Here is a 144,179-nt window from a genome sequence, read left to right as displayed (position 1 = left end):
TATCTCTGGGCATTTACATTCACATAGCAGTTATCAGAATAGAGTATCAAATATCTAGGGATTCACAGAAAAAAAAAACGTAATGGCTCCTAAAATTTCTAGGTTTGTTAAAACAGCGATGAATTCCCATCACTAAAAAAAAAGTTTTTTGCCTCCTGAGGGATTCAGACATCACTTCATATAGTACCAATTGCAGTAATAGTTAAAAATTGCCCAAAGTTATTGTTCAATGGTCAGACGGAGCTTACCTTCAGGCTGGGTTCACACTAGAGCACGGAGCCGCTCACAGTAGGAGTCCAGTGTGTTTCCATTCACCAGTTTAGGTCTGATCTCACCCCGAATTTTTGGCTGAATTTGGACCTAAAATGAACCAAAAGACACACAGGGCTCCTTTGCAATTCTCACCGGAGCCGCGCCGTAGATGTGTGAACCGGCTCCATAACGAGTCGGTCACAATTTTCTGCTATGCAAATTGGATTCCGGAAAACCCAGCCTCAATGAAAACAACAGGTCAAAGCAATCAGTTAATCCAAATGTGCAAGCAGCTAAAATCATATGTAATCTTTGACTTTTCCTGTAAAAGTCAGACTTGGCCTTACCTTTTCTATTTGTCATTGAGGCTGCCCATCAAATTAAATGAAGTTACAGGAAATACAGTTTCTTAAAGCAGCTATGTTAGACTCCAAAAACAAATTTACGGTAAACATTCATAGATCGTTTTTTTTTTGTCCAAAGTGGTGCTCCCAAAAAACAAAGATATCAGCAGAGGGTTGCTTTCATGGTGGGCATTTTGATGAGTATTTTTCTATCATCAGTCAATAGCAGTTTTAAGTGACAAGTGAGTCGATAATGTTCTAGGATTATGGGTGTAGTATTGATAAGGTTTAGGAGTAAAAATGTGGGTTTAAGTGTAATGCCACGTACACACGATCGGAAATTCCGACAAGAAAACCCTGATGTTGGCTCAAACTTGTGTTGTATACACACGGTCACACAAATCTTGTCGGAAATTCCGACCATCAAGAACGCGGTGATGTACAAGTATGACAAGCCAAGTTCAATAGGCAGTTCGGCTCTTCTGCTTGATTCTGAGCATGCATGTTTTTTTGCGCTTCGGAATTCCATACAGACGAGCAAATTTTCCGATAGGAACTTTTTCCTTCGGAAAAATAGAGAACCTGCTCTACATCTTTTGACAGCAAAAGTCCAATGGAGCATACACACGGTTTGAATTTCCGACCAAAAGCTCACATAATACTTTTCTTGTCGGAATTTCAGAACGTGTGTACGCGGCATAACAGTTTGTGTTGGGTTTTAGGTAAGGTTTAGGAGTTAGCTATAAGATTACATTCTAGTTGAAAGTAAATTGTAGGGATTATAAATAGGGTTGGATTGGGTTTTAGAAGATGAGATGAGGTTTTGGTGAAGGCTGAGAATCAGAGGTTGAGGTTTTTGAATTAGGCCCCTTGTGCCCAATCTGTGGCTTGAGGGCCAAATTAGACCCCTTTGTGTTAATGTACAGCCTTCTGGACCTAGCAGCTTTTGTGTTCCTTGCCAAAGTGCTTTCTCTGGGCCAGTTAAGAAAACATATTTATCTGACTTTATTCTATACTTCCACACTCCATTTTTATAATCTAGGCAAGAGAATATATATTTTTGTGTATATATATATATATATATATATATATATATATATATATATATATGAAGAAAGTTCAAGACTGGCTGCACTTAAGATCGTTTCTTTATTTTTCAAATATCTTCATAAATATTACATACCAAAAAAGTATTCAAGATATTCAGACATGGATGATATCCGTTTCGGGCTTACATGCTTACGCCCTTCCTCAGATCAAGTCATTTATTTATTCAGATTTTTTTTTTTTTTGTGTAAAAAGATTATCCATTATAGTATGTGTGACACCGGTAATTTGGGAGTTAATACTTGATGTCTAATTAAGCATCAACTGTCTTTCTGGCGTTGTGTACTTTGAGGCATATATACATAGTGAATTATGTTTGTTCTTTTGAATTTGCAACTCAAGTGAAGTTTTCCCTGAAATGCTGCCAAGGTTTTAAGTTTATTTTGGTAAATGGGAGTTTTTATTAATGAGATTCCAACGGATCTGATGTTTTTGCCTTTGCATCTTGTTATGGTTACTATATACTGTATATATATATATATATATATATATAGGCGATGTTCACCCCTCTTCAGAGTGGGTGAACATTGCCTACTAACTGTAATCAAACCTGGACAATAATTAATTAATAATTATGATGAACTTGCAAGATGGAACATTTCAATTATGCAAAAATATCCATGCTTGAAATTCTTCTAAATTAACAATACCCACTGCCCTCTAAACCCATGCAGATTGCTACTCCACTATCACCCTATAAACCATTTTCCTAGGTTGACATCTCTGACATTGCCTCAATGTAGCTGACAGCTATCAGCTAATAGGAACCAAGCAGTAAGCATTATTTCAAAGAAAAGATTGTTTTTCTTACATTTTTGCAAACTTATCTTATGTGGTCAGTTAAAACTCAAACAGTGCTTAACAGAGCTCTTTAATGAACTCATAATGATGCAGTGGGAATACTGCATTGACAAAACATGGGCTGGACAGTGTTTATAGAGCGTTATGCTTGTTTGTCTTTTTTTTTTTTTTTTAAATACTGATGATGTCTCACATTAGGAATGGGTGAAACACTCAAACATTTTGCAAAATTAGTCTCTTGGGAACCAATTTCCAAAGAGTTGATATAACTTTAATAAGGAACATGAGTCCAGCAAACACTGGGGTGAAAATTTGATTTAGCATTTTAAAGGATTAGGAGATTTACTTAGTTTTTGAACTTTGAGCAATTAAGAGGTGCATTGCGCAGGGCGATTTGTTGTAGCTCATTGAACTTGACAGAACACGTGTACAACTGTGCCGACCAAAGAAGCTGTTTGCAGGGAGAAATTAAAAAGCCAATGTCATCATTTTTACCTTATTACTAAGTTGCAAGTCATGTCAAATGTTGTTCATGTGAAAGATTTCATAAAAGCCAATTTCTAATTATACTTAAACCTTTAATTTCATAATTTTTTTTGTTCCTGCAAAAAAAACGAGTTATGTATTTATTCTTAAATGAGTGCATTCTTAAAGCTGAACTCCGGGCAGATATAGAGACCCTGCCCTAAGTGTAATGTGCTTGGCTTAAGTTTAGTGTTATAACTAGGCTGTAGTCGGCCTAAGTTTGGATTGTTATTGCTCTGTTTCTGTTAGATTTTCCCCAAGCGCAAAATATTGCCTGCTGTTTGGGAGTGTCAATGGCAATCAGGGCTGGATCTACCCTGTCTGATCTGGGGGTGCAGAAAAAAAAATGGTAGGTATGGCAAGATTGAGCAGAACTGTGGAAGTGGCTTAAACATGATGAATAAACAGAACCTGTGCCTCTTCACTGTATACACTGCACACATATAACAGTCTTTGTACCTTTACAATGCTGCTAATTACTGACCAACACAGATTTCCATCCCCAGAGCAGTGACCAGTATAGAGCTCAGTGTCCCCAGCAGTAACCAGTACAAATATCAGCGCCCCCCAGCTGCAGTATACAGTATACAGACCAACCTAGGTACCACCTCCTATTACCTATGCTTCTCATCTCCAGCAGGACAGTAAGTTTGAGGCATGCAGAGCAGCCAGAGTGGAAAAACAGACAGTTCAGCCCAGCGTGTCTTGGGCTGGTCTTCAGTGCCATATTATAAGGATGGCCCAGCTATAGCCATTGGTCCTGGCAGGGCTTAACTAAAATCTTGGTGGCCTACTCCAGATCCGGTCCTGCTGAAAATATGACAATAGACCAAGAATATACAATATTTATGAATATTTCTGTCTCCCTGGCCAACCACTAGGAGGTTTACTGACATTGGTGTATGTTGGGAGAGGGTGTAAATATTTTGGGTGACCTTCCAGAAAGGTATTTTGTCCTTGCCTCCTGGGCTGCTGCCAGGAGTGGAGGATGTGTCAGGGGTCTTTGACTCCTAGACCTGCTGCTTGGGGAAGGGGAAGTCAAGAGTGAGACTGACTCTGGTCCCTGAGGGGCTTGCACTGCCTTGAGGAAGGGTACATCCAGGAGGAGTAAAGCTGGAACCTTGTTGGTGCACCAGGGAAATAAACTTTTCTGCTATAGATTGTGCTGGAGAGCTGGGTAGAAGCTGCTGTTGTGGATATTGCAGGAAGTCTGGTGGCTAAGCTGGCTAAGATATTTCTGCTGCCTGTACAACAGTCTGAAGAATACAGATTGTCACAAATTGTTCCAATTTCTGCATTAGCTGTTGCTAGTGGAGATGGCTAGAGTCATTTTTGGTCACTTTTTGAATTTGCTGTGCTCTAACCCTCTCTCCTTTTTGTACCTAATAAACTAATTTTGGTGAGAACAAGGGGCCCTTCCTCACAACCCTGTCTCTGTGATTGTTGGGGTCTGCAGGCTGGGGGCTTATCAGGGGGGGCTTTGTACACAGTACAGATATCTTCTTCTCTGTTTCCACTTCTGATTGATGATTCTTAGCCTATAACATTTGGCTATTTTCTATATTGGTCAAACTCTCTTAAACTCTTCTGGTTGAATGTTCTTAAAGTGATTGTAAATGCTAACATTGACAAAAAGTGCAGTTAAAAATCACACCTTTAATGAAATAGCAAAAAATAACACATTTCTGGTACGTAGTCAAAAACAGAAGCTAGGGTTTAAATGCCAGAGCAGGTATTCAGACAAGCCAGGGTCAGGAAACAAGAAGTCGGCATAGTCAGGAGCAAAATCAGGAACAGGTATCGGAAGAGAAGTCAGCCAGGCTAAATTATAAACAGGAACACACTGGAGATCATAGACCACGCAAGGGCAAGGAGGAAATGAGCTAAGCTGTTTAAATAGCAAAAAGGGTCTGGCTGTAGGATGGACTAAAGAGGCAGGTTAATAGTAACCAGGTGAGTAACTGTGGGAAAAAAGTAGTGGCTGGTAATTAACCGACAGCTGAGCAGCTTCTGTGCACTGTAAGAAAAGAACTGCTCGTAAAAAGCAGGAGCACAGCCCTAACATATTAAAATAATAAACATATCATACTTACCTACTCCGTTCAATGGTTGTACATAGAGCAGCCCTGAACCTCTCTTCCTCGTGTCCCTTTCCGGTGCTCCAGGTCATCCTCTTCTCGATGTGCCCCTATAGCATCTATAGACACATACACAGCACCCCCCCCCGCTTCCTCCTCACAGCGTTTGATTGACGGCAACAGGAACAAATGGTTCCCACTGCTGCTGGAGTAACTTGGAGAGGAGGAAGAGAGGGGAGAGAAGACCTTGATCCAGTACAGCGCTGAATTGCTGAGAGGTTTAGGCAAGTATTTGGGGCGAGGTGGAGAGAAATAGTCAGTGCAGTGTTTTTTACCTTAAAGTGATACTAAAGTCTTGTTTTATTTTATTTAAATATAATAACATTTTTATACTTACTGCTCTGTGAAATGGCTTTGCACAGAGCAGCCTGGATCCTCCTCTTGTCGGATCCCTCGTTGGTGCTCCTGGTCCCTCCCTCCTGTTGAGTGCCCCCACAGCAAGCCACTTGCTATGGGGGCACCAGAGCCAACCCACAGCTCCATGTGTCCATTCAGACATGGAGTCACGGTTTGCCCCCCTATCCTGATTGGTCAGCTGAATCTGATTGACAGAAACGGGAACCAATGGTGCCGGTTCTGTGTCTCAGCCATTTAGGAGGGAGAGTCCCAGACGGCCGAGGCACTCCTGCACAACAATGGATAGAGAGGGGGTTCAGGTAAGTATTAGGAGGGCTGCTACACACAGAAGGCTTTTTATCTTAATGCATAGAATGCATTAAGATAAAAAAAAAAAAAAAACACTGTAAATCAGGGAAAAGACACCAAGGCTTTAGAACCCCTTTAAGTCTATTTTCTGGTAGGATCAAGGGAATGTTACATTTGCCCGTTGAAAGGCACCAAACAGAAACCGACATTACACACATATTACCAACATTATGGGTAGTATGTGTGACAGTTGCAGAAATGCTGAGACATTGGCAAATTAAATACATAGACCCCCCCCCCAGGTGTGTGTCGAAGGGTGGGCTAGCAAGAGACTTTTATCCTGAACGGGCAAAGTGAGAATATCTTTAAAAATAAAGGGTATTTAGAAAACAGGCATTAATTTAATTACATTTATTTGTTTATTTTAAATGTTCTTTACCAAACATATCAGAAACATTGCAGCAGTGGAATGTTATACAATTCAGTGCAACCAGATTCAAAATCATTTACACAGTGGTTTTGATTGAGATAGTAGGCTCTTGCCATAAATTGCTTGGTGTGCAACCTCCCGCTTATGCTCCAATTGCAAAACTGCAGAGAGACATAATGAGATGGTGCTGTTTGAATGAGTGATCCCTCTGTATATATTTTAAAGCCATTCAAAAGATGAGAAGTGACTAAAGGAGGTGTGTGTTCTAGCCAAGCTGCGCTACTGCTATACTGGAGGCTGATGACCTGGCTGTGCTGTCTGGAGATGCCGTGATCACAAAACTAGCTGAACAGAACTGCAAATTTTGGGTACATAGCCTGCCACAGCTATTTGTCCACCACGCTTTGCTCTCTGTGATCACCTGTACCTGCCTCTTCATTTTGGCCTGTACCCATTTGTTTTTATATATATTTTAATGTTTTTATACCTTGCTTTTGTTAATAAAAGCTGTTTCATCCCTCATTGGGTTTAATCGCACTATGTGGAGCCTCCCTTCATTTTTTGCATGTCCCTCCATATGATTCTATTTCCATGAGGAGCCTCCCTTCCATTCACCATACCCTGGACGTATAAGATCGAGGACTCTGGATTCCCCTGGTTGCCACCTTCGGTGTTCCTTCTATGGATGATACCAGTTCGAGGATCTCGTGTAGGCTTGATTGACACACCACCGCTGGTGAGTGTGTCCACTACGTCCGGTAAGAGTACCCATTCTCTTTAGACATCCTTTATGGCTTTGGATTTTATGGGGAATACTCCGTTTGAGCCTTGAAATTCAAGAGTGATGCGACTCACCTCACATGTTCAGCATAGCCGCATCACAGAACTATTTATGATACATTCCTTCACAGTGTTACTGTGGTGATTTTGGACTCCAGCACTCTATTTAGTTCATTATTGTATATGGTCATTTACATACATTTGCACGTTTTTATATGTTTATATGTCATATCTTGTATGCACCTAGTGGCATTATTTATACTTCCACGTGATAGTGGATCACAGTGTTTACTATACTTTTCTTAGCGCCGCATTTTTTGTTTTTCCATTTTTGTACACAATATTGTTCTATTGTTGGTGCAGGCTGCTATCATATATATATATATATATATATATATATATATATATATATATATATATACTTCTTTATTAGTAGCGCAACTTTTTCTTTTACTTTAGAACTGCAAATTGTTTGCCAGATTAAACAGTTTAAGCTGTTTGCCTAAAGCCCAACTTTAAAAAGGATGTTACATTTATTTTTTTAAAAGCATACAGATATTCTAAACATTAACAACACAACACAGTCATGGTGGCCTGCGGTGGTGATATCACCATATGAGCTGGAACACATCTCTGGCCAGATAAATCATTAAAAAGCTTTAATAAGATACATTCACTATTTGACCCAGAGCAAATGACTGAATATCAAATGTCCCGAGAACAGCAGACCAGCCCTATTAGAATAGATCTTTATTAGGCTTTTTACTTACCGAGTTTGGTAACAACATGTGCAAAAAATATTTCTAGCTACATTTCAGTCTCATTTTATCTAACCTCCCCAGAGTCAAATTTATATTAAACAACAGTAAATGGGTGTAGGAATACTTATAAAGCCATTTTATTACATTATAAGTAGTTTAAAGCAGAACTTTAGGCAAATTAAAAAAAAAAACGTAGTCCAATTATGTATTATAATATAAAAACTCATTAAATATATTTTACAATACTGTCATCGCAAATGCCTAAAAGCTATTTTCCCACAAACCATTGCACAGCAAATATCAGACTAGAGGCCTGCTCATAAAAATAGTATTTTTTCCACTTTTCCTCGTTCACTCTGCCACTGTTGTACCTTAAGCAACAAGTCTGGACTGCAGTTATTTATAAAGCACTAGAATGAAAATTCCAAGTCCACATCTATGCTCCATGCCAATGGCTGCTACCAAATATCTGCTACCAACACATAAACATAGATCCCAACTGTCCCTGATTTAGAGGGACTGTCCCTCTTTCCTCCTCATTTGTCCCTCATTTTGTTCTGATTTGTATAGTTGTATATAAAATCCATTATTTATCATTCAAAAAGTGTTTCCCAGTGCTAAAACTTTCATCCAATTTCTAAATTGCTGCATTTGTAAATTTCAAAAGCAAGTATAAAGAAATAAGGAATTGCAAGTTTAACTAATCATTTTTTTGTATAATTTTTCTTTAAGTGGGCTTGGCAGGAGCGTTTGTCTATATACTTTTGCTAATAGGTGTCCCTTGTTCCCATCTCAAAAAGTTGGGAGGTATGCATAAAGGTTCGTCATATGGTGCTCAAGCTCATGTAGGACTTAAAAGTATACTGAATGTCTGGGAAAAAAAACCCATAATTTTCAGCTTTCAGCACTGTCACGATTTGAATCACAATTGCGCGGTTGTGCGACTTGGTTCCCAAACAAAATTGATGTCCTTTTTTCCCCACAAATATGGCTTTCTTTTGGTGGTATTTGATCATCTCTGCAGTTTTTATTTTTTGCGCCATAAACAAAAAAGAGCGACAATTTTGAAAAATAACAATATTTTTTACTTTTTTAAAAACAATTTTTTTTACTCAGTTTAGGCTGATACATATTCTTCTACATATTTTTGGTAATTTTTTTTTTTTTACTAGTAATGGCGGTTATCTGCGATTTTTGTCAGGACTGTGATATTGCGGCGGACAGATCAGACACTTTTGACACTATTTTGGGACCATTCACATTTATACAGCTAACAGTACTATAAATATGCACTGATTACTGTATAAATGTGACTGGCAGGGAAGGTGTTAACACTAGGGGGCGATCAAGGGAGTGATTCTAACTGTAGGGGGAGGGGACTGACTGGGGGAGGTGAGCGATCGGTGTCCCTATGTACACACCATCAGTCTCCTCTCCCTGACAGGACGTGGATCTCTGTGTTTACACACAGAGATCCACGTCCCTGGCTCTGTAACTGCCGATCGCAGGTACCCGGCGGACATAGCGGCCGCCAGGGACGCGCAAAGGCACCCGCGGGATGCGGCGGGCACGCAGCCCCTAGCGGCTGGGAGGCCCAAACCGTCATATGACGTCCACCCAGGATGGCAGAGCTAACTTGTGGACGTCATTTGACAATAGGCGGGTAGGGAAGTGGTTGAAAACACTGCAAGTATAGAAAAATCAATGTTAATCTGTCAGAAATCCAGTGAACTCCTAACTTTCTGTTTTAACTGACAACACCATACCTGAAATTCAGGGTAATACCAGAATTTGTCCCTGTCTAGAACTTGTACCTGAATTTGGCGCATGCTGCACCACTTTTAGAATGCATGAGAGACACTTTCACAAAAGCTGTCTGCATCAGTTTGTCTCTCTGTATGCCAAAAGAGAGTTGGTCTAAATTAACTCCTCTTTCGTAAGATACAAACTGTTGGTATTTTATTTTGAATTTGTCACAATCATTGCACCACACTCCTAATTCAACACATACAGTATCTCACAAAGGTGAGTACACCCCTCACATTTTTGTAAATATTTTATTATAGCTTTTCAGGTGACGACACTTTGCTAGAATGTAAAGTAGTGAGTGTACAGCTTGTATAACAGTGTAAATTTGCTGTCTCCTCAAAATAACTCAACACACAGCTATTAATGTCTAAACCGCTGGCAACAAAAGTGAGTACACCCCTGTTAATTGCCTGCCTTAGCCCAGAAGAATCCACCGCTGGGGTAGGCCTTCTATGTGACCAATGTTTGGTGCCCAACAAGTTCATGGGGAACATATGGAGGAGGTGTCATCTGCCTACTGTAACACATGCGCTACCCTTAAACACTGATGATATAACATATGTGTAAGCGTGCCTGACACCATCTTACTAATTGTCATATACCTGGTAGAGGCCGAGTTGATGATAGGGCTTTCCTTTCCTGTTTTTCCCCAAAAGCTGATGACAAGGTATGGCAGAACATAGAGTGACACCGGCACCTGTGGTAAGTCCTGGCCAGAAGAAGACCTGGATCATGCTGCAAGGCAGGAGATGTAGAGCAGGAACTCATGCCGGATGTCATCTCAGGAACTTGTGAATATAGAAATGTGGTCAGGGGAGCAGAAGTTGGCAGCAATTGGACATCAGAGATGCAAATTCAGAAGACAGTATTGCGCTTCTCTCATGATCCAGTTACAGAATGCGGCTAAAGCATGCATCCCCTTATGTTGTAGATCCGAGAGCCCTTTCTTGTGGTTTTTCGAACTTAATGGACTTAGGGACATGGGGGATCTCACTGCTATCTTGTATAACCGAGTGGAGACCTTCCGCGACATCTGGAGACCATGGCAACACTTTGTCTTCACTGATGCCTATCTTCAAGGGGCCCTGCATTCGTGCTGAGCCCCTGAGGTCGGCCAGGTTCCCTACCCCTCTTTTTTCACTCAATTCTCTTTTTTCTTTTCCACAACTTTCTCCTACAAATCTTCTCTCTCTTTTCCCCCCATGATCCCTACCCTTCCTGTTTACTGGGTTCAGTCTTTTTCCGCATATCTGAATATCCCTTTATACATTAACTAAGTTACCCTATTCCCACTCTGGTCTAGCTGGCCACTGGGAGGCCCACTTCCCGGTACAATACATGATCCTGTTAAAAACATAGTTGCACAGCTTTAAATCTACAAATTGGTGTGTGTGGTCTCTCACATTGTTGCTCTATTTGTTGCATATACTTGGTTAACTGTAGTGCATTCTCATATTTGATCCGTTTATTTAACTACTCAGACTGTGTTTTGATAGGTCTATTGACCTACAAATTTTACTGAGAGATTTACAATGTTTATGCTAAATGCTGACCATGTTTCATGTTTCTGTTAAACTGTGAATTGCAACACTCAGAAAATAAAGGAATTACATAAATAAGAAGACAATATTGCACGGGCAAGAAATGGTACTAAAACAATATGCTAGATTCAGAGTCAAATAGGAAGCCAGGGCCCGAGTAACGGAGGAATCAAAATCAGCCAATGTCAAAAGGCAAACTGAGTCAAGTACATAAGTAAGCAGGATCTGATCATGGGTCACACTAGCTGATGACCGCTCAGCAATGATCTTGAGCTTTGTAATTTAATGCAATGCATTAAATAGTCCACTGGTTGCCAAAGTCAATTCCAAGGAGCAAGCGGATGAAAATTTCTTATCTGAATGCCCAGTTTGGTAGCCATGATGGTACCACATCCCAGTAAGAAGGTTTATATAAGGGACTTTTGGAAAGGCACCACTATGACAAATATATAAAAAATACAGATATAGTTTTATTAAATACAATCTTAAGACAATAATAAAATACATGCAACAGTGAATACAAATTTCCCACAGGATAGGACTTTCTTCATAACAAGAAATGGCTCTAGATCCCAAAAAGAATCGTGGATAACCATACGCATTTCGTCTGGGGGTTCTCAAGAGCAAACAGATTGGACAACTGTCTAAAAATATAAACAGTAATAAGTATCATAAACACATAAATGCACATAACATGTATTTAGGAAAACATATCAAGTAAGGCAACTTAGTACATATGGCACAGAACGCATGCATGCAAGAGCACCAGGACCCCTCTAAACCTCCACAAGTAGAAAACAATTCAGAAGACATAAACCTGATGAATAATAAGGGCTTAAAAATAAAAAAAATTGAAAATGTAGCGCTAGTGGGTTCAAAATTACAATAAATGTTACCATGTGAGGCAACAACTTAGTGATGCATAAACACATAAAGAGGAGGTACCCAAAGTGAGCTATAATAAGGGTAACCTAAAAATGAATGTGAAAAAAAAAAAAAACGTTTAAAAGTCTGAAATTACAGCATCGAATGAGCAGTCTCTAGCCAAAACATTGAATGGACTTAAGGAAGAGGTTGATGCAATACATGAGCTGGACTAATATCCAATGATTTGAATAGAAGGTGATCAGGTTGTCTGTAGAACTCTCTAGAAATCACAATCACATCAGGTGTAAGGTAAGTATAAACACGCTTACCAGATGGGTTGGACTCTACTACTGTACAGCAAAGAGTCAATCAGACGTTGTGGTCTTTGGGGACCGGAACCACTGAAACCGGAATAGGACCGTTGTTGTAGCTGAAACTCCAACTGGCATAGACACCAGGAACCAACGTTGCTCGAATAGCGTGTTGCGTGGTCGCCACAGATTCGTGGATGGGACCCTCAGGCCGTATATCCAGGAATGCAGGAATGCATGCAGCTGAACCTCCAGTTAGGCCGTGGAATAAATTGTATAAAAATAAAAGGAAAAAGGGCTCCAATAGCGTAGGTCAATTAAACCAGGAAAGGTTTATTTTATAAAAAGGTCAAACATGTAAAGTTATGACAAGAATAAAAGTGGTCACAAAAAAGCAATATGGGATGCACAATAGCAATACCCGACGCGTTTCGGCCACATAAGCCTTCAACATGTTTGACCTTTTTATAAAATAAACCTTTCCTGACTAGACTACTCATTCGATGCTGTAATTTCAGACTTTTAAATATTTTGTTTTTTTTTCACATTCATTTTTAGGTTACCCTTATTATACCTCACTTTGGGTACCTCCTCTTTATGTGTTTATGCATCACTAAGTTGTCGCCTCACATGGTAACATTTATTGTAATTTTGAACCCACTAGCGCTACATTTTTTCATTTTATTTTTTCATTGGCTTTGTTTGTTTGTATGTAGCTGCTTATTTCCAACCATTTAGAGTTAGCGCAGATTTTTTCATTTTCTAATAATAAGGGCTTAATGAACAAATAGAGTTGAATAAACTGGAGATACTGTGTATCCAATGCATATGCGCACAAACAGAGCAAAAGAAGCTGAAGGTACTTACTTAGATTTCAAATTAGTGTGTCTGTGGTCAGGTGCATAATAGAAATTACCACCATTGTGCAGCATAGAGTAGGGACACGAATCAAGAGCACATGGCCGTGGGAGAAACCCCTCAAAACCTTCCTGGTGGAGTTGTTGATGCTTATCACAGATATAGTATTGTATCAACTTGTTGAATAGCCAAAAAATATACTCCAAGGAACGTCTATAGTACCTTTATTAATAACCCAAAATAAGGGCAAAACCTATAAGCATAAATACATTGGAGTAGTAAATGAAAAATTAATAAATGGCTTACTAAGAAGTAGACAACAAACAATCTCCTGGACTGCAAGTGTGGTGAAGGGTTCAGCAATCTGTCTAACTGACCTGAACACCTTAGTAAAGCATGCTGAAAAGGAAGGAATGGTATCATGCACCAATGAGAAGTCACCCCACCTAATTGCATGCTGCACAAACAAGGTGGTGAACAACCTAATTGGACCAATGCGGAACTCAAATCAGGAACAGATCCTGCCAGTGTCCGCATGTGGCATATAATAAAGCCGCCATGGTGTCCCCCATCTCACACCGCGGCAGTAACGCCATTCCCGGAAGCAAGCGGATGAGTGCATGGCCCAGGTCCTGTACACAGGTATGCAGACCGTTACGTGCGCACACACAGATCTCCATCTTCAGTCATCATCATGTACTCAGCTTTCCTGACACAGATCCTGAAAATGTACTGAAAATATTCACTACACTACACATGGAATACATGCAGTGCTTGAAGAAATACATTTTTTGGCAGAAGAAACATACTAAGCATCTTAGAAAAACTCAACCTCGGTGCAATTCTTTTTTCAACATTAGTTCCGCTTTAACATAAAAGTTCAAATAAGGGTAAGATGTCAGCAAAACTCTGAAATGCTTTTCATCGTTCCTGTGACCTCTACTCACATGTTTAAAAAAAAAAAAAAAAAAAAAAAACTGGTACCAAAAGGTCTGTTTATCTTAATGGAAGTAATCTGAGTAATATGATTAAATGCACACAAAACCGCAGTGGCAATATGGAAAAAAAGCAAAGCTTGTTTTGTGTGCTCTGAGAAAGTGCAGATCCCTGAATGTTACCCCTGTTTATACGGACACATCTTGAGCAGATATGCAGCGTAATCATTAAATACTGCTCTCCGGGGTTTTATGGACTGACATGAGATTTTTTCTGTAAAAGTTCGATCTTTCTTCAAACAGGCTCTGCCCGGTGAGTGTGCCAGGCGTTTCTGCAGAGGTCTGCTTTAACTTTATTCCCCATCACAATGTCAACAGCTCTAAAGGATACAGGCTTGAGATTGTCCTGCTTTACAGAGAATGAAAGAAAATGGGATTTAAAGAGTGTGACTTCTATTTCTCACTTTGAACAGATCCTCAAAGGCTGTACTTTTTATTCACTGCATCTGGTAGCCCTGGATGTTAAAGAATAGCATGGAAGAATCTTTGCTTCCAAGTGAGAAATTAAAGCTCAGCTCCAGGTAAAAATACATACAGTAGATGAAATACATATGTGGGAGCGGTATTACCTGCCAAAAACTTTATATTTCTGTCCATCCGGTTCTGAGATTTACACAGCACAGCCTTGTCTGATGAAGACCCGATGTTTCCTGCTGCAATAAGTGAAACCTACAGGTTGTGTCCCTTCCCCAGGGATGGACTGGCCATTGGAACTACAGGGACTTTCCCGGTGGGCCGATGGCTCAGTGGGCCGGCTTCAGTGACAGCAGACCACCGCCCCCCTCCGCTTCTCTGTCTCTCCCTTCCCACAGCGCTCACCTCCTCTCCCTCCCCGCAGCGCTCACCTGGGGGCAACAGAGAAGCAGGGGGGATGACAGAGGAGCATGGGTGAGGGGACATACAGCCGACTCAACAGCTATGGCCTGGGAGTTTCTCACTTCTGCCTAATCTTGTCCCATAAGGGGGGGCACCAAACTGATCCTTTCCCCTGGGTGAAATAATGTCTAGCTTCCCCACTGGTACTGCCTATAAAAGTACCAGTACCAGCCGTTCTACTCTAATAAAGTAGAATGGCTAGTGGCTAGTGAAGGGGCAGAGGGGGCTTGGGTGGCCGGGGGGGTTCAGGAGTTGTCTGGCCGCCATGGGAGAGACCTGTCAAAGTGGGCCAGTCTAGATGAAGTCCAAGGCCAAATTTTTGTCCCAGTCCAGCCCTGCCCTCCCCCAACCAGTGACTGGACAGTGAAATGAGAATAAGCAGACTGATAAACGTATCTCTCTGTCACTTTGTTCTCTCATCCTCTCAGCATTTTTCATGTTATCACATAAGCACTGCAGCACAGCTGATTGGCTCCTTGAGTTGCTTCTGTCTCCCCAGTGTGAGCTATGCTGTATGCATACTTCCCAACTTTTTGAGATGGAAATGAGGGACACCTATCAGCAAAAGTATGCAGGCATAGGACACAAACCCTTGCCACACCACCTTAAAGGACAATTGTACAAAAAAAAAAACAAGATTGGTGAATACCCACAAGTGCTTTTTTTACCACTACTATTTATTTATATTGGCTTTTGGAATTTACAAATGCAGCCATTTAGAAATCAGATGAAAGGTTTAGCACTGGGAAACACTTTTTATTAGATAAAAAGTGCATTTTTGGGGATTTTAGGGCTTTGCACATCTAGAGAGTGACATTTTTGCCCATTATTCTTTGCAAAATAGCTCAAGCTCTGTCAGATTGGATGGAGAGCGTCTGTGAACAGCAATTTTCAAGTCTTGCCACAGATTCTGAATTGGATTTAGGTCTGGACTTTGACTGGGCCATTCTAACACATGAATATGCTTTGATGTAAACCATTCCACTGTAACTCTGGCTGTATGTTTAGGGTCGTTGTCCTGCTGGAAGGTGAACCTCCACCCCCAGTCTCAAGTCTTTTGCAGACTCTAACAGGTTTTCTTCTAAGATTGCCTTGTGTTTGGCTTCATCCATCTTCTCGTCAACTCTGACCAGCTTCCCTGTCCCTGCTAAAAATAGTATCCCCATAACATGATGCTGCCGTCACCATGTTTCACGGTGGTGATGGTGTGTTTAGGGTGATGTGTAGTGTTTGTTTTCTGCCACAAAAAAGCATTTTGCTTTTAGGCCAAAAAGTTCAATTTTGGTCTCATCTGAACAGAGCACCTTCTTCCACATATTTGCTGTGTCCCCCACATGGCCTCTCGCAAACTGCAAACAGGACTTCTTATGGCTTTCTTTCAACAATGGTTTTCTTCTTGCCTCTCTTCCACAAAAAACGGATTTGTGGAGAGCACGACTAATGCCGCGTACAGACGGTCATTTTTTGTGATGAAAAAAAAATGTCATTTTATGTGATGAAAAAAAACGACATTTTTGAAACTTCATTTTCAAAAACGATGTAGCATACACACCATCGTTTTGAAAAATGATGAACAAAGTGACGGCACTCTAAAGGGGAAGTTCTATTCGCCTTGAGGCTGCTTTTAGCTGGTTACTTGTTAGTAGAAGACGTTTCGTGCTTTTTTGTCTGTTACAGCGTGATGAATGTGCTTACTCCATTATGAATGGTAGTTTTACCTCCCGTCTCAAAACTTGCTTCTGGACATGTGCGGGTTTAAAACGTCATTTTTGCCCACACACGATCATTTTTTATGACACAAAAAATTACATTTTAAAAAATGACATAAAAAATTTGAGCATGTTCGAATTTTTTTTTTGTCATTTTTCAGAAGACATAAAATGACATTTTGCCCACACACGATCATTTTAAATGACATTTTTAAAAATGTCATTTTATTTCATCACAAAAAATGACCGTTTGTACGCGGCATAATAGTTGTCCTGTGGATAGATTCTCCCACCTGAGCTGTGGATCTCTGCAGCTGCTCCGGAGTTACCATCGGCATCTGGGCTGCTTCTCTGATTAATGCTCTCCTTGTCCGGCCTGCCAGTTTAGGTGGACGGCCATCTATTGGTAGGTTTGCAATTGTGCCATACTCTTTTCATTTTTGGATGATGGATTGAACAGTGCTCCATGAGATGTACAAAGCCTACTTTAAACTTCTCCACAACTTTAGCCATCTTTAGCATTATCTCGGTCTCTAATCCACCACATCCCTAAGGATGTATTCTTACTTTTCCCATCAGAGATTTCTCTAGAAAGGTTCCTGAAAAGAATGAGAAAATAGTGTTCCTTTATAATGAGATGAGGAAAGATATTTATGAGGCATAGGAATGTCTCGCAATGTAAAGCCCAGGAATACTTTCAACATTCTACCAGAGTTTGTGTGATCTGATTGGCATGAAAATAAATAAAGAGGGTGGTCTGTTTAAGGCTCTTGTCCAAATCCAATCACATTACATTTTCGTAGTATCAACATTTGAAAATACTGTGGATGTTGCATTAACAAAACTGCTTGGGAATATTTCCACCACAGATGACTGTGAGCACATGGCAGAACCTTTAGAGATTATGAATTTCAGAAATGAAAAAGTATCCCTTAGTTCAATACTAAGGGATACTTTTTCGTTTCTGAAATTCATAAGAATCTGAGTATTTTATCAAAATCTCAGGAAACATCTAATTATTTGTAAAGGTACACTCTGTTAAATTTGGAAATTAAGTCTTGAATTACATAAAGAAAGAATTGCATCAAAACAGTGGCCTAAAAGCATACCTCCCAACTTTTTGAGATGGGAATGAGGGACACCTATCAGCAAAATTATGCAGGCATAGGACACACTCCTTGCCACGCCCCCTTAAAGGAGAATTGCACAAAAAAAACAAGATTGGTTAAACCTACAAGTACGTTTTTTTACCACTACTATTCCTTTATAATGGCTTGTGGAATTTACAAATGCAGCAATTTAGAAATCAGATGAAAGGTTTAGCGCTGCAAAACACTTCTTGATGAGTACATTTTATATACATCTATATAGATCAGGCCAAAATGAGGGATAAATAAGTACGAATGAGGGACAGAGGGACATTGCTCCTAATCAGGGACAGTCCCTCGAAATCAGGGACAGTTGGGAGCTATGTTAAAGTATATCTTCACCCAAACACAAATATCTCATCTCAGCTTTAAAGGGCGGGGGTACAGCACGAAACACATTAGTTATGTTCAATGGTGTGTATCCGTTAACTGCATGCTGCTGCTTCTGGCAATAATCTTCCCTGCTGTGTCTCTTTCAGAGCCAGATATTGGCTATCTTCCGAGGCTATGAAGATTAACAGCAGCCTCTGCTACTGAGAAAAGTTGCGCTGTTCGCCCGCCCCTTTCTGCCCCCTCTCCACCATTCACAGAAATCATACTATTATTGTCCCATAATACTTCACATTTGAAGAATGGATGTGCAGCAGTTGAATGACAGGATTTCCACCGCCCATTCACAGAACATGATGCATTGTGGGACAATAATAGAACAAGTTATTTTAATGGCAGAGAGGGCAGAAGGGGGGTTGGTGCAACTTTTCTCAGTAGCAGCAGTGGCTGTTACCCTTCACAGCACTGAAATACACCAACTTAGGACAGTACTGAAAAAGAGAAATCACCGCTCTAGGATACTAACCAGAAAGTATCCTCACCTGATCCAAAGCCACGGGTGCTGGCAATGCATGGAATGATGCAAAAATGAAGGAAAAACGTTCTGGACAGCCGTACTCCAAAAATAAATTGCTTTTATTTTAAAATAAAAAAACACACAAAAAGCATGCCACAGCAAGCGGGGTAAAAAGCTGACACGTTTCACACCAAACTTTAGTGCTTATTCATAGCTTACCAGGACAGTACTGGGCGGGTTTGAAGGAGGCATAGCAGAGAACATTTTTGCCAGAGGCAGCCATCTGCAGGTAATAAGATACAACTCATTACACATAACTAACTGCTAACTGCCGTATCCCCCTGGAAAAAAAAAAAGAAACCTCAGCTTTAATATGTTAATTTAATACCAAAAAAATGTATATTTTTTTAAATCTGCAGTTTTCATAAAAAAAAATAACTGGTGATCCTGCTATTAAGGGTAATGTTAATTATTTTCTTGTTGTAGGGGGACAATTGTCAGGAGTGCAGAGTAACCAATTTTTTTTTTTTTATGGTTGAACTGGATGGACTTGTGTCTTTTTCAACCTGACTAACTATGTAACTATGTACTGTCTAGACACCAAAGTGTCAATATTCTGTGTGGCCACCATTATTTTCCAGCACTGCCTTAACCCTCATGGGCATGGAGTTCACCAGAGCTTCACAGGTTGCCACTGTAGTCCTCTTCCACTCCTCCATGATGACATCACGAAGCTGGTGGATGTTAGAGATACTGTGCTCCTCCACCTTCTGTTTGAGGATGCCCCACAGATGCTCAATAGGGTTTACGCCTGGAGACATGCTTGGCCAGTCCATCACTTTTACCCTCAGCTTCTTTAGCAAGTTGCTCCACCTCAAACTCACTCATCCATGTCTTTATGGACCTTGCTTTGTACACTGGTGCACAGACAAGTTGGAACAGGAAGGGGCCATCCCAAAACTGTTACCTGCAAGGTTGGGAGAATAAAATTGTCCAAAATGTCTTGGCATGCTGACATCTTAAGAGTTCCCTTCACTGAAACTAAAGGGCCAAGCCCAACCCCTGAAACACAACCTCACACCATAATCCCCCCTCCACCAAATGATTTGGACCAGTGCACAAAGCAAGGTCCATAAAGGCATGGATGAGCGAGTTTGGGATGGAGGAACTTGACTGGGCTGCATAGCGTCCTGATCTCAACCCGATAGAACACTTTTGGGATGAATTAGAGCAGAGACTGCAAGCCAGGCCTTTTTGTCCAACATCAGTGCCTGATCTCACAAATGCATTTCTGGAAGAATGATCAAACCTTCCCATGACATACTCCTAAACCTTGTGGACAACCTTCCCAGAAGAGTTGAAGCTGTTATAGCTGCATAGGGTGGGCCAACTCGATATTGAACCCTATGGACTAAGACTGGAATGCCGTTATAGTTCATGTGCGTGTAAAGGCAGGTCTCCCAATACTTTTGGCAATATAGTGTATCTGATAACATAAAAAATACCTATTGATCTTTCTAGAAAACTTTTGAGCTGTGTTGCTGTGTTTTTGACTATGCTGAGCATTACCAATTGCATTGTTCTCATCTATCTCTGAGGACCTGAGAGTCATACCCTTCTATGTTGTGGAGAAAAGGAGAGGGGCAGTGTTCTGTAGTGCTATGTTGTTTCTGTTGTCCTGGTACAGAAAGGTAACAGTTGTCATCCTAAGGCTGGGAGTGCGTTACTGGCAAAATCACCTTGTGAAAAAAAAATAACAGACGGCTTGAATAAATAAAACTAATGTAGCCACTGCATCTGACTAAGCTAAAAAATATATAAAACTTCAATTTTTGGGTAAGGTACAAAATATAAAACTACTGGGCTGGATTCACATACCTTTAGGCAGGCCTAGTGTATCTCCTATACGCTACGCCGCCGTAACTTTGAGAGGCGAGTATGGTATTCTCAAAGATTTTGCGCCCGAAGTTACGGCGTACGGCGGCGTAGCGTATTAGGGCCGGCGTAAGCTCGCCTAATTCAAATGTTGAAGCTGTGGGCGTGTTTTATGTATATTAAGTGTGACCCCACGTAAATGACGTTTCGATCGAACGGCGCATGCGCCGTCCGTGGACGTATCCCAGTGCGCATGCTCCAAATGACGTCGGCAAATCGTCAATGCTTTCGACGTGAACGTAACATACGGCCAGCCCCATTCACGGACGAGTTACGCAAACATCGTAAAACTTGAAAAATTTGACGCGGTTCGGACATCCGTACTTAACATTGGCTGCGCCATCTTTTTCGTGGTTTATCTTTACGCCTAAAAACCCCTTACGTAAACGGCATGTCTATACTGCGACGGCCGGGCGTACGTTCGTGAATAGGCGTATCTAGCTGATTTACATATTCTAGGCGTAAATCAGCGTACACACCCCTAGCGGCCAGCGTAAATATGCAGTTAAGATACGACGGCGTAGGAGACTTACGCCGGTCGTATCTTAGCAATATTTAAGCGTATGTCAGTTTGAGAATACGCTTAAATATACGACAGTGGGGATTCGGACTTACGACGGCGTATCTACTGATACGCCCTTTGTAAGTCTACCTGAATCTGGCCCTTTGTTTTTTGGGCAAACAAACTCTTTAATGTATTTGGTCTACCCTACCATAAAGTGCTAAGCAAATAATGGCACCATATAAAATTATATAACTAAAATGTATGAATGTATTATTCGCTACCTAAAAAAGAGGAATAAAAAAATACAACACAAAAACAATCAAAAAGTGGAAGCTTTTTTCTTTTGCTCTACCATCATCCCGAAAGGCATAATAATTTACACATCTGAACTGATTGAAGTTACAGAATCATGTCTCCTTTTTGCATTTAACAATATATACAATATAAAATAAATACATTTACACAAGTGCTTTTTTACCATTATTATTGCTCTATAATGATTTTTAAAATGTATAAATGCAATTTAGAAATTGGATGAAAGGCTTAACATTGTGACACACTTTTTTAAAAATAAATAGTGCATTTTATATACAACTATATAGATCAGACCAAAAACAGGGACAAATGAGGGGGGAACATTGTTACAAATCAGAAACAGCCCCTCGAAATCATTGACAGTTGGGAGCTATGTAATAGAAATATGCTCCATTGATCCAGATATTCCATAAGTGAATAGAGGGTGATCTGCGCTGAATAGCACATATGTAAGATATGATTACACACCCCCTTCCTCTTGTACACATTTTTGCTAACATTTTGAACCTGTCAAGCAGATGTCTTCTTTATGCTCCAGATGTCATTAATATATATTTCGGATGTACTGAATATAAAGTAATAAAGTATGTCAAGCCAATTATTTTTTTCATTTTGCATAGAGCGTGGAAGTATTAGAACTAATTTCAGGCTTTTCTTACTATCAGGGACTCTGTTAGGCCTTGTTCAAACTATGATGTGTGATGCCAGACATCACACGTATGGATAATTTCTGCGCATTGTCAAACTGCATGCATAGGGCAGCCCATTCATTTAAATGGACTGCCTTATGCACAACAAATTCAGCAAAATAGCTCATGCACCTTTTTGAGTTTCAAGCTTTTTGCAGCATTTAGGGCGCCATTAACAATATATGGCAATGAAAGTGCAACTTTTTTATTTTTTTGCATGGTAAATGTGCACAAAATCATGTGATCCTGTGCGAATTCAGAAATCACAAGTGTAATTCCAGCCTTAGAGAGATTTTCCCTCACTTCCTGTCCTACTGAGAATGTTTTTTCTAATCAGTAAATAAATTAAAATCTGTAATGGAGAAAGACAGAAATAAAAATCAAACGGGTACTCACCTTACCATACATCAGTGTTTCTCAATTCCAGTCCTCAGGCCCCCCCAACAGGTCAGGTTTTCAGGATTTCCATTATTTTGCACAGGTGATTTGATCAGTTTCACTGCCTTAGTAATCACCACAGCCTTTTCATCTGAGGGAAATCCTGAAAACCTGACCTGTTGGGGGGGCCTGAGGACTGGAATTGAGAAACACTGCCATACATTAAGTGGTTGTAAACTTCAGACATGAAATATGAACAAAGCATATCCCTCTATAGTGTGTCCTAATTAATAGCACTAAGCAGTGGCGTCACTAGGGAAAATCTTCTGGGGCTATAGTCCCAAATATGGGGCCCATGGACCGAGGACACTGTCCCTGGAGCCTGTCTGACCCCGGTTTTGTCCCAGGATTGTAGGGTGGGTGCTTAGGCAGAGGGGGGTGGCCCAAACCCGGTGCCACACACTGGCAGGTGTCAGGCCAGCGTCCCCACTGTGTCAGCTTTAATTTGAATCGCCGGGTGCCCAGTGTCACAAAGTCCCGACTCCTTGTATGCTCCTTTGACAGACAGCTCACTTATCCAATGCCAGAACATGTGCTGCCTATCATAGGTGGGAACCAATCCAGGAGGCGGGACTTATGTTATGACGGGCACCAAGCGATTCAAATTAAAGCTGACACAGCGGGTGACGCCGGCCTGTGTCATGATCCAGCCTGCTCTCCTTTTCCTCTCTGATCCCCTGCACAGGTGAGGCTGCATTCCTGGACACAGTTGAGGCTGCATTCCTGGGCACAGGTGAGGCTGAGATGTGGGCACTGGTGAGGCTGCATTCCTGGACACAGGTGAGGTTGCATTCCTGGGCACATGTGAGGCTGCATTCCTGGGCACAGGTGAGGTTTAATTCCTGGGCACAGGTGAGGCTGCATTGCTGAACACAGATGAGACTGAGATGTGAGCACCGGTGAGGCTGCATTGCTGGGCACAGGTGAGGATGCCCCACAGATGCTCAATACGGTTTAGGTCTGGAGACATGCTTGGCCAGTCCATCACCTTTACCCTCAGCTTCTTTACCAAGGCAACGGTCGTCTTGGAGGTGTGTTTGGGGTCCTTATGTTAGAATACTGCCCTGCGCCCCAGTCTACGAAGCGAGGGGATCATGCTCTGTATCAGTATGTCACAGTACATGTTGGCATTCATGGTTCCCTCAATGAAATGTAGCTCCCCAGTGCCAGCAACATTAATGCAGCACCAGACCATGACACTCCCACCACCATGCTTGACTATAGGCAAGACACACTTTTTTTGTACTCCTCACCTGGTTGCCACAACACACGCTTGACACCATCTGAACCAAATACGTTTATCTTGGTCCCATCAGACCACAGGACAGGTTCCAGTAATCCATGTCTTTAGTCTGCTTGTCTTCAGCAAACTGTGAGCTTTCTTGTGCAACATCTTTAGAAGAGGCTTCCTTCTGGGATGACAGCCATGCGGACCAATTTGATGCAGTGTGCAGCATATGGTCTGAGCAATGACAGACTGACTCCCCACCCCTTCAACCTCTGCATTAATGCTGACAGCACATACGTCTTTTTCCCAAAGACAACCTCTGCATATGATGCTGAGCATGTCCACTCAACTTCTTTTGTCGACCATGGCGAGGCCTGTTCTGAGTATAACCTATCCTGTTAAACCGCTGTATCGTCTTTGCCACCTTGCTGCAGCTCAGTTTCAGGGTCTTGACATTCTTCTTATAGCCTAGGCCATCTTTATGTAGAGCAACAATTCTTTTTTTTCAGATCCTCAGAGTATGAGAGAGGGAGAGCGATAACACCAAATGTAACACACCTGCTCCCCATTTATACCTGAGACCTTGTAACACTAATGAGTCACATGACACCGGGGAGGGAAATGGCTAATTGGGCCCAATTTGGACATTTTCACTTAGAGGTGTACTCACCTTTGTTGCCAGCGGTTTAGATATTAATGGCTGTGTGTTGAGTTATTTTGAGGGGACAGCAAATTTACACTGTTATACAAGCTGTACACTCACTACTTTACATTGTAGCAAAGTGTAATTTCTTCAGTGTTGTCACATGAAAAGATAAAATAAAATATTTACACAAATATGAGAGGTGTACTCACTTTTTGTGAGATACTGTATGTAAGGGTTGTAACCACTTTTAAAAAAAAAATGATTATTTGCCATCTATGTTGCTGCTGGAGAGTTCCCCTCATTTCCTGTCTGGTAAAACTTTGTCAGAAGGACAGGAAGTGAAGGGAAATCTATCTTATGAATCCCCAGACAGCAGTAAAAAACCTTAAAGCGGTGGTTCACCCTCAGTAACAACATTCTACCATGTCATTCAGCATAGTAGCGCAAGCTACAGTATGCCTTTATTTTATTTTTTTGCCCCGTACTCACTGTTTAATCCTACAGTGAAGATTCAGACTCCTCGCGGGGAATGGGCGTTCTCATCCAGAGGGAAGTTGATTGACGGCCGGCTATGGCGCGTCACACTCCCCGAAGATAGCCGGAGTAGGTCTCGGCTCTTCCCGTCGCTATACGGCGCCTGCGCACAGACATCGGAGCTGACTGCGCAGGCGCCGTGAAGGGCAAATACCTATTTCAGCTATTTCCGTGAAGCGTGACGTGCCATAGCCGACCGTCAATCACGAGCCCTTTGCATAGGAACGCCCATTCCCCTGAAACTTTACAATCCGATTAAACAGTGAGTACAGCGCTAAAAAAAAATATAAAGGCATACTGTAGCTCACGCTACTATGCTGAATGACATGCTAGAAAAAAAATAATAATTTAGGGAGAACCCCCGCTTTAAAGCCCTCTACACACGATCGGATATCTAATGGAATCTAATCCGATGGATTTTTTCGTCGGATATCCAATGAAGCTGACTTTCATCAGTCTTTCCTACACACCATCAGTCAAAAATCCGACCGTGCCAAAACGCTGTGATGTAAAACACTACGACGTGCTGAGAAAAATGAAGTCCAATCCTTCTGAGCATGCGTCGACTTGATTCTGAGCATGCGTGGATTTTTGACCGATGGACTTCCACACAGACGATCGTTTTTTTCTATCGCTTTTTTATCCATAGGAAAAATTTAAAACATGTTCTATTTTTTTTCACCGATGGAAAACAAACCGATGTGGCCCATACACGATTGGTTTGTCCGATGAAAACAGTCCATCGGTCTGTTTTCATCGGGCAAACCGATCGTGTGTACAGGGCTTTACTGTGCGATCCAAAAACAAGAAAAACTATTTTGGCTGGACACACAACCAAATAAGTTCTATAAGAGAAGAAACAATGGCAGTGTTCTCAATAAATGTACCCCAGTCCAAGAAAGGAAGACCCAACCCTTCATAGACGAGGAGATGGCATGCTACTTGCATCAGAAAAAATAAAATCCACATGCTCTCCATCCTTGCAACTTATTCCAACATTCAATTAAAATCAATGGCTTCAAAGTGACAATGTGTTTTAAGAGATTTTCCCACAAAGCAGAATTGTGAAAAATGTATAGCAACGTGGGGGGCCACTTAAACATAATAATTATTTAGTTCCTTCTTGGTCCTGCTAGAAAAACATACAAATACACAAATACGCCTGCATGCCGGATGCTGGATCTTGTCAGACTGTAGAAGCCACCGTCTCCTTGCTCTCATTCTCATTAGTAGGGTAATGGAAACTTTGGCTAATTAGGGAGACTGCGGGATGGGGCTGTGCGGGTCGGATACTTCTGATAAATGTCTAAACCAGCAGGCTATAATGACTACTGTAGATATTTACTCACTTTGTGTTAAATGAGTAAGAATGTATTTTTAAGATATAAGTAAGAATGTATTTAAAAAAATATTTGCCTGGTTATATCCAATGCAGGATAACATAACCTTTATATAGGGGTTCATATTACTATATCAACAAAATGAAAACCCAGGTAAAATTGTATTTTAAAGTAGCGAAAAACATTCCATTTGCATTTAAAGATATTTGTTTTCACTAGAAAGCAGCCACACAGCCTTAGTAGAAAAGCCTGACCCCTGCCAGCATGCTCCAGAAAAGGACCATTGCTTTCTGTGTGGAAACAGTGGTCTCTCTAGAGAGGTCTGACACACCCCCTACTTAGTCAGACCTATAGCTTTGGAAATTCTAGCACCCTCCTAGGAAAGTGCTAGCATTAGATAAGTTAGTATTTGTTGTCACACTGTAGTTAGCCTGGCTATATTTGGTTGGCAGGCGAAAGCATTTTCTGCTCACTGTAATCAGTGAAGCTTTAATCTGCTAGTCAGGTCTGTTCAGCTGCTGCCAGTCTGGTCTATAGCTTCCTCTGTATACAGGAGAATGGAGACGTTTCTGGATAGTAGGTGTGAAGCTATGCAGATGGCAGCATTAATATGGATACAGGTACTCTCACTCTTGTCTCCGCCCCCTATCCTACCCCCTACCCACCTCTGTGAACCGTCTCTTGTCTCCACCACCTTACCACCTCCATGTGCTGCCCCTTTTAGAGAATACAAAATTAAGTATTGTTTGGTGGTGCTAAGTCATTTGTATAGAAGTTGTAATAATAACACCTTTGGGATGAATCAATTAGAGTGGAGACTGCGAGCCAGGTCTTCTCTTCCAACATCAGTGGCTGACCTCACAAATGCGTTTCTGGAAGAATGGTCAAACATTTCCATAGACACTCCTAAACCTTGTGGCTAGCCTTTCCAGAAGAGTTGAAGCTGTTATAGCTGCAAAGGGTGGGCCAACTCAATATTGAGCCCTATGGACTAAGACTGGGATGCCATTAAAGTTCATGTGCGTGTAAAGGCAGGAGTCGCAATACTTTTGGTAATATAGTGCACTTATATATAGATGTTGGTATCTTCTGCAAATGACACTTCTGGGAGTGTTATGCCTCTGTACTTGATATGTGCTCCTTCCTTCAGGACCCAATGTCAATGTTGAATCCTGTAGTGATGTAGGAGTGGATGGAAGAAGGCTTGGCATAGGGTGGGACCAGGGCCGGTGCTACCACTAGGCAAACAAAGCAACTGCCTAGGGCGCCTGGCCACTGGTGTTCCTACTCTCTTCTCTCTGCATTGAACCCTACGGACGAAGACTGGGATGCCATTAAAGTTCATGTGCATGTAAAGGCAGGCGTCCCAATACTTTTGGTAATATAGTGTACATATATATAGATGTTGGTATCTTAGGCATATGACACTTTTGGGAGTGTTATGCCTGTATGCTTGATATGCGCTCCTTCCTTCAGACCCTATGTCAATGTTAAATCCTGTAGCGATGTAGGAGTGGAAGGAAGAAGGCTCGGCATAGGGTGGGACCAGTGCCGGTGCTACCACTAGGCAAATTAGGCAGCTGCCTAGGGCGCACTGCTGCCTAGGGTGCCCGGCCACTCATGTTCCTACTCTCTTCTCTCTGCAGCAAGCAACTAATGCCGCGTACACACGATCATTTTTCAGCATTAAAAAAAAATTGTTTTTAAAAAATGTCATTTAAAATGATTGTGTGTGGGCTTCACATCATTTTTCAGGTTCTGAAAAACGACAATTTTTTTTTCTCGAACATGCTGCATTTTTTAACGTCGTTTTAAACAATGTCGTTTTTCAGGTTGTAAAAAATGATCGTGTGTGGGCTAAAACGACGTTAAAAACCCGCACATGCTCAGAAGCAAGTTATGAGACGGGAGCGCTCATTTTGGTAAAACTGCCGTTCATAATGGAGTAAGCACATTCATCACGCTGTAACAGACAAAAAAGCGTGAATCGTCTTTTACTAACACGGAATCAGCTAAAGCAGCCCAAAGGCGAATGGAACTTCCCCTTTATAGTTCCGTCGTACGTGTTGTACGTCATCGCGCTTTGCTAGAGCATTTTTTAAAGAACGATGGTGTGTGGGCAACGTCGTTTTAATGATAAGGTTGTAAAAACTTCGTTTTTTTTTTTTCATGCTGAAAAATGATCGTGTGTACGCAACATGAGCCTCAGCATCAGCAGCCGCTCCATTCGCCCATAGGGGGTTATTTACTAAAGGCAACTCCACTTTGCACTTCAAGTGCAAACCACTAGTGCAAAGTACACTTGAAATTGCAGGGAGAATAGGGTGGAGTCAGGCAGGGCCGATCCTAGGGTCACAGACGCCTGGGTGCAGAAATATTTCTGGCGCCCCCACATGGGCGTAGTCATCTTACTAACTCCTCCCCTTTGCACATGTTTCTATGGCTATGACTCAAACACAGAGATGCTCCCCTAAGAAGTCTTCATTAGTGTCCCCCATCAGAGTCCCCCACAGCAGGTGTCCCCCATCAGAGTCCCCCCAGCAGGTGTCCCCCATCAGAGTCCCCCACAGCAGGTGTCCCCCATCAGAGCCCCCCACATCAGAGGTCCCCATAGATCAGTACTTGTCCATTAGATCCCTGTAGCTCGGGCGCGCTGGGAGCAGAAGCACTTTACAGGGGGCAGGGCATACGTGTAGGGTTGCCACCTCATCCCTTTAAACCCGAACACATATGAATTACACAGGTTCTAAGGCAGATAAGGGACCAAGTGAGTTTAATTATCACCTTAATCAGCCACAGAACCTGTGTAATCAATATGTGTTCGGGTTTAAAGGGATGAGGTGGAAACCCTACATACGTGGCATCTTTGGTTACTTGGAGGGTGGCACTCGGAGAGCATTTCTGGGAATGCACGGGATGATTCTGGGAATGCACGGGATGATTGGCAGCAGCTCCAGCCAACCCAGAAGCCTTTCATCACATTGCCTATGGGAGAAGAGCCTACACATGCAGAGGGGGCGGGGCAGACAGGAGACTGCTCCATGCACACTGGACAGAATTAATTAGTGGAGCCTAGTGCCGGAACGTGTTCCGGTACTAGGCTGCCTTCGCTGTGGTGCCCAGCCCGGATTACGGGGGCAGCGGGAGGTATGCGCTCTTGTCAGTTGCCATCGGAGAGAGCAAGCAGGATGGGGAACTGCAGTACCCTTTACATGAGCTCTGCTTCTGGACACAGACAAGGAGGGAGGGAGGGGAGCACTTTGGAGCTTCGGCGCCCCCACCTCTGCGGCGCCTGGGTGCGGAGCACCCCTTGCACCCTGCCTAGGATTGGCCCTGGAGTCAGGGGACGAGCCAAGGTGCGGGAAAATTAAGTTTCGCCTAGGGTGTCAAAAATTCTTGCACCGGCCCTTGGTGGGACGCAGGTATCGAGCATTCCTGTAAGTGATGAATGTTGAAGACACTGATAGAGGCTGCAATGCTTGATCAGAGGTAGGACACATAGGCCACCAGACAGGTGAGAACAATGACTGACAAGGTCTCTCGAAGTGAACGTCTTGATTTGCCCTAACTATGAGTTCACTTTAGGCCACTAGACAGGTTAGGCACTAACAATGCTGCGACTGTATAAATTATAAAGATTCCAGCAACTCACATTTTGCTAAACATTTTTTATATATATGCTACATCTACAGTACCTATTTTATTTTTTGCATGTGCAGAAGAGTTCGTCACACATGAACTGCACTTTTAAGGGTTTTTCTTCTGTCTGAAAATTGGAAATGTAATGAAACGGCAATTTAATAAAACCTACAGTAAAGTGGAGGAGTACTTTGCTTTACAATTGCAGCTCTATTAAATGTTTTCCTTATAATGAAATGTTATGGATTTTCTTTCTATTTTGTGTTTATTTTTATCCGAGTCATGACGAACAGTCATTTCGCCTGTGATCTTTGTATTACTCCAAACAGACTGCACCTGGGCAGTAAAAAATTTATGTGCTTTATGTCAAGAGGAGCTCATGCATGTTATGTACAATAAACCTGCTTGGAGTATAATTTCAAAAGCTACATTTTCCGTAGAACAAAAACATAAGGTAATGTCTCAGTACATATTAGTGCTAGACCACTTTCAGTATATTATTTGTGAAATAAAAAATAAAAAAAGTTGTTTTAGATTTAGATATTAATTTAAAGCAAACCTAGTGTTAAAACATTTGACTTTCTTTGCATATTGTGGCAAAAATAATCAGTATTTTTGAATTTTAGGGACTCTTGTGGATAAAACCCCTGCTCTTGACTTCCCAGTAGAGATGGGCTCGGGCGTGTTCAGGATCCCACCTGCCTGATCCCGCCAGGAAGCGGACACTACATGCGGCTAAGGATAAGCTCCGGCGTGTTCGCACAGCCCATGTGCAGAGCCCGCCAGGAAGTCGGGGAGACATTTCCTGATGCTCGGCTGCAGAGATCGGGTAATGTCTCCCTGCCTGTGATTAGCTCTGTGCAGTGTTGCCTTCCTGGCGAGATCAGGTAGGTGGGATCCAGAACATGCCCGAGCCCATCTCTAATTCCCAGGTATGCTGATACACTATTTCTCTGTACTGTCTTTTTTTGTGTAGAGTTCACTGAATCTGCTGTTTTTGGGGGCTTCTCTCCATTCATCTTCTGTGCAGAGAAAAGGACTGGGGAATCTGTCCCTTTCTCTGTCTCAAATGGGAGATGTCAGGGGTCTCAGTTTAGACCCCTGACATGTCACCAACGCCCCCAACAGGGCTGATAAAAAATAAAATATTCCAAAATTATATATAAAAAAAAAAGATACAGAAATGAAATTGAAAAACAAAACAAAAAAACAACACCACAACCCCCCCCCCATACGGACACGGTCCAGAGCCCCAAGACCACCGACATTGACCACTACCCCACTGACACTACCTCACTGACATAGTCCACTGACACCGACCACTACCCCACTGACACCGACCACTACCCCACTGACATCGTCCACTGACACGACCACTACCCCACTGACACTGACATCGTCCACTGACACCGACCACTACCCCACTGACACTGACATTGTCCACTGACACCGACCACTACCCCACTGACACCGACCACTGACACCAACCATTGCCCTACTGACACCAACCACTGCCCCATCCCCCCACCCCCTTTCCCAAAAGCACCAGGAAAAAATATATTTAAAAAATTAAACCCGACCCTCCCATCAATAGTGGGATAATTAAGAAATGTAATTGTAAAAATTATATATATAAAAAAAAAAGATACAAAAATGAAATTGAAAAAAACAACAAAAAAACAACACCACAACCCCCCCCCCCCATACGGACACGGTCCAGAGCCCCAAGACCACCGACATTGACCACTACCCCACTGACACTACCTCACTGACATAGTCCACTGACACTGACCACTACCCCACTGACACCGACCACTACCCCACTGACATCGTCCACTGACACGACCACTACCCCACTGACACTGACATCGTCCACTGACACCGACCACTACCCCACTGACACTGACATTGTCCACTGACACCGACCACTACCCCACTGACACCGACCATTGACACCAACCATTGCCCTACTGACACTAACCACTGCCCCATCCCCCCACCCCCTTTCCCAAAAGCACTAGGAAAAAATATATTTAAAAAATTAAACCTGACCCTCCCATCAATAGTGGGATAATTAAGAAATGTAATTGTAAAAATTAATAATAAAAAAAAAAAAAACACTGGTCCCAAAAAACTTTTGAAAAAAAATGTATTTGTAAAATAAAATAAAAATCTGACACTGTGCACTATCCTGACACCATGCTCCACTGTACACTTCGCATTCCTGTGATTCACACCGCATTGCTATTCAGATCACATGCGATGTCTGTGCGATGCGATTTCAGCCACACAAACTGTATGGCTGAAATCGCATCACACCTATGCAATCTGATTCATGTCCAAACTGTCAGTTTGCAGTGCGATATGCGAGCTGAAATGGGGGTGTTATTACCATTGTATGACACTCCCCAGCAGTTCGCATATGGCAGTGTGAACTGCCGTGCAAGCTGAGTGCCATGTGGGAACCCGCAGTGGATTCGCAGGGCACCAGTGTGAACTGAGCCTTCGTGGGAGCAGTCAGGTGACATTTGTAGGCTGTATGCTTTGAGGCTCGGTTCACACTGGTGCGATTCGGGAACCCTGCAAAGCCACTGCGGGTTCCCACATTGCAACCGACTCGCACAGCAGTTCACACTGCCATATGCAAACTGCTGGGGAGCGTCATACATCCACTTTAAGGCCCGTACACACGTTCGGATACTCCGACAACAATTGTAAGAAGGACGTGTTTTGTGTCGGACAATCTGACCATCTGTACGCTCCATCGGACAATTGTTGTTGGAATTTCCGACAAAACAAATGTTGGCTGTGCATGCTCTCAAATTGTCCGACAAAAAAAATGTGTTACGTCGGATTATCCAATCGTGTGTACACAAATCCGTTGGACTAAAATCCAAAGTACAAACACTCATGCTCCGAACCAATGCTAACCATAAGACAACATTAGCAGAAGTTGCCCAAAGGGTGGCGCTAAAGAGCAGAAAAACACGTAGTATGTCCATTACGTCACAACATTCGAGTTTGTTGGCTGAAAATGTTCTGCCGTGTGTATGCATACCAAGTTCACGGACAACGCCCCTTTGGACGAAAACCCACAGATTTGTCCGATGGGAGTCCGAGTGTACGAGGCTTAAGAAAAAACATGAATTCTGCAATTCCTGTAACTGTCCCAAAATCGGCAGCATCCTGTGCATTAAGGCCTGGTTCACATCTATGCAAATTGCAGTTTGCATAGTCCAGGTGCAATTTGCGTTATTCAATACAGGTTTTTTGATCCATTGAAGTCTATGGAACCAAAAACCAGAAAAAACAAACTGAAAAATTCTGAAAAAAAAATCAATTGGAGCCACTGTGCCATCAAACGCAGCCACTATGCCCCATCAAACTCAGCCACTGTGCCCCATCAAAAGCAGCCACTGTGCCCCATCAAAAGCAGCCACTGTGCCCCATCAATAGCAGCCACTGTGCCTATCAATTGCAGACACTGTGCCCATCATTTGCAGCGCCTGTGCCTATAATATGCAGCCTGTGTGCCCATCATATGTAGCCTGTGTGCCCATCATATGTAGCCTCTGTGACCCATCATATGTAGCCTGTGTACCCATCATATGTAGCCTGTGTGCCCATCATATGTAGCCTGTGTGCCCATCATATGTAGCCTGTGTGCCCATCATATGTAGCCTGTGTACCCATCATATGTAGCCTGTGTGCCCATCATATGCAGCCGGTGTGCCCATCATATGTAGCCTCTGTGACCCATCATATGTAGCTTGTGTGCCCATCATATGTAGCCTGTGTGCCCATCATATGCAGCCTCTGTGATCCCCCTGCTAGCCGTCTGACTGGCACACACTTACCCCATCTTGGTGGCAGGTGACGGCGGCCAGCTGTGGGACATGCAGCAGGTGACGGCGGCAAGCTCCTGTGTCCTTCATGGCTCTGTGTCCTCTCCCGTTCCATTCCTCTGCTCTCTTCCATTCAGTTAGGCATCCAATCAGGTTATGGTTATTAGATCCACGTCTCCTGATTGGCTAACCCACCTGGGTGAACTGTGAGAGCAATGCTTTGTGCTCGCAGTTCACCTTTTTTTTAAAGCGATTAGAGCCTATGGCTCTAATCAGGTGCATAAAAAAAAAATGCTGCTATAATTCAGGTGCCTGGTGACCGAAAAGGGGCCGGATGTCTGACAAGGGGGTGTCTACAGCGCCCATGGATAGATTTATGCAATGCATAAATCTATCCATTATACATAGAGGGGGGTGGCTGGAGAGAGGGGGCGGCGCCTGTGCGCCCTTATGGACGCACCGCCACTGAGTGGATCTATATAAGATGTATCAGTTGGACATATCTGTGTAATGAATAAGCACAACTTTTTTGCATGAAACACATCTACCTAGACTACTCGCTGGTGTCCCATGGTGTCACCTTGGGTATCTCAATAAATTACATTTGAAACTCACGTAAGCTGCAGCTGTTGCACCTGGAGCAGTGAGTTTTCTTTACTTTCCCTCAAAATCAGGGACAGTTGGGAGATATGGTTAGTATATGTTATATGGGAACAAAGGATAGAGAGGTCCAGTACGCAGGCCCATCATTACAGGACAGGCAAAACAAGCAATTGCTTGGGGCCCCAAGCTGGCCAGGGGCCCCCAACTTCCCTTTCTCAGGCTGTAGCGTGGCCAAGCTCCTCTTCCTTCTTCCTGTCAGTCCGGCCGGGTACCGCAAGTGGTACAGGAGATTCAGTTTCCTGTTCCCGGCCAGACTGACAGGAAGTGCACACTGAGTGCTCACTTCCTTTTGGTCAGGCCAGGAACACAGGAAACTGAATCTCCTGTACCGCGCGCGGTACCCGGCCCGGGCACTATCTGATAGGGGACCTATAATGATAGAACACCGGACTGACAGGACAAAGAGGAGCTCAGCCACGCCCTGCCAGTACGTAATGTTTTCCTGTTACAAGATGGCAGCACTCGATGGGGCCTCCTTCCTACTCAATCCACAGAATAGAAAAAAACTCCAAAGAGGGTTAGGAGGAATGCAAGACCAAAGGTAGATCATTCAAAATACTGCTTAGGCTCAATTGATACTTCTATACGTTCCTTGTAAGTTTGAAAAGCTTCACTTTTTTTAGTTCAGGAAATTTTTTACTGGCCTTGTAATGTTCAAAGATGTGTGGCATTTCAAACCCACACTGCAATTTCTATGAATTGATATTCAGTAATCCTTGATAGAGCTTTTTTTCTCAGAAAATAGGTGCAGGAACTCAACCACGACCTTTTCAGATTTCACAAACAGTAGAAGGGTCTTAAAGGGGCATTAAATACCAGGATTGCAATACACACAGAGTGCAGAGTTCAGTGGGTTACACACAGAGTGCAGAGCTGTCACTTGTAAACACAGAAACCAGACTTCTGTGTTTACAAGTGATTGTGGTGAGAAGGCACCAAAGGGTCTGAGCCAGAGGTGGTGGAACTGAGTTCCACTAAGTCCCCCTGAAAAAAAGCCCTGATCCTTGTACACTATGGGGTGAATGTACCAACTTTGTTAAACTGAGAGAAATAAGAAGGTAAAATTTGAAATTCTATCCACCTACCACCCCAAAAAATCTCTTAAATATTTGCTCACTATTACAGTAAAAATGAATTCTCTGGGTGTTTTTTCTCCAGAAAATGCTAAGCTCCAAGATATAATATTTAACGCAAAGTCATCCTAAAACCAATTTAGGAGGCTCAATCAAAATTGGAGAATCAAAACAGCATTACACTTGGCCGAAACACATGACCTCAAGAACAAGTCCTGTTCAGACGTCTTCCAATTTTCCATAAATAGCCTAATCGCGTTCCCTTTTTTCCTGGAGAATGTTTGTCATTGTGTCAGATGTTCTCCCCTAAACAGGTTTAATTCTCATTGAATATATTTCCCCAGAGCCATTTCCCTTATTAAGTTAAAATGAAGTATTTAAATATGGCTGTCAAAGTTCAAACGTCATAATAATTCTGGGCCCTTGACAAATTCCATTGTAACGACATAATTCTGACCTAAGGTAGTAAAATTTCTTCTGATTTACATTAAATTTGGCAGCTTGGTAGACCGCTTTCCAAGGCAAAGTTGCTTCCTTCTTCTACAATATTGGATTGCTACATTTAATTGTTAACCACTTGAGCTCCGGACGATTTTAATGACCAGGCGATTTTTTGCTATTCGGCACTTTGCTACTTTAACCGGTAATTGTGCGGTTATGCAAGGCAACACAGTACCCAAAGAAAATATATAACTTTTTGTTGCACAAAATAGAGCTTTCTTTTGGTGGCTTTTGATCACCACTGTTTTTTATTTTATTTTATAATCGAAAAAATACCAAAACTGACACTGACATCACCAGTGACATTAAAGCGGATGTCCGCCTAAAAAAATGTGTAGCGCTACCCCCTCAGGAGCTGCTGGTTAGATTTGGGATGGCATGATTATGTTACCTCTGTGCAGGGCCACCATCAGGAATTATGGGGTCCCTTACACAGCTTCAGGCATGGGCCCCCTGGAGCAGAGAACTGGGGGGGGGGGGGTGCTGCCGCCTGAAATTGATAGGCGCGGGGGGCTGCCGCGAATTGAGAAGTGGGGGGGGGCTTTACAAAAAGAAGAAATAAAGAAAAATATATATAAAAATAGGGGGGTAGCCATTCGGGACCTCTGGGCCCTTTAATACTTTAATAAAAAGAAAAAAAAGAAATAAAAAATACCTCTGGGCCCTATATATATACATACAAATTATTATTATTTTTTTATAAAAAGAAATTACAAAAACAATGGGGTTGCTAATAAAAAAAAAAAAAGAAACCTCTGGGCCCTTTAATAAAAAATAAATAAAAACAAATACATAAAAAAATAAATAAACATTTATATAAAAAAAAGGGGGAGTTTCCATCCAGGGCCCTGGGGACCTCTGGGCCCTTTATAAAATATATATATACCGTATTTATTCGAGTATAACGCGCACCCGTGTATAACGCGCACCCCTAATTTTCAATTAAAAATCGGTATAAAATCATTGTAATTGCCAAAAATCATTTATGTCCAGCCGTGCCCCCTGTATGTCCAGCCGTGCCCCCTGTATGTCCAGCCGTGCCCCCTGTATGTGTCCAGCCATGCCCCCTGTATGTGTCCAGCCGTGCCCCCTGTATGTGTCCAGCCGTGCCCCCTGTATGTGTCCAGCCGTGCCCCCTGTATGTGTCCAGCCGTGCCCCCTTACCTTTAATCACGCGGCGCGCGGGAACATTACAGACAGCGTTCGTTTGAACAGCTGTTTTCCCTGCCACGCATAGTCACTCCCCCTCGTTCGCGATTGGACAGATCCGTCCAAGGGGGAGTGTCTACGCGCGGCAGGGAAAACAGCTATTCAAACGAAAGCTGTCTAATGTTCCCCCGCGCCGCGTGATTAACGTTGTAGCGGCGTTTGTGGCTTCGGTGGCGGCGGCGGTAGCAGCGGCGTGTGCGGCGGCGGAAGCAGCGGCGTGTGCGGCGGCGGTAGCGGCGGGGGGGAAAAAGTCCTCGAGTATAACGCGCACCCAAACTTTGAACTTTATTTTGGATATAAAATTTTGCGCGTTATACTCGAATAAATACGGTATATATATATAAAATATTAGAATTAATGAAAACCCATTTAACAACACGTATGACGGGACTATAAAGGGGAAGTTCCTTTCAAATGGCACCACCCTTTGGGTTGCTTTTGGGCTGCATACTTGATTCTGAGCATGCACGTTTTTTTTCCCTCGGAAAAGCAGACACACAACCATTTTTCGCGATGATGACTGAAACACGACGAGAAAAAATAGAGCTGGTTTCAATTTTTTTGCGGGCAGTTTTCTCGTCGTGAAAACCGGTCGTGTGTACAAGGCATAACAGCCAAATTTGAAATTCCAATACCTACAATTTAATAGTTTGTTATTATTAGTTAGTTAGTTATTATTTTGGACTTTCGGATTTTCTTTCTTATTTTCGGATTTTAGAATTTCCGAATTCTCAAATTTACACATTTTAGAATTTATTTGAAATAATGAATCTCGATCAACGAATGACCCAAAAAAATGAAACGAAAACGAACAATTTGTTTTTGGCAGTGCACGTCTACTTGTTGGGCGTAGCAAATACCAAGCATGACCCATTCTTTGCAAAGATTTATGCTTTATGAATGGAGGAGGCGGACCTTTAATTTATCTGCATGTCCTCCATTCATAGAAAATGTCGCATTCATGAAAGTTGTAATACATCTTCTATAAGTAGAGGAGAAGGGAGGAAAGGACATTAGCAGCACTTGGTACACTGTCCGGTCGCAGCACTTTTCAGGACCGGTTTACCCTAGAATCGCACAGGAACAGGATGTGCGTTCCTCTGCAATGCGATTTTGCAGCCCATTCATTTGAATGGATTGCAAATCACACCAGGCCACAAAAAAGTCGAGCATGCACTAAACTAAAAAACTGCCACATAAAATCGCATGGTACTATGCAACCTGGTGCCTGCAAAGGTAGTGCATTTTAAATGGAATGCATGTTTTCAGCACCTCGTTATGGTGTGAACCAGCCCTCACCAAGTTTTACAGGATGCCAGCAGCAAGGCTGGATAGTGTGCCCGCAGCAAAATGCCAGAGTCTTACGCACCAGGCTAAACGTCGACTGCGCATGAGGACTTTTTCCTGGGCGACTACTGAGAGACATTTTGGTTATTTTCAGCCAGTTCTGAACCTGCTCTGGCCCGCCTTTAGAAGTGAAATACAGAAGGCCAACACAAACAATTCCATCATTTCCCCATCACCCTATATTCACATCTCTGCTCTGTGGAAACGCGTTTATTCTGAATGGCACGTAAAATCGCAGTGCGTGTGTGGGAAGCGCAGGGAGATTGCATGGTCAAAAAGAACATTTACCTGCAGCTGCATTTTTGAAAAGTTGCATGCACCTTTTTTTTCAGAAACGCAGGCACAAATGAATGGGCTGCCGTGCCTGAGCTAACACAGCCTGCACAGAAAGCAGATTTGTGAACCTAAAGCCAATGCTGATTTCCTCATACAAGAGAACAGGAAACCCCCATAATTCGTTTACTATCACTTTCCTCTCCTTGCAACCTCTCATGACCAGTATCAACGCATTACACATGCGCAATGTGTATTACCGCAGGAGACAACCTGGCAGAGCGCATACGCACTGCATGGATTGAAGCCACGCATGAACTGGCGGGGAGCATGCGCAGTGTGTGGATTGAAGCGGGAGAGGTCATGGCAGGATGTATGGATGGACGCGTGACAGGTCCTGGCAGCGCGCATGCGTAGTGTGTGTCTTGAAGCCGAAGCGGTGTCATGGCGGCGTCCTGCTCTCTGTCTCGCTGTGTGGTGTCTCCAGCCGGGAAACACACGGCTTCCGTCATCTTCCTGCACGGATCAGGTGTTGTCTTCTTCTTCCTCCCTTGTACGGAGTGTATAGTGGCTGGGCTGCTGCTGTCATGGCTGCCAGGAGCCTGGATACCAGCCTTGTATCCTGCAACCATGACAGGGCACCCTGTTACTTGTAGTGCAGCTGCAGTATGTTCTATGGTGACTGAACCTTCCATAGAGACCAGTCCTTGTGTCCCTCCTCTTGACCTGTATATGAAATAAGGTTTTATTAAAGGGGAAATAAACCCTCCTATGCTTCACAGCCAGGGAAGCTGCTTCTGTTTGATCTGCAGTTGCCATGGTGATGCACATGTGATCAGGTACGACACCAGACATTGGATGACTTGACAGTTTCGATGAGCACACAAGCAACTGTGACAGTAAAGCTTTGTACACACGATCAGACTTCCAAATCCGTGGATTTTTGTCCGAAGGGCGTTGGCAGTGAACTTGTTCTGCATACAGACGGCAGAACTTTTTCAGCCAACATACACGAAACGTGATTTTTCAGCTCTTTACCACCATCCTTTGGGCAACTTCTGCTAATGTCTGATGGTTAGCATTGGGTCGGAGCATGCATGTTTGTACTTTGGATTTTAGTCCAACGGATTTGTGTACACGCGATCGGATAATCCGACGGAACAGATTTGTTTTGCTGGACAATTTGAGAGCATGCAGAGCCAACATTTGTTGTCGGAAATTCCGACAACAATTGTCCGATGGAGCGTACAGACGATCGGATTATCCAACAAACCCTTCCATCACACAATTGTTGTCGGAATATCCGATCGTGTGTACGGGCCTTAGCTGTTTTAGAAAACGGGTAGTAAGTGGTATTCAACCCAAAACCAAGAATGGAATGTATTGCAACTTACCAATCATTAGATGTGGTGGCTGCTGAGGATGAGCTCTGGCGTGTTCGCATAGAACACGTGCAGAGCCCGCCAGGAAGTGAGCACGGCGCTGCGCTAATCACAGCCAGGGAGACATTTCACGATCCCTGCAGCCGAGCATCGGGACAATGTCTCCCTGGCTGTGATTAGCGCAGCGCCGTGCACACTTCCTGGCGGGCTCTGCACGTGTTCTATGCGAACACGCCGGAGCTCATCCTTAGTGGCTACATTTGTTATCTTTTTTAGGCTTTTCCTTCTCTGTTTTCAGATCTGGCCAGTAACACACCTCCTGTATTAGAAGCCCCCACTCTGGATGAAGGCACACAGGAGGCACAGCAGAATTGTCAGTCGGGGGGGGGGGAGTATTCGATGTGCTGGCAGATTTAAATACACTAACAAATTGAAGCCAAACTCCAGCTCACGCTTTATAATCAGGTATAGTAGTTTTGTTCTTTTTAGAATAAAGGTTTTATATAATTAAATACAAGCTGATCATTGTAAGCAACCCCTGTCAGTGTTAAATGCTTTGTCTTAACTAGGGTTGTCCCGATACCGATGCCAGTATCGGGACAGATACCGAGTATTTGCGGAAGTACTTGTACTCCTGCAAATGCCCCAGATGCCTCATCCGATACCGCTGCCGCAACGAATGCCGCCGCCGCCGTCGCATAACGCAACGAAGCCGCCGCATGGTTAATCAGCGTGCGGGGAATATCACAGCTTTCATTTGAATAGCTGTAGTGTTTCCCGCTGCGCGGTGTATAGACACTCCCCCTTGCTCGGGATTGGACGGATCTGTCCAATCCCGAGCAAGGGGGAGTGTCTATACGCAGCGCAGTGGGGAACACTACAGCTATTCAAATGAAAGCTGTGATGTTCCCCGCACGCTGATTAACCATGCGGCGGCATCTAGGTAAGGGTATGGGGGGACATGGCTGGATATATGGGGGACATGGCTGGATATATGGGGGACATGGCTGGATATATGGGGGACATGGCTGCATATGTGGGAGGACATGGCTGCATATGTGGGGGGACATGGCTGGATATATGAGGGAAATTGCTGCATATGTGGGGGGACATGGCTGGATATATGAGGGAAATTGCTGCATATGTGGGGGGACATGGCTGCATATGTGGGGGGACATTGCTGCATATGTGGGGGGGACATTGCTGCATATGTGGGGGGGACATGGCTGCATATGTGGGGGGACATGGCTGCATATGTGGGGGGACATTGCTGCATATGTGGGGGGACATGGCTGGATATATGGGGGACATTGCTGCATATGTGGGGGGACATGGCTGGATATATGGGGGACATGGCTGCATTTGTGGGGGGACATGGCTGCATTTGGGGACACATTTAAAAAAAAGTATCGGTGTTCGGTATCGTCGAGTACTTGAAAAAAAGTATCGGTACTTGTACTTGGTCCTAAAAAAGTGGTATCGGGACAACCCTAGTCTTAACCCTTTACTGCTACGTCTGCAGGGCAGCTTGTTCTTTTAAAAAAAACAGACTTGCTGGCCAGATCACCAGGTGAAACTAAAGGAATGAAAGCCAAAAAAACAAAATAAATGCAGCCATGACATGTAATTGGTAAGTTGCAATATAATGTTTGCTTTTGAGATTAATGCCGCTTATATGGATTGGTTAGTTCTGCTTAAACCATTTCAAGACACTCTAACGTACATTTACATTATGGTTTGAAGTGGTTTGCTGGGGTTATGGCTGAAGCCGTCAGTCATCATAACCCTGGTGTTTATTTTTATTTTTTTCTGCTGGCGATTCTCTTTCAGATAAAAGCAATCCGCATAGCTAATTAGCCGCTGGATTGCTTTTATAAGCAGCAGGAGGGGTTGCCTCTCTCCTGCCGCTCACCAGTTATTCATCTGGTACTCGTCTGCTTACCATTCTCACCGATGAACCCGGGAAACAATCCGGTAATTCGCACGGCTGGACACAGAGGTGAAGAGAGACCAATATCATCTCTCCTCACCTCTATGATCTAGGACAGGGATATGCAATTAGCGGACCTCCAGCTGTTGCAGAACTACAAGTCCTATGAAGCATAGCAAGACTCTGACAGCCACAAGCATGACACTCAGAGGCAGAGGAATGATGGGACTTGTAGTTTTGCAACAGCTGGAGGTCCGCTAATTGCATATCCCTGATCTAGGAGTACTGAAGTGACGTTGTGATGTCACTTCCAGTCTAGGGTGAATGTAACATTTTTTTGGGGGGGCGGGGTTGAGTTTTTTTTTATATTTAATGCTTTTTAGGGTAGAGGAGAGATTTAGGGACCCCAGATCTCTCCATAAAGACCTGTCACCCCTTATTTCTATCACAAGGGATGTTTACAGTTCTTGTGATCGGCATACAAGTGATGATAAAAGAAAAAAAGGTACAGTGTAAAAAATCAAAGCAATAAAAAACATTAAAGAACCCCCATTCCTCCGTGCTTGCACACAGAAGCGAATGCATACGCAGGTTGTGCATGCGCGTGTTAAAGATGTTCGCCCCACATATGTGTTGTATCGCCATGAATGTTATAGGGAGAGCAATAATTCTAGTGCTAGACCTTCTCTGTAACTCTACACTGGTTAACCTAAACCTTTTTAAACGTTGCCTGTGGAGATCCTTAAAGGGTCACTAAAGGATTTTTTTTTTTTTTTTTTAGCTAAATAGCTTCCTTTACCTTACTGCAGTCCTGGTTTCATGTCGTCATTGTTCGTTTTTGCTTTGATGTTGCTGTAATTCCTCTCTGTTCTGGACACTTTCTGGTTGTCTGTTTCCTGATCACCACAGTACTGGGAGATTTCTCACGGTGGTGACTAATCAAGGAGGTGTGATTACTGTGTGTAAAACGAAACTGGATTGGTGCTGAGGAGTTTTAGACAAAGTATCACTGCCCTCTATTGGCTCTTCTGGCTCTGTACATCACAGAAGCAGGAAACAACAGCAAAAACGAAACTGAAACTGCAGGCACATTATATGATTGATTTTTATCTATTTTTAATCATTTTTAAAAGGAATCAGTTAACTATTATGTCTCTATACCCTGTAAACAGTCATTTCAGCAAAACATTTTTTTTCCTTTAGTGACCCTTTAAGTATCGTAGTTTGTCGCCCATCCACAAGCGTTTTTAAAGTGTCTCATGCTAGGTATCTAAAAATTGGGTTCTATATTGTGTTTTTTTTTTGCATTAAAGCAGAGTTCCATTTTGCTTCCACTTCCAGGCATAGATAGACAAGCCATCCGTGGCCATCTACGCCACTTCTAGCGCCTCCTCCGGCCCCCTTCTGTCTTCTGGGAGACATACAGGTCCCAGAAGACAGCAGGGACCAGTTAGGATGTGCAGCGCGACTTGTGCATGCGCAGTAGGGAACCAGGAAGTGAAGCCGCATGGCTTCACTTCTTGCTTCTCTTACCAAAGATGGCAGCGCCTCCACCCGAGGGACAGATCGGTAGTCAGTATTTGTAGCTGCTGACTTTAAATTTTTTTTTAAAGTGCATCTTTTCCTTAAAAATTGCTTTCAAAAATCCGCTGCGCAAATACTGTGTGACATATTAAAATTGCAAAGACCGCCATTTTAGTCTGCTAAAAAAAGATTATATATATATATATATATATATATATATATATATATATATATATATATATATATATATATATATATATATATATATATATATATATATATATATATATATATATATATATATATATATATATATATATATATATATATATATATATATATATATATATATATATATATATATATATATATATATATATATATATATATATATATATATATATATATATATATATATATATATATATATATATATATATATATATATATATATATATATATATATTTGGGCGGCTCTAAGTAATTTTGTAGCAAAAAATACTGATCTTAACTCATAAACAAAAAAAGTCAGAAGAAAGCTTGGCCTAAGACCCCTTTCACACTGAACCGCCCATAGCGTCGGTGGTAAAATGCCGCTAGTTTTACCGCCGACGCTATGGATTTCGGCCGCTAGCGGGGCGCTTTTAACCTCTGCTATCGGCTGAAAAAGGGTTAAAACCGCCCGCAATGCGCTGCTAGTATGCATTGTAGGGGTGCAACGGATCAAAAAACTCACGGATCTGATCGATCCTCGGATCAGGAGTCACGGATCCGATCATTTTCGGATCAGCGCAAAAAAAAAAAAAAGGGTGTTTTCATTGGTCCAAAAAAAAAATGTGTGTGTGTGTATATATATATATATATAATATATATATATATATATATTACACACACATACATTTCAGGGGTGGATTAAAGAGGAAGCAGGTGAGGCTGTTTGGGACTTGTTAAAAGTACAATCTTGATGTTTTTACAGCTATATATATATATATATATATATATATATATATATATATATATATATATATATATATATATATATATATATATATATATATATATATATATATATATATATATATATATTCTGTAAAAACATCAAGATTGTACTTTTAACAAGTCCCAAACAGCCTCACCTGCTTCCTCTTTAATCCACCCCTGAAATGTGCTCTCCCCCCCCCCCCCCCCTCCTCTCACACCAGTGCTTCTCTGCTAATATTCCCTCTCCATGTCGGCTTGCCAGAGCCCAGTGCACAGCGTGACACGCCTCACCGGGGAGGCGGGGAGGCGTGTCACGCTGGGCTCTGGCAGCAGACTGGCCGCCGCTCCGGAGCTAGGCCGAAGCCGGGGACTTTCCTAGGCCTAGGCTCCGGAGCGCTCCGCGGATCGCGGGGTGTGCCGATCCGAATGGGGTGGCTCGTTCGGATCACGGATCGGTGACGATCCGTTGCACCCCTAATGCATTGCATACCAACACATTGTGACAGACTTATCTGAAAAGGACGTCCTCTGGCAGTGTGCTGTCATTACTGAAGGGGCTTCCATTTTCACTTGGTCTTCCTTCTGGGTTCGTGGGCTTTGGCGATATGAATTATCAAGCCAGCGATGATGTCACAATGACGTCACCTTTGGGATGAGTTAGAGCGGAGACTGTGAGCCAGGCCTTCTCTTCCAACATCAGTGCCTGACCATACAAATGCACTTCTGGCAGAATGGTCGAATATTCCCATAGACACACTCCTAAACCTTGTGGACGGCCTTCCCAGAAGAGTTGAGGCTGTTATAGCTTAAATTTTGGTGCCGAAATCGAAAATTTAGGATACATTTGTCAGAAACTGAAAACGGCTGTTTGAAAAAAATATATATTTTTTTAAATATAAAATTGTATTTAACTTTTTAATTCATATCATGAATTTAAGTGAATATTAATTTATTGTCGCCCATTATCGGCACCTTTTAGCACAAGAACATCTCAAGAAAAATGCATCTTTTACATTCTATGTATGTTTTCACACTGGTCCCTTGTGCTTTCGTTGTGATGTTAAAAATCTTGCTTGGTCAGTAAAAAAAAATCTTCACCAAAAATGCACGTCTCTGTTAAAATGCATTGAAAACGCAGCACAAACGCATCAATAACGCACCCATGTTAAAGCGCAGTTCCACCCAAAAATGAAACTTCCACTTTTTGGAATCCTGCACCTTTTCAGGGGGGAGGAGGGGGCAGATACCTGTGTAATCCAGGTATTTGCTCCCACTTCCGGGCATAGATCACAGCGGTGACCTACGCCACGTCCGACGCCTACTCCATCCCCCACGCTGTCTTTTAGGAGACACACGAGTCCCCGGGACCAGTGGGATCGCATAGTGCGACTTGCACATGCGCAGTAGGGAACCAGGAAGTAAAGCCGCAAGGCTTCACTTCCTGGTTCCCTTACCGAAGATGGCGGCGCCTCCACCCGAGAACCGAAAGACAGATCGACTTCGGGTGCTGACATCGCGGGCACCCAGGACAGGTAAGTGTCCATATATTAAGTCTGCAGCTGCAGTATTTGTAGCTGCTGACTTTTAATATCTTTTTTTTTTTTGGCGAAACTTCACTTTAAGTTTTCGATGTGTTTTTTGAGTCACTTGACTTACGAAAAACACACCATAAGCACAGTAAAATCGTGTGCGTTTTCGGTACCATTATCAGCACCTTTTTCTTTATTGGCAAGATGCCCAAAAAATTTTTCCGGCCGTCTAAATTTTGGGTGCATCTCTAGATCTCAGAAATACATTAACCGCTTGACGTCCGCCGTACGACTATTTACGTCGACGGAATGGCATGGGCAGGCAGATTGGCGATCAGGTACATCCTTTTAAATCTGGCGATCGCGGTCGGCAAGGGCAGAACAGGGGAATGCCTTTGTAAACAAGGCATTCCCCTATTTTGCCTAGTGACACTGTCACTGATGACCGTTCACTGTGATCGAGAATGGTCATCAGTGACGTGTCACGTGTAGCCACGCCCGCTAACAGTAAGAATCACTTCCTAGGGAACACTTAACCCCTGCAGCGCCACCTAGTGGTTAACCCCTTCACTGCCAGTGTCATTTTTACAGTACTAGGTGCATTTTTATAGCACTGATCGCTGTAAAAATGACAATGGTCCAAAAATGGTGTGAAAAGTGTCCGCCATAATGTCGCAGTCCCAAAAAAACGCTGATCGCCACCATAACTAGTAAAAAAAATATATTTATACTAATTAATTAATTAATAAAACAGGCCCCTATTTTGTAGCCGCTATAACTTTTGCGCAAACCAATCAATAAACGCTTATTGCGATGCATTTTTTACCCAAAATTTGTGGAAGAATATGTATCACCTAAGCTGTGGAAAAAAATGTTTTATATATTTTTTGGGGATATTTCATGTAGCAAAAAGTAAAAAATATAGAATTTTTTCAAAATTGACGCTCTTTTTTTTGTTTATAGCGCAAAAAATAAAAATCGCAAAGGTGATCAAATACCACCAAAAGAAAGCTCTATTTGTGGGGGGGGGGAAAAAGACGTCAATGTTTTTGGGTGCCACGTCGCACAACCGCACAATTGTCAGTTAAAGTGACGCAGTGCCGAATCGCAAAAAGTGGCCTGGTCTTTGACCACCAAAATGGTCCGGGGCTGAACCGGTTAAACATGGAAAGACCTTGTTGAAAACTGTCATGAGTGTAGTTTTCAGAATTCTAAAAACCTTCATTTTTAAAACTCTCCTATATATTTCTGCTTTATGTTATGATATTAGGGCACATATATTCATAGACAGTCTTTGAAGCACACAGGGGAACCTCTAGTGTTATCACTGCCAGCAGCTCCATCTGACAGCATCCTCCAGAGAAAAAGCAGATCTCCATGTGGTATGCCACTGTCAGTCCTTAATTATCAGCAGGTCATCCCTTATTATCAAGCTGTCTATTCCCCGGGTTGCACTTCCCTCCACCCCCTAATCCTGCATTGTTCTGTCCCTAAATTCCAATGATTCCCCGCCTTCTGTCTGCTCTCCCCTGCAGTGTCAGTATATGTTCACCTTATGAACATATACTGATTCAGCGAATCTTCCCTCTATTGCAACTGTCCCCCCCCCCCCCCCCGGTGACTGGCAACAATGGTTAAACTGCGATACTCTGCAGAAACGATTTGGGGTCTGAGACAATTCGCAACAGTATTACCAGCCGTCACCAAAAAGGCCTTAAAAATAGACCAACTTTTGAGATTCGATCGACGACCGACCATCAAAAATTTCAACCATTTAACCCAGCGCAAGCACATATCATGTGCTTTGATCAACACAAGATCGGCAGTAAAACACCAATCAGAAATCCACGATTTCTTACTACAAAACGATCTAGACTGCCTCTTTATCACAGAAAGCTGGCTTTCAGACGACTGCAACACCATTCTTGGAGAATTGGTGCCAGAAAATTATCAAATTATAACGGAAAACAGAATAGGGCAAAGAGGAGGAGGCCTGGCGGTGATCCATAAGTTTCATATTGCAATCACTAAGCCGGTCCTTCAAAATCCTCTTCCATTTATGGAAACCCTTACTCTTCAACTTCAAACTAACCCCCAGGAGACTGTTCACATTCTCCTCTGCTATAGGCCACCTGGGCCAAAATCGCAGCTTCTACCATCATTAACGGAGTTCATATCCACTTATACCCTTAACAGCAAACATCTTTTGCTGCTCGGGGACTTCAATCTGTGGGCCAACTCCGCACAGGATCCCATTGCGGATGCCTGCATCGATCACCTGGAAGGATTAGGACTACAGCAACTTATATGCGGACCCACGCATGCTTCAGGTCACACACTCGACCTAATTTTCAGACAAAATCTGAAAATAAACATTTTGGGAAATGAACCTTTGCCATGGACAGACCACCATGCAATTAGTTTCATAGTTTCCAAAATTCCACCAGTTATAAAAGCACCCAAGCCGGTGACAATACACTGGGCTAGATCTCAGAAGAAGCTCCATTCGGAACTCTTCAAATCTACCTTGGGAAACCGAATCGAAACTATTCATCCTCAGTTAGCAGCCTCAGATACACTGGATGCCATAAATGCAGCTCTGCTACAGTCAGCCGACTTAGTAGCACCGAAACGCAAAGTCCGCATCCGGAAAAAAAAGTTCGGCTGGTTCAACAACCAGCTGTCCCTACTGAAGCAAGAGCGCAGAAGGGCGGAAGCCGCCTGGAAAAGAAGCCCTTCAGAAGATCACCTCATCATCTACAAGGCAATAACACGATATCATAAAGAAATCTTCAAAGCCAAGAAACATCATTTTTCTATGACGATTAACAGCGCCATGAACCGCCCCCGAGAACTCTTCAAGATGGTCACCCAGACCATGAATCCGGGATGTCTTGAAGTCCCCAATTCAGACACCCAAGAGTTCTGTAATGAACTATCGGATTTCTTCATCGACAAAATCGAAAGAATCCGGGTAAGTATTCTGCAAAATAATACCCCCCTCAGCCCCCCCTTCAATCAACTACAAAACACCAACAGAAACCTTCTACAATCAACTAAGTTCACTCTGGAACCCATCTCCATCGACACCACCAAAAATATCATTGGTGCGTTGCGTAACAGCACAGCACCCAATGACATCATTCCCACCAAGCTGCTGAAGGAATGTGCCGACATTCTGGCGCCTCCCATCACACAGCTTATAAATCAGTCATTTAAGGAAGGCATAGTGCCATCCCTGCTGAAAGAGGGCACAATCCAGCCCATCTTAAAAAAACCTAACCTGGATCCCAAGGACCCAACTCACCGCCGCCCCATAACAGGCCTAAATATTCTCTCCAAGATAATGGAGAAAATAGTGGTACAACAGCTGCAACAGCATCTGGATACCCACAATTTACTCGATCCATTTCAATCAGGTTTCCGTCCCGGACACGGGACAGAAACGGCCTTACTCAAAATATGGGACGATGCCCTCGAGGCCGCAGACGAGGGAGAATCCTGTCTCCTGGTTCTGCTGGACCTAAGCGCAGCCTTTGACACAGTAGACCACAAAATGTTACTGATGCGACTGGCCGAGGTAGCCAGAATCGCAGAAGGTGATTTACCATGGTTTTCCTCCTTTCTCGAAAACCGATCACAAACAGTGAAACTGGGATCTTTCACGTCGGAAAAACGCACGGTGCCATGTGGAGTCCCCCAAGGATCCCCCCTGTCACCGTGCTGTTCAACATCTATCTTTGCCCTCTCTTTGATATTATCAGTAGCCAAGAAGCACTTTATCACTTATATGCAGACGATAAGCAACTGTATTTTCGTATCTGCAACAAAAAGGATCATCATCTCAGTTTAGAGAAATGTCTCTCTTCGATAGAAAACTGGATGACTAAGAGTTATCTTAAACTCAATAGTTCCAAAACAGAACTTCTTATGTTTCACGCTTGCCGAAAGAGTCAACTGGCAACAACCTGGACACCGCCGCCCATTCTGGGCCAAATCATCACCCCTAGCTCCAAAGTCAAAAGTCTAGGAGTCATTTTTGACACCTTCATGACAATGGACGCACAAATAGGGTCAGTAGTCAGCGGATCGCACCATTTGTTGCGCCTACTACGCAGACTTATTCCATTTATCCCCAAAGAAGACGTAGCAGCCGTGGTGGGAACAATCGTGAATTCCAGACTGGACTATGCAAATGCCCTGTACCTCGGGCTCCCAAAGTACCAAATCGCTCGTCTGCAAGTCGTACAGAATACGACCGCCAGACTGGTGACTGGGAAAAGGACATGGGAATCAATCTCACCTTCGCTGAGAACCCTTCACTGGTTGCCAGTAAAAGACAGAATTGTATTTAAAGCACTCTGCTTAACACGCAAGTGCATCCATGGGAAGGCTCCACAATATCTTTGCGACAAGATAGAACCTCACAATTCTAATCGCGTTCTGCGATCCACTGACCAAAATCTGGTCAAGGTTCCAAAAACCAAATACAAGTCCAAAGGAGAAAGAAGGTTTGCTTTTCAAGGTCCTAGACTATGGAACGCTTTACCAACCAGCGTTCGGTTGGAGGAAAACCACCTGACTTTCAGAAGACGGATAAAAACTCTGCTCTTTTGATGTCATGAGACACGAAACATCAAGCGCCCAGAGGCGATTCAGTTCGCATGTGCCGCGCTATATAAGTTTTTCATTCATTCATTCATTAAAGCACTGATTATGAAGTTGTTGGATGTGATTGGTGTGTGTCTAGTGACAGCCCTACTTGTAGCTAGAGTGCAAACTTCGTGAAATTATTGGGCGATGAAAAAATTGGGAGAGGTTTAGGGTGATACCGTTTATTGGTTAACTATATTTGCATGCTGGGCTCTTTTTCAGACAGTTAACTGATAGAAGAGGCCAGAATGGTTCAAAAGCTTTCACTACAATCAAATAAATAAAATAAATGGTCAATAAATGGTATCGAACAAAAACAAAGAAATTCCCAGCTCAACTTACCAGCCAGCCTGCAACAAACCCAAATTTTCTGTCTAACAGTTGATGTTAACTACTTTAGACCCCGGCCATAGTCAGAAGACAGCCTCCAGGTGGCTCTATAAATGCAGGAGGCTGTCTTTTGACTTCCTCCGGCCACTGGGGGGCGCGCGCGCGCGCTGGCGTGGCCCCGAGATGCCGATGCGATGTCCGCCAGGTACCCGCGATCGGCAATGACAGAGCAGGGACGTGGAGCTCTGTGTGTAAACACAGAGCTCCACGTCCTGTCAGGGAGAGGAAACAGATGCTGTGTCCCTTGTACATAGGGACACAGCATCGGTCACCTCCCCCAGTCAGTCCCCTCCCCCCACAGTAAGAATCACTCCCAGGATACACATTTAACCCCTTTCTCGCCCCCTAGTGTTAACCCCTTCTCTGCCAGTCACATTTACACAGTAAATCAATGCATATTTATAGCACTGTTCGCTGTATTAATGTGAATGGTCCCAAAAATGTGTCAAAAGTGTCCGATCGCAGTCCTGAAAAAATGTGCAGATCGCCGTATTACTAGTAAAAAAAAATCTAAATAAAAAAAATGTCTTTCTCAGTTTAGGCCGATACGTATTCTTCTACATATTTTTGGTAAAAAAAATCACATTAAGCGTATATTGATTGGTTTGCACAAAAGTTAAAGCATCTATAAAATAGAGGATCATTTTATGGCATTTTTTTTTTTTTTTATTAGTAATGGCGATCAGCGATTTTTATCATGACTGTGACATTATGGCGGACACTTTTGACACTATTTTGGCACCATTGTCATTTATACAGCGATCAGTGATCAGTAAAAATGCACTGATTACTGTGTAAATGACACTGGCAGAGAAGGGGTTAAACACTAAGGGGCAATCAAGGGGTTAAGTGTGTCCTAGGGAGTGATTCTAACTGAAGGGGGGATGGGCTACCTAGAACATGACAGAGATCACTGCTCTCGATGACGGGGAGCAGTAGATCTCTGTCATGTTGCTAGGCAGAACAAGGAAATGCCTTGTTTACATAGGCATCTCCCCGTTCTGCCTCTCTGTCTCACGATGGCGGGCCACATAGAGTCCGCAGGACCCACGGGCATGCTCACGGAGCATGCGGCACGCAAATTCAAAGTGACGTACAGGTATGTTGCTTTGCGCAGCCATGCCATTCTGCCGACGTAGTTCGGCGTTAGTCGGTCGGCAAGTGGTTAACTATTTTTGATGCTTAGCTATGTGTACATTTAGAAAATTTATTAGAGGAAAGGGTAACCGCTCAGATGAGACCAAAGAGCCTTCTCACTGAATCCAAACCATGGGTGCCGGCAATGCAATGATGATGCAAAAATGTAGAGGAAAACTTGGACAGCCGCACTCCAAAAAACGTTCCTTTTATTAAAACTGGTCACAAAAAATAGAACAGAAGCTGACGCGTTTCACACCAGTGTTTAATCATAGCTAGAGAGTGCGGCTGTCCAAGTTTTCCTCTACATTTTTGCATAGAAAATATATTAATCAAGGCATGTGAAAAAAATTAAAATAAAATAAAAAATGGAATCAATAGACCAAATACTATGACTACATCCAGTATATTAGCCAGGTACAGTTATCAGAATAGTATCGTACTTTGCAGAAAATGGTGATTGGCAAGAATCTGCACTTGAAATGGTCACCTCTAAAACATGCATGGCGTGTCTTTTTCCATTTATCATGTTCCACTTGGTTGGCTATTCTGTAAAGCCAAATTACCGCTTATGTTTTGCAGTCTTGCACTTTAAAGGCCCCGTGCCCTGCGTACCTCGCACAGACGACAGTCATAACGTACAGTAATTCCTGTGTTAACGAGTTAGGCGCCACTAATGGGCATGAGGTCATTCGCTTGCCATTCTGGGGAACTGCTTGTGAGTCACTGACCAACGGCCAACGCTCCAATCATTTTAACTTCACAAGTTTGTTTTCTTATTAAGCATGAAACATTTTTGATGTGAGCGTTATGTTACATCTGTTGCGGCCTGTCACTTTCTGACCCGTGATTAATCTGGAATTAGTCATGCCAATGAAACTGTTTGAACGGGCAGACTTTATGGATGGCAGACCTTCTAACATTCACATGAATTTGTGTGGATGGCTGTTTGTTGCTTTCTAGTACATGGACTGTGACAGAATTGCACTTCAACTACCACTTTTCTTTGTAGGTAAAAGTGGACAAATGAATATGAAAAATGGGAGCCAATCAGTCCGGCTGAGGCAACAGCTGTAGCTTTTAGAGTCCAGCTGTATCCAAAAAGACATGTCTTGGGTAAAGCAAGGAAGGTTGGCAAGTTTGCAGGGTTTTATTGTGTACTAATTGTGAGATTTTACCTAACTTCCTGTTTGGCACAACAGGAAGTGAGGGAAAAATCTACCCAATGGGAAGATCTACAGTAAAGCATTTTTCTAGAATATAAAATCTGACAGAAGATCTAAACCAGGGGTCTCCAAACTTTCTAAACAAAGAGCCAGTTTACTGTCCTTTAGACCTAGTGTTAGACCCCTTTCACACTGGAGCGGTTTGCAGGCGCTATTGCGCTACCCGACCCTAAACAGCCACTGGAGCGGTGCGCTAGCAGGACGGTAACAAAAGTCCTGCTAGCCGCATCTTTGGATCAGGGAAGGAGCGATGTGTATACTGCTAGTCCACTGCTCCCGCCCATTGAAATCAGTGGGACACCGCGGCTATAGCGCCGACAACAGGCGCTTTGCGGTGGGTTTTAACCCTTTCTTGGCCGCTAGTGGGGGTAAAACCGCCCCACTAGTGGCCGAATAGCTCTGCAAAATTGGTGGTAAAGCGGCACTGATGAGGCTGCACTTATGGGTAATGATAGGCTGCACTGATGGGCTGCACAGAAGGACACTGATGGGCTGCACTGATGCATGCTGATGGGCTGTAGTGATAGCCTGCAATGATGGGACTGTACTGACGGGCACTGAGGAGGCTGCATTGATGAGCACTGATGTGCTTTATGTTAATATTTATTTTTGGAACCTAATTTTGCATAAAACATTTAACATTTCATGAGATAATTTATGTGGGTGTGTTTAGGGGTAGGGGTTGGGTGGGGCAACTGGTGGTGAGTAACTCTTAAGGCCTGGCTAGTTGCTCGGGACTTGAAATTTTGAGCCCTGCATTACTCATTGTTAGGCACACAGTTATTGCTTTGATTGCCTGTAGATGTTGAACCCTTTCCAACCAGTGTCATTAGGACAGTGTCAGTGTACGGTACCGTCACTAATCATTGTTACATAGTCAGTAAGGCTGTAAAAAGACAATAGTTCATCCAGTTCAACCTGAGTAGGTGCCTGTATCAGTGTCTATAATGATTTACCATATCCCTGTATGTTGTGTCCTTTAACCACTTAAGCCCCGGACCATTTTGCAGCTAAATGCCCAGGCCAGGTTTTGCGATTCGCCACCCCGTCGCTTTAACAGACAATTGCGCGGTCGTGCGACGTGGCTCCCAAACAAAATTGGTGTCCTTTTTTCCCCCACAAATAGAGCTTTCTTTTGGTGGTATTTGATCACCTCTGCGGTTTTTATTTTTTGCGCTATAAACAAAAATAGAGCGACAATTTAAAAAAAAATGCAATATTTTTTACTTTTTTCTGTAATAAATATCCCCCAAAAACATATATACATTTTTTTTCCTCAGTTTAGGCCGATACGTATTCTTCTACCTATTTTTGGTAAAAAAATCGCAATAAGCGTTTATCGGTTGGTTTGCGCAAAATTTATAGCGTTTACAAAATAGGGGATAGTTTTATTGCATTTTTATTTTTTTTACTACTAATGGCGGCGATCAGCATTATACATATACATTATGGCGGACACTTCGGACAATTTTGACACATTTTTGGGACCATTGTCATTTTCACAGCAAAAAATGCATTTAAATTGCATTGTTTATTGTGAAAATGACAGTTGCAGTTTGGGAGTTAACCACAGGGGGCGCTGTAGGAGTTAGTGTTCACTTTGTGTGTGTTTACAACTGTAGGGGGGTGTGGCTGTAGGTCTGACGTCATCGATCGAGTCTCCCTATAAAAAGGATCACTCGATCGATGCAGTGAAGCACGGGGAAGCCGTGTTTACATACGGCTCTCCCCGTTCTTCAGCTCCGGGGAGCGATTGCGAGGGGGCGGCTAGAAACGAATAGCCGCGCCCTCGCCCCGGATCACTCCCCGCAGGTTACGGACCCCCGACCCGCGGAAAGGCAGGGACGTACATGTACGCCCATATGCCTGTACGTGCCATTCTGTGGACGTATATGTACATGCGGCGGGCGTTAACCAGTTAAGATGTATATCTAAGAGTCTTTTAAAGACATCCATACTCCCTGCATCCACCACCAATTGTGGGAGAGAGTTCCACATCCTTTTTGCTTTAACAGTAAAGAACCCTCTACGCAGTATAAGGTTAAACCGATTCTCCTTCAGTCTCATTCTGTGCCCCCGTTTCCTTTTACACTGCCTAGGACCGAATAGTTTATTTCCTAATGCGGGATCCCCATTAAGATATATGTAGATCGCTATCAAGTACCCTCTCATTGTCTTTTCTCGAGCGAAAATAAATGTAGTGTTTGCAGCCGTTCCTCGTAATTGAGGTCCTCCAGTCAACTTATACGTTTCTTTGCCCTTCTTTGGACTCTCTTCAGATCCAGCACTTCCTTTTGGAGGACTGGTGACCAGAACTGAACGGAAAACTGACCAGAGCTTTATAAAGTGGCAGAATTATAGTTCTGTCCCTGGAGTATATCCCCTTTTTTATGCATCCCAATTTTCTGCCTGCTTTGTTAGCTGCAGCTTGGCACTGCATGTTGTTGTTTAATCTGCCATCTATTAGCACCCCTACATCATTCTCCATCCTTGATTCTCCCAGCTATTCTCCACCTAGTGAATGTTTTTCATTATTGTTTTTTGACCCCAAGTGCATTACTTTACATTTATCCACAGTAAACCTCATTTGCCATGTGTCTGCCCACTCTTTTATTATGTTCAGGTTGTTCTGCAAAATTTCCTGATGCAAGTTTTTTACTCTGCTTATCTTTGTGTCATCTGCAAAGACTGAGACTGAACTAGTTATCCCATCCTCTATCATTTATGAATATCTTGAATAGAATTGATCCCAAGACAGAACCTTGGGGTACCCCACTCACCACTCCAAGTACATGTTATTTATCACTACCCTTTGGACGCATCCCTGTAACCAGTTTTTTACCCAAGCACAAATCCTATGGTCCAAGCCTGCGGACCTCGGCTTGTAAATTACTGTATATACTCGAGTCTAAGCCGAGTTTTTCAGCCCTTGTTTTTGGGCTGAAAGTGACCCACTCGGCTTATACTCGAGTCAGTGTACCGTGACATGCAGACGGCGGCCGGGCAGTGTTAAAAAGTCGCGCCCCTCCATGTCCTGTTCCGTGATAGGCGGAACACTCAGTTTCCCAGCAGACACTGTGTTTAGTGTTTCGCCTATCACGGACGTCGTGATAGACGAGAGGGCGTCTGTGATAGGCAGAACACTGAACACAGTGTCTGCTGGGAAACGGAGTGTTCTGCCTATCACAGAACAGGACATGGAGGAGTAGGACTTTTTAACACTGCCCGGCCGCCGTCTGTATCTGCATGTCACAGACTCGGGTACAAGTGAGGTCTGGCTGCAATGGGTACAAGTGAGGTCTGGCTGCAATGGGTACAAGTGAGGTCTGGCTGCAATGGGTACAAGTGAGGTCTGGCTGCAATGGGTACAAGTGAGGTCTGGCTGCAATGGGTACAAGTGAGGTCTGGCTGCAATGGGTACAAGTGAGGTCTGGCTGCAATGGGTACAAGTGAGGTCTGGCTGCAATGGGTACAAGTGAGGTCTGGCTGCAATGGGTACAAGTGAGGTCTGGCTGCAATGGGTACAAGTGAGGTCTGGCTGCAATGGGTACAAGTGAGGTCTGGCTGCAATGGGTACAAGTGAGGTCTGGCTGCAATGGGTACAAGTGAGGTCTGGCTGCAATGGGTACAAGTGAGGTCTGGCTGCAATGGGTACAAGTGAGGTCTGGCTGCAATGGGTACAAGTGAGGTCTGGCTGCAATGGGTACAAGTGAGGTCTGGCTGCAATGGGTACAAGTGAGGTCTGGCTGCAATGGGTACAAGTGAGGTCTGGCTGCAATGGGTACAAGTGAGGTCTGGCTGCAATGGGTACAAGTGAGGTCTGGCTGCAATGGGTACAAGTGAGGTCTGGCTGCAATGGGTACAAGTGAGGTCTGGCTGCAATGGGTACAAGTGAGGTCTGGCTGCAATGGGTACAAGTGAGGTCTGGCTGCAATGGGTACAAGTGAGGTCTGGCTGCAATGGGTACAAGTGAGGTCTGGCTGCAATGGGTACAAGTGAGGTCTGGCTGCAATGGGCACGGTGAGGTCTGGCTGCAATGGGCACGGTGAGGTCTGGCTGCAATGGGCACGGTGAGGTCTGGCTGCAATGGGCACAGTGAGGCGTGCAAATGGGCATTGTTGGCCCTCTTTTCCACTTACAGTAGCTGCTGCATTCTCACCTTGAGATCCTCCAGTCCCTTTATTAGCTTTGTTGCCCTTCTCTGGACTCTCCAGTTCCAGCACATCGCTCCTGGGGACTGGTGCCCAGAACTGGACAGCATACTCCAGGTGCGGCTGGACCAGAGTCTTGTAGAGCGAGAGAATTATCATTTTATCTCTGGAATGAATCCTCTTATTAATACATGCCAATATTCTGTTGTCTTTGCTTGCAGCAGCTTGTCATTGCATGCCTTTGCTGAGCCTGTCATCTACTAGGACCCTCAGGTCCTTTTCCATCCTGGATTACCCCAGAGGTTCATCCCCTAGCGAGTAACTTGCATTTGTTTTTTTATTAGCACCCAAATGCAGTACTTTGCATTTTTCAACATTAAACCTCATTTGCCATGTAGCTTCCCACCCCAATTTATTTTTAGGTGGTCTTGTAAGGTTTCCACATCCTGCACTGTTATTGCCCTGCTTAGCTTTGTATCACCCGCAAATATTGAGATTGAGCTGTTTATGCCACCCTCTATATCATTTATGAATAAATTAAACTGAATTGGTACCAGAACAGATCCTTGGGGGACCCCACTTACCACACCATTCCGAGTACTCCCCATTTATCACCACCCTTTGGACTCGCCCTTGTAGCCAGTTTTCAATCCATGTACTCACCCTATGGTCCATGCCGACAGACCTTAGTTTGTAGAGTAAACATCTCAAAAAAGTTGTGACGAGGCAACAAAAAGCTGACAAAGTACAATCCCCATCTCTAAAAACACTGGGACAGGGCCACGTTTATCATGGTGTAGATTTTACAGTGTCTCAACTTTTTTGAAATTGGGGTTGTAAATAGAGCTGGGCATGCGCAATGCTATACATTTTGGAGAGAATTGTGAATAAACAGGTAAGTATGTTATTTCAAAAGAGACATTGCATGGATTCCAGGACAGGTAAGTGTTCCTATATTAAAGCGGTAGTAAACACCTGGAAGTTAAAAGGCATAATGAGTTAGTATGCACCACATACTAGTTTATTATGAAATACTTACCTTAGAACGAGGCGTCTGTGTCCCTCCCGGTCCATGCCGAGGCAGCTGACATTTCTCCTCGGCGTGTCTTCCGGTTATCGAGGCTCTAGCGCGATGCCTGCCTGGAGCCGCGATGACATCACTCCCGTGTAAGCGCGGGAGACTTTTTTCTGGCGAGGTCCGGCGACTGCATTCAGTAGCTCATTGTGAGGGGATATTTTTTTACCTACAGGTAAGCCTTATTATAGGCTTACCTGTAAGTAAAAGTAAAAAAAAAAAATAACTTTACAACTTTACAAAAGTTGACAGCTACAGTAAATTTTCCTGTGGGGGACCCTGGAGCTCCGCTTTAACAGTCTGGCAAGCGGTTATTTCTTCTACACTTTCTTGCAGAGCTGCACCAGTAAAAAAATCTTCAGGATCTGAAACACTCTTTGCCTGATGCAAGATTTCTACCCGTTGGCAGCTATGTCACTAGAATGATAGAGCTGCGTGATGGCATTGCCTTATCCAGGTGCTCAGCTCTAACATTACACCCTACTGTGCATGCACCTCAGGAAGTTATAAAGAGAAATTAAGGGCCAGATTCACGAATATCTACGGCGGCGTAACGTATCCCCTTTACGTTACGCCGCCGCAAGTATTCAGCGTAAGTGCTTGATTCACAAAGCACTAGCCTGTAAACTTGCGGCGGCGTAGCGTAAAGCCGTCCGGCGCAAGCCCGCCTAATTCAAATGGGGCGTGTACCATTTAAATTAGGCGCGTTCCCACGCCGAACGTTCTGCGCATGCTCCGTTTGGAAATTTCCCGCCGTGCTTTGCGCGAAATTACGGCGCCCCGACGTGTTTTTTGAACGGCGACGTGCGTAACGTACTTTCGTATTCCCGGACGTCTTACGCAAAAAAAATAATAATTAAATTTGACGTGAGAAAGACGGCCATACTTTAACATGGATGGTGTAATTTTACACCATCTAAATAGCACTCTTAACTTTACGGCGCGAAAAACCGACGTAAGAGAATGCGACGAACGCGCGTACCTTCGTGGATCGCTGTAAACAGCTAATTTGCATACCCGACGCTGGATCTTTGCCAAAAGCCGTCGTATCTTGGTTTGAGGATTACAAATCAAGATACGACGCGGCACATTTGAAAATACGCCGGCGTATCAGTAGATACGCCGGCGTATTACTGCTGTGAATCTGGCCCTATATTTTTTTTAGGTAGGAGAGATATACAAAGTTACAAAGTCTCTCCTATCAAAATACTTGATTCTTCTTTTTTTTTTTTTTTCTTCTTCTTCTTTTTTTGGACTTCTGCTTTCACTTTATCGCAGAAGCACTATCCAATTTCCCCAGTCTATCTTTATCTATTTTAATTGGCCAAATCCACATTGTAAAGACAGCATTGTGACACAGCCTTTGGCAGAGTTACAAAACGGGCTGAAGAAAACTATCAAAGATCTCTGAGTATTCAGCAGAAAAACTCAAGTAGGCAGAAAAAAAAGAGACTAACAGAGTCCTGACTAATGGTGGCTGAGGTGTCCAATGGAGGGCGCCTGGAGCCGTGACCCGCAGTGCAGTCTGTGGGCCTCCCGCTGGCAGCTGTACGCATTCCCTTGTTCTGAACCACCATAATGTAATCCCTGTGTGGATAAATGCTGATGGGTGCACTTGCTAGATAATCTTTTTTGGAACAAGCAATTATGAACATCTGTACCAAGTGTTATTGAAAAGACATTAGACAAAATATGCACAGTGGGAGCTCATTTGTTCTTAAAGGTGCAGGCTGCAGGACATTCATCCTTGTAGTGATAGTTTATTCATACCTATAGGTAGACCTATATTAGGGCTGACCGTGCTTAAAGCGGAATTCCACCCAACAGTAGAACTTCCACTTTAAGCACTCCTCGCCCCCTGACATGCCACATTTGTCATGTTTTCTGAGGGATTTCCTGTCCCACTTCTTGGCCACCTAGGCGACTCCTCCTCTTCCCCTAGGCGGGCCCTCTCTGCCAGTGGTCTTCTGGGACACATCACAGGTCCCAGAAGATTGGCTGGCCAATAGAAGAGCGCAGCACGGCTCGCGCGTGTGTAGTGTGCGCCCGACTGTGAAGCCGTGAATCTGTCACAGCCGCGTGCCCACAGTTGCTATGATGGCGCCAGGGAGAGGAGCGAGGCTCCAGGCGGCCGCATCGCTGGACCATGGGACGGGTGAGTGTCTGAATTTTAAAAGTCAGCAGCTATGCTTTTTGTAGCTGCTGACTTTTAATAAACAAAAAAAACAGGTGGAACTCCGCTTTAACCCCTTCAAGCCAAATGAACATATATGCAGTACTGCTGGGACCTTGATTAAGGGGACATACCCTAATGCCCGGTACTGACGGCGAGATTATCGGGTGAATGATCGTCCGTTTTTTTTGCATGCAAACCTCACAAGCGCACGACAGAATAAAAATTTGGCAGTGATGTCGTGTGTCGTAATGCATTTGTATTGCATTTTTCATCGACCGCTGTACTGATTAACCGATTGCCGACCGCCTCCTGTACTGTACTTTTACATCGACAGAATGGCACGACTGTGTAAAGTAACAAATATTTACGTTACTTTGAATTTCACACCGTGTGGGCGTGTGCGAGCCGCAAGCTCCGTGACCATGCCCACAGGACCCACGGACTCGATGTCCGCCGGTGTCTTGCGATCATGTCATGGAGCTGCAGAACGCGGGGATGCCTGTGTAAATAAGGCATTATCCTGTTCTGCCTAGTGAAAGGACACTGATCATCTGCTCCCTGTAATCGGGAGCAGCGATCAGTGTCTTGTCACAGTAAGCCACGCCCCCACACAGTTATAATCACTCCCTAGGACACACGTAACCCCTTCCTAGCCCCCTAGTGGTTATCCCCTTTGCTGCCAGTCACATTTATACAGTAATTAGTGCATTTTTATAGCACCGATCGCTGTATAAATGTCAATGGTCCAAAAATGCCATCAAAAATGTCCGATGTATAATGCATAATGATGCATAATGTCGCAGTCACAATAAAAATTGCTGATCGCTGCCATTACTAGTAAAAAATAAAAATATTAATAAAAATGCTGTAAAACTATCCCCTATTTTGTAGATGCTATAACTTTTGCGCAAACCAATCAATATTGGTATTTTTTTTTTTTTACCAAAAATATGTAGAAAAATACATATCAGCCTAAACTGAGGATTTTTTTTTTTTTTTTTTTTTTTTTATAGATTTTTGGGGGATATTTATTATACCAAAAAGTGAAAAAATATTGCTTTTTTCTTCAAAATTGTCGCTCTGTTTTTGTTTATAGCGCAAAAAAAAAACCCGCAGAGGTGATCAAATGCCACTAAAAGAAAGCTCTAGAGCTCGGGGAGCTGCGGTGGCTCAACGCGATTGGCACTGCGCTGACAAGCCATTCATTCTGCAGCTAGAGGTTCGGATCCTGGTCTCAGCTACTCAGCTCTCGCACTTTGACCACACGGTCTCTAAAAAGAGAGGCGAAGGACTAACGAGGCTGGTTGAGCGGGCTAGATCCTCTCACTCCCTTATAGGGAGTCCCTCTGCCCCGTTGGGCTTCAAAGCGGAGCAGGTAGGGCGGGCTGTGTGGGAGGACCCCCTCACACACCCACCATTGCCACCCGGGGCATGGAGAAAGGTGGCAGATTGCCTCTGGGGGAGGCCTGCCTACTCCCAACTCCTGCAGTCCGGCTCCTCTCTCGAGTACACGCACAAAATACACTTTAGAAAAAAAAAAGAAAGCTCTATTTGTGGTAAAAAAGAACATCAACTTTGTTTGGGAGCCACGTCGCACAACCGCGCAATTGTCAGTTAAATCGACGCAGGGCCGAATCATAAAAAGTGGCATTTGGCAGCCAAATCCTCCGGGGCTGAAGTGGTTCAACGTAAAAAAAAATATTATAATAATATCGGATGAACTGTCCTGATCTGCTTTCGGAAGCTCTGTACTAACGATCAGATTATTCTACGATCGCTCCGAAATCTGTATTTTTCGTACAATTTTCTGACCGTGTGGCATAAAAAGCTTGTCCTAAAAAATTGCATGTTAGTGCAAATAAAAAAAGGATCAGGGACAGTACTCGATTGTCTCAAAAAATTAAAAACGTGGAGGTGATCAATTACCGCCAAAATTAATATTTTTTTCATTTGGGTACAGTGTTGCATAACTGAGTAATTCTCATTCAAAACGCAGCAGCACTAAAAGCTAAAAATTGGCCTGGACAGGAAGGGGGTGAAAGTGCCCAGTATTGAGGTGGGTTAATCACTTACCTGGAGATGGATACGGATCTACAATGTTTGAGAACAGTCAGAAGCCCTTATCTGCATTCTTTTAGCTGGATTCACGTAGGGCGGCGTATGTTTTAGCCGGCGTAGCGTATCGTATTTACGCTACGCCGCTGTAAGTTAGTGAGGCAAGTGCTGTATTCACAAAGCACTTGTGTCCTAAATTACGGCGGCGTAGCGTAAATGACCCGGCGTAAGCGCGCCTAATTCAAATTGTGAAGAGGTGGGCGTGTTTTATGTAAATAAAGCATGACCCGACGTGATTGACGTTTTTTAACGAACGGCGCATGCTCAGTGTGACGTTGAATATTCAAATTAAAATACGCCTGCTCTATGCCTAGTCTACGTGAACGTAACTTACGTCCAGCCCCATTCACAGACGACTTACGCAAACGACGTAAAATTTTCAAAAATCGACGCGGTTCCGACGTCCATACGTAACATTGGCTAGGCCAGCTATTTGGTGGAATAACTTTACGCCTGAAAACGCCTTACGTAAACGGCGTATCTTTACTGCGACAGGCAAGCGTACGTTCGTGAATAGGCGTATCTCGCTAATTTACGCATTCTAGGCGTAAATCTGCGATCACGCCCCTAGCGGCCGGCCGAAATAGAAAGCTAAGATACGACGGCGGTATTTGAGAATACACTTAAACATACTACGGCGCAGATTCAGAGTTACGATGGCGTATCTACTGATACGCCGGCTTAACTCTTTCTGAATCTAGCTATTAGTCTGCAATTGCAAGCAAATGGCAGAACATCCTGGAAACTTACATTTTCAGCAGAGGTCAGAGATGGCAACCTCCAGGTTTACTTTTAAAGCTAATGAAAAAGAACCCACTAAATTGCAGCCCATGTGAGTCATTTTGTAATTAGGAATCCTGCAGCTTTTTATTGCGTCGGACAGCCAAACACGTTTTCGCCCCCTCGAAGATTTAAATGTAAGTTTCAAGAATTTGTCATTTCACTCTGACTGTGATTAGTACAAATGCTTTAAATTCTAGGGTAATCTCTTTGTATATGTTTAAAATGATCTGGCAAGCTGTAATTTCCCAGAAAAGAGAAATAGACCCTCTCTTTGACTAATCCCCCAAATCAGAAACACTCCCCTGTTGCTGGTTTTTAAATTACATTTTTAATTTATCTTTGTGTATGATGTTGTCTCATGCAAGGGGAATCGTATACTCCAAGTTTTATTATGTTAGTTAGAGGCCGGGGGTTTGGCACCAGAGTGGCTCCTCTTCGGTTTTGTGTTTTTTGTGTTTTATTTTCTTTGTGCAAGTGCATATTTTTGCAATTTTCTAAACTCACAATAAACAAAAGTTTGTTTAGCTCATATCCTTTCCAGGTTGCTTTCCAATTTTTAAAATAAGTACCAACTACAGCCGTTTTAGGGTTTCATTTGTATTTAAAGAGCAACTATAACGCAAATCATTTAGGCTTTTCCCTTCCGATTAACATTGTAGGGGATAGTTTACAATGCAATGTACAGTACAATGCACCTTGCCACAACGTATAGTAATGCTCTGCAAATCTACATTTATATGCCTCTTACATTGAGTTTGGCTTAAAAAAATTGTGTGTTAAAATGGCTTAACAGCCTATTTAATTTAAATGGGCTAGCAAACACAACTTGCCTGAAACGCGTGCATTGTATTGCACTATCCTGTGGTGTGCGCAAGTCCTAATTAACATTACAGACATCATAGGCAAATTCAGGGTTGGCCAACCTTCTGCCTTGTGGTGGATGGTCCTCCCTTTCGCTAGTGTTCCATTCCATGTGTATGTGCCAGACCTAGCTATAGAGCCAGCTGTTGTAATATGTTGGCCGATTTATGTGGGATATTATATTATTATACTGTATATATGTACACATACAGTACAATATTGACCAGGCCAGAATTCAGGTGACAATGGTTGAGTTGTCCGAGCCAACTCAATTTTAACATATCAAAGGGACAGCTGATGACCCTTTGGTATGTTGATCTCATGCAAGTCTACCTAGGTGTGTGAGGTATGGCCTGTTAACCTAATTGAACATTTCAAGGGGTACATTTGTTTACATACAAGCAGGGCCGATCCGCCCTATAGGCTCACTATGCAAGCCGCTTAGGGCCCCGCAAAGCTGCGGAGGGCCCCCCCCCCAAATTACTAGAGGCCCCGCCTGGTGAGAAATAATTTTTGGCCCCTCAACTCGATGGCTGCATGGGAGAAGATGTAAAGAATCCGCACCCCACGCTTTAATCTTTAATGTGACATGTCACTGTCGGCATCACCGCCCCCCCCCCCCGCTTCTAAACTTTAATGTGACATGTCATTTTGCTTAGGGCCCCAGGGAGGTCAGGATCGGCACTGCATACAAGGATGATAAAGGACCATAAAAGAAGTACTGTATTTATTGATGGTAATTAGACTTGAGGGGGTAACAATAAGATCAACAAGTATTTTGGGTTGACCTAGCAGATACTCCCTCCTAGTGTACTAGTATTTCAGTGGGGCGATTCAAGCTGGCAGTCAGTCTAGTCATTCTCCATGGATATGAAGGCATTGGTCTAGGAAAAATGGGACTCTGAAGGCTACTATTCTTTGTCATATTTACTTTGTTGGATTGTGTCTGTTGCAAGTATCTTATGAACTTTGTTCTGTGTTGGAAGTCAATAAAGTCCATCTCTCTGGAAGAATCGGGTTGCTGCTGAAAATTACTCACATCATCATTGTAATACCTAAATAATAATTATCTACCCACTATACTATATCACTACACCAGACAGACATCTAACACCAGGCTTGGTGAAGGTGCCATGGCTTCCTATTGTTGCCCAGCATGTAGGCTGCTGGCAGACTTGATGACAGAAGATTGAAAGATACAGACACAAAAAAAAAAATAAGCAACTTGAAGGGCTCAAACAGTTTAGCCAGACTGTTACAATCATGTCTGACAGTGTGCACCCACCTAGAAAGGATGCAACACCCATGTTTGTCATCCACCATAGCCAGGTAAGTGTCCCAGGAGCCGATGGTAACTGAACATAGGAACCGTCAAGGGTAATCCGAGGAAAAAGCCCCTTTAGGAGATGCAGAAGGATGGCAGTATGTCTCAACAGGGGTGGGGAGTCCGCACACACAAGCCCCTGGGAGCTGTTGACTGCAGGCTGGCGGCTCATATGGGCTCAGAAGGCGGGCGGCACTATACATGGCCAGGCAGGGGAAACTACTGAAGCTGCCTGCCATGAAGCACAGATGTTGGACTGCGTGGTGGAGTGATGCTAATGACATTGCTATGATTACGCGTTTCAAAGGTCGAGTCCTCCTTTGTCGGGTCCTTCTCTATCTCCTGAAGGGGCTTGATCCTTCGATTATTCCTGTTGGTTCCTATATTCAGTTACCATTGGCTTCCGGGACTCTTTCCTGGCTAAGGGGGATGACATACATGTGCATTGCATTATTTCTATGTGAGTGCATTTATTTTATTTATTATACAGGATTTACATAGCGCCAACAGTTTATGCACTTTACAATATAATGGGGGACAGTACAAATACAATACAGAAGAAATAGGAGGGCCCTGCTCATGGAGCTTACAATCTAAAGGTAGGGGGAGGTGGTACAAAAGGTGATAGCTGCAGGGGATGATCTAATGAAGGTGACTCAAGTACAGTTCTTAGGTGGAGGTGGGGTAGGCTTCCCTGAATAAATGAGTTTTCAAGGATCGCCTAGAGGAGGACAGGGTAGGAGCTGACCGGACATACTGGGGGAGGGAGTTCCAGAGGAAGGGAGACATTCTGCAGAAGTCCTGGAGGCAAGCGTGGGAGACGGTAACAAGGGAGCTAGAGAGCAGGAGGTCCTGGGAGGAGCAGAGAGGACGATTTGGGCAATTTCTGCAGATGAGGTTGGTGATGTAGCTGGGGACGACGTTGTGAATGTCTTTTTTGCTGTTTTTAATTCATTAAAAGGTGAACTGCGCTTTGTTTTTTGTTTATTCTGCTAAAGATACAGACAAACCTGCAACATATCTTGGCCTGGTTAGCCAAATCCTTTTGCAGTTCGCTACTGATCACCTCTATATTGCTGGTTCACTAATCTGAATGTTTACAGATATTCATTATGCCTACATATAGAGCTATGTTAATAGTGGCTGTTGTCCTTGTGACTAATGGTTGTCCATACCTACCTGATCGCTGAGCTGTATTTTGAAATACTTTAATAAAAAGAAAGATACAGTCTTGTGTACAGCTGTAACGCTATGTAAGTTTTTGTTCAGGAGAGCAGAGTGGATGTGATAGCTTAGTAGATAAAACCATTCCAGAGCCCTACACCACTTCCCTTTGCGCCAGCAAGGTTTACTGTACAAGCAGCTGAGACATCTGACCTAAATCTTCCTCCGAAGTATTTTACCCCTGATTTATATCTAAGGGTTATAGCGACTGGAGGGGGGCCTGCACCTGCAGCTTAACTTATGTGTAAAATGTATTACCGGCCAAATGGGCAGATAAAGATCGATAATTGAAAGGCAGGTTTCTGCTGGGTGTTCCCATCAGAAATTGCTCCTCGTGTATTTGATTGACTTTGGTTGGTGTGAAACTGATGTGACCTCTATTCTCTGCTACCTTATATTTATACGTGCACTTTTTCTTTTGCTACTTTAGGTGATTCTGGTCAGGGAATCAGATCATGGATACGGGAAGTCTTGAAGAAAGATCTGACCTTTAAGCACATAAAAGTAATTTTTCCAACAGCTCCAGCCCGGTGAGTTTGATTTTGTTGTAGCATAGTTTTTATTTTTTTAAATTCTATTCTATGCATTAAAGTGATTGTGAAGTCTCCCTCCTGTCGAGTGCCCCCACAGCAAGCAGCTTGCTATGGGGGGCACCCAAGTCGAGTCACAGCTCCCTGTGTTCATTCCGCCCCCGCTCTTTTGTGATTGGCTGACTGACTTTGACAGCAGTGGGAAGCAATGGTGCCGCTGCTGTGTCTCAGCCAATCAGGAGGGAGAGTCTCAGATAGCCAAGATACTCATGGACATCGCTGGAAAGAGAGATGGGGCTCAGGTAAGTTTTGGGGGGGCTGCTGCACACAGAAGGCTTTTTATCTTAACCACTTCAGCCCCAAAGGTTTTACCCTCTTAAAGAGGAAGTAAACCCAGATGGGTTTTACTTCCTCTTTTTTTCCCTGCAAAGTTAAAGCATAATGGGCTACTATGCATCCCATAGTAGCCCATTATGTGTCACTTACCTGAAACCGAGGCCTGCGATGTCCCCGATTTTCCTTGACTCCACGAATCGTCCATCTTTCACCCTCTTTCTTCCCGATATCGCAGCTCCGGCGCTGTGATTGACGAGCCACCAGTCACAGCACGATCTCCTTTAAAAACGTCACGATCAACGGTTCTAAAGGTTTCTACAGTGTGCCTGCGCCGTTGTCTACGACACATGTGCCATAGACATCAGCGCCCGTTTCTTTTGCAGATATCTCCTAAACCGTGGAGCACCTACAGGTAAGCTTTTATCTATGCTTGCCTGTAGGTAAAAGTGGTTGTAAAGGGTTTAGAACCACTTTAAAGTGGTTGTTAACCCACTGTTAACACTTACACCTACAGGTAAGGCTAAAATAAAGCTTACCTGTAGGTGCAAGAAATATCTCTTTAACCCACACGGTTAAGAAGTTATTTTCACAGAAACGGGCACCGCTGTCTACGGCGCATGTACGGAGGTAATGCCTTGTTTTCGCGCCTTAACAGGGACCTACCAGTCCCACGCGCATGCACGGGAGTGACGTCATCGCCGCTCTGGCCAATCACAGCGCCGGAGCGGCGATAGCAGGAAATAGCGATGAGAGGAGACATGGCGGTGGACGGGACAGAGGCGGACTTCGGGGGCTTCGATCTCAGGCAAGTGACACATAATGAGCTAGTATGATCGGACACTTGACACATTTTTGGGACCATTGACATTTATATAGCAATCAGTGCTATATAAACGCACTGCTTATTGTGTAAATGGCACTGGCAGGGAAGGGGTTAACACTAGAGGGCGATCAAGGGGTTAAATGTGTTCCGTAGCTGTGTTTCTAACTGTGAAGGGGATGGGACTGACAGAACATCTGATCCTACTTAGGAGCAGACGATCTGTTTCTCCTCCCCTGTCCGAACAGGGATTTGTTTATTTACACACACAAATCCCCGTTCTGGCCCCCTTTAGCCGGCGGTGATCGTGCCCACCATTCACGTGCATCGGGCCCCCCGCCGTGCAGCCGGTGCGTGCCTGCTATGGCTCTTAAAGGGACATTTTTATTTTTTCAAATGACAATTGTTTTTATTGTTTATTGTATTTAAGTGTAAATATGAGATCTGATGTCTTTTTGACCCCAGATCTCATATTTAAGAGAACCTGTCATGCTTTTTTTTATTACAAATAGGAATAAAAGTGACCCACATTTTGAATGTTTTTTAAAAACAGTGTAAAAAAAAAATAAAGTAAAATAAATAAGAAAAAATTAACAAAATAATTTAAAGCGCCCCGTTCCGACGAGCTTGTGCGCAGAAGCGAACGCATACATGAGCAGCATCCGCATATGAAAACGGTGTTTAAACAACACATGTGAGATATTGACGAGATCTTTAGAGCAAGAGCAATAATTCTGGCCCTAGACCTCCTCTGTAACTCAAAGCATGCAACCTGTAGAATTTTTCTAAACGTTGCCTATGGAGATTTTTAAGGTTAAAAGTTTACCGCCATTCCACGAGCGGGCGCGATTTTGAAGCGTGACATGTTGGGTATCAATTTTTATTCGGCGGACAATTATCTTTCACAATATAAAAAAAAATTGGGCTAACTTTACAGTTGTCTTATTTTTTTTATCAAAAAAAGTGTATTTTTTTCCAAAAAAGTGCGCCTGTAAGACCACTGCGCAAGTATGGAAAAAAATTGTTTTTAACTTGTAAACAACATATCTGAAAACGAGGCTCGGTCCGTAAGTGGTTAAGCACATATATGTAAATGAAATTATTTCCAATTATTGATTTAAAAAAAATACCAAGAAGATTCCCGAGCAACTCCAGGAAAAGTTGATGAATCATTTATTGTCATAGCAGGACCCTTCTTTCTTTTTTTTTTCTTTTTTCTTTTCTTTTTTTTTTTTTTTTGGTGTGTTGCTGTTCAGTCTTGGATCACACTAATGTGATTCATGCAGTTACTTCCCATAAGTGAGGAAACACAACCCAGTCTACTGGTGTTTCCCCGACATGCTGTCTTTCCTAATATTAACAAGTGCAATACCCCTGCGTAATGACATTCTCTTCTTTTGTGTCCAAACGTCCAAGAGGTTCTAGAGCAGACCGAATCACTGGCTGGAACACCAAATGGACCTCAGCCATGGGCTTCCCCCTCTGTCTTCTATTACTGGTAAAAAGTCAGAAGGCCATAAAAGTGTGCATTGCAAGCCAAAACCTGCCGGTAACTGACAAATATTTTCTATGCCAAATTCCTCCATGCAGTTACCAGCAAGAGAGATATTAATCATTCGGTTTACTATAAAGAATGCAGGATAGTGTCATTACATGGTGTCAATCACTCCAAGATCCAAAGCCCATGCAATTTAAAATAAAATGGAAACTTAAATTTTAAGAGCTGGCATTGCTGTGGATGGTTATATAGTTAACTAAGTTTAAAAAAAAAAAACCCACATCCGAAATTCAACCTCACGAATTCCAGCAGTTTTGGTCATAAGGAAGACAAACTAAACTCCCTTCTCCAAGTAATTGTTGCTGATCTTGACTACCAAAGAGGAAAAAAATCCTTCCCATCACCACAAAGGCAGTTGGACCGATTCCCTGGAATTAAATCTTACTGTGTCATTCCTGAGTATATGTAAATCCAATCACTAAAAACTTGCATCTGCTTTAAAGTGGTTGTAAACCCTGACATACAGTGCCTTGAAAAAGTATTCATACCTCTTGAAATTTTCCACATTTCTCATGTTACAACCAAAAACATAAATGTATTTAATTGGGATTGTATGTGATAGACCAACACAAAATGACACACAAATGATTTTCAAAATTATTTTCAAATAAATATGTGAAAAGTGTGACATGCATTTGTATTCCGCCCACTTTTACTCTAATACCCCTAACTAAAATCTAGTGGAACTAATTGCCTTCAGAAGTCACCTAATTAGTGAATAGAGTTCTCCTGTGTGTAATTTAATATTAGTATAGATACAGCTGTTCTGTGAAGCCCTCAGAGAGGGTTGTTAGAGAACCTTAGTAAACAAACAGAATCATGAAGGCCAAGGGACACACCAGACAGGTTAAGTATGAAGTTGTGGAGAACTTTAAATATGGGTTAATTTATAACAAATAAATAAATAATTTTGAACATCTCATGGAGCACTGTCTGGCCTTTATGGAAGAGAGGCAAGAAAAAAAACATTGTTGAAAGAAAGCCATAAGAAGTCTCTCTTGCAGTCTGCGAGAAGCCATGTGGGAGACTCAGCAAACATGTGGAAGAAGGTGCTCTGGTCAGATGAATTAAGAATTGAACTTTTTAGCATAAAAGCCAAATGCTCTGTGTGGCAGAAAACTAACAAAACCTGTTATGCCTTGTACACACGATCGGAATTTCCAATGGAAAAAGTCAGACAGACTTTTTCCATCGGATATTCCAATTGTGTGTAGCCCCATCTGGGTTTTTTCATCGGAAATTCCGATGAATTCCATCTGAGTTTAGATATAGAACATGTTCTATTTTTCTCCGATAGAATTCCGTAGGAATTTCGATGAGATTTGGCCGGGCAAAAGCCTGATCGTGTGTATGCGGCATAAGTATGCAAAAGACTGAGGCGGAGGAAAAAGAGGAAACTTCATGGTGCAGTAAATCAAAAAAGACACCCTTTATTAAAATACTGGGTTGCTGACATCCAGATTAAAACAAATACAAAAAATGCTACCAGCCGTGGCTCGCGCCGAACCAGCTGGAGTGTGATGACGTCAGAGTCCTTGGCTCCACCCAATGCTGCGTTTCTCCGTACAAGGCGTCCACTGGGAAAGGAGGCTCCACTCCCAGTGGACGCCCTGTACGGAGAAACGCAGCGTCGGGTGCAGCTAAGAACTCTGACGTCATCACACTCCAGCTGGTTCGGCACGAGCCGCGGCTGGTAGCTGCGCTTCTCCGTACAAGGCGTCCACTGGGAAAGGAGCCTCCTTTCCCAGTGGACGCCTTGTACGGAGAAACGCAGCATCGGGTGGAGCTAAGGACTCTGACGTCATCACACTCCAGCTGGTCCAACACTCCAACTACTGATGTAATGTTATATTTATGGGTGGAACTCCACTTTAACCCCCATGTCCTGAGCCTGTTGGATTAACCCTTATATGCTGAGCCCATTTGGTCTCCGTAGTAGAAATCCACTTGAGTCGGTAAGCGGACAATTTATATATTTTTATCTGATGGAAGCATAAGCCGAAGATCTGTACCTCTGCTCCTGTGTTCAATAGAATCTTTGCAGCTTGCTTTTTTGGACTCTAAAGTGACCATTTATATTGCTGAGTGTGTGCGGCAATTTATATATAATATATATACCAGTCACCTTTTTTTTCACTAGTTATTTTCTTACATATGGGCAGCCTATTGGCCAGTACATATATTTTAAGTTGGTGGGGGGGGGGGTTAGTGGTTGTTTTTTTTTGGTAAATATGTTGTGTTTAAATCCTTTTTCTATATATTTGTTTGTGTTTGCACCAGTCACCTTTTTTTTCACTAGTTATTTTCTTACATATATACACATTTATACTCGCTTTTTAATGCGATTTTTCAGGTTGCGCATCATTCAGATATTTCCACTAAAAGTCAAGGACGTCATATGACGGCCTTGGGCTGGAAGTGGTTAAAACAGTGGCATGTGCTGGTCTCTTCTAGTACCTGCTCCGATGTGCACAAATGTAGCCAAAGATTCACTAGAAAAAGAAGGTATGTGAGAAATATTTGGATTGCCATTGCAGAACAGCTCCCATACGTGCTTGGCTTTAGTTCTTGCTAAGGAGTTTTAGAGGACATAAAAGTTCCACACTAACTTGTTTTGAGGGCTTATCTAGACCCCCTTGAGAGACTATTAGGAGAAATTGTGATGGATGGAGTTTGGGGAAGCAAAAATGCTCCTTTTACCGGAGGGTTGGCTTCAACAGCTTGTTATAAACATATAAACCCCTAAAATGTATTGGCTGTTTTTAGATCTGTATGATGTAATAAATTACTGTTGGACTCTTAGGAGCATACTGCTCTTGTGTCCTCTAAAACTCCTGATTTCTACACATGGCAATTTCCAAAGACCTGTTCAAGAGCTGCCTATTCAGGGCTACCATGTTCTATAGCAGCCTTTCTCAACCTTTTTACCCTAGAGGAAACCCATGAAGTAATTACATTTTCTGGTGTTGGTGAACCCCTGCTTAAAGCGGAGGTTCACCCTAAAAACTATTTTCTAACATTACATTGTGCTCACTCTCGGTATTGACAGTACGCTGTTTTTTTTTTTGCCGTACATACCGTTGTATCGCTATTTTCCCCGCCGGCTTCCGGGTAGTGAATCCCGCGGGAGTGGGTGTTCCTATGCACAGGCTAAGTGATTGACGTGATGATAAAAGCTTCCCCTCGCGGCATAAGGCGAGTCACGAGTTGCTGAAAGAAGCCGAACTGCGAGTCGGCGTTATATGCCACCTGCGCACAGACGTTCAGCTTTTTTCGGCTTCTTTTGCGCAAACCAATCAATATACGCTTATTATGATTTTTTTCGTTTACCAATAAATAATAATAATAAATAAATGGGATGTTTATTATAGCAAAAAGTAAAAGATATTGTGTTTTTTTTTTTTTCCAAAATTGTTGCCGTTCTTTTGTTAATAGCGTAAAAAATAAAAACCGCAGAGGTGATCAAATACCACCAAAACAAAGCTCTATTTGTGGGGAAAAAAGGACACAAATTTTGTTTGGGTACTGCATTGCACGACCGCGCAATTGTCAGTCAAAGCGTTGTTTGTAAAAAGTGCTCTGGTCAGGAAGGGGGGGCTGTAGCGGTTAATCATCACTTTGCTTTGTATGATTAAACTAACCGTGAATCAGTGCCTCCCACCTACGCCTTTGAAATGACTGATTCACCAATCCAAAATGTATGATACGTAGCTCTCGACTGCTCTTATTTTTCTTGCAACCTCTAGCAAGAGTGGTAACACTCCCTGGCCATCAGTGTTTTTTATTCTGGCACTGCAAGTAGTAGTGCCAGTGATGTTAATTGTATGGGTAGTTGGTATTGTGCCTTCAGTTTATGCACCTGACATCTCATGCTCCTTCCTCTTGCCATGATGGTAAGACCTTCAGGATGGCTCAATTAGGTGAAACCCCTGACCCTGGTAATCATATTTGATTAAAATGCCATTGATAATCATTCTGTCCTTTTTATAAAAAGGGACTGAACCTTTCACCTCATGTCTGTTGAGTCTCATAGTGTTAGATTTATGCCGGGTACACACGAGAGGATTTATCCTCTGGCGGATTTTGATCTCATGGTTGTACTAACCATGAGATCAAAATCCCCGCGGAATTCCATCCGTGGTGACGTGTCGCGCCGTCGCCGCGATGATGACGCGGCGACGTGCGCGACGCTGTCATATAAGGAATTCCACGCATGCGTCGAATCATTACGACGCATGCGGGGGATGGATTCGGACGGATTGATCCGGTGAGTCTGTACAGACCAGCGGATCAATCCGTTGGAATGGATTCCAGCGGATAGATTTCTTAGCATGTCAAGAAATTTTGATCCGCTGGAAATCCATCCCCGGGGACAAAAATCCGCGGAAACAGATCCGCTGGATCGTACACACCAGGGGATCTATCCGCTGGAGCCGGTCCGCGGATCAATTCCAGCGGATCTATCCTCTCGTGTGTACGGGGCCTTAGGTTGGCATGTGGAGATTTCATTGCAAATGGGCAAATCTTCTACCTGCATTTGTTGTCGGCGGACATCACAGAGACAGTCTAGGCTGGGGAAAGATCACAACCACATGGTCGGGATCCACCCAGGAGCCTGGACCGGCGCCTGGGTCAGCCTCTCACTGAGCCGCTTGAGAGCCTGAGCCAGCCACTCCCTCCCCCTCCACAGCCCAGCGCTCCAGTGAACCGGGGGATGGGGAAGAGAGCAGACAGTGGTAACTTACAGTCACAGTCTTTCTTTTCCAAGCACTGTTTGATTGCTCGGTTCTCAGCCTTCCAGATGGTGGGGAACAGATTTAGGATTGTATCAATGCTGCATCCACCTGGGGTAAGTATGATTTAAAAAAAAAAATGCCATACTTCTCTTATGACCACTTTAGCTCAAGAAGATTTACCCCCCTTCATGACCAGGCCATTTTTTTTACTTTACTAGTAATGATGGCGATGAGCCACTTATAGTGGGACTGCAATATTGTTGTGGACATTCTGACACTAACTGACACTTTTTGGGGACCAGTACCAAGAATGCAGTGATCAGTGCTAAAAAAATAAAAAAAAAATAAGCACTGTCACTGTACTAATGACACTGGCTGGAAAGAGGTTGAACAAAGGGTTAAATGTGTGCCTAGCTAATGTTTGTGTACTATAGGAGGTGCTTTTACTAGTAGAAGACCTAGATCCATGCTGTGCAGGAACACAGGATCCATGCCTTCCTCAGACCCCTGTCACAGGAGGCGCTTTTCAGGCATTTTAGCCCTACGCCGCTCCGGAAATGCCCTGCCTATTGAAATGAATGGGCAGTGAAAGGCGCTTTGGCAGGAGCGCTTTGAACCCTTTCTTCGGCTGCTAGCAGGGTTAAAAGTGCTCCGCTAGGTACGTGATCCGACACAGCAGTGCCACTGTATAAGTAAGTTATAGCGGCGGCAAGTGGTTACTGAATGGGCAGCCTATTGGCCAGTACATATATTTTAAGTTGGGGGGGGGGGGGGGGTTAGTGGTTGTTTTTTTTTGATAAATATGTTGTGTTTAAATCCTAACTCTGGGGGAAAGCTCATTTTGGGTAGAGCGAGAACAATCTGATTTAAAGCGGAGGTTTACCCTAAAAAACAAGTTTCTACCATGCCATCCAGCATACTAGCGTGAGCTACAGTATGCCTTTATTTTATTTTTTTGCGCCGTACTCACAGTTTAATCCCTTAGTTAAGTTTCAGACTCCCCGCGGGGAGTAGGCGTTCCTATGCAGAGGGGAACATGATTGACGGCCGGCTATGGCGCGTCACGCTTCCTGAAAATAGCCGGAGTAGGGCTCGGCTCTTCACAGCGCTATACGGCGCCTGCGCACAGACTAGGAGCTGACTGCGCAGGCGCCCTGAAGAGCCAAGTCCTATTTCGGCTATTTTCGGGAAGCGTGACGCGCCATAGGGGCATGTATGTCCTATTGGAATGTTTTCCAATTACTTGATGTTTCAGGTACTGAAATGGGATTTAGCACAGTGGGAAAAGGGTATTTTCTTGTCCTGGTAACAGTGATGGCTATGAATCGATTTGTTCACATATCTATTGACACCAATCTGCTTTGCTAGGGTTGCCACATTTTCTTCAAACCAAACCCAAATTTTTACTTTTTTTGTGGTATACACTATAGCACGAACCTTGGCACCCCAGATGTTTTGGAACTACATTTCCCATGATGCTCATGTACTCTGCAGTGTAGTTGGGCATCATGGGAAATGTAATTCCAAACCCTCTGGGGTGCCAAGGCTCGCTATCACTGCACTATAAGATTGTAAAATACTTGGGACACCTTAGGGTGCCCCTAGGAGAGTAGTAATTCAGCACACTGCAGCAAGCATTGCTTGTGGCCAAATTACATTAACAGTGGGAGGAGTTTAATTGGGGCATGGTTAAATAAAACAAAAGCATTCTTGTGCTCATAAAATATGCTTGGATTGCTGTGCCCTTTGTGGTGATCAGCCCCACGTTGTAAAGGGAGAAGAGAGGACTGTACACTATACTGGCCACTTCCTGTCATACCCATCCCTCTGCAATTGACTGGCTCTTCCAGAAGTCTGCATAGAGGGAGCCACAGTCTGGTGTGAGTGTGTTTGGGTATCAGGCGGACTGAAACCTGGACACAAGATTCAAAACCCGGGCAGGTGGCAACCCTAGGCTTTGCAAATAACCTCTTTGCTCTGCCTTTTCTTTCTTTGTTACGTAAGAACTGTCATTGCATACCAAGGCCAGCATTACCATTGGTTTGGTTGGTTTTGCATTGCAAGATCAAGAGCGGCAAAGAAGGCATCAAGGTGACATTGAGCTTTTAACCACTTCCCTACCGCACCATGGTAATATGACGGCCGCAGGAACCCTTTGTCCCTCCGGGCGGCTGTCATATGACGTCCTGGGCTTCCTGTTATTGTGGAGAGCACTCGCCACATCACTGGGGACCCGATGCGCGTGCCTGGCGGCCGCAATGTCCACTTGGCACCCGCAATTGCTCATCTCAGAGCAGGGACGTGAAACTGTGTGTGTAAACACACAGATCCACTTCCTGTCAGGTGAGAGGAGACCGATCCGTGTGTTCCCAGTACCGAGAAACACCGATCGGTCTCCTCCCCTCCCTCTACAGTTAAAAATCACTCCCTAGGTAACGTACTTAACCCGTACTTGATCGCCCCTAGTGATAACCCCTTCCCTGCCAGTGACATTTATACAGTAATCAGTGCATTTTTATAGCATTGATTGCTAAATGCCAATGGTCCCAAAATAGTGTCAAAGGTGTCCGATCTGTGCGCCACAATGTGGCACTCCTAATCAAAATCGCAGATCGCCGTCATTACTAGTAAAACATTTTTTTTATAAAAATGCCATAATTCTATCCCCTATTTTGTAGACGCAGTAACTTTTTGCGCAATCCAATCAATATACGCTTATTGCGTATTTTATTTTTTACCAAAATATGTAGAATAATACATATCGGCCTAAACTGAGGACATTTTTTTTTTATTTTTTTTTTAAATAGGGATAGTTATTATAGCAAAAAGTAATAATGTGTTTTTGTTACAAAATTGTTGTCTTTTTTTTGTTCATAGCGCAAAAAATAAAAACCACCAAAAGAAAACTCTATTTGTGGGGAAAAAAGGACGCAAATTTTGTTTGGGTACAGCATCGCACGACCGCGCAATTGTCAGTTAAAGCGACACAGTGGCAAATGTTTTTTTGTTAAATAGGGATATTTATTATATAAAAAAATAATAAATGTTGGCCCGGATTCTTAAAGCACTTACGCCAACGTATCTACTGATACGCCGCATAAGTGCAGGGATGCGCCGTCGTTTCTATGCGCCTGATTCTGCTATTAAGATACGCCTGAATTTTGGCTTCATACGACCGACGTAAGTTTCCTACGCCGTCGTATCTTGGGCGCATATTTACGCTGGCCGCAATGGGCGCTTCCATTGATTTACACGTCGAATATGCAAATGACCGAGATATGCAGATTCACGAACGTACTTGCGCCTGTTGCAGTAGTATACGCCGTTTACGTAAGGCGTAAAGTTATTCCACCTATAGGAGGCGTATCCCATGCAATGGTATGGACGACGGAACAGCCGTCGGATTTTACGTCGTTTACGTAAGTCGTACGTGAATGGGGCTGGGCGTAGGTTACGTTCACGTCGTAGGCATTGAGCATCGTATCTTAGGGAGTAAATTTGACGTGATTCTGAGCATGCGCCGTTCGTTCGGCCCTTCATTTGCATGGGGTCACGGTTAATTTAAAGGTATCACGCCCACTACCTTCCTACTTAGAATTAGGCGGGCTTACGCCGGACAATTTACGTTACGCTGGCGCAACGTAGGGAGCGAGTGCTTTGTGAATACTGCTCTTGCCTCTCTTGCCTCTCTGAGTTACGTTGGCGTCGATCTACGTGAATCTGGGCCAATGTGTTTTTTTTTTCAAAATTATTGTCTTTTTTTGTTTATAGCGCAAAAAATAAAAACCGCACAGGTGATCAAATACCACCAAAAGAAATCTCTATTTGTGGGGAAAATTACATTTGGGTACAACGTCACATGACCGCACATTTATCATTCAAAGTGTGACAGCGCTGAAAATTGGCCTGGGCAGGAAGGGGGTGAAAATGCCCTGTATTGAAGTGGTTAAATTCCAGCTTTTATATATTGGAGCTTCATAAATACTTGAGAAGACTCCTGGTGGAATCCATTACCAGAAAACCATCAAACCAAGAAGCTGACAACCTCGACCACTGTGCAGCTTCTTGATAAATAGACTCCCTAGGACCCAGGCCCTTGGAGCCCAGAAATGCACAACTTTCTCACATAGAGCAGTGTGAACAATCTCCACTGTGCAGTAAATTGTTGCTTTACCGCCCTCCTTGTTCAGTTTACATTTGAGGTTTGTAGAGGAATGTTTGGCTTTACAATCTCCTGGCTTGTACACAGAATTTTTTTATTTTTTTTTGCTTTACTTCTTTTTGATCAGCATAACATTGAACGATGCACAGAACCAAGAAGAAACTCTCCTTTCAGCTGCTGCTTTTCTAGGTTTGCAAAATGTTGTTGACCTGCTAAATATAGTAGTATTGATGCCACCGGTTCTGGGTACTTGATATTGCTAGGGCTTTCATATGCGTATATTTTAAGTTCTAAAAGTGAGGTTATTGAGTTTTTAGCACAGCAGGAAGTTAAAACCACTTGTCCTCATTGAACGGTCAAGGTAACGTAATAGGGCAGTAAACAGTGTTCCAGTAATGACTTCACAAGTGCTTTCTTCATTCTCTAAATCAGCAATACCATCTAGTGGTTGCTTTCAAATATGTCTAAAAGGGAGTCCATGGTCTCTTTAAAGTTATACTCAGGGCATTGTGTTGTGTTTTTTTTTTTTTTTTTTTTTTTTTTTGTTCATTGCATTTTGGAATCTCTTTTAGAGAAAAACACTCGGCTATCTTTAATAATTTTTTTGAGCCTAACGGCAATAGGGATGTCAGGTATTTATAATAAAATTGATACAGTGCATTCGCAAAGTATTCACAGCGCCTCACTTTTTCCACATTTTTTTATGTTACAGGTTACAACCTTATTCTAAAATTGATTAACCACTTAAGACCCAGACCTTTAGGCAGCTAAAGGACCTGGCCAGTTTTTGCGATTCGCCACTGCGTCGTTTTAACTGACAATTGCGCGGTTGTGCGACATGGCTCCCAAACAAAATTGGCGTCCTTTTTTCCCCCACAAATATAGCTTTCTTTTGGTGGTATTTGATCCCCTCTGCGGTATTTATTTTTTGCGCTATAAACAAAAATAGAGCGACAATTTTGAAAAAAACACTATTTTTTACTATAATAAATATCCCCCAAAAATATATATATAAAAAAAAATGTTTTCCTCAGTTTAGGCCGATACGTATTCTACCTATTTTTGGAAAAAAAAAATCGCAATAAGCGTTTATCGATTGGTTTGCGCAAAATTTATAGCGTTTACAAAATAGGGGATAGTTTTATTGCATTTTTTTAAAAAACATTTTTTTTTACTACTAATGGCGGCGATCAGCGATTTTTTTCATGACTGCGACATTAGGGCAGACATTTCGGACAATTTTGACAAATTTTTGGGACCATTGTCATTAAAAATGCATTGTTTACTGTGAAAATGACAATTGCAGTTTGGGAGTTAACCACAAGGGGGCGTTAAGGGGTTAAGTGTGACCTCATTTGTGTTTCTAACTGTAGGGGAGTGTGGCTGTAGGTGTGACGTCATTGATTGATCGTGTGTTCCCTTTTATAGGGAAACGCAATGACGGCGCCACACACAGCTCTCCCCGTTCTTCAGCTCCCGGGACTGATCGCGGGACTCCAGCGGCGATCGGGTCCGCGGATCCCTCGGTCACGGAGCTTCGGACCGGGACGCAAACGCGCGCCGTGGGCACGCGCCCGCGACCCGCGGCTGGGCACTTAAAGAGGACGTACCTGTACATGCTTGTGCCCAGCCGTGCCATTCTGCCGACGTATATGTGCAGGAGGCGGTCCTTCAATATTTTCCTCAAAATTCTACAAACAATACGCCATAATCACAACGTGAAAGAAGTTTAACCACTTCCTTACTGGGCACTTAAACCCCTTCCTGACCAGAGGACTTTTTGCGATTCGGCACTGCGTCGCTTTAACTGACAATTGCGCGGTCGTGCGACGTGGCTCGAAAACAAAATTAACGTCCTTTTTTCCCCACAAATAGAGCTTTCTTTTGGTGGTATTTGATCACCTCTGCGGTTTTTATTTTTTGCGCTATAAACAAAAATAGAGCGACAATTTTGAAAAAAAAAAAATATTTTTACTTGTTGCTATAATAAATAGCTCAATTTTTTTTTTTACGTTTTTTTTTTATCCTCAGTCTAGGCCGATACGTATTCTACATATTTTTAGTAAAAAAAAAAAAAAAAATCGCAATAAGCGACTGGTTTGCGCAAAAGTTATAGCGCCTACAAAATAAGGGACAGAATTATTATTATTATTTTTTTTTTTTACTAGAAATGGCGGCGATCTGCGATTTTTATTGGGACTGCGACGTTATGGCGGACACATCGGACACTTTTGACACGTTTTTGGCGCCATTCACATTTATACTGCAATCAGTGCTATAAATATGCACTAATTACTGTATAAATTTATTTTTTACTAGAAATGGCGGCGATCTGCGATTTTTATTGGGACTGCGACGTTATGGCGGACACATCGGACACTTTTGACACATTTTTGGCGCCATTCACATTTATACTGCAATCAGTGCTATAAATATGCACTAATTACTGTATAAATGTGACTGGCAGGGAAGGGGTTAACACTAGGGGGTGAGGAAGGGGTTAAATGTGTATCCTAATTAGTGTTCTAACTGTGGGGGAAGGGGGGTGACTGGGGGGGGTGACCGATCTGTGTCTCTATGTACAAGAGACACAGATCCGTCTCCTCTCTCCCCTGACAGCACCGCTGTCTGCGAGAGCCGGGAATGAGAGATGATCTCATATGTAAACATATGAGATCATCTCTCATTGGCCGCACAGATCGCCTAGGAAACGGCCGCTCCGATTGGCCGTTCACGGCGATCTGTGACTGGCTGTGTCCAAGGGACACGGCCAGCACAGCAGTTCCCCGCTGCGCGCTCGGGAGCGTGCGCGGGGAACACGAAAAGGGGCGGCCGTAAAAACACGGCCTCCCAGAGAAGTAGAGCCACCCGGCGGCCGTATATAGTCGTACGGCCGTCGGGAAGTGGTAAAAAAAAAAAAAACACTAACAAAAAAAAAATCACATGTACATAAGTATTCAGAGCCATTGCCATTACACTCAAAATTGAGCTCAGGTGCATGCTGTTTCCTCTGATCGTCCTTGAGATGTTTCTACAACTTGATTGGAGTCCACCTGTGGTAAATTTAGTTGATTGGACATGATTTGGAAAGGCACACACACCTGTCCATATAAGGTCCCACAGTTAACAGTGCATGTCAGAGCACAAACCAAGCCATGAAGTCCAAGGAATTTTCTGTAGACCTCCGAGACAGGATTGTATCGAGGCACAGATCTGGGGAAGGGTACAGAAAAATGTCTGCAGCATTGAAGGTCCCAATGAGTACAGTGGCTTCCATCATCCGTAAATGGAAGAACTTTGAAACTATTAGGGCGACCCCTAGAACTGGCCAAACTGAGCGATCAGGGGAGAAAGGCCTTAGTCAGGGAGGTGACCAATAACTAGGGTTGTCCAGATACCGATACTAGTATCGGTATCGGGACCGATACCGAGTATTTGCGGGAGTACTCGTACTCGCGCAAATGCTCCCGATACCTAAATAGAATACTTTTTTTGTATTTATCAACATGTTCTATGAAAATTCTTTGAGTTTTTTACTACTGCGTGACAAGCAAATAAAACATTTTTATTCATTTTTACTCATTTTTATTCTTTTATAATGTCTTGAGTTAGAGTTCTTCATAATTCTAAAGAAAATATCCTTAGTCTGTATTGTGGTTTGAAAACTGTCACATGACATTTAAAAAAAGTATCGGTATTCGGTATCGGCGACTACATGAAAAAAAGTATCGGTACTTGTACTCGGTCCTAAAAAAGTGGTATCGGGACAACCCTACCAATAACCTGATGTTCACTCTGACAGAGCTTCAGTGTTTCTCTGTGAAGAGAGGAGAACCTTCCAGAAGAACAACCATCTTTGCAGCACTCCACCAATCAGGCCTGTATGGTAGAGTGGCCAGACGGAAGCCACTTCTCAGTAAAAAGGTGCATTACAGCCCACCTGGCGTTTGCCAAAGGTCACCTAAAGGACTCTCAGACCATGAGAAACAAAAGATCTTTGGTCTGGTGAAACAAATATTGAACAAATATTGAACGCTTTGGTCTGAATGGCAAGCGTTATGTCTGGAGGAAACTGGCCAATACCATTCCAACAGTGAAGCATAGTGGTGGCAACATCCTGCTGTGGGGATGTTTTCCAGCAGCAGGAACTGGGAGACTAGTTAGGATTGAGGGAAAGATGAATGCAGCAATGTACAGAGCAACCCTTGATTTAAACCTGCTCTGGACCTAAGACCGGGGCGAAGGTTCATTTGCAACAGAACAACGACCCTTAGCAAACAGCCAAGTTAACAAAGGAGTGGCTATGGGACAACTCTGTGAATGTCCTTGAGTGGCCCAGAATTGAACCCGATTGAACATCTCTGGAGAGATCTGAAAATGGCTGTGCACCGACGCTCCCTATCCAGCCTGATGAAGCTTGAGAGGTCTCTCTCTCAGGGGTTTCTTCTCCCTCTTTTCTTTCCCGTGATGTCTTCTTTGTCTGCTGCCACCGATGCCCGACACTGGCTGCCTCCGTTGGGTCGGCTCCCGCTGTCTGCCATTTCTTATATTGCCATGGGACATGACCATTCCGGTGACGTCACCCGGAAATCCCACCCCTTGTGACATTGCACTAAACTGATGACCTATAGGGGGCTTTAAAAGTGTCGCCTATGGAAAATATAGGACAAACGCAATATTCCCCACGCACACATTCATGAAAATGGCTGTAATAATGCTGGGTGCTGTAATGACCACCCGCTGGAAACCGTAGACAATCGGAGTGAAGTAATGTCATCAGCACACCAAGGGTTCCTCAAAAGGGTCCAAAGCTTTATTCACATGGTCACGTGGTACACATACGGTAACGTTTCAAAGCCACGCAGGGCCCCTTGGTCAGGCAAGTCACTTGCCTGATTAAGGGGCCGTGCGTGGCTCCGAAACATTACTGTATGTGTACTGTAAATAAAGCTTAGGACCCTTTTGAGGCATCCTTGGTGTTGGTGTGCCAATGACATTTCTTCACTATATATAATATAGGGTACTGACATGTTTTAAAGTTGGGTATCTATTTACTTGGTGCAACCTCAGGTTTTATATTTTATCAATAAATTGGGTAATTCATTGCGTTTTTGTGCCCCTTAAAATTTACTTTTAATGTGTTTTTTTTTTGTGTTTTTTTAACAGAAATGTTTTGGTTTTTAGATTTTTGCGGTAGAAGTACGGTACACCGAATGGAAATTTTGGTGCCGAACTCGAAAATGCAGGATGCAATTGGCCGAAAACTGAAAATGACAGTTTTAAAAATGTTATATATATATATAAATTGTATTCGTATTCTATGTATGTGTTCACACTAGTCCGTTGCGCTTCCGTAGTACTATTAAAAATCCTACTTACTGCATTTTTGATCGGCTAACAAAAACTCACCTCACCGTTGAAATGCATTGAAAATGCAGCCAGAACGCATCAATAACGCACCTGTTACATTTTTTTTTACAAAGGGAGAGCATCTGAAAGGGAGACCCTGGTTGGTTACCAACACCCCTAAGTTAAATAGGAAAGAAGAATTCCCCCAAGGTGGGGCTTTAACGGTAACAATTGATTCAAGAAGCGTATGATTTCAATAAAATGTATTATATAATTTAATACAAAAAATGTGAAAAAACAATTTGTTTAAGAACAAAGTACATAGATGCGTGATTTATCCCCACAGGGATAAATTCAGGGCCTACGCGTTTCGGAATAAAGTCCCTTCTTCAGGGGCCAAAATCCGTGTGGGGTTGTACTGTATACAATAGAAAATACAATAAAACATATTACAAAAGAGTGTTCTTGGTACATAACAGGAAGAACATGAAATTAAATCTACACAATACATATAACGTACCCATCACCACGTATGTGAACCATAAAGGACCGGAAGGACATCAAATCGGTGGCGCCAGGTTCCTGAGATGGAAAAACAGGAGCACCAAAGGGCACAGATGGGGTCTGACTCTCTTTCAGGTAAACCCGGGGCGAACACTCTGGGGCGTCAAAATATATATACAAAGCCCCTGCGTGAGCAAAATACAGTGTATATATGAAAGTCAGTAAATATATATATATATATCTATATATAGTCTGTCTACTTGGTGGGCGGCGCTTGGACGTCTCCAACGCGGTGACGTCAGGCGTCCTCCTCCCCGCCTCTCCCCAACCCTTCCGCCCTTCTCTGCGACGTCTCCGGGTAGTTTTTTCACATTTTTTGCATTAAATTATATAATACATTTTATTGAAATCATACGCTTCTTGAATCAATTGTTACCGTTAAAGCCCCACCTTAGGGGAATTCTTCTTTCCTGTTATATTTTTTGTGTTTTTTGAGTCACATGACTTATGAAAAACACACCATAAGCATGATAAAATTGCAGAGAAATCACGTGTGTTTTCGGCGCTATTATCGCCACCCTTTTCTCTTATAGGCAAAATGGCGATAACACTATATTGGCTGCCAACATTTCAGTGCACGTCTACTTTGCGGTAATATCATGTGACAAAAAAATTGGAACTACCATTATTTTATTCTTTAGGGTGTCTGCTTTCAGAAAATATATAATGTTTGGGGGTTTTATGTAATCTTTAGGCCTAAAATATTTTTTAAACGTGTGCAAAAAGCACTCTGTGGCCCAGATTCTCAAAGGAGATACGACGGCGTATCTCCAGATACGCCATCGTATCTCTGAGTCTGGGCGGTCGTATCTATGCTCCTGATTCTTAGAATCAGTTACGCATAGATTTCTATTAGATCCGACCGGCGTATGTCTGTTACGCCGTCGGATCGTAACTGCATATTTACGCTGGCCACTAGGGGCGTGTACGCTGATTTACGCCTAGAAATATGTAAATCAGCTAGATGCGCGAATTCACGAACGTACGCCCGGCCGACGCAGTACAGATAGGCCGTTTACATTAGGCTTTTCCCGGCGTAAAGCACCTGCTATATGGTGGCATACATGCAGCGTACCAATGTTAAGTATAGACGTCGTTCCCGCGTCGAATTTTAAATATTTAGTTATATTAGTTATTTACATAAAACACGCCCCCCTGTTCCAAATTTGAATTAGGCGGGCTTACGCCAGCCTATTTACACTACGCCGCCGCAACTTACGGAGCTAGTGCTTTGAGAATACAGCACTTGCCCGTCTAAGTTGCAGAGGCGTAACGTAAATAGAATACGTTACGCCCGCACAACAATACGCCGATCTACGAGAATCTGGCCCTGTATGTGAAAGGATAAGTTGATCGTAAGCTTTGTTTGTAAAAATTGGCTCGTAACGTTTTTAGCTGGCTCCTAGAGTCAAAGCAAGTTTTCCAAGCCCGGTATATGTATATACAGTGAGTAAAATAAGTATTGAACACATCGCCATTTTTAGAGGAAAAACTGCGCTAATACAGTAACGTCTGACTAATGACGAAACGTGTCTGGGAGGACGTGCAGTGACGTCACCACGCCAAGGAGGAAGGGCTCCACTAGTTGTCGGCCGGCACTTTGTTTTACACGCTGCTTGTTTTTATCTATATTTGTAAGTACGTTTAAAATAAATATTTAATCTTTACGGAATTACACTATGGTGCATCCTCTTTCCATCTATATGTTCGGATGAGCCTGAGATTGTGCCTGAAGTTTTCCTTGGGAACCTGTCTCCCCCTGCATCTCTGTGAGTCCATTAAAGGCTGCGGCTGGGCTATAGCCGACTGCAAATCAAGCCTGCCCTCTGGTAAGCGGCCTTATATTTCGGTGAAGGGTGTCACTTCAGTGTGGAAATATCTGTCACTTTATGGCAGGGCTCGACAAATCCCGGGCGCCAGGTCGCCATGGCGACTAGAAATAGGGCCCTGGCGACTTGGCTTGGAAGGGGGGGCATCTGGTGGTGAGCCGTTGGTATTACAAGTTATTACCACCAGATGTGAGCTGGCGCCATCTGGTGGTGGCCGTTGGTATTACAAGTTAAGCATTACAAGTTAAACAGCAATTCTAATGTTGTTTTTCACTATTTTCACTGCCATCTTCTTCCCTCTAATCAGAACCCCCAAACATTATATATATTTTTTATCCTAACACCCTAGAGAATAAAATGGCAAACGTTGCAATACTTTCTGTCATGCCGTATTTGCGCAGCGGTCTTACAAGCGCACTTTTTTGGTGAAAAAATTACACTTTTTTTAATTAAAAAATAAGACAATAGTAAAGTTATCCCCATTTTTTTTTTTATATTATGAAAGATAATGTTACGCCGAGTAAATTGATACCCAACATGTCACGCTTCAAAATTGCGTCCGCTCGTGGAATGCCGACAAACTTTTACCCTTTAAAATCTTCATAGGCGGCGTTTAAAAAAAATCTACAGGTTGCATGTTTTGAGTTACAGAGGAGGTCTAGGGCTAGAATTATTGCTCTCGCTCTACCAATCGCGGCGATACCTCACATGTGTGGTTTGAACACCATTTACATATGCGGGCGCTGCTCACGTATGTGTTCGCTTTCTGTGCGCAAGCTCGTCGGGACGGGGCGCGTTTTCTGGCTCCTAACTTTTTTACCTGGCTCCTAGATTCCAAGCAAATTTGTCAACCCCTGCTTTATGGTGGTGTGCTCTTTCAGGATTTTGCACCTATATGAACATTACTGCAATTTGGAATTATATACTCACATTTGCATCTTATGGACTTGCTTAATATCAGAACTTGAGAATTCATTTCCTGAGTTCATTTTTATTGTTTAAGAGTTTTTAAATTTTTCTTTGGGCGCGGCTTTATTTTCTATGTACATCACCATTTTTCTAGGTAAATATATTTCTGAAGGTGCTGTTGACATGAAATTTTTACCGCATGTCGACAACAACCCACGCAATCCATACATACAAAGAAACCAAAACAAATAAGTTCAAAAATTAAGTAATTTGTAATAAAATGGAATGACACAGGGAAAAAGTATTGAACACGCTAACTAAAATTAATTTATTCTTTCGTACAAAATCCTTTGTTGGTAATGACAGCTTCAAGAAGCCTCCTGTATGAAGAAACTAGTCGTATGCATTGCTCAGGTGTGTTTTTGACCCATTCTTCCACACAAACAGTCTTCAAATCTTGAAGGTTCCGTGGGCCTCTCCTATGAACTCTGATCTTTAGTTCTTTCCATGACATTCTTTATTTTCTTTCTTTGAAACAATTGTACCTGCTAATTTACGGTCTTTCTGAAGCTCTCCACAAGTGATCCTTGGCTCTTGAACATCTCTTCTGATAATTCTTTTTACTCCTCTGTTAGAAATCTTTGCAAGGAGCACCTGGTCATGGCTGGTTTATGGTGAAATTATATTCTTTTCACTTCTGGATTACTACGATTACTGTGTAAAGTTAAGGCACCAAAAAACGCGAAAAACCGCCGGGGATCGCCGTAACTCCTAATTTGCATACCCGACGCTGGTTTACGACGCAAACTCCCCCGAGCGGCGGCCGCGGTATTGCATCTTAAGATCCGACAGTGTAAAACAATTACACCTGTCGGATCTTATGGCTATCTATGCGTAACTGATTCTATGAATCAGTCGCATAGATAGAAACAGAGATACGACGGCGTATCAGGAGATACGCCGTCGTATCTCATTTGTGAATCTGGCCCTAAGAGCCTCTATGTTTGAGTAGACGTATGGTATTTGCACTGCTTATTGTTCAAAAATAGAAGAACCATAAAACAAGACAGAGGGTTCACAGGCTATTGTGAAAAAGGGGGGGAACTAATGCGCAAATCAACCTACCCAAGGTAGAAATAAACTATAAATAACAACTAATACGCAGCTGCCACTACTAAAAATGCTCACGCACTCAAGATAAATGAATTACAGGTAGGGTGTAGTAGCGCTTGCCCAATAAAACTATTAAATAAAATGACAATCCAAAAAGGTATAAATGTAAAACCGTCAAACCACCACCGACTGTAGGTCTAAAGGTTTTCCACTCAAATTAATATCCAAAGAATAACCACCCAATATTTAAAAATCAAATGTGGTAAGTGGTAATGTGGTAAGATATCGTGATGGCACTTGCTTAGATAAGAACTATCTAAAAATAGATCAAGAAAGTAAAATCATGTAGGAGTATCCAAAAGTATCTGTAAGTATATAATATATATGTTCCACTTCAAGTCAAACCCGCCCAGCATCAATCAATTGATGTAGAGGGTAAAGAGAGTGAAATATTAATAATAAAAAACTGATTGAGTAGACAAACGTGCCACCAAGAGCATCGTGCTACCAAAAAAATCCATAAATATATTGAGGAATAAAAATATAACGTTGACCAAAAAAATATTAAATTGTGAATAAAAATTCCTAAAATAATGCTACATCAATAAAAGTGCAATGTGCAAAAAGATATATATAATAATTATCAGTGAAAGGAGTACTGAAATCCAGTGAGAAATCTAAAAGATAAAAATACAATTCATGCATCAGTGAAAACAAATAAAATCCAAAAAATATTTTGCAGTGAAACAATAGCAGTGAAAAAATATGTGTCCCATACAGTAAATCCCTCAAGGGATTAAAATCAAATATACTGTCAGAAAAATAAAATAAAAAACATGCCAAAGTGACAAGTGCACAGTTGTGCAAATACAACGAAGTCCAAAGTTCAAAATGTATTTCTTTAAAACTTCAATCGCTGATTTCCAAAGTGTATTATGTGCTCCACCAACAATCGATGATTCAGTGCATCAAAATAAACATGCACACGTGCTTGAAAAGAAAATAATAGATGCCACTCGTCTCTCAGTGCAAGTGTGGGATAAGCGTTTCCACCAGCCCCTTACCTTAGTAAGGCTTTGAAAAAGCCTAATGTAGTGCTGTTCAGGATGGGATATACCTCACACAGTCAGCTTGCTGTTCCAAATCCCGCACCTGAGCGCTCGACCATCCCAGCGCTTAAACCAAGGCGAGATCTGTCCGATTCAAACATAGAATGAGCTGCCCCATATAGGGGTGAATCACACCATTGGCATTTTTGTTCACTTGAGCTATTGAGCTCGATAAAACTGAATCCTAAGCAGTAGAGCCAACAGAGTTCAAGCAAAATGATCCGGAAACAGGACAAATTCTGACCTGACTTGTCCTGTTTCCGGATCATTTTGCTTGAACTCTGTTGGCTCTACTGCTTAGGATTCAGTTTTATCGAGCTCAATAGCTCAAGTGAACAAAAATGCCAATGGTGTGATTCACCCCTATATGGGGCAGCTCATTCTATGTTTGAATCGGACAGATCTCGCTTTGGTTTAAGCGCTGGGATGGTCGAGCGCTCAGGTGCGGGATTTGGAACAGCAAGCTGACTGTGTGAGGTATATCCCATCCTGAACAGCACTACATTAGGCTTTTTCAAAGCCTTACTAAGGTAAGGGGCTGGTGGAAACGCTTATCCCACACTTGCACTGAGAGACGAGTGGCATCTATTATTTTCTTTTCAAGCACGTGTGCATGTTTATTTTGATGCACTGAATCATCGATTGTTGGTGGAGCACATAATACACTTTGGAAATCAGCGATTGAAGTTTTAAAGAAATACATTTTGAACTTTGGACTTCGTTGTATTTGCACAACTGTGCACTTGTCACTTTGGCATGTTTTTTATTTTATTTTTCTGACAGTATATTTGATTTTAATCCCTTGAGGGATTTACTGTATGGGACACATATTTTTTCACTGCTATTGTTTCACTGCAAAATATTTTTTGGATTTTATTTGTTTTCACTGATGCATGAATTGTATTTTTATCTTTTAGATTTCTCACTGGATTTCAGTACTCCTTTCACTGATAATTATTATATATATCTTTTTGCACATTGCACTTTTATTGATGTAGCATTATTTTAGGAATTTTTATTCACAATTTAATATTTTTTTGGTCAACGTTATATTTTTATTCCTCAATATATTTATGGATTTTTTTGGTAGCACGATGCTCTTGGTGGCACATTTGTCTACTCAATCAGTTTTTTATTATTAATATTTCACTCTCTTTACCCTCTACATCAATTGATTGATGCTGGGCGGGTTTGACTTGAAGTGGAACATATATATTATATACTTACAGATACTTTTGGATACTCCTACATGATTTTACTTTCTTGATCTATTTTTAGATAGTTCTTATCTAAGCAAGTGCCATCACGATATCTTACCACATTACCACTTACCACATTTGATTTTTAAATATTGGGTGGTTATTCTTTGGACATTAATTTGAGTGGAAAACCTTTAGACCTACAGTCGGTGGTGGTTTGACGGTTTTACATTTATACCTTTTTGGATTGTCATTTTATTTAATAGTTTTATTGGGCAAGCGCTACTACACCCTACCTGTAATTCACAGGCTATTGTACACATCATACTAGATGTAGATGATCTACTACTAAGCTGTCAGGTCAGTTGTATCAAAGCTTGTTGTCAAAGTAAAACATCGGCTTTCAGTCCACGATACATCATCATTCACATTACATAAAGGAAGTGGGACAACTGGAAAACCCAACAGGCTAACGTGTTTCAAGGACTTGCCTCTTCCTTAGAGCCAGAGCTCTGAGGAGAGAGGCAAGTCCTCAAAACACGTTGGCCTGTTGGGTTTTCAAGTTGTCCTATACTATAGGTGATGGATATGATGTATTGTGGACTGGAAGCTTGCTTTGACGAAAAGGTTGATAGAGTACACCTGTTGGTTTGTTGTATATTACTTACCATATTAACAAAGAGAGGTCTTTCTTAAGATAATGCACTAGGCCGGTGCGCCCTTTGTCTTGTTTTATTTCAGACAGTGTATCCACTGACTTCCCTAGTCATAAGAGGTCCGCCAAGGCGACGCATGCCGAGTGAAGCCAGCAGGGAAAAATGTAGGCAACATACTGGGGCCCACTTCCAAGCATCGGAGATTGTGGAGTTGATTGTGGAGCTTTGAAGTTCTTTGGCTTGTTCAAAGCTTTGACAAAAATAAATAAATGGAAACCAATTGGTTAACCTCGCCTTCTACGCATAGCTGCACCAGATTTTTCTCTCTCCAGTTTTGGTAAATCAATCAACCTCTGTGTGTTTTCCTATTTTGTTTCATATCCCTTTAATGGCAAAATTACTGTGCAAAAAAAGTTATAAAATTTTAAAACAACTAACCATAACAGAATTATGGCAGAAGGCCGTTATTCTGTTTCACAGGTTTTCGGTAAATATAACATATGATATATATATATATATATATATATATATATATATATATATATATATATATATATTTTATTATTATTTTATTTTCAACTTAAATGAGAACTAATTTCCCTCCCTAAGGTGTCAGCGTACTGCATGTGCGATAAAACTGTATGTATGTATGTATGTAGCTGCGGGTTACATACATATAGCTAGATTCACAGAGAGTTAGGCCGGCGTATCAGTAGATACGCCGACCTAACTCGGAATCTGCGCCGTCCTAAGTTTAAGTGTATTCTCAAACTGAGATACACTTAAACCTAGCTAAGATACGACAGCCTACGTCATCGTATCTTAGGGTGCAATATTTAGGCTGGCCGCTAGGTGGCGCTTCCGTTGAGTTCGGCGTAGAATATGTAAATCACTAGATACGCCTATTTACGAACGTACGTGCGGCCGTCGCAGTAAAGATACGCCGTTTACGTAAGGCGTTTTCAGGCGTAAAGTTATTCCATCAAATAGCTGGACTAGTCAATGTTAAGTATGGCCACCGTTCCCACGTCGAAATTTGAAAATGTTACATCGTTTGCGTATATCGTCCGTGAATAGGGCTGGACGTAATTTACGTTCACGTCGAAACCAATACGTCCTTGCGGCGTACTTAGGCGCTATGCACACTGGGATATGTACATGGACAGCGCATGCGCCGTTCGTAAAAAACGTCAATCAAGTCACCCCTTATTAACATAAAACACACCCCCTCAGCCTAATTTGAATTAGGCGCGCTTACGCCTAACGCCTAAGTTAGGAGGCAAGTACTTTGTGAATACAGTACTTGCCTCTCTGACTTAAGGCGGCGTAGCGTAAATACGATACGCTACCTTAAAGATGCGGCGACCTACTTGAATCCAGCTAATAGTCATACAATATACCGCACTGTGTTCCGGGTATGGGCAGAGACTTCCCGAAACACAGGCAAGTCTACAATCTGGTGTACAGCAGCGGCGCTTAGCCAATCACGGCAAGCAATTTCTTGTGATTGACTGGATGCCGCTGCTGTACACCAGACTGTAGACTAGTCTGTGTTCCTGGAAGTCTCTGCTCATACCTGAAACACAGTGCGGTACACTGTATGTATGTAGCCAGATAGATACATACATACATACATACATACAGTTTCGCACATGCAGCGGGCTGACAGCTTAGGGAGAGACATAGGGCCAGATCCACAGCCAGCCGGTGTAACTTAAAGCGGGGGTTCACCCTATCGACCAAAAAAAAAAAATTTTTTTTTTCTTTTACCTTAAAATCAGGCATTGTAGCGCGAGCTACAGTATGCCTGTCCCGAATTTTTTACCCCCGTACTCACCTTGTAGTCGTAGATCGAAGATACCGGGGAATGGGCGTGCCTATGGAGACGGAGGATGATTGACGGCCGGCTCTGGCGCGTCACGCTTCTCCGGAAATAGCCGAAATAGGCTTGGTCTTCACGACGCGTGCGCATAGCCTGTGCGCAGGCGCCGTGAAGAGCCGAGACCTACTCCAGCTGTCTTCGGGGAGAGTGACGTGCCAGGGCCGGCCGTCAATCATCCTCCCTCTCCATAGGCACGCCCATTCCCCGCGGGAGCCGAAATCTACGATGTCGGATTACAAGGTGAGTTCGGGGTTAAAAAAATCGGGACAGGCATACTGTAGCTCGCGCTACAATGCCTGTCTCGATGGTAAAATGTGTCGGAGGGGGGTGAACTACCGCTTTAAATATTCGGATTTAAGTTACACCGCCGGAAAATTTCTACCTAAGTGCCCGATCCACAAAGCACTTACCTAGAAATTTTCGGCTGTGAAACTTAAATCCGGCCGGCGCAAGGCGTTCCTAATTTAATGGGGCGAGTCCCATTTTAATTAGGCGCGCTCCCGCTTGCTCACAATGTCATTTTCCTGACGTGCTTTGCGCGGTTTTACGTTGCGCCGGGTTTTGAGAATCGCGAAGGGAGTAAAAAAAAAATACGCGTTGCGGCGGGAAAAAAAAAATATTTAAAAAAAAAGACGGCGACGCGGGATAGAAGGGTCTACTTTTACAAGGCCTAAACAGTTTAGGCCTTGTAAAAGCAGCCCTAATATTGCGACGGCAAACTAATACTTATGGAGAAAAAACGAAGAGTAAAAGCTTTGTGGATCTCCGTAAGTGCTAATTTGCATACCCGAAGCGGCATTTCGACGAGAAATGCCCCCAGCGGCGGCTGCGGTACTGCATCCTAAAATCCGACAGTGTAAGTCCCTTACACATGTCGGATCTTCTGCCTATCTATGTGAAACTGATTCTGTGGATCAGTTCCATAGATAGAAACAGGGATACGACGGCGTATCAGTAGATACGCCGGCGTATCCCTTTTGAGGATCTGGCCCATAGTTTGGCCCAACAACAAACTATGTAGCTCAAAAGCTGGAGTTCTCTTTTAAATTGAAGTGCAAAAAAAAAACCTGTAGAAGAACTACAATCATGGACAACCAATGACACAACTAGACAATTGGAACATAGTAAATGAATTGGTCAGACTGTGCTACAGATTTCACTCTAAGAACAAAAGTTGTTCTGCTTTCTCTCAGGAGAGACGGTTCCCCTTCTCATCAAGAATATGAGATGCTAGACTGAATAGTCTCTCGCTCTCTGTACTGGTGTTTGGGGCAGTTAAATATTTCCGTGCAAGCAAAGGAAAACATTGGGGATTATTTACAAAAGGCAAATCCACTTTGCACTACAAGTGCAAAGTGCACTTGAAATTGCAGTGAAAGTGCACTTGGAAGTGCAGTCTCTGTAAATCTGAGGGGTAGATCTGAAATAAGGGGAAGCTCTGCTGATTTTATTATCCAATCTTGTGCAAGCTAAAATGCTGTTTTTTATTTTCCTTGCAATGTCCCCCTCAGATCTACAGCGACTGCACTTCCAAGTGCACTTTCAGTGCAATTTCAAGTGCACTTTGCCATTGCCATTGTTTGTTGATGCGCCAGTACTCAAGGGGATTGTTTCTTCTGGCGATAGGCTGTTCAGCTAAAAAAGTCCCTTCCCGCTGCTTGTAATAACAGTCGAGCAACTGCTTAGCCGCATCGGTTGTTACTGCAAGAGATCTGACCGTCGGCTCTAAAAAACGGTAGCGGGGTAATGCCTGGTACAATCACTTGAAGCAGAAGGTCGCATGTATGTGTTACGTTGGTGTGAAGAGGTTAAAAATACATGTCCATTGTGTCCATCTAGCCCTGATCGGCAATTTGCAAAGGTGACTTCTACTTTTTACTGAAGTATGATGTAGAAGATTATTGATGTCACACACACCAAGTTGACCATTTCAAACTGAACCACCTGGCATGCTAGTGGCCATTCTTGTGCCCTCGTTGGGTTGGTTGTATTTCTTTTTTTTTTTTTTTTTTAAGTGTATTTTGTGCGTGTACTCGAGAGAGGAGCCGGACTGCAGGAGTTGGGAGTAGGCAGGCCTCCCCCAGAGGCAATCTGCCATCTTTCTCCATGCCCCAGGTGGCAATGGCGGGTGCGTGAGGGGGTCCTCCCACACAGCCCGCCCTACCTGCTCCGCTTTGAAGCCCAACGGGGCAGAGGGACTCCCTATAAGGGAGTGAGAGGATCTAGCCCGCTCAACCAGCCCTGTTAGTCCTTTGCCTCTCTTTTTAGAGACCGCGTGGTCAAAGTGCGTGCATGTTAACCCAATTTCGAGTGTGTGTAAGTGTGGTGGTTTTTGTGGGAGGGGGGTGGGCATACTAAGCGCAGGCTTACCTCGCATAGCACACCCACCAGGAGCCGGGCTGAGACCACCAAACTCAATTCACATGTAGCCGAGACTGGGATCCGAACCCATAGCTGCAGAGGTGAATGGCTTGTCAGCGCAGTGCCAAATGCGTTGAGCCACTGCAGCTCCATTGGTTGGTTGTATTTCTAACTCAATTCTTGTGTGTTTCTACTGCATAGTCAATGTGCGTGGAGAATTTAGATTTGTAGAATGTTACTGTTTGTGTAGACCAGAAGGAACTCTTGTAGAACAATACACATCATCTCTATGACTGTGGGAGGGGATGGACATATGGAAGATTACATGTGAGCCCTTCTCCTGATAAGAACCATGCAATTTACACTGATAGAAAGCAGATGCCAGGGAACACCGCCTGCTACAGTTTGGTACCAGCGTACAAACAACGGCAGTTTGTGAAGATATGCCTGCTTTTATAGCTTGAAATGTAAATAACAAGACACAGAGTTGTCCTCTATGGACCCCATTTATCAGCGTATTTATATATTTGCTAGTAAATCTTTGGCTCCATCAGTCTGCTACCTGTCCTAACAAAACTGCAATATGTAGGAGGAGAAAATGTAATATAGTAATAATACCAGTTTTATTTTTATCTGTAAATGATATTGTATAATATGTTGCATGGAGAAAGGTTATGGTGTATTAACCCTTTTATGGCCATGGGTATTTTGTGCCTTTTGTTATCCATGTAATCCTAGTAATGAAAGCCTCCTGTTTATAATTAAAGTGGTAGTTAACCGCTGGAAAATATAAAAAGAAATACAATTCCCTGCAAGACAATGGCAAAATGTGCTAGTTTAACTACTTGAGGCCCGCGCTATAGCCGAAAGGCGGCTTCAGCGTGGACCTGAAAATCTAGGACAACGTCATTTAACGTCCTCCCCTTTGCTCGTTCCCCGCGCGCGCTTCCGAGCGCGCAGCGGGGAAATTCTGTGCTGGCCGTGTCCCTTGGACACAGCCAATCACAGATCGCAGTGAACGGCTAATCAGAGTGGCCGTTTGCTATGCAATCTGTGCGGCCAATGAGAGATGATCTCAAATGTAAACATATGAGATCATCTCTCATTGCCGGCTCACACAGAGACAGCGTGCTGTCAGGGAGAGAGGAGACCGATCTGTGTCCCTTGTACATAGGGACACAGATCAGTCACCTACCCAGTCAGTCCCCCTCCCCCACAGTTAGAACACTATGCAGGGTACACATTTAACCCCTTCCTCACCCCCTAGTGTTAACTCCTTCAATGCCAGTCACATTTATACAGTAATTAGTGCATATTTATAGCACTGATCGCAGTATAAATGTGAATGGTGCCAAAAGTGTCTGATGTGTCCGCCATAATGTCGCAGTCCCAATAAAAATCGCAGATCGCCGACATTACTAGTAAAAAAAATTATAATAATTCTGTCCCCTATTTTGTAGGCGCTATAACTTTTGCGCAAAGCAGTGGCTTATTGCGACTTTATTTTTTATTTTTTACCAAAAATATGTAGAAGAATACGTATCGGCCTAAACTGAGAAAAAAAATGTTTTTTTTTGTTATAGCAACAAGTAAAAAATATTGTATTTTTTTTCAAAATTGTCGCACTTTTTTGTTTACAGCGCAAAAAATAAAAACCGCAGAGGTGATCAAATACCACCAAAAGAAAGCTCTACTTGTGGGTAAAAAAGGATGTAAATTTTGTTTGGGAGCCACGTTGCACGACCGCGCAATTGTCAGTTAAAGCGACGCAGTGCCGGAAGCTGAAATTTCACCTGGGCAGGAGGGGGGTATATGTGCCCAGTAAGCAAGTGGTTAATGCATCACATGCTAGCACATTACGAAATACCTACCTTAGAACAAACTCCTTGCAGCTGTGCCCGGTCACAGCTGAGAGGACTGATGAGTTCCCCCGGTAGTTTCTTCAGGGTTTGTGGGCTCTGACACTGTGTGTGGCTGGAGCCGCGATGACGTCACTCCCACTCATGTGCACGGAAGCCCTTGGTTTCCGGGAAGAAGCTCTGAAGGTCCGGCGTATCGTGACGTCAGCGGCTGCATGCAGGGTGAATATTTCCTAAACGGTGTACGTTTAGGAGATATTCATTTTACCTACAGGTAAGCCTTATACTAGGCTTACCTGCAGGTAAAAATCACAAAGCGGGGTATACAACCGCTTTGAAGCACAGTTCCATCCAAATAATTTTTGTAGTTTTGCGAACAGGGCAGGGGTTGGATCCGAAGTCAAGTCAGGGACAGTGGTTAGCACTTCTACCTTGCAGCACTGGGGTCCTTGGTTCCAATCCAAGCCAGGATCCCATCTGAATGAAGTTATCATGTTCTCATGAGCAGCAGGAGACTGATGAGGTATTCTCACTTCTCTCTGCTCTCCTATCAACGTTGACATTTGGATACACCTGATTGGCTCCCAGTCCTGTACCTCCATCTCTCAATATAAGCTCAGTCTCTGCTGTACAGGGAATGCAAGAGGCTAATTCAGGTACACTTGTTGCATTAAAAAATACATTTATTAAAGTTGAAGTCCATAAATGGTAAATTCACAGATAAAATACTTAAAAGGGGGCTGTTTTAGATGACAAAGGATTTGTGTTTCTGTCCATTGGTTCCTGAGGCCCCATACACACGTCCGAGGAACTCGACGTGCCAAACACATCGAGTTCCTCATCGAGTTCAGTGTTGAAGCCGCCGAGGATCTCGGCGGGCCGACTTTCCTCATTGAACAACGAGGAAATAGAGAACATGTTCTCTATTCGGCCCGACGAGTTCCTCGTCGGCTTCCTCGCTGAAAAGTGTACACACGACCGAGTTTCTCGGCAGAATCCAGCTCCGATCGAGTTTCTGGCTGAATTCTGCCGAGAAACTCTGTCGTGTGTATGGGGCCTGAGACTTACACAGCTCTGCCACAAAGTACAGCCCTGACTGTCACAGTGGAAGAGCTGATGTTTCTACTGCTGTTAATAACAGTTACAGATCATGTCTCTCCCCCCGGCCTGTGACTGGACAGTGAAAGAAGAGGCAGCAGACGAATGAGCTCATCTCTCTGTCATTCTGTATTTCTTTGATCAGCATGTTACATGTTACAACACATTTTTATGCAATGCATCTGATTGGCACTCAGTCCTGTTGTATGCTGCTGTATAGGGGATCGGAAGAGGCAGATACCAGGTCAAATTCAGGTACTTGCACTGATTGTATTAAAAAATAATAACTAATAAATATATATTGCTGCATTCATATGTGTTTGTTTGCCTGGAGTTTAGCTTTAAACTTCCACCTCAGGCTTTTACCTATAGGTAAGCCTATAATAAGTAGGGGTGCAACGGATCAAAAAACTCACGGTTCGGATCGTTCTTCAGATCAGAGTCACAGATCGAATAATTTTTATGATTACCACCATATATAGTCCCCACTGTAATGTGCACATCATCTACCCCACTGTAATGTCCCCGTCATCTCCCCCACTGTAATATCCACATCATCTCCCCCACTGTAATATCCACATCATCTCCCCCACTGTAATGTCTACGTCATCTCCCCCACTGTAATATCCACGTCATCTCCCCCACTGTAATATCCACGTCATCTCCCCCACTGTAATATCCACGTCATCTCCCCCACTGTAATATCCACGTCTCCCCCACTGTAATATCCACATCATCTCCCCCACTGTAATGTCCCCGTCATCTCCCCCACTGTAATATCCACATCATCTCCCCCACTGTAATATCCACGTCATCTCCCCCACTGTAATATCCACATCTCCCCCACTGTAATATCCACGTCATCTCCCCCACTGTAATATCCACATCTCCCCCACTGTAATATCCACGTCATCTCCCCCACTGTAATATCCACGTCATCTCCCCCACTGTAATATCCACGTCATCTCCCCCACTGTAATATCCACGTCTCCCCCACTGTAATATCCACATCTCCCCCACTGTAATATCCACGTCATCTCCCCCACTGTAATATCCACGTCATCTCCCCCACTGTGATATCCACATCTCCCTCACTGTAATATCCACGTCATCTCCCCCACTGTAATATCCACGTCATCTCCCCCACTGTGATATCCACATCTCCCTCACTGTAATATCCACGTCATCTCCCCCACTGTGATAGCCACGTCATCTCCGCCTCTGTAATATCCACGTCATCTCCCCCACTGTGATAGCCACGTCATCTCCGCCTCTGTAATATCCACGTCATCTCCGCCTCTGTAATATCCACGTCATCTCCCCCACTGTGATAGCCACGTCATCTCCGCCTCTGTAATATCCACATCTCCCCCACACCCAATGTAATATCCACATCTCCCCCGTCACTCCGGCGTAGGTTTTCATCGCAAGTGCTTGGTGAATCAGGCACTTGCGATGAAAAATTGCGGCGGTGTAACGTATCTAGGATACGTTACGCCGCCGCGATTCTACGTGAATCTGGCCCTTAATTTTTAACATTAGATTGATGCTCATTTTGTCAAGGGGAATCGGGTGTTTTTTTTTAAATTGAAGCAGTACTTACCGTTTTAGAGAGCAATCTTCTCCGCCGCTTCCAGGTATGGGCTGCGGGACTGGGCGTTCCTATTTGATTGACAGGCTTCCAACGGTCGCATACAGCGCGTCACGATTTTCCGAAAGTAGCCGAACGTCGGTGCGCATGCGCCGTATAGAGCCGCACCGACGTTCGGCTTCTTTCGGCTACTCGTGACGCGATGTATGCGACCGTCGGAAGCCTGTCAATCAAATAGGAACGCCCAGTCCCGCAGCCCATACCCGGAAGAAGCGGAGAAGATCGCTCTCTAAAACGGTAAGTACTGCTTCGATTTAAAAAAAACTACCCGATTCCCCTTGACAAAATGAGCCTCAATCTAATGTTAAAAATAGTTTTTCGGGTGAACTCCCGCTTTAATTATTTCAGTTGCTCAGGCCTTTCTTATGAAAGGTTGCATTGGCTTGATGTGTCTGCATATATTAAATAAGCCAAGGTGTGCTTAAAAGTACACTTTCTTTCTTTAATGAATAGAAATTCCAAGGGACACATAACCTGTCAGTGTGTCATTAATTTTTATTTGGATTGGAATACTTCTTTGAGTTTGCACATTCAGGTTAATAATATAAAGGTTCAGTATTTTAAATCAACGTAGTTCAAAGCTTGAAGGTGTACAGGCAGAATGTAATCTGATGAAATTGTGTCTGAAATTACGTTACACTTCACTGAGGCCGGTCCTGCGGTTTAAGATGACGCTTCAGCGCTGTGTTTAATGACACTTTGCTTATAGTCTGCTAAAATGTAAAACTGGCACAGTACAGGCTATCATGTGCAGTTGCTCAAATAGGTATTTAAATTGTGAAATCATGCTGATATTCCTATTCCGTTCTTTGCTTTTAGATGTTCGTACTTAATCTAATATCAAAGAAAATTGTATCAATAAGACGTTAATCCTTTATGAAAGCATTTATATAGCTACACCCTTAGGGTGTCATCTGTCTTTTATTACGCACTTCTGCTTTCTCAGCCAGGATTTTTGATAATATTGCTGAGTGGGGGGTAGCATTAAGTGGTTTGTACTCACGTCCTGCAGCGCTGGGGTGCTGGGTTTCATATCAGCTAGGGAAGCTGCTTGAATGTTTTCCCTGTGTCTGTTTGGAAGTCCTTTCTTTTTGTGGGCACTGAAATATGACTGCGGCAAAATATCATGTAGATATGGCACAATAGTGTTACTTTGGTATATTCTTATTTTAACCACTTGCCTTCTGCGCACTTTTACCCCCTTCCTGCCCAGGGCTTTTACCCCCTTCCTGCCCAGGGCGATTTTCAGCGCTGTCGCACTTTGAATGACAATTGCATAGTCATGCTACACTGTACCCATATGAAATTTGTTATCATTTAACCACTTAAGCCCCGGACCTTTAGGCAGCTAAATGCCCAGGCCAGGTTTTGCGATTCGGCACTTCGTCGCTTTAACAGACACGTGCGACGTGGCTCCCAAACAAAATTGGCGTCCTTTTTTCCCCACAAATAGAGCTTTCTTTTGGTGGTATTTGATCACCTCTGCGGTTTTTAAACAAAAATAGAGCGACAATTTTGAAAAAAATTCAATATTTTTTACTTTTTGCTATAATAAATATCCCCCATAAAACATATATAAAATTTTATTTTTTCCTCAGTTTAGGCTGATACGTATTCTTCTACCTATTTTTGGTAAAAAAAATCACAATAAGCGTTTATCGATTGGTTTGCGCAAAATTTATCGCGTTTACAAAATAGGGGATCGTTTTTTTTTGTTTTTTTTTACTACTAATGGCGGCGATCAGTGATTTTTTTTTTCGTGACTGCGACATTATGGCGGACACTTCGGAAAATTTTTACACATTTTTGAGACCATTGTCATCTTCACAGCAAAAAATGCATTTAAATTGCATTGTTTATTGTAAAAATGACAGTTGCAGTTTGGGAGTTAACCACAGGGGGCGCTGTAGGAGTTAGGGTTCACCTAGTGTGTGTTTACAACTGTAGGGGGGTGTGGCTGTAGGTCTGACGTCATCGATCAAGTCTCCCTATAAAAGGGATCACTCGATCGATGCAGCCGCCACAGTGAAGCACGGGGAAGCCGTATTTACATACGGCTCTCCCCGTTCTTCAGCTCCGGGGAGCGATCGCGAGGGGGCGGCTAGAAACGAATAGCCGCGCCCTTGTCCCGGATCGCTCCCCGCGGGTTACCGACCGCCGCATGTATGGGGGGGGTCCCGATCGGACCCGCGGAAAGGCGGGGACGTACATGTACGCCCATATTATTAGTATTATTATTATTATTATACAGGATTTATATAGCACCAACAGTTTACGCAGCACTTTACAATATAAAGGGAGACAAAACAGTTACAATACAATAAAATACAAGAGGATTAAGAGGGCCCTGCTCAGAAGAGCTTACAATCTAATAGGATGGGGCAGGTGGTACAAAAGGTTGTAACTGTGGGGAATTTGCCTGTACGTGCCATTCTGTGGACGTACATATACATGCGGCGGGCGTTAACCGGTTAAAAAAAAAAATTGTTTTATAAAATTATGCAAACAGGTAATTTTTCTCTTTCACTGATGGGCACTGATGAGGCTTCACTGATAGGTGGCACTGTTAGACGTCACTAATAGGCGGCACTGATGGGAGGTACTAATGGGCACAGATTAGCAGCACTGTTGGGACTGCACTGATAATCAAGTCACTGATAATTATTGCCCTGATTATCAGTGCACATGTCCCTTTTATACAAGCCAGTTATTATCTTCTCTTCTCTCAGCGTGAGGAAAGGAGTGCCGATAACCAGCTTCTTCATACCTCCGTGATCAGCTGTGATTGGACACAGCTGATCATGTGGTAAAGAGCCGCTGATTGGCTCTTTACCTCAACCTCTGATCAGCAGTGCCTGGAGGACACTGCGATCACACAGCGTGCTGCCCGTACCCTATAGAGGGTGCGATTAAGGGAAGCCATCATAGGACGGCGTCCCAGAACTGAATGACCGCGCTGTATCCATCATTCGGCTATAGAGCGGTCGGCAAGTGGTTAAAGCTCAACTCTGGGCTTACCTCACAAATTGCCCTACCCCCTCCATTATGACTCCTATTGACTGTGTGTTTTGCTTTTTGTGTTTTTAATACCTTTTTTGAATCCTTCAGGCTGGTCAAGTGATGCCACAGAGTCCTCCTTGGCACTGCAAAGGCTCCTGCAGATTCTTTCCCCAGGCCCAAGTCCATGTTTACAATGCTTCATGTTAGACCTTAAATGTGGGTGTAACATGAAACATGGTATGAAAGGTGAAGTATACATTTAAAGTAGAAGTTTAGCCTAAAATGAACTACTGGCAGCCACATTCTAAGACTAATCTATCTAACCCTGTAAAACAAAAATTGCTATACATACTGTTTCTGGTCCGATCTCCAGTGGCGGATGCTGTGTGGAAGAGACAGGCAAAAAAGCGTGACATTGCCCATAGAGTTACTATGGGGCTTCCGTTGTCAGCTGCCTCTACTGCACACGCCTTCACAGAGAAGCTGCCGCCAACAGCATGGGATTGGACTGGATCGCCTGTAGAAAAGATATGTACAGCGATTTTTACTTTACAGGGTTAAGGCCCGTACACACAAGCTGACTTTTTGACGACAAACCTCAGACGAGCCTGTTTTTGCAGAAAATACGACCATGTGTGCGCTCCATCGGGCAAACTTTTTTGCTTTTTCATCGGACACATGTTTGCTGTGTGAACAGACAAACTTTCTGGTAACAAATGTCCTACATCAGCTAATCCGATCGTGTGTACACAAGTCCATTGGACTACAGTCCAAAGTACAAACACGCATGCTCAGAACCAATGGTAAAGATCAGACAACAATAGCAGAAGTTGCCCAAAAGGTGGCGGTAAAGAGCAGAAAAACCACGTAGTATGTCTATTACGTCACTACGTTCATGTTTGTTGGCTGAAAAAGTCCTACCGTGTGTATGCATACCAAGTTCATGGACAACGCCCTTCGGAGCAATATCCACTGAAAAGTCAGTTGGAAGGTCGATCGTGTGTATGAGGCTTGAGATAGATTTGTTTTAGAATGTGGCTGCGAGTAGATTTAGAGTTGATTTTAGACTGACCTACTTTAAGCTAAACTGAAATACTATTTACAGTGGGGTAGATTCAGCAAGCAATTACGCCTGCGTATCCATAGATACGCAGCGTAATTGCTAAGTAGCGCAGGCGTATCAGTAGCGCCGGCGTAGCCTAAGATATGACTGGCATAAGGCTCTTATGCCGTCGTATCTTAGGCTGCATTCTGATGCTGGCCGCTAGGTGGCGTTCCCGTAGTTGTCATCGTAGAGTACGCAAATTGCATACTCGCGCCGATTCACAAACGTACGCGCGCCCGGCGGTCGTGTTTTACGTCGTTTGCGTTCGTCGCAAGGCTGCTCCTGCTATTAGGAGGCGCAGCCAATGGTAAGTATAGACGTCGTTCCCGCATCGCGATTTTCGAAATTTAAGTCGTTTGCGTAAGTGGATGGTGAATGGCGCTTCACGTCGAAGCAAATGACGTCCTTGCGACGTCATTTACCGCAATGCACGTCGGGAAATTTTCCCGACGGAGCATGCGCAGTACGTTCGGCGCGGGAACGCGTCTAATTTAAATGATCCACGCCCCCTACGGGATCATTTAAATTACCCGCGCTTACGCCGGCCCCTTTTACGAAACGCCTCCGCAAATTACGGAGCAAATGCTTTGTGAATGAAGCGTAGCTCAAGTAATTTACAGAGGCGTAGCGTAAAAACGGTACGCTGCGCCGCCGTAGCAGTGCGCGCCCCTACCTGAATCTACCCCAGTGTGTTTAAAAAGGGAAACTCTGTAGCCTGGCCACAGGTTCGTTTTAAGACCAGCTTTATTGTCATTTGCACCAATTATAATTAGCAAGCTGAATGCAAACATTGTAAGCTTTAGTCAGCAGAACAGCTTGCAGTTGAAAGTTTCACTTATTCATACATTTCCAAATTTAATTGTAATGCTTAAAGTAATTACTGGTTATCGCTGAATTGCAAATTTCTCATAATTGTTCTTTTGCCCACCTTATGTATTTTTCCAACACGTAGTACTCAATTCACTCACCGGTCTTCTTTTCACCGAGCAATATAGAAATGTGGGTGATCCAATGGCTAGTCTCATTGTTATTTGTTTTTTTTGTTTTTTAGGCCCTATACGCCTATGATGGGAGCAATATCCAATGTTTGGTTTGATAGATATAAAATCTCCATAGATAGTGCTGAGCACCTTGAATCGGTAGACTCCATGTGCAACACTTTAACAGAATTGATCAGAGAAGAAATGGCATCTGGAATAAAGAAAAACAGGATAATGTTGGGTAAGATATTATTGATCCTTTCTCTATAGCACCTCTGATAGTGTAATTGCCCAACTGCCCAGTACCTCTTCTTAGCCACAAGATATTTTCAGTCTTCCTGGTTAAATGACACCCAGGGGGTTATTTACTGAACCTGGACAGTGCAAAATCTGGTGAAGCTCTGCATAGTTTGCGCCACCTAGTTCCCCCTGAAAAAAAGCCCTGCATCTACTCCATAGAAGCCTTTGTTTCAACAAACCAGAAACAACTATATGCAGTTTGGAATAAATGGCTCTACAATATTAGGCTGTTTAGGTGCTATAAACCAGCAGTTCTGGATGTACAGTTGGCCAAGGGGAATAAAGATTTGTATGGATCTGCCTACTATCTTAAAATGAGGAATAAACCTGTTCTTTCTTTGATTTGTGATGAAAGTTGAGGAAAATTTCTGTTTTAAGAAGGCTCGCTCCATTTTTGTTTTTGTTCCGCAACTTATTACTGCTTTAAGAGCCAAAGAAAATCTTCTCCCTGCAAGTTAATATCATAATGTGCTAGTTTGCATCACCACTGAGAGGGCTTCCATTTGTACCTGGTCTTCCTTCGGGGTTTGTGGACTGCGGTTATTTGATTGGCCGAGCTGCAATCTTGTCACTCCAGCGCATGCATGCGGGAGTCACGGCCATGGCACGGCTCTCTCGATGGATGGAACACCGCGCGTTAAGAGCTCAGTGCGCATGTGCCGGTGACATCACAGACGCTGCTTAGGTAAATATCTCCTAAACTGTACACATTTAGAAGATATTCATTGTACCTACAGGTAAGCCTTATAAATAGAAAAAACACCTTTTATTACCGCTTTAACCACTTCAGCTCCAGAAGGTTTTACCTCCTTCATGACCAGACCACTTTTTGCGATACGGCCTTACTTTATCTCACAATTGCACGGGCATGCAACACTGTACCTAAATAACATTTTATCCTTTTTTTCCCCCACAAATAAAGATTTTTTTTGGTGGTATTTGATCACCTCTACGGTGGATGGTCGCTAATCGATAATTTGTACACTGAGCAACAAGGTTGCCTGGGATGGAGTTAAAGGGGAGTTCCAGTTCTAGTTATTTACTTACTGATCTCGGAAGCAGGCAGTTTCCATTCTAGTTGTGGGCATCTGAAGCCCTCTCGTGTTCATTTCCTGGATTTCTTTTCAGCTATCTCCCCATCATGCACCAGCAAATCTCGCACATGCTCAGTAATGCCTCAGGGAGGCCGTCCTTCTTTCTGACAGGTTGCTATGGCAATCTCGAGTCTGCAGAAGTTCCTGCCCCATGCTATAGCAACCTGTCAATCACAACACAGGGAGGAAAGGAAAGAGAAGTCACATTAGGCAGGAAATGCACTGGCATTAATAGTGGTTGTGGACCGAAACAGGGTGACACCATCCTTATATTGGTTTTAATCTAGGGAGAGAGAGGAGCTTTCAGAATATTCATTTGCGATGTCGGGGTGGGCGGGACAAAGCGTCTATTTAACACAAGCCAATTATTTATGTATGCGGCTCCGCCCTGACCCCCATTCTATTGGCTGGCATTCCTCTGTGTCCCGCCCACCCCGACATCGCCAATGAATATTCTAAAAGCTCCTCTTTCTCCGCCTCCAGCACGGCTCAACATTGTTCTCCCCAGTGACGGTGTCTTGTAATCTAGGGAGAGAGAGAGGAGCTTTCAGAATATTAATTGGCGATGTCGGGGTGGGTGGCACAGAGCAGCTATCGATCGCGAGCCAATAGGATGGAGTCAGGGCGGACCACTACGTGTATGCGGCTCCGCCCCCTTTCTTAAGAAGCCAAATAATTGGCTGGCGATCAATAGCTGCTCTGTCCCGCCCAGCCCGACTTCACCGATGATGTCAGAAAGCTCCTCTCTCTTTCTCTCTCTCCCTGCACACAGTAAAACGCGAGATTTCGGTAAAAGGCGATTCATCCCAGGAACCATTGCGAATTGCCTTGTGACTTGATCGCCTAGGCGATTAGGACCGGAAGCTGTGCAAAAAACGGGGAAAAAAGGTATTTACCATCCAATTTTTTTTTAAATATTGCCCATTGTGAAAACTATGCATTAAGGGCATGCAGTACAGCCAAACTTAAAAAAAATGGGTGGAACTCCTCTTTAAGCCAATTGATTGATTAAATTGGGTACACCCAGCTTGCTGGATTTTACGTGCGATTATTGCAAGCGGCATGCAATTATTGCTAGCCAGCAGCCCCCGCACCGCGCAGGGAAAACACACTGGCTCTGCAGGAGGGATTCCCCTGTCAATGATTGGCGGGGTAATCATGCCTGTTGCAGGAAAGAAAATGCATCTGTCTAGGGCCACCCTTTATTCAGTGGTCTGAATCTACTTAAAGCTTACTAAATGGCTCTCTGTTGTGTAATGCATCCTATATCCCCTAACAGTTTGCAAATAACAATGTACGCTTTACAGAGTGTAAGTTTTGGCATGCCGACTATAATGTACATTAAGGCACTTTTGAATGTTTTGATTAATTTTCACTATATCTGGTCTCCCACAGTACACAGAACATGGAAATGCAATTATTTTAGTAAATATAAATGGCTAAATACCTTTTCTCATCGGCAGCATATAGCAGTCTTGTGACTTTTATCAGTGTCCAGCCGAGCACTGGTTAAAGCTTGTAGAAGGAGTTTTCTCACTGTCCTATGAGACTGCAAGACCCCTGACTGCCTGCCTGGACAGTGCTGATTGGCCCTGTGTTGATCACATGCATCCTCCCAAGGAAAAAACAAAAACAAACGTTCCAGCAATACACACTAAACTGAGCATGTGCAGCCTGACTCTTTAGACCAGGGATATGCAATTCGTGGACCTCCAGCTGTTGCAAAACTACAAGTCCCATCATGCCTCTGCCTCTGGGTGTCATGCTTGTGGCTGTCTGAGTCTTGTTATGCCTCATGGGACTTGTAGTTCCGCAACAGCTGGAGGTCCGCTAATTGCATATCCCTGCTTTAGACTCTGTGGGCTGGATTCAGATACATTGCAGTATCTGCCGGGGCGGCGTGTTGTAGCTCACATACGGTACGCCGCCGTAACTTAGGGCGCAAGTTCCGTATGCAGAAAGAACTTGCGCCCTTAGTTACGGCGGCGTAAAGTATGTGTGTCGGCGTAAACCTGCCTAATTCAAATGGGGATGATGTGGGCGTGTTTTATGTAAATACACTGTGACCCCACGTATTTGACGTTCGTGAAAAAATCCCAGTGCGCATGCTCGAAATTACGCCGCAAAGCCTCATTGGTTTTGACGTGAACGTAACTTACGCAAAGCCCTATTCGCGAACGACTTACGCAAACGACGTAAAACTTTCAAAACTCGGCGCGGGAACGACGTCCATACTTAACATTAGCTACGCCTCATTTAGCAGGGGTAACTTTACACCGGAAAAAGCCTAACGTAAACGACGTAAAAAAAATGCGCCGGCGGGACGTACGTTTCTGAATCGGCGTAAATACCTAATTAGCATATTCCTCGCGTAACTATACGGAAGCGCCAACTAGCGGCCAGCGTAAATATGCAGCCTAAGATACGATGGTGTAAGACACTTACGCCAGTCGGATCTTGGGGAAATCTATGCGTAACTGATTCTCTGAATCAGTCACATAGATACGACGGCCTGCACTCAGAGATACGACGGCGTATCTGGAGATATGCCCTCGTATCTGAATCCGGGCCTGTGTTATCAGGAAATTATTAGGAGACAGTGTAAGAAGGGGTGGATCAGAGAAGACAGGATCAAACAGCCGTTTTACGCAATGTGTAGAATTAACCCCTTGAGCATAACAACATTGAGTATAACAAGCATGCTTTACTGCATATACAGACTGATTTTACTGTAGTGGGTTTAGTAACACTTTAACCTTTCCTAAAACTTGCGGATAATAGAAAAGAACAAAAATGACCTGATTATGAAGGCCACTGATATAGTATCGTAAGGCCGCATGTTACGCACGGCTCATCAGTTAAGCACCACTAGTTTAGTTAAGCATTCAGGAGTTCCTTCCATAACACTAAGCACATTTTTTGGAGATCAGAGATGTAACACATAGACCAAAGCCTTATCCAAGCTGATTGGAATGAGCACATCGGAACAGTCTACCTAGTTCTGTGCTGATGTCATGAATGGTGAGAAGGAACTTTGGCTTCTGTCAGGAAATTACCTGCTCTTGCTAAGACATTATGAAATGCGGAACAGTTACTCCTCGTAAGATGATAGGTCATTATTTGACCATTTTTGTACGTCGTGCCAAGGAAGACACTTATTACAGTTACCATGATTCCACTTGCAAAAAATGAAAGCAATCTTTTTTCTAAGCATGTGTTTTATGCATCATGTCAATTGAGCCACTGAAATACGACCTCGGTGAATCATAAAATTTTGCCACAAACTATAAATATTTATTGAAATCACTGTCTGCAAAGAATTTACTACAGTCTATACCTTGGGATAGCAGTGTTATTGAATGATACGATGCAGGTTTTTCCGTGGAAAATTACATTTAAAGAGACTACAAGTTTTTTCCCCCCCCTTGTGCTGTCTTTGCATTGTGTACACCACATGAAAGTATCCTTGCCTAATATTCGATGCTGGAGGTGACTGCATTATAGAAGATTGCTAGTGAGTCATTCTGATTGTATTTGCCAGATTGTGACTAACTGGGTGTAAAATGTAACTTTTGGTTTTCTCCAAAGTAATGAGATTTCAATGGCTTGATTTGATGAAACATCTTATGCAATGCCGTGCATAAAATATATGCGATAGAGTAGAAAGTGTTAGCTTTGTTATAGTGTTACATTACAGCATCTACTCGCCCTCTCAGTGCCCTCTGGCATCTGAACAGCAGAGGAACAGCCTGTCTATAAACTGGCGTAAGAAAAGAACAGTGATTTGCTACAGTAAGGTAAAAACTGACTTCATCTTTTCACTTTATTATTTGCTTTTTTGGCTTTAAATACTTAAGGAGCAAATCCAGACCACTGGTTCTTAACCTTAGTCCTCAAGTACCCCCAACAGGTCATATTTTGTGAATTTCTCTTAGATAAAATAGCTGTCCAAATACCAAGCCATTGACTCTGATATAAAGCACCTGTGTAAGATAAAGGAAAACCTGCAAACATGGCCTGTTGGGGGTACTTGAGGACTGAGGTTGGGAACCACTGCTCCAGACAACAAGCAGAGTCAATCGGTGAACTCCCAAATGCTGTCCTATAGATACTGTAGGTGTGCTAATGTCTGAAACTCCATGTAGTCCATTTTTAAATTAAACCTGTGGCATCAGCTTTGCACAGTGCTCCATGGTTCAGCCTGCATTCTCTCCACTCTACACTTTATTAGTGACCACCAAATAGATGGCCTTACTGGCCAGAAGGGGACACCAGAGGCAGAAGATGGTTGGTCAGAGCGTGATAATGCAAACTGTCTTTTCAAGTTGGATACAGCACCTCCAAATATAATTTTTTTGTTGTGTTACTATCTGGAATTAAAAATAATGTGATCAAGACTTTTTTTCCATTTGATTTACACAACATGCCTCGAAAAAGTATTCATATCCCTTAAAATTTTCCACATTTTGTCAGGTTACAACCAAAAACGTAAATATATTTTATTGGGATTTTATGTGATGGATCAACACAAAGTGGCACATAATTGTGAAATGGAAGGAAAATGATAAATGGTTTTAAAAATATTTACAATATTTACAAATGTGTATGTAGCGCCCTGCTCCCAATGACTGGGGCGCTATTCTAAATTTAAAAGGTGTCTGAGCCAATAGTGGGCTCAGACTTTGTTTAATTTCATTAAATTAGCCTCTGTTCTGGCTATGGTTGTGTTTGATAGGATTTCCCACTGTTGCCTGTAGGTGGCGTTACCACCTCAGGCCAATGTTGGAATACAAGCAAACCATAGTGTATTGGGTGACCCTTCTTGGCAGCAGCCCAGTGGGAGTGGTGCCCCGCATGCCGGGAGGGGGTACTTAAGGGGCAGACACCGTTTTTGCGGGGTCCTTTGCCTCGTGGCCCTCCAGGCGTGAGGTATGTGTGTGTGATTTCAGCCCCGGGACCAAGTTAGTCCGAGGCTGCATCTTTATTGAGCAGGCCCAGCTATGCTGGCTGGGGCCTATGATTCTAAAGGGGATCCCAAGCTGTCCGTCCAAGGGAGGGAATCGCTTAACAAAGGGAACCGGCGGTGGACCTGCCCTGGAGGAGACCAAGCAAAGCAAGCTAATGTCTCGGGATAGGCCTGGAGACTTTGTTATACAGGGATCCACAGCTCTACTTGTCTTGCAGTTCGCCGGATCGGCTTAAAGGCTTTTTACTGTAAGGCTGGAAGTTCAGGACTTAAATCCTGTGGCAGAGGATTCCTGGCTATCCATGATCATTCTCAGACGGTCTGTGGCAGAGACTGTTCTCATACTGGTTCGTGCACAGCTGCTAGGTCATGTGAGAGGGGTCTATCCGGGTGATCAATACCCACTCAAGAGGGAGTGGTGACTGACTGATTGGAACTTTAGATATTTTTGTGCATTCTGTACCGCGTACCTGAACCTTCCCCTTCTCTCTATACGCTCCACTTTCTTCACAAGTTTTATGCAGTAAAAAATAAAATCTAAGGCCGGGTACTCACGACCAAACATGTATGGTGAAAGCGGTCCGTCGGACCGTTTTCACCATACATGTCTGCCAGAGGGCTTCTGTACGATGGTTGTACACACCATCGTACAGAAGTCCGCGCGTAAACAATACGCGGGGCGTGTCCGCGGTGTCGCCGCGTCGATGACGCGGTGTCGCCGCGACAATGACGCAGCGACGTGGGCGGCCCGCCTTTAAAATGCTTCCACGCATGCGTCGAAGTCATTCGACGCATGCGAGGGACGGCGGGCGCCTGGACATGTACGGTAGGTCTGTACTGACGACCGTACATGTCCGAGCGGGCAGGATTCCAGCGGACTGTTTTAAAACAAGTCCAGGAATATTTGTCCGCTGGGAAAAGGCCCGGCGGGCAAATGTTTGCTGGAATTCGGCCCGCTCGCGCCCACACACGACCAAACATGTCTGCTGAAACTGGCCTGCGGACCAGTTTCAGCAGACATGTTTGGTCGTGAGTACGGGTCCTAACAGTTGAAGGTTTTACATCTTGTGTGGACATTGCAATTTCTATAGACTTTCTTCCCCTGACAACGAACTTAGAGGCAACGTGCAAAACCTAAATCTAAACCAGCAGCTCCTACGGGGGAGTGCTACATGTAGAAAAATAGAAATGGAAGTTTATTGTACAGCTGTTAGCCAGAGAACCTATAGAGCACTGCAAGGGGAGAACATTAGGCAGCATTCAAGAGAACTCAAAGAATGCCCATTCAGGTCAAAGTGAAGACAGGTTATCATGGAAAAACAACCCAGTTACTGATACTTCTCAGTATTGCTTTATTGGTGATTTTCAGATACAGTTTAATTTTGTGAATTTAGAACTAATTTGACTAGTCTGACATTTTCAATATCTTAAAATAATCCTGTTTGTTCATTTCCCCAGGTGGGTTTTCCATGGGAGGAGCCATGTCAATGCATTTGGCGTATCGTTACCATAGGGATATTGCTGGGGTGTTTGCTCTCTCTAGCTTCCTCAATGAAAATTCAATTGTTTACAAGGTAATCGATATAATTGGAATGGCGCTGTCTCCTCTGAATAGTAATCGGAGACCATGATCAGTAAATACCAACTAATTCATCAATCTTTTTTTTCTTTGATTGGCTGATGTTAGCGAAGGACAGCAGAATATACAGAATTCAATAACATTGGCCAGATTTATTTTTTGTGCTGCATGCATTATGTTGGTCATGCAGAGAAAAACTGTCCGCCGTCCACCAGCAGATGGACCTATCTATGGCTGTTGTCAAATAGGACACGAGTACCATTAACACAATTCCATAAGCCAGTGCATACATTCAGGGTGAGTTCCCACTATTGCCAATTGGATTCGGGTTTTTCTCAAAAATCCAATTTGCATGATAGGAGAATGTGAACGGCTCTCAATGGAGCTGGTTCACACATCTCCGGGGCGGCGCAGGGCACACCGCAGACGAGTCCTGTAAATTTTTGGCTCAGTTTCAGCTCCAAATTCAGCTAAAAATTCTGCCCTAATTTGGACCTGAAATGGTGAACGGGGACGCACCGGACCCCCTGCTGTGGGCCGCATCGCACGCTGTGTGAACCCAGCCTCAGACTGCCAGTCGGAACTGGTATTGCTGCTGGTGAGCAAGAGATGCTTGGTTTGTGGTCAATACCTGTAATGGGAACATTCTATATCATTTCCCTTTTTAAATGATTTTGTTCATAATTACATGCAAGCCGGCCAGAAAAAAAGGCAGTTACAGGAATTGCGACAAACCATATAACAAACAATACCTTTTTATTTGATTTGAACCTTGTTTCAATTGCTAGAACTGTTTGAAAAGACACTATCACTTTGCCCATTAGGCCTTTGCACACCATGGGCCAGATTCTCTAAGAAACGGAGTAGGCGTAGTGTAAGTCATTTACACTACGCCACCGCAACTTACTGGAGCAAGTGCCGTATTCGCGAAGCACTTGCTCCGTAATTTGCGGCGGCGTAGTGTAAATGGCCTGGCGTATGGCCTTGTAATTCAAAGGGGGCGGCTTGTATTCAAATCAAGCGCGCCCCCGCGACGATCGAACTGCACATGCGCCGGGCTGAAAAATAGCCCAGTGCGCATGCTCCAGCTCACGACGGAAAACGTCAATGACGCCGACGTGAGCGTCATTGACGTAAAGTCGTATTCGCGGACGAGTTAGTAAAACGACGTAACCGACGGAAAAAGACGACGCGGACCCGACGCCATACTTAACATGGCATACGGCGGACTGGCGTAAGGTTACCCCTCATATAGCAGGGGTAACCTTACGGAAACGACGTACGCGACGAGTACGCAACGCAAATTCGTTCGGGAATCGGCGTATCAGGCTCATTTGCATAATCAAATGAGTCCTGAACGTAAACGCCACCTAGCGGTCAGCGTGGTATTGCATTTAGGATCCGACGGTGTAAGTGACTTACACCAGCCGGATCCTAGCCTATTTCCGGCGTATCTTGTTTTGTGAATACAAAACAATGATACGCCGGCGGGAATTTCGAATTACGCCGGTGTATCAGTAGATACACCGGCGTAACTCTTTTGAGAATCTGGCCCCATATGTGCATGTAACCTGATGGGAAAACCACACAGATTTAACTTTCAGAGACATGAGTTTACGTCAGTTTCACATCAGTTTACAGCTTGCGGATTTCAGTGAGTTTTTATGCACATTGACATCAGTTTTCATGCGTATCAGTTATGTGCCCTGTTCACACCACAATGTCACGTCAGTTTTTTTTCTGTGCATAAAATTGCATACACTTTGCAGATACCTGTGCATAAAACATCTGCACGTGATACCAGTGTCGTGGTGCGATTAGGGCACATAGAGAACAATAAATGCTATATGTTCCTAAAGCATAAAAAAGAGGGCCGTTGTAGCAAGCCTTTTAATTAAATAAAGCTTTTCATTGTTAGTGCAGCAGATGAAATCATTTTTTAGTAAAAAATGCACTCACATGAAGTAGGAATAAACCCGCATTGCAAGCTTATTGGCTGCCATCCATGAGGACTTGGGTCACCTGAAGCAGATGGGAGCAACACCGCCCGTGTTAGGAGATGCACAAGCTCTAAACCAGAGGATAATTCAGCTCAGGAGCCAGTCTGACAGCATGGGAACTTGGCCGATGACTTCAGACACCGAAGAACATAGAGGGTGCATGGCTATGCATTTCAAAGCGACTTCCATTCTTTCTCAAGCTTCTCATCTGGATGACCCATGCTGTCAGACTGGCTCCTGAGCTAATCTTGTTGTTCCCCTTATTGCTGACGGCTTTTAGGTTTGATATGTTTTTTTATTCCTACATAATGTGAGTGTCCAATTTGCATATTTTTAGCCACTTAAGACCCGGACCTTTATGCAGCTAAAGGACCTGGCCAGTTTTTGCGATTCGGCACTGCGTCACTTTAACTGACAATTGAGCGGTCGTGCGATGTGGCTCCCAAACGAAATTGGCGTCCTTTTTTCCCACAAATAGAGCTTTCTTTTGGTGGTATTTGATCACCTCTGCGTTTTTTTTTATACCAAAAATAGGTAGAAGAATACGTAATAATCGTTTATCGCTTGGTTTAGCGTTTACAAAATAGGACATAGTTTTATTGCATTTTTATAAAAAAAAATGTTTTTACTACTAATTGCGGCGATCAGCGATTTTTTTCGTGACTGCGACATTATGGCGGACACATCGGACAATTTTGACACATTTTTGGGACCATTGTAATTTTCACAGCAAAAAGTGCTATAAAAATGCATTGTTTACTGTGAAAATGACAGTGCAGTTTAGGAGTTACCCACTAGGGGGCGCTGTAGGGGTTATATGTGACCTCATATGTTTTTCTAACTGTAGGGGGCGAGGCTGGACGTGTGATGTCATTGATCGTGTTTCCTTATATCAGGGAACACACGATCAATGAAGCTGCCACTGTGAAGAACGGGGAAGCTGTGTTTACACACAGCTCTCCCCGTTCTTCAGCTCCGGGGACCGATCGCGGGACACCAGCGGCGAACGGGTCTGCGGTCACGGAGCTTCGGACCAGGTCGCGGGCGCGTGCTCGCGACCCACTGCTGGGCACTTAAAGAGGACGTACAGGTACGTGCTTGTGCACAGCCGTGCCATTCTGCCGACGTATATCTGCAGGAGGCGGTCCTTAAGTAGTTAAACAAATTATTTCATCTGCTGCACTTGCAAGCACCATTTTTTACATCACTACCAGGGTGGATACAAATCAATGATTTTTTAAAACAAAAGATTTTTTTTCTTTTTTTTTAAATAAGATTTTTTTTTTTTATCAAATTTGTTTTAATAAAATGCTTTTGGAGTAAAAATCTATCTAAAGAAAGTTTACTATTTAAGATGCATTTATAATTTAGTTTATTCAGCCTAAAATCTAGCTTAGTTATGAAGCATGAGGCTGTATATTCTGCAATATTTTCATTGAATCCAAGCTCTGCAAGCTGAGATAACATGCACTGCATGAAGCATTCACATAATTTAACAGTGAGATAAAACCAAGTTCAGGAATATTCCTTTATCCCATTGTATTGCAAATGTATGTACACTGCAAACTGTATGATTGTTTGAAGAGAAATGCATCTGTACCAGACTCTAAGCGTGAGGAGGAAGGACAAGCAGTGGAAATGAAAGTGAAACCTTCTAAGCAGCTTATAAAACCTGTGATCTTTCTGCGCTTGAAGTGCTTTATTCCTCCCTTGAGGAGCAAAATGGCAGCAGACTGTAAAAGAGACCCAGTTTGGGAATATTTACTAACCGGACAGCTTATTATTCTAAATAGGAAACCTTCATTTTGTTTTCAAATATTAAAGACTCTAACTACCAACAAGAATAAGTCCTTACCGTTAATGAGCACCTGTCATTTCAGATCCATCAGGGCAGCGCCTGTTAGCTAGCATCCACTCACCTGCTGCCGCCACGTCCCTCACCTTGTTGTGTCACTGCCGCATCACCAGCCATCCCATTAAAATGAATGGGACTGTCGGTGAGTCAACAGCGGGTCAGAGGAGGAGCTGCTGTGGGACAGAGATGACAGTTGCTCTTTAAAAATTTTGATTTAAATCAAGCCTTTTTACTAGTGATTTAAATTATATTTTTAAATCTACTTAATTTAAATCAAATACACCCTGATTAGTACAGATATTGGGCCAGATCCACAACCAGTGGGCGCAACGTAACTTTTGTGATTTAAGTTACACCGCCGCAAATTGCCCAAGTTAGTGCCCGATCAACAAAGCACTTACCTGTAAATTTGCAGCGGTGTATCCTAAATCAGTCCGGCGCAAGGCGGGCCAATTCAAATGGGGCGAGTCCCATTTAAATTAGGCGCGCTCCCGCGCCGGACGTACTGCACATGCTCCCGACGCTATTTTCCCGACGTGCTTTGCGTTACGTTGCGCCGAGTTTTGTGAATCGCGACGTGTAAAAAAGAGATGCGGCGGGAAAAAATTTTTTTAAAAAAAATTTGACAGCGACGCGGGAAAGACGGGTATACTTTTACATGGTGTACTAACTTTACACTTTGTAAAAGTAGCCCTATCTTTGCGACGGCAAACTAACACTCACGGCGACTTCACGAAGGGAAAAAGCTTTGTGGATCTCCGTAAGTGCTAATTTGCATACCCGACGCTGGATTACGACGAGAAATGCCCCCAGCGGCGGCCGCGGTATTGCATCCTAAGATCCGACAGTGTAAGTCCATTACACCTGTCGGATCTTAGGACTAGCTATGCATAACTGATTCTATGAATCAGCCGCATAGTTAGAAACAGGGATACAACGACGTATCAGCAGATACGCCGTCGTATCCCTTTTGTGGATCTGGCCTATTGCTTCTATCTGCTGAGGAGCTGCACTGAGCCTTTTGAAGCCAGCTGCTATGACTCATTTGATATTGTGAACTATTCTGCTAGGACTTCACCACCCCGAAGTCTACTGTTTTGTTTCTGCTTGTTTTCCGCTATACCAAATATTTTTTTTTTTTTCCCAGGAGCTTGAGAACTCTCACAAGAACCTACCTGAACTCTTCCAGTGCCATGGAGAGGCTGACCAGCTGGTCTTCCATCAGTGGGGAGAAAGGACAAACAATTTGTTGAAAGGCCTAGGCGTCCCTTCATCATTCCACAGCTTTCCAAATCTCTATCATGAACTCGGCTTGCTGGAATTGGAGCAGCTGAGGTCTTGGATTTTGCAAAAGTTGCCGGATGACTCTGCAGAAATGCAGTAATGCAAATCATTTCTAATAAATGTTGTATTTAGACGTAAACGTCAATGTCTGCTTGTCACATTTGTCTGGAAAAATGGTGTCTGTTAAGCTGATGCCCTCATATTATTGTATTTGCCTGAAATGAAAGCCAAAATCAGATTTTGCCATGGTCTGCCTAACCTAACTCAGTGGCTGAAATCCATAATACGGCATCTGTCACGTATCGGATAAGACCAGAACTGTGTGGACTGCAACAGAGGAAACCCAGACGTGTTTAAGTGAAATATGATAATTTATTAAAGATAAGTGAAATAATATAAAAATAACAACCTCCAATACCACACTGTGAACAACAACCAATACCAACAGAACCCACAAATAACAACAGTAAGAGACCAATATGTACAGGTAATGGGGAAAACCAGAATCATAACAGGGCCAAGCCAGGGTCATCAATGGGAGGTCAGCAGCTGGGGAAAGGGAAAATAAACAGGACAAGGAGAGGATGGATGGATCACAGTGGGGACAGGTACATGGCTCAGGGTTCAGGATTCCAGGTTCAGGTAACCAACAGGATCGGGATCGGGTGAAGATGCAGAGCTACTTGGGGTCAGGGCGCATGGAGAGATACCAAGTCTGATTGTCACTGCCGGGTATTTGTACACATCTCCTGCAGTCAGTCTCAGGTGATGCCTAATTGCAGGAGATGTCAGCCCCACATTGCCAGGAACCCCCCGCTGGTGGATGCCAGTTCTGCGGCCCAAAAATCACATAATATCACCACCAGGGGAGAGCTCCCCTGACAGTTCCAGACTGCCAGGAGACACCTGCTGGTGGACCACAGTACTGCACGCCAAATATCAGGCAGTGTCACCAGCGGAAGGAACCTTTCCTGACAGCATCTGCTTACATCATCAATAAGTGACCATCCAGGCTCCTGTTGAGCAATGAGTTCACATGAAAAATTATCCTGTGCTGTATGGGTCCGAGCTTTTAATGCATCCAAGGAAAGTTCGCCAACCAATCACTAATAGGTGAGATGAACAAAAAGAGAGTCAATTCGTTTAAACTCCAACATTAGCAAAATCTTGCTTGTTTAGTAAATATTGCCATCACTGTGTCCACAGGAAGATTTTCGCGCCACTGGTCTTCCAACGTCTGTATGTGCGAATACGCTCACATGAGTGCATTACAGCAAAACCGACACTGGGGGACATCTGACAACATACATTTATAACATTTCCACAACAATGGTCTTCTTTTTTCTATTAAAAAAGATTTTTATTGAAAGCAAAACAACTTTCAGTGTACATACCTTTCAGAAACGAATAAGCAGGTATAAATACTGCATCAAAACATAATCGTGTGCCACAGGGCCTCAATACCCATGTCCCTTCTCGACCAGACATTGCAACCGGCATAAGGCACACCTAACAAAATCAACCTATAGGGCTTTGCAAAATTCTTGACATTACAAGTTCCCTTGGGCATATTTCCGTCAGAGATGCTTCTAGCTCATATAACAGTAATCCCAAAAGAGAGGAAAGATCCATCCCTGTGCCCTAGCTATCGCCCAATTTCTTTACTTGATGTTGACCTCAAGATTTTTACTAAAATCTTAGCCACTATACTATTGAGCCATATCTCGTACTTGGTGCATCCAGATCAAGCAGGCTTCACCCCTGATAGAGAAGGCAGAGACAATACGCAACGAGTTCTGAGCGCCATTAATTTTTCCCAAATTTATCAAAAGCCCTTAGTGCTTATATCAGCTGATAGGGAGAAAACATTCGATATGGTTGACTGGACATTTAAAAAAAAACACATTACAACATATCAGATTAGGATCTGTGATGCAAAGTTGGCTCACATGTTTATACCCTGCCCCGTCGGCCCAAGTTAAGGTGAATGACATAATGTCATATGCCTTTCCTATACGGAATGGTACGCGTCAGGGTTGCCCACTGTCGCCCATTATATTTATCCTCACATTGGAACACTTTTTAAGACCTATACGTGCCCATCAAGATATTAAGAGTATTCCATCAAAAGGAGGGGACAGAAACTTGCAGCGTATGCAGACGATCTGATATTTTTCATAACCTCCCCTCTTATATCCCTCCCATCATTATTGTCAGAATTACGCACATATGAAGCGCTCTCCAATTTTAAGGTGAATTATAGTAAATCCGAGGCAATGGGGGTGGAGCTGAAGAAATCTTTTCTACATCAGATAGCTACCCAATTTAAATTTAAATGGACAGACTCCCATATACGATACTTGGGAACAAGTATTCCAAATAAATTTAATAGGGTGTTCGAACTAAACTTTGCCCCAATGGCACAACAGTTTAAGCTGGATTTCCAATGTTGGGATAAGGAGGTTTTTACACGGTTTGGTAGTTTCAGTGTTATAAAGATGAATGTGATGCCAAGACTCCTATACTTGTTACAGACCCTGCCCATTAAAATTCCTGTGGGGTTTTTGAGAGACCTACGTTCATGATTTTTGAAATTCGCTGGCTTTTTGGCCCAGACAAGAGTGCGCAGAGCGACCCTGTCATTCCCTAAGGAAAGTGTGGGGGGATTGGGTTTCCCGACCCAGTTAAATATCACAAGGTTGCACATTTGACAAGGGTGATAGACTGGTGTGTGTTTCAAAATAAGAAACAGTGGGTCCATATGGAACAGGAGACGATTACAATACCCCTGGAAGGTCTTCCATGGCTTCCAGTTGCTGATATCCCTCAAACAGTGAAGGGACACCCAACTTTGGGAGCCACAGTACGGACTACTAAAAATATTTTTAAGACTACTAACATCTCTCCATATCCGAGCCCTTTAATTCCAATTTTAGGTACACCGGCTTTTCGGCCAGGCCTTACAGACCCTCGCTTTGTGACTTTGGTGTTTAGTAGGCTTTTTTCACACGTCTCATCAGGGAATCAGATAATGATGAGTAGAGAGTTGGAGCATAGTTTTACGGATCTGGACCTTCTTCGATGGGCACAGCTTAGTACATTCCTTCGATCGATGCCAGAAATTCTTACTATAGTACGGACACCCTCTTTATTTGAACAACTATGATTAAAGGGGGAGCTGATGAGACATTCGTTGTCACATTTTTATGCTTCGTTGATTAGATTAGAAGCACCACAAGAACTGGTGTTCCTACAAATGTGGGAAAGAGACCTAGGGAAAACATTCTCTCAGGCCCAGAAGGACAAGATTTTATTGTTCGCACTTAAGGCATCTTTGGCAAGTAGATACCAAGAGGGAGGGTAATAAAATTCTTACTAGATGGTACAGGACGCCTGTTGTATTGCACCGGATGTTCCCACAAGTATCAAATGTCTGTTGGCAATGTCTTGAATCTAAGGGAACCTTGTTACATATATTTTGGGAATACCCAAGATTGAAAGAGTTCTGGACAATGGTGGCTGAATAGGTTAAAACAATCACAGGGGCAGACCTGGCTGTATTCTTATTACATGATATCTCAATATTGTATATCAATATCATCTTCTTATGGCAGCAAGGGCTTTACCAGTTCACCTAAGATCCAATGTCCTCATTAGAGACACGGTTGTTGCCTGGAGGGAGGTGCAGAGACTACTGGGATTGCCCTCAAGTATCTCTTGCCATTTAACTATTCTGGGTAACCCTATGTTCCTCCCAGATATTTCATATAAGGCCTTTAATCACTGGCGCACCTGTGGACTTGTCGATGTTACCTCTTTATACAATGGAAACCCTAGTACGCTTAAAACATTCTCGATCATCTCTCAGGAATACTGCCTGCCGGCATTGCATCTTTTCCATTATCAACAACTTCTCAGTTATATACAAGCTTGTTCTGGGTATCAGGTTGATCCTCTCCAAAAGTCTTTCATTGGCATAGTGCTCCAACGTGATGACTACTCTATTTCCAATCTCTACTCTCATCTCATCATGCACCGGTCGAATAAATACCATGTTGCCCCGTTTCAGAAGTGGTCTTCCATCTTCAACGATGCTGACCTTCCAGGGAAAATCTTAAAGAGCTACCAATATGTCCACAATCTCATTGTTTCAAAGACTTGGCGTGTAACTCAATTAAAAATAATACACAGAGCATGCTTCCCTTTCCTCATAAACCCTGAGGACTCTACACAGGCTCTCTCCCGGCCACCATTATATTCACAGATCACTTGTTTATAACTCAGCTGCTTGTATCCCCCTTTTAGTGATATAATATATAGTGGTGTCCGGTTAGATGATTGATATTTAGGTATTAGTATGATGACTATAAGTTATGTTCCGCAGCAACACCCAAGTTCTCCAGAGAGTGCATTTTATTTGGCTTCCAACACAGAACAAAATCCAAAGTCCACAGATGATACAAATCGAACAGAGTATATAAGTCCCATCTTGTCCTAGATCAATTCTAGACCTGTGCCTTCATATTCATACAGAGTGACAAGACTGACGGAATGCCAGATTGAATGTCTCAAATACTGGTCTCACACTGGAGGGAGGGGTTCTTTCAGGTCAACCAAATGTTTCCCATGAATGAATACCCCCTCAAGTCTAATTACCATCAATAAATACTTCCTTACGCATGTAAACAATGTACCCTTTGAGGTTAACAGGCCAGCTCACACACCTAGGTAGTCTTGCATAAGATTAACACATCAAAGGGTCTTCAGCTGTCCCTTTGATATGTTATAATTCAGCTGGCTTGGACAGTTCAACTAAATTTCTGGTCAATATGGTAATGTAATACAATATCCTACATAAATCGGCCAACATATTACAACACCCCTGAGTCCTTCACTGGGTTACACTATGTTAGGCCTCCACTCCGGAGGGTACCACACTGTACTATGATTTGTATCATTTGTTACTGTTCACTGTTTCTCTTCGCAGATATGATACTAAGCCAGTTTATTACACACGGGTAAAGTTGCTTTCCTTCTCACATCCCTTCCCTTTTATTTCTCCTTCCCCTCCCTCTCCCCACCTTTGACGCTGTTTGGGTCCCTGTATCTGATAAACGCCTGCATTGTAACTCAGGTTTATAACTTTGGGTCTTCTGGCCCCATACCAGGTATCTGTCTCTTGTATTTTGTTACTTGTAAAACCTAATAAGTATTTAAAAAAATTAAATAAAAATCATTTTGTCCTTTAAAATGACTATGCTTTTATACATCCAATGTAAGGCCGAAACAACTAATCGATTAATTGACAACTAATCGATTAATCGACAACTAATCGATTACAATTTTCATAATCGTTTAATCGACCAGTAACATAATGGGGTTAAAAAAACTAAAATTAGCCCTTTATAGTACAAAAAAGCAAATCACTACTGTAAATATTACTTTCACTGTCCCGCAGTAAAAAAATGAACCCCTTACAGTAGCGATTATTTGCTCTTTTTGTACTTATTTTTGTTGTTTTAACCCCATTATGTTACCAAACATCTCAGGCCTGGGGTCACACCTATGTTTTTTGCAGAAACACACTACAGTTCATTTACATGTTTTCCTATGGGACACGTTCACATCCATGATTTTTTTACAGCTGCTGCGTATTTGGAAAGGGCAAGGACTTTTTAACGCAACACGGTGCTATTTTTTTTTTTGGTTCAATATACTTTAATGGAGAAGCTGCAGAAAAGCATGTAATGTGTTTTTGCAGCAATTTGTGTTTTGTAATCTGCCCAACAACAAATTGGCCCAAAAAAAATTAAAAATGCTAATTTTACTTTTTTTTAAAGGCTATTATCCGATTAATCGATTATTCGAACAACAATAATCGGCCAACTAATCGATTATGAAAATAATCGTTAGTTGCAGCCCTAATCCAATGTGACATACATTAGACACACCTCCATTTACATGGTACTCATCCCATATGACACATACAGTAGACATCACTGCCCCCCATACTTGACAACTATTCAGCAAATTGTGTTTAATTGGATAACTTTACATTATATAAACCCCATAGAATACACATAAATTAATAAACCTCCTATTTAAAGGGTACCTAAACCCAAAACTGTTTTTAAATTTTTTTTTCTTTTCGTTTTGAATTGAGTAGGGAAGAGTTAAAAAGCTTATCAGCCTTTTTTTTTTTTTTGTCTGTCTGTGTCTCAGTGGGGAGGTTAATGCTATTTGTCCTTGCGACAATAGATTTTGAAAAGAAAAACAAATGTTGTCACCTAAACAGCAGTAGAAAGGACATATTCCAATGGGACTAACTGTCAGACATCTTTGCCTTGGAGACATTTCCTCTCTCACTTCGTGTTGTGTTTTGAGTCTGTAAGAGAAGGAATGTCTCCTCACGTTTTGTGTTTGTGTATGTACAGTATATATGAGTGTGTGTGTGTGTGTGTGTGTGTGTGTGTGTATATATACATATATATATATATATATATATATGTGTGTGTGTGTATATATATATATATATATATATATGTGTATATATATATTTATATATATATGGGTATATATTTTTTTTTTTATTACAGATACTTATATAGCACTGTCAATTTACTAGCACTACACATATTTATTTTACATTCACATCATTCCCTGCCCTCAAGGAGCATACAATCTAAGGGCCTACCTGACATTCATACATACACCTATTAAGGCCAATTTAGACAGGAACCAATTAACCAACCAGTATGTCATTGGAGTGTGGGAGGAAACCCAAGCACCCGGAGGAAACCCATGTAGACACAGCGAGGATATGTAAACCCCAGGCAGGTAGGGCAACACAAGGTATATATATATATACCTCTTGCACCCACCAAGGTGATAATCCTGCTCCTATATGGTCTTGGTCAGGTCATATGACTACTTTTGTAGTAGCCCAAAACATCTTGAACAACAGTGCCTAATAGACAAATTATCAGAAATGTTATAAAACTTGCCCAATTGCTAGTTACCTGCAGATAAGCTAGTGCTGGGACTATCTGTGCATGTACCTTCATTGCCAAAAAAGTTAACAACTGTTTCTGTTTAGGAACCACAGCAACCCTTTATCATGTGATCAGCTGATCACATGTAAACAGACTTGCCAGTTATATTTTCTTACCACGTATTTTCTTACCATGCTGTGTATGTGTGAGGAAAGGGGAGCTGTTAACCAGTAAGACTGATGGTACATTCTTTACACTGGTAATCAAGGCTCTGATCATCAGTGCAGCCCATCAGTGCTCATCAATTCTACCTATCGGTATCACTTTTCAGTGCTCATCAGTGCCACTTTTCAGTGCTCATCAGTGTCACCTATCAGAAGTCATCAATGCCGCCTATCGGTGCTCATCAGCAGGAGCTCAGAGTGCCTCTCATACGGCTCATAGCCTGCACTGATTGTTGCTGCCCCCCCTCACGGATGGGAGAGGAGAGAGCTGACGATTTTCTTCTCCTCCTGTGTGTGTACCGTGGGAACTGTTAAGCCAAACAACTAAGTTTGATCATTCACACTTCCCGCAGTACACTCACAGGAGGAGAAGGAACAAATCGGCAGCTCTCTCCTCTCATCCATGTGGGGGGGGGGGGGACTGTCCATGCAGGTTATGAGCCGTATGAGAGACACTCTCAGCTAAGAGCTCTGCAGCAAACAACTCCGCTGGGACCCCCACAGAGGCGGAACGCTGGTGCCCTTCGCAGCTCTTACCCGCTCGGTGACACGTCCAGGATCGAGGAATCAGGGATGTATTACTCTGAACTGGGATGCTCAGACAAAGCAGAGTGTTGCTTGGCATGATGTCAAGGTGAGCAGAAACTTGCTCAGTGTGGAGCTGGAAGAGAGGGGACCGGGGGCAGCAGAGGGAAGCTGAATAGAAGGGGCGATGGGGCGGTAACATATAGAGGAATCTATCCCCTCCTGCAGCTGCTGAATCCCTGCCAGAGGGAAAGGAGAATCTGGCATTCAGCAGCTGCAGGACAAGGGGATTGGTTCTGCTATATGCCGCTTCTCCTTTCCAGCTGTACAGGGGGGCCTCACTGGCCCCCTGGAGCATGGGAAAGAGTTGCAATTGCGACTCCTGTAGCTACGCCCCTGTATACAGGTAAAGTAAACTTGTCATCATCTCAATTATAGTAAACTGCTAAGACTTCCCAATAGCCTGTACCTAGAGTTTACTAAGTTCAGGAGGTCATAAATGGACTTGACTCTTGAGGGGTTGACACAACTCTACTAAATTTTAGTCTCATCTGACCATCTTAAACACACATTGAAGATTCTGAGAACACATGGAAAAAGGTGTTATGATTAGATGAGACTAAAATTGAATTATTTGGCCTCAACATCAATGATGTGTCTGGCGGAAATCAAATACAGCACACCATTCAAATAAGGCCATTCCTACAGTTAAGTATGGAGGTGGTGATATCATGTGTTAGGGGTGTTTCTCTGCAGCAGGGACTGGAGCACTTGTCACGATAGAAAAATGCATTGGGCAAAAGATCATCGATTTCTTGACTAAAATCTGCTGCCCTTTACCAGAAAATTGTCAAGAGGAAGAAGGTTTACTTTCCAACATGACAAGGACACAAAGCACACATCAAAAAGGACCACACAGTGGTTGAAGGAGAAAAAGATGAATGTGTTTGCATGGCCTAGTCAGAGCCCAGATTTAAACCCCATTGAAAACCTGTGGAATAACTTGAAGACTGCAGTCCGCAAACGGTTACCATCAAATGTAACTGAACTTGAGCAGTTCTTCAAAGAAGAGTGGACAAATGTTGCAAAGTCTAGATGTTCAAAGTTAGTAGAGAGACATATCCCAACAGACTAAAAGCTGCAATTAAAGCAAAAGGTGGTCCAACAAAATACTGACATAGGGGATCAGATCCTTTTTCAGATCCTTTTTCCAACTTGGTACTGTTTTTGAATATTTTTTTTTTTTTTTACTGACATGTTGGTATTATATCTTTCACTTCAGTATTATAGGCCACACTAGAAAATTCAACTGGATAACAAATAAACTATCTGTCTTTATTTGAGGCTGCAAAGCAACAAAATGTGATTATTTTAAAAGGGATTTATATATATATATATATATAAATATATATATATATATATATATATATATATATATATATATATATATATACCGTACCCACTGTATGGGTGTTAGTACTGGATAGCTAGTTGAAAAGAAATGTTAAAAAAAAGAAAATGAATGAAGGCAGCACATCATAGTACTAATACACTGTGATGGGTTTTAAATATGCTTTAAGTTATGTAAATCAGTGTAGGCTACAAATGTTAGAAACAGCCAAGACTTATGACGCAAGGGTTATTCTGGTGCCCTATAGATTTGCCATCCTAAACCTAAGTTTATATTGTCTGTCCAAAAATTCCCCCCAACCTAGAGGAACGGACTGACGTGAACTGGTTGTCAGTAATGCATAAATAAAACAAATTCTAGCTGCCTTGGAGAAATGACAGCTGGATTTGTTTGGCCAATACTATTTTATTTTTCACAGTTTGTGTCCATGAAACCCTGTAACTAGCTGTACGTAATGGTACAAAGCTCAATAATTCTTGCGTTCATTTTCAAAATAATTATGCTCATTGTAAGTTTTCTTCAGTTAATGCTTAAATTAATTTTCTGTTACTTAGTTACACAATATGTGATTCTATGAGCTAAAATAATTCAAAATTCAAAGCATATTGAACTGTTTAGAAAAATGAGAATACATTTTTCTTTCCAATAGGAGATTAAGTGCTAGGCTGAAACAACACTCTCCTGTCCATTGTAAAACCTGACTGGGCCACATTCGTCTGGCACAGGCCATGCCGATAAAGCACACTCATTTTTATAAAAGTGATCTTCCAACAAAAACATGTTTAGACAAGTAAATCGCTATTAGGAGAGCAAAATTGCTCCTTTAATAATCAAATAGTCATGTTGAATTAATGGGAACGAAGATCTTTTATCCAAATGTAATGATGATAAAATTAGGTTGTGTTAGGCAGGAACAGCACAAATTGTATTTGGTAGGGAACGCAGTGTAAGAAACACTTAAAAGAGAAGTGGGTTATGAAAAAACAAACAAACATTCATACTCACCTAGGTGGATGCAGCATCTGTCCCCCATCGCCTCTTAGGCCGATAACTGAGCAATCAAAGACCGCTGATCGTCTCAGGCTTCAGTGAACAAAGAGTGGTGAGTGTCAGTCACCAGCTCTCTGCTCTGCCCCTCCAGCGCTCACTAGACCACTGGACTGTGGAGGGGGTGGGAGCTGCTGGCTCAAGCTCTCAGAGGCATGCTAAGAGGCTAAACCAGCTGCCACCCAGGCATCTGGGTGGATCTGGATTTCTCCAAAGCCTGGACCAGCTGAGTAATGTCAGCTGACAGTGGACTTTAGCCCGCTGTCAGCTGAATACAGGTCACCGCAGTACAGAATGAAGTGCACTCCTGTGATCTCCAGGAGAAGTAGGGCGAAAGCTGTTTCTTTTTGTGGTGGCACGTTGACCCTGTAGAAAGTTTACCCAGTGGTAAATCTACTGTAACTGTATTGGCAGATCAATCTCTTTCATGTAAGGTGCCGATTTCGAAACTGAATTGGAGGCAGACCCCTAAATACATAGATAAAAATAAATATATACAAACCGTTTCATCTACCATAGGATTTGTAGGTGTGCTGGGCCAGACCAGTAATCCAAACACACTTGCAAAACAGCATAGCCTGGTCACTAACCTTACTTTTGTTAATTGTAGTAAAGCAAATAATGCTTGGTCACTACCCCACCCAGCTTGTGGTTTGGACAAGAGAGAAGCAGCAGCACACTGATGAGATCTTCATTATGCTTTTTCCACTCTCTTCTTCTGTCAACAAGCTGGCAGTGTTAAGTCGATAACAGTGGGGTTGATTTACTAGAAAGTACAAAATCTGATGCAGCTCTGCATAGAAATCAATCTGCTTTTTTTGGGGCTCAGCTGAAGTTAGAAGCTGATTGGCCATCCTGCACAGCTGCACCAGATTTTGTCAAGATGATGTCCATATATTTTTGCTTAAAGGAGAAGTAGGGCCAAAGCTCTTTTGACTGCACATCTCCTGTAGGTTACAGGAGTGCACTTCATTCTGCACTCCTTTGACCTGTATTCAGCTGACAGTTGGCTAAAGTCCATTGTTAGCTGACATTACTCAGCCAGTCCAGACTGTGGAGAGATTCCAACTTTAATGTCAGGATCCACCCAGATGTATGATCAGCAGCTGGCTCGTCCTCTCAGCGAGTCGCTGAGAGCCTGAGCCAGCCGCTTCCACCCTCTCCACAGCCTGGTACTCTAGTGAATACTAGAGAGGCAGTGACTGAAGGTCACTAGCTCTCTGCTCACTGAAGATTGAGAAATAATCACTTGGCCCTCGGTCTTAGAAGCAGCGGAGGACAGTTGCAGCATCGGATTGATACTGCATCCACCTAGGTGAGAAAAAATCATCCTGGAATGCCGCACTCTGATTAGGCAAATTTTAGTTTTAAAAATAGCAAAGGATAAAATCCAAAAAGCTGCAAAATAATCCAAAAGTCATACAAAACACAATCAAAAACAAAAAAACAAAAAGTGGACGTACAGGGACAAATGACTAACGCGTTTCACATCTTTATTTGGCGCTTACTCATAGCTGAGATGAATACTAGAGAGGCAGTGACTGAAGATTGAGAACTGATCACTTGGTCCTCGGTCTTAGAAGTAGCGTAGGACAGTTGCAGCATCGGATTGATACTGCATCCACCTAGGTGAGTATGTAAATTTGTTTATTTAAAATACCATACTTCTCTTTTAACACCTACAGATATTGTCACTCCATCGTGTCGCACATGAAACAGTCATATGTTTAGGTGAGTCACCTGTCTGACAGTTTTCGTGGATCACAGAACTATTAATTTTAGTACTGTTTTATGAACAACTGGGGCAAGCCTTCTATCACTCCTTTGATATGGAATATTGGTAAAGCTATATAGAGCACTATGGATGGACCAGAATGTCAGAAACCGTGAACTATATGAGTTGTTATAATGGTTATGATCTTCAGTATGCCTGCAGAAATGTGTTGTTCCATATTGGTGCAGTTTACTTTATTTTATTTAATCCTAAAAATAATAGTTACCTGGCTGTCTGTAACAGGTGCTCCTCGCTCCCGTTCTCTCTGTAATGCGTTCCGCAGTGGAACGCATTACGGCGACCGTGCGATGACCTCATCGTGCGGCGCCCTGTGAGTTCCACCGTGGAATGCCGAAGTGCCAGGCCCTATACGGCGCTCCTTTCAAATCATTGCCAATGCATTACAGCTGTCTGGTACCTGTCTCCTGCCTATAAAGGCATTCCCCAGATACACAGACCGCATTCTATTATTGTCAGCCATAGCTCGGTCACGCTACTGATATTGGTGTCATCGCTCCCCATGCTGCAACACCGCTCCAGCCTGCAACTACTTCTTTAGTGCTGTTACATCTCCTGCAACAGAGAGCCATTGCTGGGGACAACCTTGAGGCCTTCCTTGCTAAATACCTTACACCACATAATCCCTGTTTACTACACTGAAGCCTGCAAACGGATAAGTAGCTATTGTGTCACTTGTAGTGCCATAGGAAAATCTGCTGCTTGTGTGCCATCTAATACAATTGCTATTACTTGTTATGCCTTGTGAATATCAACATACTATTTGGGATATATTGCTGTGCTAAGGACTGTTTGCTAAGGAATACCTTAAAGGGCCATCTACCTCCAAATCACCTGAGCAATAATCGCCTCTTATATGCAACTATAATCACCTGAGCAATATTCGCCTCTTACGTGAAACTATAATTACCTGAGCAATATCCGCCTCCTATATGCAACTATAATAACCTAAGCTATATTGCCTCTTATATGCAACTATAATTACCTGAGCTATATTGCCTCTCATACGCAACTACTAGTAGTCACTACAACTCCTATTTACTACGAGCTTGACATAATACAAATCACTTATAGGCCTTGTCCTGAATTTTTTTTTTTTATTCTTTATTTTCATTTTTAAGAATAACAGAAAAGAAGGAAAACAGACAACCTATATAAATATTACATTACAGCTTCAACTTCAGCTAATATCTCATATACTATTCATATTATATATATATATATATATATATATATATATATATATATATATAATTTTTTTTTCCCCATACATTTAAAGAAATAATACACCTAGAAGACCTTAAATTCCAATTTAACGAGCAGAAGATACCGAAAATAACCGAGGTAATATTCCTTCTTCAAATTATATCTATTTCCCCCCAATTCCTACATCCACCTGCCTAATTATTCCATTTATTCTACTCTTTTTAGTCTCTTATTTTAGCCGATTATTCCTATAACTCCATTTTCTTTCATTCCCTGTTTCTTTTCCCCCATTCCCTAACCCCTTATCCACTCCTCAAGGCCCCCTTCTCCTCCATTCCCCATCTCCACTATAAGTGGAACAGTGGGGAGAAGGACAAAAAAAATTAAGTTTTAATAGAAAATAATTCAAAACACCTGTTGTCTCCTCCGATGCCTGATGTCCAAACGATCTTCCTCTTAATCTCTCTCCCTACCGGGCTAGTTATTTTTCTTGCTCTCCTAATAGCTTTTTACCTTCCTCTGATTGTACAAATATCTCCCATGGTGCCCATATTGTTTTAATTTGTTCTTTCCTATCTATCGTCAATGGCAAGAGTTTCTCCATTATTCCTACTCTTCTAACTTTGTTGAGCCACATTGAATTCAAGGGTGCTTTTGAATCCTTCCAGTTTATTGCAATACAGCTTTTTGCCGCATTTATCAGACGGCACAAAACTGACTTCATATATCTTTTGGATGGAATTTGTGTATAATGTAATAAGAAAAAAGCTGGATCCTCTGGAATCTAGTATTCTGTAAATATTTGAGTGATTCTCTGCACTGTTTGCCAGAATTGTCTTATTACTGGGCAAGCCCAGAATATATGTATCATTGTCCCTTTCTCCTTGCATCCTCTCCAACACCTGTCAGAAACTTCTGAAAAAAAATTGTTTAAAAGCGATGGCGTATAATACCAACGTGTTAATATTTTATCATTTAATTCTTGTATTTTCGTACATCTTGAAGATTTTAACGACAGGTCTATGATATTCTGACATTGTGCTGGGGAGAAAGTTTGGCCTAAATCTCTCTCCCATTTGGTCAGGCATGACATTTTAAAGTCTTCTAGGGGTGCAGTCAACAGTGTATACATTTTGAAAACAATGTGGGGGAGGGGCTCCTCAAACTTCGTTAGTGTCCGACTGTAATTTTCTGCATTACCCAGGGTTTCTAAAAAATGTCGAACCTGCCGAGCTTGCCATAGAGGGATTTCAAAACGCCCACCTCTTTGTGTTAATTCACAAATTGTTAGCCACCTCCTGTCACCTAGAAAGTGTGAGGCTTGAAATCTACCTTTTTCTCTTAATTTCTTAAATATTTGGGATTCCATGCCTGGTTGAAACTCTGGGTTTCCTACAATCGGAAAAAGGGGGGAATTTTTAGTAGAGAATTTAGAATTCTGACAAACTTTATTGCCTATCGATAAGGTTGGGCCTATCATAGGGTGAATTTGGACTATATGGGGTAATTCCCCATATATGTGATATGATGTAGAGAACCCCCAAACTCCTGTTTGTGTGGAGTGACGCCAGGGGTCTCATACTGATAATCACTTGCATATAGAGGTGTATTTGGAATCTTGATCTTTAAAGTAAATAATATAATTTTAAACGCTAAGCTCTGGTCGCATGTTGTAATGCATCCATGCTTAGTAGCTCAAGGCCTTTCTTTATGAGAGAGAGAGAGATAATATAGAGATCCCTGGGGCTGGAGTGACGCCTGGGGCCCAATACTGAGTTCTCACATAAAGAAGCATATTGAAATCCTTGCTAACCGCAGTTGTGGTTTACTCCGTTCACCAGTGCTGTTACACTGTCATGCTGATCCAATGACTTCAGTACTTTCTTAGATGCTTTCTCAGAACAAGTATGCAAGTCAGAGCATAAAACGTGCTTTGCTTTAGGTGGGTTTGCGTTCAATGTTTCTCTTCTGTCTCCAGGCTGATGGTGCAGTTAGTTTCAATCCAGTACATCAAGCTAGTGTATAACAAAGGGAATACTGCACTCTGGCCTGTATGATACTTTTTTTTTTTTTTATCATCATGGCAACTGGAATACTTTGGGATTGATTTACTAAAACTGGAAAGTGTGAAATCTGGTGCAGCTCTGTATAGAAACAAACCGGCTTCCAGAATTTTTTGTCAAAGCCTAAATTGAACAAGCTGAAGTTAGAAGCTGATTGGTTGCCATACACAACTGCACCAGATTTTGCACTATCCAATTTTAGTAAATCAACCCCAAGGTTTTGTATCAGGGGTGTTAAACCATTTAACCTTCCTGGGCAACATTGGAAGAAGAGGAATTGTCTTGGGCCACACATAAAATACACTAACAATAAGGATCGCAGAAAAGTCGGGCAGATCACTGATATAAATAATGGGCCAGATTCACAGAAAAAGTACGCCGGAGTATCTGCTGATACTCCGGCGTACTTTCAAATTTGCCGCATCGTATCTTTCACAAACAAAGATACGACGGCTTTTGGCTAAGATCCGACAGGCGTACGGCTTGGTACACCTTCGGGATCTTAGGTGTAATTTTCCGGCGGCCGCTGGGTGGAGTTTGCATGGTTTTCCAGCGTCGGGTATGCAAATTAGCTGTTTACGGCGATCCACGAAGGTACGCGCGTTCGTTGCATTCTCTTACGTCGTCGCTGGTCAGCTTTTTCCGTCGCAAACTTAGGCCTGCTATTTCATGGCTTAGATTTAGAATAGCAATAGGAGGAAGGAGATGGACAGCCACACTCCGAAATAACTTTTCAAAAAAGTTGTCTTTTATTTTCAAGCAGGAACATGCATAATCACCACAACCATAAACCAGGACAGCCGACTAGTTTCGCACTCTTGCTAGTGCTTAATCTTGCTAGTGCTTGCATGTATCATGCTACACACAGTGCTTTTTCTTAATCTTTAAGACTGTGCTGTGTCTAGGGTGAAATGCGTAATGATCAATTCCTGTTGCCATGATGAATAAACATGTTTTGCGCAGTCTTGAATCCAGTAATCCTTTAATGTATTAGCTTCATGCAGATTAAAAGCTGTGATGCTGTGATGTTGATAGTCTGTGTGTGTGCTCTGGATCAGAGTATTGAAGTCAGGAAAATGCAAATAGCATTATTATAATGAGGTCTTTCTGTTCAGATTTTTTCAGTGGAATTTTCAAAAGGGCAACATGCAAAATGCAGTCAACCTATCAGAAACAATCTTTTTTAGTGATATGTTAAAAATCAATCTATTTCTACAGTTAATTGTACTTCTTTCTTTTGTTTTCTTATTTGCATTTCTTTCTTGAAAAAGTCCCATAGGTGATTGTTCAACATCCTATAAAGTCTTTTTCTGCAACATGAATACATACATTAATGTGAAAAACAGATGAAAGCAGAAGAGAATAGAGTTACAACATTGAAAAGTCATGCTTGCATTATAAGGTACAACGCTCCCGAAGCTGACCCGCTTTTTCCACTTAAAACACCATCCAACATTACACTGTTAATATGAATTGCATTTTTGCTCAACATCGTGCATGGACGAAAATAAACAATGATGTTACAGATGTCTGAACTTCCTGAAAAAAGTTACCATCGATTGGATTTCCATGTCCAAGATAGAAAAAAAAATCTGTTTCTTCGTTTTTTCCTTTTTTTCTCTTAACCAAAGTTTGAGTAAATGCTTTAACTTTTGGAATGAACATCAGCGGTCTTCAGGGGCCAATGACACAATTTCCTTTCGCCCGATTGGAGCAGAATCCAAATGTTTTTAAAACAAGGTTCCATTTCCACTGATCTGGGAATGGAGAGTTGGGAAGAGGGGGAACAGCTCGAGGCAATGGAAGGGTACGGTGCTTAGAATTGACTCACCGCGTCTGACTCATTAAAAATGGAAACATGCGGTCATTATATTTGTGTTCTGCTATGAAGGAATGCTTCCAGGTAGTGATTTTTTTTTACGTTCCATTGGGATAAAAAAAATATACTATATATATATATATATATATATATATATATATATATATATATATATATATATATTAATTTTTTTACCTATTTGCCACTTTTCAGTAGTGGCAGCATTGGATTGTTAAAGGGGTTGTAAAGGATTTTTTTTTTTTTTTTTTCATAATAAGCATCCTTTACCTGCAGACATTCCTCTTTTTCACTTCCTCATTGTTCGTTTTTGCTCAGAAGTTGCTGTATTTCTTCTCTGTTCTGTTCACTTCCTGCATGTCTGATTTTACTGACCACCGTGAAGGGAGGCTTTACTGCGGTGGTCAGTAACGTGCTCACCCCCTCCTGGGAACTACATCTGTGTGTCAGGACGCTCTCTACGTGTTAGAGACTTCCAGGAGGTGTGAATTACTGGGCGTGCCGCAATTCATACTGGAAAATGTAGTTCTTACATGAACGAGCGATGCAAACCAGGAAGTGAATGAGAGAACAAAACTAGAATGCCGGAGGTGATATAGATGAAGGAATTTAAAACTCCTTTAAAACAACTTTGTCATTTAGCTAGTAAACCACTTACTAGATTTTCAGCTCCTTAAAAACTCTCACGGTTTTGTGAAAGTCAGGTCTAACTTTTCCATGAAAGCGGTTATTAACATTTGCAAATCCAGTTTTTAAACAACTATTGAAAGTTTCTGCCATTCAGTGCAGTCTAATGCCCTGTACACATGATCGGTTTGTCTGATGAAAATGGACCGTTTTAATTGGACGAACCGATCGTGTGTGGGCCCCATCAGTTTTTTTCCCATCGTGAAAAAAAATAGAACCTGTTTTAAAATTTTCGTATGGTTGAAAAAACGATCGTCTGTGGGGAAATCCATCGGTCAAAAATCCACGCATGCTCAGAATCAAGTCGACGCGGAAGCATTAAACTTCATTTTTCTTTGCACGTGTTTTACGTCACCGCGTTGGACACAATCGGATTTTTAACCGATGGTGTGTAAGAAAGACTCATGAAAGCCAGCTTCATCGGATATCTGATGAAAAAATCCATTGGTTCGTTTTCATCAGACAAACCGATCGTGTGTACAGGGCATGAGAGTTGGAGGTTGGCCATTCTGAGCAGAGACTGGTGGTCTGGTGTAAACTTAACAAGACAGTTTAAAGATATTTAATGATTTATCATTCCTTTCAAAAGAAGTATAATTTCAGTGAGATGTTATAATAACTATTAGGAAAATAATTTTTGATTTTGCTTACCCAAACCTGAAGTGGCTATCTGTTATAAAAGGCAGCCAGTGAGCATCCTGCTAGAGATTAACATTAAAGCTGTATCTCTTGGTTGAACATGCACATTTCTGTATGTACATTTGGCTTTCCTAGCAGTTTTGCCCATGTTACAACATTGGGACTTTTGGAGGGATTGAAATATTTGGATGATAGTCATGTGACTACAGCAGAAAGATCCTTCCACTTAGGCAATAGGAAGTGATTGAAATCCATGTGTGAATTCACATTCCACTTACCATCCTGCTTCCAGAACAATATTGAGTCTGACCATTTTTTTTTTCTTCCTCTGATTCGCTGAAGCAGAGAGGCTGACAGATGATCTCACAATTTTCACCTCAGCCAATCAGAGGAAGCTTTGTATGCATTCATAAATACAAAGCTTCCTGTGAATGATTAAGCAATACTTAGTCCAACGCAATATTGTTAAAAAAGGTAAGCAGAGCAATGAAAATCGACGTTCAAGACGCCTTCTCACATCAATTCCGGTCACTTCCGGTGTGCGTCAGCCTAGCGTGCCCTACGTCGTTACATCACACACCTCGTGACTTCATCAGGGGATGAAGTGACGAGGTGCGTGACGTAACGACGTAGGGCACGCGAGGCTGATTCATGGCGCCTAATGTGCCACAGGTGGAGATTCGGAGCTCGTATGCGACTATTTCATACATTAAATGGCCCCCATTACCACAATCTCTTGGAATGTCAGAGATATAAACTCTAAAATTAAACGTACACTCGTGTTTAACTTCCTGAAATGAAATTAAATGAAATTCACTTGATGGGCAACAGTTTGATGGCTCTTAAAAAGCCCTGGGTGGGTTCCTGCTATCACTCCGTATACTCTTCCTATGCAGAGAAGTAGGCATCCTGCTTCATAAATCATAAATCATGGACGCTGAAGGGTGTTATGTTGTGTTACAGGCCTAGATTCTGACCCTTTGTTGTGGTGGCGCCTCTGGGTCTCAGATGACCGTGTCTCCCTGCCAATGAACTCTGAAAAAGCTGACTTCTGGCTGAGAAAAAACAGTACAGCAGCACCTGCAGTGGTTTGGGAAGCCTTCAAAGCCCATACCCGCGGCCAGTATCAGCTAGCTATTGGCAATGTGAGGAGGGAGTCATCCCTGCCCTTTGAAGAGGCAGAGGCCAGAGCACAGGAGTTGGAGACTCAGTATGTCAACACTGGAAATCGGATGTTTATGGGGACTTACAAGTGCTCGATAATGCGCTGCTCGTCCTCCGGGCTACCTCCTTCGGGAAATTCTCCTATCCCAATCTCAAAGAATTTTTGAGCAAGGCGAAAGGACGGGTAGATTGCTGGCCTGGCTTGCTAAAGAGCGTTCCAGGACTGCTCATACTGCTCTTATCAGGGATATAGATAATGACTCAATACACTCTAATCCAGCTCTGATTAATATCCAGTTTCAGAACTTTTATACAAGACTTTACTCCTCCAGGGTAGACTATGACGCTGACAGCTTATCATACTTTCTTCATACAGTGGAGGTCCCAGAGCTTGCCCCAGAGACGCGTAATAGACTAGATGCCCCCTTTATCTTAAAAGTAGGGCTGTGCAAATTAACTTTTAATTAATCGATTAATCTTTAATTTTTTTGATCGATCAAAATCTTTTTGATCGATTAAAATTCTTTTGATTGGTACTCACCTCTCCGCCGCCTTCTGGGCCTTCAGGGAGTTCCGTCGGAGATCCAGTAATGTCACGAACACCGGCAGGGCTTGCTGTGTCCATCTGAAGGGCTCCTTTGCTGTGCCTTCATATCTGTATGCCGGCAGGACCTCACTATCTGCCACATGCAAGGGCTGTTACACTCTATCACTTGCCTTTATCAACCTGGGATTCTACAACCATCCACTGGGAGTTGTGATAGTTCCCTTTATGGGACATCTACATGCTGACGGACTGATGTTAACCTCTCCTCATCTGGATTCAGCAGTGGTATCGTTGTACACATTTTTATACCAGTATCATACTTAGCTACATGTTTTTATGACTGCTTTTGTTACCGTTTGGGATTACTCGCACCATTTTTACAGTTTATGTAGCTACATCATTTTATCTCCAGTGCAATATTTATTTGGTTACCTACTTGAAGACTATAAAAGTTTTAATGTTATTCCCATCGAGCGCTGCCTTTGTATCATGCTATCCATTTTTCCAGTTGTTACTAGCTGCACTGGGAATCAGTCTGCAAGGAGATCAGCTAAAAGTAGTTGGATCTGTATGTGCGTTATAATTAATCGAAATTAGTCGATTAATCGATTAAAAAAAAACCACGATTAATCGAACAGAAAAATTTTGATCAGTAACAGCCCTACTTAAAAGAAGTACAGACGGCTGTTGCCCCACTTCAGACTGCAAAAACACTGGGTCTGTATAGACTCCCAGCTAAATTTTGCAAAGAACATGCTGTTGGTATAATTTCCCACTTCCACACTTTACTCCTTACTATGCTAGAAGAGGACTGCATCCCGCAGTCTATGATGGAGTCGGTCATTGTGGTGGTGCCAAGCCAGGGAAAAACCCTAAAATGTGTGCATCCTATCGCCCGATTTCACTGCTTGACAATGCCTTCCCTTCTATCTAGATGATAACATATACCCAGTGTTGCATCAATTAACTCTTAAAGGAACACTAAAGGTTTGTTTTTTATTAGATCAATTGATTGCTCTAACCAAGAGCATTTAAATATCACTTACCTAATTTTTCCTTTTGACCTCCAAAATACAGTAATCCAGGTCTGAAAATGCCATTTCCTGTCTCTCCTCTTCTTGCTTTCCACCAGCATCTGAGCTGTTTTGCATGGTGGAAAGCAGAATGTGCTCACCCCCTCCCTATGACTACAGCCCTGCGTGAAGATGCTCTCTTATCCCTTACAGGCATGGAGGCTAAGCCTAATGGGAACTGTAGTTCCCATTAGGCCGTGATGTAGCAAGAATGAATGCGCACCGCAAACCAGGAAGTCAGTGAGAATAACGATTCAGGAGTGCTGGAGGTGAATAAAACAGCTCGATAACAACAGGTATAAAACTAGTTATAATGCAAAACATTACTTTTTACTTTATCAGCTACTGTCAGACTTTAATTTAAGAGGAACATATTTTTGTCTTTACAACCCCTTTAATGCCAGGCCTGGAAGTCACTACCCCTCTCCCTTGTAGGCAGAATCAACATCATAAAGATGACCTTTCTCCCCAAATTTTTATATGTGTTTAGGAATACCCCAGTCCCTATCCCTAATGCCTTTTTGTCAAACTAGACCAGATTATTAGCAACTTCATATAGGCAGGCTGTACTCCTAGAATAGCCAAATCTACCCTACAGATGCCGTTAACACTGGGGGGTCTTCCCCTAGTAAAAAAAAATGAAATCACAACATGAATCCAATTGACCAAGTGTTGAATTTACTCAAACATTTGTAGGAAAACAATGGTGACCAATTTGTCCTATGGACAGGATACCTAAAAAAGCTTTATAGTCACTATGCAAAAAGAAATGGGAGTGGGGAGAGGGTGGAGCAAAGGAATGCCCATAAAAAGCAATGAGGAGGGTCAGCAACGGTATACATTTTGGAAAAATAGAATATAGCTTTATTGTAGTATCAAAATAGTGAGTAAAAACAGTCCAGTGATGTAAACAGTGACATCATTGGTAGAATATATCCCTCCTAATATAAAAAACGCTTATGCAATATTGACAACGTTGTCACATATATCACACCGGTTATACCCTGCTTTTGGCAATACTATTGGGTGGTGGTCTTGGTGGAAAAACTTTTTCTAGTAGAAAAAAACACTGCGCAGAATAAACGTAAAAAATAAGTGCTGCCAAGTACCAAAAAAATTATAGATACAAAATTTAAAGATAAGTGAAAAAAAGGGAGGTACAGCGCAATAAAAACTTAATGTGAATTGAAAACCTGCACGAGAAGCGCAGGTTAATGTATAGGGAATAATAAATTGATGACACTAAAACAATCAATTAAATATGATCAATAATATGGAAAATAATATATGAGAAATAAAACCAATAAATGTGACATATAATTGAAAAATATTAGAGAAGTGCAAGAGTGAATCTCACAAAAGTTTGTGTCAAAATAAACATAAATCAAAAAAATCCAAAGTAGATATGGTGACGTATGAATGGGTGAAAAAAGTCCACAGATAATGGTCCAGTAAAGCGCTGTTAAGCAATATTCAAAGTGTGACACCAGATATATTCTGAACAGTCTCTCCACCAGAAAGAAGACACCCGAGTGCTGAAGTGATGTAGTCCGCTTACCACACTGTATGACCACTACAGCGGTCGGAATGGACTCAGGTTATTTTTAAAGTCTCCCACTGAGACTGGATGGTAGGAAATCCTGAATGGGTCCCGCACTGCTGCCTCAAGAACTCAGCTCAAAGTGGTCTTGGTGACAGTGCGCTGGTGGTTGGTACCGGTGGATACGAACCCTCAATTTGGAGGCAGCCATACTGGGGTCTTATGCGGCACTAAGCAACCTGGTGTTTAGGGGGCTGAAGGCACATGACACCATGACTATACCAATGTCAACCACGGTTAAAGTGTGGGATCAGATGACCAAGTTCATATGTCCCTCGCAGATGGTCTCCCCCCATGCCCCACTTTTGGGCAACCCTGGGTTCTCACACCTACGCACAATCCCTTATCCCAGCGTGTGGGCTAGATTTGGCATTACTAAGATACAGCATGTGATGCCGGATGGTAATTTACTATCGTACGATACCCTAAAGATCACATTCCATCTACCCTCCTGGATGTTCTTCAGATACCTCCAGCTCCAGCATGCACTCCAATCACAATTCTCGCAGGCCCCAAATGTTGCCTCCCACATGGTAGAATCCTTTTTGATGTCTCACAACACAGATAGGATTCTCTCTATACCTCAGAATCTACTCCAGGCATACAGATGAAAACACACAACTCTTTCACAGTTGGCAAAGTGATATTCCTACTCTTGACTCAGAAGATTGGGATGAGGGGGTCCAACAATACATACCACTGATGATGGTATATGTGGGGATGGGTGCGCTAATGATTAATACTCTATACATATAATTGGTACTACTATCATATATGTTAGATAAAGTGCATAAATACAACAACACCTATGAGAATTGCAATAGTGATATTAGTGCTCCAGCACAAAGGTCCGCTATGGCAGTAATCCTACTGACATTACAACACTAACATGTACTGGGCTACACAAAATAAAATCTTATAATAGTTTAAAGTGCGATAGTGCATGAGTGATTCTTTAAACAAAGTCCATATTCAATCCTGGATGATTGAAGTCAGATGTGTGCTCAGGAAAATCACAGTGTTATTCCACCTTCACCAGTTATACTGATATGCACCCGAAGTGAATATTTTTAGATGGTTCCTTACCAGATGGTAATGCTCCTTATTTTGATACCAAAAAAGGAGTCATTTAACGCTTATACAGGTAAACCTGTGTAATTGGATGCGTCCTGGCACTTAGAAGTCTTGCAGTCATATGGATTACAGTATGTGCATGAAAAAATAGGATAATGCCAACATAGTGTAACTTGTTTATTAAAAAGGGATAATACAAAAAAGCCAAATGTCCGCCTACTGTTTGGTGTGCCCCAAACCCGGCACTGAGGCTTGTTCGCGTGGGTTGTTTAGGATCGCAGATCCTGGGCGCTGGACGTATGTCCCGGGCGTGCGCTCCACCTCGTTGATAGTCTAAACCAGCGGGGCAGGAAGTGATGAAATAGCGTGCATGGATGAGTACTCACGCGAACAAGCCTCAGTGCCGGGTTTGGGGCACACCAAACAGTAAGCGGCCATTTGGCTTTTTTGTATTATCCCTTTTTAATAAACAAGTTACACTATGTTGGCATTATCCTATTTTAGAAGATAAAAAACTAACCTTTACAACCCCTTTAAGTGAAAATTAGCCGATTCACTAACAGTCTCACAATGGAGGTCAACGGTTGACGCAGTCTCCCCCCCCCCCCCCAATATAAATTGACATATATGAGCTGCAAATGTCCTTAAAAAATTTACACGATCTGGGGGGCTTGGGTGAAAGCCCGGCCAAACACCAATGAGGCCTCTCGAGCTGGGATCTGAGGAGCAGAGCTCAGAGGTACAGGCTTCCCAGACTAAGATGTCTATGACTTTGGCACCTCCCCTCCCCTGACATTCCTTTCTACCCTCCCCTGAACTAGCTCCTGCTGATACTCTAATGCAGTCCTCTTCTGAATATCCCCCCCTGAGTGCATTAGAAACTCAGGTTAACTGCCGTCGAAGCCTTATATGATCATATATTGTTGTTACTTTCTATCTGCTTAATGTAATGTGTACCTTGCTATTCTTCATGTAATTATATCTGATAAATAAAAACTTTTCTGTTAAAAAAATAGAGTATTATATCTA

General features: G+C 42.9%; 1 protein-coding gene across 1 annotated transcript; it reads left to right on the top strand.

The window, feature by feature from the left end:
- The first annotated feature begins 39,312 nt into the window (after positions 1 to 39,312).
- LYPLAL1 (lysophospholipase like 1) lies at positions 39,313 to 119,408 on the top strand. Its single transcript, XM_040351435.1, has 5 exons — positions 39,313 to 39,453; positions 67,816 to 67,915; positions 106,263 to 106,432; positions 114,010 to 114,125; positions 119,133 to 119,408. Exons 1-5 carry the CDS (start codon positions 39,369 to 39,371, stop codon positions 119,367 to 119,369), a joined length of 708 nt encoding a protein of 235 aa, XP_040207369.1. The 5' UTR covers positions 39,313 to 39,368; the 3' UTR covers positions 119,370 to 119,408.
- The last annotated feature ends 24,771 nt before the right edge of the window (positions 119,409 to 144,179 follow it).

This window comes from Rana temporaria, chromosome 4, assembly GCF_905171775.1.
Source record: "Rana temporaria chromosome 4, aRanTem1.1, whole genome shotgun sequence".
In the NCBI taxonomy this organism is placed as follows: Eukaryota; Metazoa; Chordata; class Amphibia; order Anura; family Ranidae; genus Rana; species Rana temporaria.
The sequence above is the reverse complement of the archived record's forward strand: the minus strand, read 5'-3'. Positions and strand labels throughout refer to the sequence as shown.

Bases quoted from the DNA above. Each gene is read 5' to 3' on its own strand.
- LYPLAL1 (XM_040351435.1), top strand. From the start codon at position 39,369: ATGGCGGCGTCCTGCTCTCTGTCTCGCTGTGTGGTGTCTCCAGCCGGG. The intron at 67,916-106,262 runs GTGAGTTTGATT...TTTGTTTTTTAG, and splicing joins TTTCCAACAGCTCCAGCCCG to GCCCTATACGCCTATGATGG. The intron at 114,126-119,132 runs GTAATCGATATA...TTTTTTTCCCAG, and splicing joins AAAATTCAATTGTTTACAAG to GAGCTTGAGAACTCTCACAA.